At 40.8% G+C, this 122,035-nt stretch overlaps 9 protein-coding genes across 19 annotated transcripts; 6 read left to right on the top strand and 3 right to left on the bottom strand.

Annotated features, from left to right (window-relative positions):
* Nucleotides 1–13,708: 13,708 nt before the first annotated feature.
* Nucleotides 13,709–16,128, bottom strand: LOC139212341 (SERTA domain-containing protein 2). Of its 2 annotated transcripts, none has more exons than XM_070842873.1 (3): nucleotides 16,011–16,128; nucleotides 13,883–14,699; nucleotides 13,709–13,852 (listed from the first exon to the last, which is right to left on the bottom strand). In XM_070842873.1, the coding sequence occupies exons 1-2, from the start codon at nucleotides 16,028–16,030 to the stop codon at nucleotides 13,922–13,924; spliced, it is 798 nt and encodes a 265-aa protein (XP_070698974.1). In that variant the 5' UTR covers nucleotides 16,031–16,128; the 3' UTR covers nucleotides 13,709–13,852; nucleotides 13,883–13,921. The 2 variants fall into 2 exon arrangements, with proteins under 2 accessions (XP_070698974.1, XP_070698975.1); XM_070842874.1 differs by having other exon boundaries at nucleotides 16,006–16,099.
* Nucleotides 16,129–21,026: 4,898 nt separating this feature from the next.
* cdca4 (cell division cycle associated 4) lies at nucleotides 21,027–27,566 on the bottom strand. 2 transcript variants are annotated; one of them, XM_070842573.1, is made up of 2 exons: nucleotides 27,428–27,566; nucleotides 21,027–23,692 (listed from the first exon to the last, which is right to left on the bottom strand). In XM_070842573.1, exon 2 carries the CDS (start codon nucleotides 23,681–23,683, stop codon nucleotides 22,763–22,765), a length of 921 nt encoding a protein of 306 aa, XP_070698674.1. In that variant the 5' UTR covers nucleotides 23,684–23,692; nucleotides 27,428–27,566; the 3' UTR covers nucleotides 21,027–22,762. The 2 variants fall into 2 exon arrangements, with proteins under 2 accessions (XP_070698674.1, XP_070698675.1); XM_070842574.1 differs by lacking the exon at nucleotides 27,428–27,566 and adding an exon at nucleotides 24,037–25,483.
* Nucleotides 27,567–32,573: 5,007 nt separating this feature from the next.
* On the top strand, nucleotides 32,574–38,496 carry ahsa1b (AHA1, activator of heat shock protein ATPase homolog 1b). Its single transcript, XM_070842095.1, has 9 exons — nucleotides 32,574–32,774; nucleotides 33,852–34,042; nucleotides 34,291–34,373; nucleotides 34,467–34,584; nucleotides 35,304–35,395; nucleotides 35,544–35,672; nucleotides 35,793–35,894; nucleotides 36,052–36,103; nucleotides 37,531–38,496. The coding sequence occupies exons 1-9, from the start codon at nucleotides 32,695–32,697 to the stop codon at nucleotides 37,701–37,703; spliced, it is 1,020 nt and encodes a 339-aa protein (XP_070698196.1). The 5' UTR covers nucleotides 32,574–32,694; the 3' UTR covers nucleotides 37,704–38,496.
* A 456-nt stretch (nucleotides 38,497–38,952) lies between these two features.
* On the bottom strand, nucleotides 38,953–41,818 carry LOC139212441 (dr1-associated corepressor). The gene is made up of 6 exons (XM_070842983.1): nucleotides 41,669–41,818; nucleotides 41,042–41,114; nucleotides 40,326–40,419; nucleotides 40,111–40,227; nucleotides 39,619–39,718; nucleotides 38,953–39,216 (listed from the first exon to the last, which is right to left on the bottom strand). The coding sequence occupies exons 1-6, from the start codon at nucleotides 41,708–41,710 to the stop codon at nucleotides 39,190–39,192; spliced, it is 453 nt and encodes a 150-aa protein (XP_070699084.1). The 5' UTR covers nucleotides 41,711–41,818; the 3' UTR covers nucleotides 38,953–39,189.
* A 1,231-nt stretch (nucleotides 41,819–43,049) lies between these two features.
* On the top strand, nucleotides 43,050–51,403 carry LOC139212018 (phospholipase B1, membrane-associated). Its single transcript, XM_070842458.1, has 16 exons — nucleotides 43,050–43,107; nucleotides 43,264–43,301; nucleotides 44,318–44,408; nucleotides 45,393–45,451; nucleotides 45,908–45,975; nucleotides 46,167–46,210; nucleotides 46,466–46,586; nucleotides 46,812–46,863; nucleotides 46,950–47,030; nucleotides 47,424–47,489; nucleotides 48,992–49,083; nucleotides 49,639–49,720; nucleotides 50,631–50,732; nucleotides 50,819–50,914; nucleotides 51,130–51,201; nucleotides 51,293–51,403. The coding sequence occupies exons 1-16, from the start codon at nucleotides 43,050–43,052 to the stop codon at nucleotides 51,401–51,403; spliced, it is 1,233 nt and encodes a 410-aa protein (XP_070698559.1).
* Nucleotides 51,404–54,020: 2,617 nt separating this feature from the next.
* Nucleotides 54,021–85,507, top strand: larp1b (La ribonucleoprotein 1B). Of its 8 annotated transcripts, none has more exons than XM_070841830.1 (20): nucleotides 54,021–54,795; nucleotides 57,684–57,745; nucleotides 60,935–60,991; nucleotides 61,972–62,197; nucleotides 64,092–64,265; nucleotides 65,747–65,872; nucleotides 66,071–66,239; nucleotides 68,491–68,635; nucleotides 68,859–69,036; nucleotides 69,772–69,953; nucleotides 70,164–70,238; nucleotides 71,074–71,436; nucleotides 75,782–75,896; nucleotides 76,553–76,722; nucleotides 77,479–77,585; nucleotides 78,413–78,573; nucleotides 78,685–78,829; nucleotides 80,610–80,719; nucleotides 82,618–82,745; nucleotides 83,991–85,507. In XM_070841830.1, exons 1-20 carry the CDS (start codon nucleotides 54,423–54,425, stop codon nucleotides 84,264–84,266), a joined length of 3,342 nt encoding a protein of 1,113 aa, XP_070697931.1. In that variant the 5' UTR covers nucleotides 54,021–54,422; the 3' UTR covers nucleotides 84,267–85,507. The 8 variants fall into 8 exon arrangements, with proteins under 8 accessions (XP_070697931.1, XP_070697930.1, XP_070697929.1 ...); XM_070841829.1 differs by having other exon boundaries at nucleotides 61,972–62,203; nucleotides 75,785–75,896; XM_070841828.1 differs by having other exon boundaries at nucleotides 61,972–62,203.
* A 1,722-nt stretch (nucleotides 85,508–87,229) lies between these two features.
* On the top strand, nucleotides 87,230–94,302 carry pgrmc2 (progesterone receptor membrane component 2). The gene is made up of 3 exons (XM_070842942.1): nucleotides 87,230–87,608; nucleotides 90,519–90,674; nucleotides 92,521–94,302. The coding sequence occupies exons 1-3, from the start codon at nucleotides 87,266–87,268 to the stop codon at nucleotides 92,616–92,618; spliced, it is 597 nt and encodes a 198-aa protein (XP_070699043.1). The 5' UTR covers nucleotides 87,230–87,265; the 3' UTR covers nucleotides 92,619–94,302.
* Nucleotides 94,303–96,477: 2,175 nt separating this feature from the next.
* On the top strand, nucleotides 96,478–100,746 carry asmt2 (acetylserotonin O-methyltransferase 2). Its single transcript, XM_070842759.1, has 8 exons — nucleotides 96,478–96,572; nucleotides 97,267–97,441; nucleotides 97,779–97,908; nucleotides 98,609–98,677; nucleotides 98,985–99,103; nucleotides 99,226–99,363; nucleotides 99,510–99,632; nucleotides 100,487–100,746. The coding sequence occupies exons 1-8, from the start codon at nucleotides 96,492–96,494 to the stop codon at nucleotides 100,696–100,698; spliced, it is 1,047 nt and encodes a 348-aa protein (XP_070698860.1). The 5' UTR covers nucleotides 96,478–96,491; the 3' UTR covers nucleotides 100,699–100,746.
* A 4,080-nt stretch (nucleotides 100,747–104,826) lies between these two features.
* Nucleotides 104,827–119,413, top strand: jade1 (jade family PHD finger 1). 2 transcript variants are annotated; one of them, XM_070842249.1, is made up of 11 exons: nucleotides 104,827–104,912; nucleotides 106,599–106,684; nucleotides 107,752–107,819; nucleotides 108,720–108,877; nucleotides 109,541–109,725; nucleotides 110,774–110,985; nucleotides 112,387–112,554; nucleotides 113,153–113,269; nucleotides 114,722–115,324; nucleotides 116,621–116,738; nucleotides 117,512–119,413. In XM_070842249.1, the coding sequence occupies exons 2-11, from the start codon at nucleotides 106,606–106,608 to the stop codon at nucleotides 118,582–118,584; spliced, it is 2,781 nt and encodes a 926-aa protein (XP_070698350.1). In that variant the 5' UTR covers nucleotides 104,827–104,912; nucleotides 106,599–106,605; the 3' UTR covers nucleotides 118,585–119,413. The 2 variants fall into 2 exon arrangements, with proteins under 2 accessions (XP_070698350.1, XP_070698351.1); XM_070842250.1 differs by lacking the exon at nucleotides 104,827–104,912 and adding an exon at nucleotides 105,845–106,359.
* Nucleotides 119,414–122,035: the final 2,622 nt, after the last annotated feature.

Here is a 122,035-nt window from a genome sequence, read left to right as displayed (position 1 = left end):
TTAAAGACAAATATATTTGAATAAGAGTAAAACCTGGCATGTAAAATAAGTCCCACGAGGTCACACTGTGTCCTTTCGACATCGTCCGGGAATGTTTTTTTTAAACGCCTGATGTTATCTGCATCCTCAAACATGAAACCGTCTCAGCAGCTGGTAAAGTCAGAGCTATTGATGACTGAACTGATTATGTAGGAACGTGTATGGATCACATACTTTAAAATAACTGTATGTAACTATATGTATATAATGCCAGGGAACACCAGGAATACACCGTATAAAACTTAACAGGTACCCAGTAGCCTATTTCTTTGTTCTTTTATTATTTCTCGTCTGACACTGGGAGCGGCTTCTCTGTGCTGTGCTGGTTTGCTCAGTAATATTTGTGCGACGTTCAATTTCATGTTCATCAGCTGCATCCTCTTTACATTACACATAACTTTAGTCAGCGAGGGTGTTAATATCCACATTTGATGAACCATAAAGAGTTTGTATTTCTGAGAATACACACCACCAGAGGGTAAAAACACTATGGATGTGAACACCGTCACTCACACTGAAAGCTGAAGGTCAGCACTTTAACCGCATTTGAAATCCATTGTTGCTGTAATACAGAAATGAGCAATTAAAAAAACAGAGGATTCAGTTATATGAACACACAGCTTACTGTTTCTGATTCACCAGAATTTATTATCCATTATTACCAACAGAGGCCTGCATCCTGTGAGCCCAGTCTTCGTTTTAAGATTCAAAGGAAGTCTGGAAAGCATCTTATTAAGTATTCATTCATGACCAGTAAGAAACATTTTGGCACAGTAATTCAGCTGCTTTCTTCTGCCTCTGCAAAACTCCCAAACCCCATTCACGAATATCAAAATGAGACGTTGCAGATATAAAATGAAGCACGATTCTTCAACTTACAAAGATCCTTTTTAAAACCCACTTACAATCAGTTATGAGCTTAAGTGTGACTTGTGCAGAAAACCATGTTGAAGTAGCTGTTTATAAAAGCTTACTTTGATGTGGAAATGATTTTAACTCTAAGTAAAGTCTGGACTGACTTGGTTATGGGGGGGTATCCTGTTTCAGTTTGGGACACACATGCGCCCGAGTCTGTGGTGGACTTTATATTATGAACAAATGTGGTAGGAATTATCATTTAAAGGTGTGAGGGATTAAAAACTGGAAGCACATAGAAAAACCAGGCTTTTAGAAGGAAAATTACAAGGAAGGTGCCGTTAATTTTAAGGTAAAATGAGATTTATAGATCACAGGAGCGTAAATTATATATGAGCTTCTCAGAACCTGCATAAGCAAGAGTTTTTGTGCTCAAAATCTTTTTATTAATCTACCGTAAGCACAATGTTGGAAATAATGTAAATTAAAATGTTTTTGTAAATGAGGCCCCTGGATGGACTGTTTTTGAAAAACATTACATTACATCCACACTATCTAATTCACTTGATATGCATGACAAAAAAGAAACGCACAAATCACTGAGCTCAGCAGCTTCTTAAAGGCTGCATTCATTGATCTTGGCCACTTTGGTCCAACGCAGTGAGCTGTAAACACAACTTGACATATGACCGAATGGCCAACGTGTTAGCAACTAGTTCCTAAAAGGGGCTGACAGATGGAGACTCCTTTATCATAACAGTCATTTGTTTTTACAAAGAAAAATATTGATCACAGCTATTTCTCATAGAATTCAGTAGAGGCTTTTGCATATTTGGTTGTAGCAGTTCAAAAGGGGGTTCTTTGCTTGTTCCGAAGCAGCACTGATGGATTTGTTGCAGTTAACCTGCTGTGAAAATGTCAGGACAGGTGTGCAACCTTGTGAGAAGCCTGAGTGCTCTTCATTTCCCAGAGAAATGCAGCCTGATGAGCGCTCGGTTCCACACAACACGCTGTGAAAAGCAAACTTGACGGTTCCAGAGACGAGCCAGCGTCACATGGCAATGAAGCTTTAAAGGACACATCCACACACACACACACACACACACACACACACACACAAACATACGTAGCACAGACTTCATACTGTTCTGCTGGAATGTGCACGGATGAGACTGTGAGTGATCCATATGCTCTGCTGGAGTCACGCAGATTTGAATCCAGACTCTGGGACATTCAAGCTCTCGGACATTCATGTTCATTAGCAGAGGGCACACAGATACACAGGTTCACTGTGGTTGACTTCAGCATGTTTGTGCTGCTCAACTATTCAACTCAACATACAAAAGCAGCTTAACATCTGGACACCACATGATACTGTTCACTTTAAGTGTTACCGCTGTCTGCAGAAAGGCTGCATGTAGCGAATATTGTTGTTAGCAATTAATTTGGTCTTTCAAAATAGTGAAATCTGTCAATCACAGTATAAGATAAGATGAGATAACTTATTCCTTTATTAGTCCCACGACGGGGAAATATACAAGAGCCCAAGGTGATCATCAAATGTCTCGGTTTGTATGAAAGTAGTACCCAAAACCCCAAAACATTCAATTTATTATTGTAAAAATTATATCAAATTTGGGGAATTTTTGCTTGAAAAAAACTACTTGCTGATTAGTTTTCTGTTGCTCAACCAATTGATTAATTGAATGATCATTAGCTCTGTTATGCAGTGTTTTCAGCTAGCTAATCCAATCCATACCACAGTCAAAAACAAGACAAGAATACTTTTCATTGTAAGCACATCAGAAATTAGAGTCAGAAAGGCTTTATTGATTCGGTCACATTACAGTTGCTTCCACTGGAAAACAGAAATATAAATAAGCAGAAAGAAAGAAGAAGAAATAGAAAATTAAAGATAATAGGTATGTAGATATGTGCATTATCCTACAATATAGAGCAAAATAATAGTATAACAATAGCGATGTGACAAAAACATAATATAACAGTAAGAAGTATCTATATGTGCTTTATATTACAATATATAAAGCAGAAAAATACAGGTAAGATGTAAAGTATTGCAAGTCATAACAAAGTATGAGGTTAAATATTTTCTTTTTGCAACTGGGTTTATGGAAAACATGTTCAACACGTACCAACAGTTCCAGCAGTGTGAAGTGCTCTCATTTGTTTATGGTAATTATACGATGTGTTGATGTTGGTCGTGCCGAAATTCCTGTCAGCTCTGTTGAAATGGCTTTAGCAGTCAGTTGTGTTTACAGAGGTTTACAGAAGTACAGTAAATGTTTCAGCTGCTTATTTTGATCAAAATCATGTTTTCCACTCAGCAGTGTTGGAAATTAATTATTTCGTCATGATGATTTCATTCTTCACGGACATGGAAATTTGCCTTACATCATTAGAAATCCATTTATTTATGGGTTGATTGTGTTTGTCAGTTTGTCATGTGGCTTCTTCACACTGTTGCATCAGAAAAACTAAAGTAGTTTTATTTGATTTATTGTAGAAATATCATCATAATGTGGACAAATAATTATTCCTAAATCTCTAGTTTATTTCTGTGTTTGTGGTCACATTAAAGTACACAAATCTGTGTACGGACGGGTAAATAAAAAATAATCCAGACCGTTTCTAGGCTTGTTCAGCAGACTGTGTTTCAGTGATGTTGAGCAAAGCAGCATGGGCAGGTGTGATGGTGAAACAGGGCGTTTCTGGACAAAACAAAAACACCTCAAAGGGTTTCCCCCGGATGAACAGAATACCAGACATGTTTTCATAGTTGAGGTTCGTGCACCACCTTAATTTTTGTAGTCATTATGTAGATTAGGTCAATCTATTTGGCATTTAGAGGATAAGAGTTGATGCTTGTGTTGCATCAGACTTTTTCGTGTAGAGACACACAGACTTCATCTGTTCCCAAACCAGAGTTGGAGTATTGAACTAAACACAGACAGAATTCCTGAACTTCCGCTGACCATGAGTTGCCATTTTTATCTCTGAGCGATACAAGCGGTCCAGAAGTGTTTGAATTTTGGCAGCATGCGTCATCTGGATTGGAAAAAAAACTGCAAAACTGAGCCGCCCTGACAGTCACAGAGAGCTTTTGTTCTGAGGCAAATCAAGGCAAGAGAAGTTTATTTATACAGCACATTTCAACATCAACGCGATTAAACATAAAACATTGTGACAAAGTGTAGAAGAAAGGACATTCAGATGCTGTAAAGAGCAGAGACAATAGCAAATAAAATCAAGCTATAGTAGAACAAGACAGGTATAAAACTACAAGAATAAAAGACAATGGATTGCAAGAAATGAATGAATAATTTGGCGACGTTTTAAGCCTCAATTTAAAGGAGTGTTGCAGCAGACCTGCTGTTTTCTGGGACATAAAAGCTGCATCTCTATGTTTTGCACTTCCTAATTATGTGCACAACTGACTTGAGAGGATTAGACTTTCAGTAGTAATAGTTTGTTTGCATTCAGTTGTGAGTGAAATATATATTTCTTTCTGCCTCCAAGAAAATCTGGAGACAAAACGTGAAACTTAAGGCGGGATGGATTTATCCACTTTTTGTTTCTAATTCTTCTATAGAGGGGCTCACTTTTAATATATTTATTTATCATTATTATTATTATTATTATTAGATGACTGCATGTTTAAATTAAGTGTGAAGTTTTGACAGATGTCAGTAATTTTATTTTTTTATTTTCTTATTATTTTTGATTATTTGTTGTATTTATTTCTATTAATTTATTTTTATTTTATAATTTTATTAGTATTTATTTTATTTATTATCTTTTTATTTTATTATTTATTTATTTAGTTTAAAATTCTATTGTATATTTTTTACATAAAAAACAAACTAAAACAGCAAAAAAGGTGCTCAAAGACAGAAACATCCATGATTACATACATTAGCTGGTATCTAAGGCCTATTTGTGCTGATTGATGATAATTATTGAAATGCTAGCATACAGCTAAACATTAGCATGTTAGCATTGTCGTTGTGAGGTTGTTAGCATGCTGATGTTAGCATTTAGCTCAAAATGCTGCTAGCATGGCTGTAAACTCTGCAGCTGTATGAAAATAAACCTCTAGTTTACTGTGTATAGCCAACACTGATTCTAATGACAAGTACTGCATCATGTTTTTGGCATTTGCTTTGTTTGATTAGAACATTTTTAAAGATACGACTACATTTTATCCAATTCAAAAGATTATAGATTGCTCCTGACGTTGTCCTTGATCACCATCTCCTCAGTTTGACCACCGCCTACACTGAGATGTTTTTCACACAATCAAAATGGTCAAATGACACAGATCAATAAAACATTAGTCTGTGCAGAATCATATTACATTACAGGGACAAAACTAGTGATTAAAAACAGGTGAAATAGCATTAATTTACTCAAAATATCACATAAAGATCTTTGAGGTGTTATTATTATAATACAGTCCCTCTATGCGTGACAAAAAAGGCCCAACTAATATCTGTAATCAATGTAATTACAGCATAAACCCAAAAGCCTGCCCCTCTCTCATGTGATTACCACATGATGGCACATCTGCCACATGCGTGTCTCATCTACATGTGATCAGTGACGGCTTGTGCTCCTCAGCGATATGCGTGGGGGCCCAGCGACTAATATCTTCTACTCTGACTTTAATTACCCACATTCATAATTAATTAGGAGAAAATTAGATTGAACAGCGCAAACAGCGTAGCCGTGAGGCACAGTGCCACTCTTGTTCGGGGACTTTAGTTGGTATCATCGCCATCATCATTATTTTTATGATCATCAGCGATGCCATCATGTGAAAACTGTACAACTCAATGTCTCTTCTCTGGTTCCAGCCTCCCAAATCTGAGTATTTACTTCTTTCCTCTGGGTTATATCATTATAAACGGAATGTTTTCAGGTTTTGCACTCTTGGTCAGACAAGAAACAAGCAACTTGAAGACGTCATCTAGTTTAATGGATTCACCAATAATGAAAGTGATCATTAGTTGCAGCCAAAAAAACTGTTTAGAAATGTAGAAATGTAGAGGAAACAAGTTTGAGACCTAATTCACAAATGTTAATCAGGGTTTGTGGTCGTTTATAGTTTATACTCACATATTCTTAATATCAGTATCTACTAATTATTGTATGAAAAAGTATTCAGTAGTTTTACTTTAGTAAAATTAAAAAGTAAAGCTGAAAAAAACTTGAAGTATCAAAAGAGTTTAACTGTAAGTCCAATAAAAAAAAATAAAATAAAGCAAATCTTTAGCGAGTCTATATACTTTATATAATATATATACCAAGCATCTTAGTTTAAAGACTCATTATTTAGTGTATTTGTCCAATTTTAATCTGTAATGTAACCAATCAATATACAGCAGCTATCAAATATATCTAGTGGAAAGTAGAATAGAATAGAAAAACATGGCTCCAAATTACTTGGTAAAGTATTTGGGTAAATGTACTTTACACCACTGGTGCAAATGAAGCAGTGAAAAGCTAAACTTCAGGGACTTTGGGGGGAATTTTGATAATTAAATTACCATCCCGTACTTTTCACGTCACCAAAATAGTAATTTTTAAATCTTGTTCTCCAAAATGTGATTACTCCCACTGTAAGATTTTAAAAAATGCAGCAAGAAGTTTGGAAGTGACCTGGCCGCTAACTTCCCCTTATTTCTCCTTTTTAATTGCCGAGTCCACGTGGTCGGGGGTCACAGCCTCTCCAAGAACGCCTCGCTACAGACCGCCACAGCCCGTTCTCTGTCTCTGCGCTACAGTCAGTCAGTGGGGCCGCACAGGAAAAACAACATACCAGCAGCTAATTGGTTTCCCAGTGAAAAATGAATGGGAGCCTATTTGTTGAAAGATGCGAGTTTAAATCCATTTCTACGTGAACGCGGGCGCTCAGGTCACGTCTCGGACCTGCACTCGGATCTCCACGGTGTCTGGAGGAGCTGGTAAATCACTTAAAGATAATCTGACATAAAGGAATTTGTCCCTCGGGGTCATGTTGTTTGTCAGACACATTCCCACATCTTCATCGTCTTCATCAGGACAGAAGTTGAGACATTGCTCAGAGAGTCACAAGACATTTTTATTTCCCTTTCACACACGCACAGCCTACATGCTGTTTTATTTCCAGACTGATTTCCTGATTAAATTTCATGTCTTCCTTGCTTTTTGAGATTTTTTTCTGTATGGACTTAATCATTCATGTTTAAATACATAAGCAAAGTTTATTTATTTATTTATTTAGTTTTCCTTTTGCACCTTTAAAGTTTCAAGGTACGTCACAAAAACACAATACAGTGAAATACACTACTCACTAAAAGTTAGGGATATTCGACTTTCAGGTGAAATTTATGGAAAATGTAAAAAGTTAATGCTACAGTGATATTATATCATGAAAGTAGGACATTTAAGTAGAAGCATGCAATGGTGATTTTATTCATCTTAAACAATTTATTGAAAGAAAATCTACCAACAGTGGTGGGTATACCACAACAAAAACTTTTCAGTGTCTCAATAAATTGGGACGTGGCCAAAGGACGTCCACTCCTCTCCTTTCTGTGACTCTTCCAGTCTCTGTATCACTGTTCCAACCTCCTGATGACACTCTGTGACCCTCTAAGCTCAGTGAACACCTCCGTCTGAGGACTTCCTGTTTGAAGCCTCCAGTGTTGAGGTGCTGCTGATCAACTGTTAGGTGTCGTCTTGGTCTCATGATGTCAGAATGTGAACAGCAGGATGAGGAGGACTGTTTAAATACCAATTCTAACTGAAGCAGGAAATGTATTGGTGGATTCATGGATCAAACCTGTTGTGAATGTTGCTGTGAAGCTTCACTGAACAGTTGGACATGTGCATTCAAAGGTTTAGAGAAGGTCACATTAAGTTCACCTGGAAAGGTTAGAATGCATTTTAGGTTCATCCTGAAATTTCACCTGAAAGCAGAATATCCCTAACTTTTTGTAAGTAGTGTATATCAAAATTTTCTGTCATGGAGAAATGCAACAAAATAAAATACAACTGAAATGATAGTTGATCAACAATCATTTAATAATAATTTGGGTTTTTCTCAGTTAATGTTACAAAACCAGATATTTGGAGACATCAGCTCTGACTTCTAGTGGGTATTCACTCATTTCTGACATTCTATTGACCAAAAAATTATTTCACTGATCAGGAAATTGATCGTTCGTTGCAGCCAGAACATGAAATCATGAGTCTAATACTAATACTGTTATATAAACATGCCCGTCTATGCTGCTGGGTTTCATTAACAGCCTGCACAAAGAAAGATATTGTGTGCTTGAGTTTTTAAGGTCACTTAATGTAATTTTCATGTTTATAAATCTTTTCCTAACCAGTGTTAAAGCCAGGAGAAAAGATTGAAGTAGCACTTTTGGACCAGCGTGGGGCGCTAAAACTCTTCACTTAAACTAAACCAATGAACTACTTCTAGTTAGCAGCTCTTTAAGGCACCACATCATCTAAAAGGGAAATGTCATTTAATTTAAATAACTGGAAAAACACACTTAATTCTAAGCATTAATACTAAATGCAATGACATAGATGTACAAACCTAGAAGCAGGTCTGGCTAAAATACCACAAAAACTACCTCAAGATACTTTGCAGCCCCAGATGGCAGTGGTGAGTATTGTAACTGTGGAATTAGTATTATTAAACTCATCTTCACCAACTTAACTAGAGCATAACATTAGTTATGCAGACATATAGAATGAGAGAGAGCAAAACTGATGTAGTAAGGTGCCCACATAAACACTGAAACGGGTTTTGCTTGTTCGGACCCTCTGAAGTTAATGTAAAGTTGCTCTCAGCACAGAAACACAGAGAAACACTTGATTTGACCAAACCAAAAATAAGCCAAAACCTTTTTGTTTGTTTATTTGATAAGAACAAAGCACGTCGATGAACATCAGTATAGAAATACAAGATGTACATGCTGGAGTTAGCAAGAACAGAGACATTACAAGTGACAATATTTGAATACAAAGGAGTAAAATGCATGGACGCCTCTAACTCAGAATCCTGTAGGTTACTTTTCTGACACCTCCTGCTCAAAACCCCAAGAATCAGAAGGATGTTGAGGCCCTGCTTTCACTGCCTGCATTCATACTGAAAATCAAGATCAAGCGAGCTTCTGCAAAATACAAAAACGTCACAATGCACCGTACAACATGTCAACATGGTTCAGAGTGATGGCAGGAAGCATGTTAGAGCGGCTCTCTTATACCATACGGTCACCTGACTATTGTTTTAAGGCAGACTGTAGCTATCCTTTAAGTCTTGAGTCTTCCTCTGAGCAGAGCAGTCACCATAATCTCAGATGCAGCCCCCTCTTTTTGGTTACTCTTTTTTTTTTTTTACATTAATAACATGTTTGTTTTACGTTAACGTCTCCGCTGGCTCTCATCTCTCCGTCAGGGTCCGTCCCTTTGTTTTGCAGCAGCAGAGGTTGTTTGTTCTGTGAGTGTGTGCTGAGTCAGCCTGGTAGACGGAGCCAAAGCCTGGCTCTGCTCCGCCGCAGCAGACTAATGTCTGCCTGCAGAGAAACATTAAACCCAGACGGACACACCGCGGCACTCTGGCTGGGCTGCAGCGCACATTTAGACATTTACACCACACCTTCAGTTGCACTGCGACTAATGCACCATCATAGATAGATAGATAGATAGATAGATAGATAGATAGATATGGGTGTGGCTTCTCGTTCTCTCCTCGTGTGTTTCATGGTTGTCTTAGTAGCAGCTGTGTGCAGAAGTGTTACTCGTGTTACTCCTCCTCATGAGTGACCACTCCCTGGATTCCAGCACCAGGAGTCGTCTCGCCAACAGCACTGACTGTAACTCTACTTCTGCCTTATTCTCCAGAGAGAAATCCTACTTATAGTGATGCACTAAACATCGGATGAAGGGCAGTAAAGAAATGACACAAACAAATAAATAAAACAAAACTATTATGCAGCACAAGAATAACAAAACAAATGTAATGTCGCATTCATGTCATGTGTGCAGGGGTGTTTTATTTCTTCTCCTCTGCAGCAATGTGTATTTGTATAGTAAATAAACAGTTAGATAAAAAAATAAGACCAGAGGAAAGGATTTTTGCTCCCAGACACTCACATAGGAAGCCTTTTGTTGTTATTACATTAGAATTGATGGAGGCAGGACATACCCAAGGACACTGAGAGCAGTCGTGTACTCAAGTCCGAGTTTCAGGAAATGGAATTTTATTTGATTGTTCCCGTTTTGTGAGACTTTTTCTGCTTTTACTGCATTGATTTTATCTGGCAGCGCAAGCAACTGCTCACTCTCAAGATTAAGATGTTTAAACTACCAAACAGTACAGAAAGTGCCATCTAAACAGTGGTAGCATGTTCACACATCAATAAACTTATTTAAATTGATATTATTGATTGATATTATTAACTTTTTTCCATTGTGGTGTTGCTACGTCTCGTGTTAAGTTCAGGATTTGGATATAAATATTTACCTGTAGTGAGGTGAGGGTGAAACATGAGATCAGGCTTCTCACTCAATACTTTCCATGACTGGAATAGTTTCCAATGAACCAAGGTGCATTCCCGTAGGAACGACGGGTGCTTATTTTACCAGAGAGCACAGAATCTGGATTTGTTCGAGGATCGGGTTCAAGACGAGGCTGCAGAAAACACCAGGAGCAAGACGGCATCAACATGCTTTTTGAATTTGTCTACGCTTTCACCAGCAGGACACGTCTGTTCAGTCAAACGCCACCAGAGGGGAGTCTTTGCTTCCATTTCACTCTTCAGCCATGTGTGGAAAACACATACGTGGGAGATCTTTGCCCTGAGCTCAAACTCCCAGGCTGAGATGTGCCTGCAAGAAGCTCAGTGGTTTAAATGCTTGTTGTTGTTGTTATGTTAGAGATGTTTATTTAATCAGGTTGAACAGGCACAGCCAAGAAAGCAGGATTTCGGTGAATTCTGAGAGAAATGTTTCCCTGTGAGGCTGAAATCAGGGCGGAAAACATCCACTACATGCAAAAAAACAGGTCCAGTCCATTTATCCACATGTAGTCAGTCACATAATGACTAATACCTCGATGTGTATGTAGGGTTGGTTTGCAGTAATGCAGGTTTTTTTTCGAGCGGCTGGCAGAAATGACGATTCCTTGTGTCTTTGACCCAAAAAACAACAAAACACACACACACGCACACATATAAACAAACCTGTGTGGTGTTGCACAATGAGATCTGCTTTAAAGCTTGTGAAAGAAATAAAGACCCACACAAGGCAGTTAGGATATTTCAACTGTATTATTGAATAAAATCTATAAAATATTCCACAAAAAATACAATACATTATTAATTATCATCTTATTATCTAGCAAACGCATCCTTCAGTTACATTTACGTCATAATCAGCATCAACAACATACAGCTTGTGCTTTACAGACCATACTGACACTTTCATACAATTATAAATAACACTGCAGTGCTCTGCCTTCTGTATTTAGTCCAGTCAGATTATGTAAATATATATAAAAAAAAAGAACAGAAATGTGGATTTGTTTCACAGGCTGAGATCTAACCGATTCACGCTGTATTTCTGTGCAGAGCCATTAGGAGCAAAAACAAGTTGTTGTTGGAGCAGCAGTGTGCTCCTCGTACATCAATCTTGCCCCTCGTACATCTCATGTGATTGGTCGGTGGTCTGAGTCTGGGCAAAACAAGCTCTAAACTCCTCCCACTGAGCAAGTGACGCAAGCTGCTTCCTCCCACCCCTCCTCCTCCCCCTCCTCCTCCTCCTCCTCCTCCTCCACCTCCTCTCATTTTTCCCTCCTGGCCCTCGCTGCCACCTCCTCCCTCAGCTAGTTCACTGTCAGCCTGTCAGGATACATTAAGCTAACATGTTCACTAGTGTTCACTGAGCACAGAAAAAGGCCAAGAAGAAGGAAGAAGCGATGGCGGCTCTGGCTCTGAGAGCTTTACACAACACCACAGCCACAGTTCTCATTAGGTTGTTTTTTTTTTTTTATCAATGAAGCTCGAGCTCAGACAACCACAAAAACCTCAACGCAAAAAATTTAAATTAGGTTCAGTAGTAAGGCACGTTGTCGACATGAGACGAGAGGCGGCGATGAGGACGGACTGCTTTGGTCTGACAGGAAAGCACTGGACTAATAACGATCCACTGGATTGGATTATCGGCCGAGGTTAAAACGATGAAATGAGCAACACTAAAATGATTTCTATCGGTGACAGATGGCTCGCGGTGTAAAACAGGAGTGTCTAGGTAAACCAACGACAGACAGACAGACAGACAGACAGACAGACATCAGGAGGTAGAACGGGAGTAAACCACAGATAGTGAAGGCCGAGCATCTGCTTCACTGCAGCCCTTCACTCGCTGTATCTCTTCTACTGGACAGGAGATTGGAGTTTCAGGTAGAAACACATATAAAACTGCTTTAAAAGACTCCCAACACTACAGTAAAAACCCATACCATCATGGCCATAAAAATACATAGGCTTCTGTTGTCCATTTACAATTCTCAGACATGGCAAAGTTGTCCTGATTGCTGACTTGAGGCGATCAGCTCCTCAGTCAGAACCAGACTGGGATTACATTACAATTTAAAATACATGTTCTACGCTGCGATCATGACATGTTGCATTTACCGTAAAATACAAGCTGCCGAGAAGGATGGAGCTGTTCACATCGACCTCATGGTAAAAAGAAGAGTGTATATCCTGTGGAGGCTCTGATAGTTTGTCACAAATGGTGCAAGAGTGTCAGCGAAAGCAGTACACATGGCAGCCAAAAACACTGACAGTCTGAGATCACGCTCACTGCATACAAAGAACAAATAGTATCTGCTGCAGTTTGATTTTTCATTCATAAATAAGAATAATATAAGATAAAGGCGTTCCAACACGTTAAACATTTTACCCTTTCTCTATTCTTCTTGTGACGTGAACGTGGTTTTCATCAAATCGGAAGCTTACGTCTTTGGCTGGTAAAATCCCCAAATTCAGTGGCCACGTTCTCCTTTTCACAAGCCAAATAAATACAAAGCCCATCCAACCGCACAGCCGCAGCCGCTGGTGCCGGTTTCTAACTTAAACATCCAACGTGGGGCGATTAAAAAAAAAAAAACCATCCAGTCCCAATACTGAAAGGAAACCCCGGCCTTTGCCCTCCTGGCCGGCTGGAGCGCCGCTCTCTTGAGTAATTGAAGGGGTTTCAATTAATAATCAACCCAGGCTCCGATCTCGCAGCACGAGTGACGCACAAACCGTGGCAGTTCAGGTTGCTTCTTCCTGAGGAGTGGATTCACTCAGAGAGGTGCTGCTTATTTTTATCAAAACTTTTTTTTTTTCTTTTTTTAAAAACAGGAGAGAAAAGTGGCATAAACACAGTGAGACTGGAAATTTAAGACTCCATCTGCATTTGCAGCTTTAAGAAATTGAGAAAGATCCACTGTAGACACTTTTAAACTGTTACATGGCGCCAAAGACTGTCTGTTACAACACTTTTAGTGTACTGACGTCATCTAGACACGCCTCATCTACATTTACTACAGATTATTCACCTATTACTCACAAAACTGTCCTCAGACTGCAGAGCGATCTGATCACTTTCCTGCTATTGTGGGAGCAGAAATGATTTTTTCCTGTCTGTACATGAATGCATGTCTCCTTGGTGAACGTCACCCAGCTGCACTTTTCTACCATTTCATTCCAATAAGAGTTCTAACAACCAAAAACAGTATAAAAGTGTTTAAGAGTGGATGTTTCCTTTATGTTTCCTAATCTCACGAGACATTTTAAGTTGGATTCACATTCACAAAACGCATTTTCAAGCAAAATACCAGATGGAGACTTAAAATTCCAGGCGTCACGTCACAGTCCCAGTTCCCCGTCTCCGCTGTCCTCAGCAGAGCCGCCGAGACTCGACTCCAGATCAGTAAATGTTCAGGAGTTTGTCTTAATCAGGACTTTACCAGAATCTCCATGATGTGGTCCAGCTCGTTCAGGTCCATCAGACACGACTGGAGACTCCCAGCTGAGGCGTGGCTGGACGAACGCATTTTCACGTCCTCGTCGGCCCAAAGCGACACGCTGACGGGCCACAGGGAGCCCGCCGCCCAGGCAGAAGGCAGATCTGAAGTCTCGTACATCGATGTGTCAATGTCCTCAAAGATATCGTCCAGAGCGAGGTCGCTGAGGTAGCCCATGGCGTTTACTGCATCACTAAAAGCACTGATCGTCGCAGCGGGCAGTGATTTCTGCAGGTCGGGGGAGCTGCTCGCCTCCTGAGAGGGGAATTCTGGGGACAGTGGCGGAGATAGGTTGTCCCCATCATCTTCTGCACAGCCGGGGCACGTAACCGACATGTCCTCCCTGACGTCCTCCCTGAAGTCGTCCCTGAGAAGGCAGGAGTCAGGGTGGAGCCCCTCCGTCGTGCAGGCTCCCACCCCGTCGCTCTGCATGTCCTCCTGGATCTGCCTGAGCGTGTTGATGAGCAGCACGGAGCGACGCAAGCTGAGCTCCATCCCGGCCTGGAGCTTCTCCAAACAGAGGCCGAGCACCAGCTGACGCTGCTGCAGGTGGCTCATGTCCGATTTGGACGGTCCCACGGAGAACCCGCCCTCATCGTCCCCATCTTCCTCCCCATCCTTCTCCTTCTCTGCGGCAGCAGGGAGGCTCTCGGCCTGCAGCTCCTCCAAGCAGCTCCACTTCCGCTTCACACCGCGACCCAACATCGACCTAGATTACCAGATTACCAGTTAGACTTGCCGTTCAATGCTTTTTCACCAAGATGCATTTTAAAGACGGACATATTAATGTTTCTGTGCGCTAATAATAATATCTTCACATTTTTACACAGATATTCAGCAGTTTTCAGATGTGCTAATGGCGTCATTGGCTCTTAAAAAGACTGACCCACTTCAACTTAAAGAGCAGGAGATATTTTACTGCCTTTAGTCAAAAGATACAATCACAGTAAACAAAAAAGACAGAGACACCAACTATTAATTCATCTAAGGAGCCTTTTTTTCAGTAAATCCTATTTATTTGTTGTGTGTGTGTGTGTGTGTGAAGGGTATATGTTCATATACAGTTTATATAACTATCTATGATTACGTTTTAACTGACGTGTGCAGGTATTTTAAAAAAAGGTGTATTAGTATCTATGATAATGTGCATGCGTGCTACATAACAGACTAAGAAAACCAAACAATTTCACCATTTGTGCATTAAAATAAATGATCATGATTCATTGAAATCCAAATTTGTGGCCAGCCCATCTTCTGCAGATCGATAAATTGATTACTTGACCGACAGCAGCACCTGTGATGTGTGCAGGTAACTTTGAGAACAGTTATTAGCTGAGTCCAGGTGATTATTTTTACGGAGGGGGGGGGGCATGTTCAGGATCTGATCAGGCCGAGCTGCCATGTAATAAACCTTGCATCCAGTTTATATAACAGCACCAGCCTAGCAAACATGGCTAGTTTCCAATTCACTTTCGATTGATCAGCTCCTGCATGGATTTCTCTATCAGAATCAGACCTGCTGCTCAAAGTGTGTAAGTTTAAAGGGCGAACATTTGGCAGGTTTTTTTCTTTCCTCCATGTTAGACATTTGAAAAGTGGACACTAGTGAACTGTGAACTGCTATGACTCACTGTTAGACTCCCCTGCAGGCTGAGAGACTTTACTCATCCATACAGACGTGGATTAGTTAGCTGTTCATCTCAAATGTTCCTCCAAATGACAAACATGAAGCCCCATTTGATGAGAGTTTGACCCCCCATAGGAAGAAATCAAAAGCTGCTCGGTCTCATGTAATCCAGAGATGGTAAAGTAATATAATAAAACTACTTATTCCCACACTTTTGTCTCTTTATAGCTTTAAATCAAGAGAATAATTCCAACTCTATCCTACTTCATTAGAAAAAAACACCCCTGACCCCTTCATGGACTTCAGTGAGGAAACACTACAAATTAAAAGACGAAACTCAGGTAGGGGGGGGATTTATGTCATATAAGAAAAGAGGTTAAAATACAACCTTACGTGGTCTTTGAAAGTGTCATGAGGCGTTTGAATCCGTCTTATTCTTCGGCTCCGCTTCGTTTCGTCGCCGCGTTCCTCCGCTGTCGAGCCCCGGGAGCAGGAGGAATGTGCAGCCCGACCACGGCAGCAGGGGGGAGGGAGAGAGCCGAGAGGCGGCGGCGGCGGTGGTGGTGGAAGGTGGGGGGAGCTCCGGAGCTCACGGCCGCGGCTGATTGGTCCGTTCCCCCGCTGATCAGGCCTCCCCCTCCGCCACTCACGGGGCAGCGAGTGTGCGGCCGACTGGAGCTGCCGCCGCGTTCAGGGACGGCTCGTACAAATCAGAAACTACATCCGGCCACACGTGATCACGGCTGTTACACATTGTGCTGTTTTTCCAAAGTCAAATTCAAGCACTTTTCAGGCATTTACAGGATGCACATTCAAGGTTCTCCAGCACCTCATGGCTGTGGTGAATGGAATATTATCAAATCAATTAAGCTCTCATTGATTTGTTTTATTTCTTTATCAGAAAAGCAAAATATTCAGTCAAGGAACGGTTTGTTATATTAATGGAATAAGAAGCAGTTTCTAGCAATTTATTCTAAATTCAGACAAAACGTCACATTTAAGAGTTGTCAAGGATTTCCAGCAGCCGTACTAACCCTCTATTTGTTGTCTTTGTTGGGACAGCTGTGGCTCGCAGGTAGAGGTAGAGCAGGACGTCCACCTATCGGAAGCTAGGTGGTTCAATTCATGTGAATGATTAGTTTCCTCTTGATGGCAGGGTTGGTGTGAAAAGGTGAAAGGGTGAATGTGAATGTCTTGTAGACACTAAAAGACTAGAGAGTCCATTTACCATTTAATCTCATTTTACACTATTACAAAACACAAGCAGCTAAACACTGTAAGAATTAAATGTAATGCATGAACCAGCTAAAAGAAGCCTTTAAATCACCAAGGGGAATTTATGAGTCTAGTTTGAGGCCAGATTGCAGTTTATTCCATGTAAAAGGTGTCGAGTAGGGTATCAGGAGTTGCTGGATTGTGTGCTGCAGTTATAAAGACGTCCGTCCAACCTTCTGCTACAGACAACAAAGCAAAAGTTGACATGAGTGATAAGACGTAAAGCACCGCGGTTTAAGGGCAGCATGACAATACGGGATATCTCCAGAGCCGAGGTCAGACATGAAGGCCGACTGTGCAGTAGTTTAAGACAGAAGACAGACACCATTCAGTCTGAAATGACAGCCAGTTAGTTCAGTTAGTTTCCACAGTGGTTTTGTTTTTTAAAAAGTGTTCAGTTTCGGTTCAGTTTTTATAGTTTCAGTATTAGTTTTTGGCTTTAGTTTAAACTTAATGTGGGTGGTATTTTGTCAGGGGAAGGTTTAAGATGCTCACACTTCACCTACACATGATCCACAGGATTTTTTTTGTTTTTGTTTTATTCATACTTTTATATATTTATATTTTACTTTGTGTTTGAAGTGTATTCTTATTCTTATTCTTTTGGAGCTGTGTGTAACAAAAAGCAATTTCCCCCTGGGGATTATTAAAGTAATTCTGATTCTGATTCTGATTCTGATTCTGATTCTGATCCCAGTCTCAAATTCAACCTGGCTGGTAAAAGACCAAAACCAAAGACACTTCCTGTATATATTTTTTTAGTTTGTTTCAGTTTTGGTTTCATACATTCTTCAGTTTTTTCTAGTTTTAGTTTAGTGTTTTTATCTATAATATCCGTGACATGAGCACCGCGACAGTGGTCAATATAAATGCTTGAAATTCAGATTAGTTTTGATTTTGATAAGTGATAAAGTGATTAATAACACCGCTGACAGCCTCATTCATAGATGTAGCCAGCGTCACTATAAGAACTACTATAGATGCCGGTGGTTGAGGAAGCATTCAGATCCTTTACTTTAGTAAAAACAATAACACCACAATGCAAAAATAGTATTTACTGACATAAAAGTTCAGAATTATCAGCAAAATGTACTTGAGATCACTGAAAGAATCACTGAAGAACAGTAAAATGCCCCTTTATACTAATGCACTAAGATGTAAGAAGAATTTAAATATCATAGCTGGTCAAGGTGGAGCTCAGTTTAACTGGTCACTTTAATTTATGACAGACCGTCCTGTTTCACTAACTGATGTGTTTATTATGTAATGTCTGAATCTCTAAGTCAACAGCACCTAAAGCTGACATATAAATGTTTATTTATTTGCCTTTTCAGAAAAAAATCCTAATGACAATAAACCAAGAGCATCATTCATGCTGCTATTAGCAGTTTATGGACTAGTGATGTTTATTATATCCAAAGATAGTAATAGATGTAATATTATGAAGGGCAGAGCGTGATCATGATGTATTTTGCTATAAAATGTTGTTATTACTAACTCTGAGCTATTAATTTAGGTCACATGTTCCTCCTTTCCGCATTTTTCTGGTTTATAAAACTGTTTTTATGACAAAAATCTCATGACATGGTGATTAAACACTTGTCATGTGAGTTGTAATTTGAGATATTGGCCCAAATGTAAGATATGTAGATAAATAACAATACACAAAAGCACTCACACACTGAAATACTATGTACCAGTGTTGGACATATCCAGAGGAGGTAGAGGAGTTGCGGTGAGAACCTGAACGCAGCATTTTAAAGGGACAGATGAGTCAGACGGGAAGAGGGAGAACGTGACCGGAAAGACGGGGAAGGCAAACGCCAAATAAGGAAACTCTTCATTCACGTTTTTCAGCCTCTTCCTCCTGAAGCCGTCACAGCTACACTCCTACTTCTTCTTTCTGCTTCCTCTTCTTCTCCTCCTGAACACAGAGTCAATATTCGGCGCCACAAAATGAATGATGTTGCTTTTGTGACAACCACATGTGCAGTAAAATCCACCTTCAAACCCAAAAATGCTGATGTGCTTGTGAGCTCATGTGTCCAAAGATCCAAAATACAGTAAAGGTACAAGATCTAGTAAGTAGATTATGGTGGTTTGTTGTAAAATAATAAAAAAGAAATGTTATGGTTGTTTAGTTAAAGTAGAAAATCTCACAAAAATGTATTTAGCTACGGGATCCATTTTCTTAATATACTGCCAAAATGTTTTACTTGAATTTGTGTGAAACGGTTGTTTTAACCTCAGATCAGACATTTATGAGAAGCACCCGAAGGCAGCATGAGACCTGTGGCCTGTTGGCGCTTATTAACCCGTGACCCACTCACGTTTTTTTTTAAAGGAGCACAGTCCTCTGACAGCAGACGCAGCACACGTGTTACGAATTCAGTGTGTTATACGTGATATTGGAGGTCAGATTAATCATTTCCAGGCGCGCTGGAGGAGGAGAAAGACGCCGTCTCAACATCATATGGTGTAAACTTTAGGTTTCTAGTGCATCTCTGAAACACTGCGTGCATTATCTGCAGCACACCCGCTGTTTTTTACTGCTCCTCCGTTGCTACTTTTTAAGACACAATAGTCTCTTTCTCTGATGACTCCTTTTTTCCTCTGGCTGCCTTTTTGCTGAGTCACCGAGAGGTCATTAATCTTTAACTATAGGCAAACCAAGACTAGGCAGCAGGCCAACACGCAGAATACGCCACAATTTTTCCGAACAAATTACCTTTTTGACAGTTTCAGACAAGCTGCTGTATGTTTAAGAATCTAAAAAGTCACATTCATTATTAAAAGGAAATCCCTAATTCCTCTATGAGCTGCAAACAGACAATAGTCCTGCTCTGTTGGATCTGTTCTCGCTCACCCTGCATATCTAAAGCAGAATCTCACGGCCCGGCATCATCATGTGAGAGCACGTGAGAACAAAGGTCCCTCTGCAGCTGAGTCACGTCTAATTAACTTTCAGCAGTTTTATGTTATTGCAAAGGACACAACACTCACAGAATAAATACAAATACACTCAGCAGTCACTGCAGCAGTGCCACTGAGCAAACACACTCTCAGGATTTATCTGGCAGCTCCCCAAGTAGAAATGGGGATGATATTCTGCAAGATTTGGGCTGAGTTGCAGAATTGAACGCTGTGTCTCATTACTGATTATGTGATGAGATGCTTTCTGATTTAAATAATATACTGACACAGGTATGTTTTGAGTCAAATGTGAAATTGCCCGACTTTTACGTGGCGTTTCATGACCTATAAATGTAACATGCCGTGAGAAAGAAATCCTTTTAAACAGGCTTTAGAAGAGGGATCTCAGACTCTTTAACATCTCTGATGATTTCCTCAGTTCTTCATCGATGCGACAGCCAGAGGATAGTTGAAACCAGAGCAGGAGCTGAGGAGGAGAAATGGGCGCTTAACTTACATGTGATCAATCAGACCTGGAAACAACCAGAAGAAGAAAATTACTCACATCACCAAAATTATTTGGTAAATAGTCTGGAATAGACTTTTCTTAATTCTTTGGTACGAACACACCACAATACAACTGCCTTTCAGTCTAAATCAGTTCTAAACAGTTGCCTCAGTCAGTGATCAGTTGCTCTGAATGAGAAGTAAACAATCATGTGAGCATTTCAACAGAAACTAGAACTGTTAACACATTAAAGTCTGATGATATTCGACAATGATTCTTCGTGTCAACAAACCGATGAACACACTGAACCCAACACTTGCTTGATCCTGTAAAAAAAACAAGTATTGTGTCCAAAGCCATCGAGCCCCATTGTTGTCCAAAGACTATTAAAAACACATCAGTGAGCCACACGTGGCTGAAAATAACCCCCAACATTTGCGTAGCCTTTGCTAAAAACTAAAACACTACAATACGCAGCTGTATCAGCATATTAAAGAGAAAAGTACGTATTTGTGCCGGACTTGTTTTCAGTAGAGATGAATGGGCTCGGGGCCGAGTGCCACACATGGAGATGTCCCAAGGCGTTAGGTTGGTTGTGCTCTTTTCATGGTTCTTGTTGACAAAAAGAAATATATCCTTTATATTACCAGGTAGAAGCAGTAAAAACAATAAGCCGCTAACAAAACAAGTGATCAAACTCACACAACACCATCAATAGTTGCACCTTTTATTATAAAAAATATTTACAAAGATGCTACAATGTTTTTTTCCTTAATATAAAAAAATGCATACATTTTACAACGGTAATTAGTCTTTGAAGTTCTAGCTCCCATTCAGACCAGAGTGACATCCTTCAGGAGTGTTGTGGTAAGGTATTAATCGTGTCGTAATACTGTATTTTTGTCAATACATTTTGTTTGCCTGAGTTAATCTCTTCATCGTGATGATAAGGAACAATTTTGAAAAATGCATTTGATTTTCCACATCTTTAGGAGAAAGGCAACTGTTTGCATAAAGGAATTAAAGGACATTTAAGTCGTATACAATCATTTTGAAACACGTATGACAGAGCTGCATAGTGAATTGAATAGTAACCCGGTTATTATTATTACTACTACTACTACTAACAATAATAATAATAATAATAATAATAAAAAATGTGAGGAATAAATAGGTACTGCATTCAAAATTTGGATAAATATAATTTCAGTGGGCCGTGTGGTTGATCTGATACATCAAAATGTCATGTCTGTACCTAGATATAATAAATACAATAAATAAAAACAATAAATTAGATTGGGTTAACAAACAGAATTCTTCATTTGTAGTGCTAACAAATGAAAGAAAGAAATATGGCTTCTTGATGCAGTTATCACCCCGTGGTTTCTCCAAATGCTTTAAGACAAGCAATTATTATTATTGTTATTAGATCTGTACGTGAAGCAGGGCAGGAAACTTACTGTAACGTGTCCACCAGACACCGCAGACTCACCAGAAACAGTCAAATCTTAACCAGCATTTTGTTTGTGGTTGGCAGTAATTTCCCTGCCCTGCATAAAGCTTTGAAAAAATGAAAGAACAGCGCCTATAAAGTGTGACGATGCCAGTCCTGACACCTGTTACAGTCGACTTGTTATACCAAACCGTGGGAAGACACTGTCTCGAGTCTGGCTACATTAAAATCTTAAAAACCGCTTAGGAGGGAAAAATAATAATAATTATAATAATAATATCAAATGATACTTGCAAAATCCCCCAGCTGTATAATGCAAAAAATATATTTCTATATACACATACGTACATATACATATATTCCATTCATAATTGCTCAAATCTTTAGGAAAATATGCATTGATTCATAGATTTGGATTTACAATTTGTTCTGGTGTCTGATGCATGTAGTGTGATGAATTGTTCCTCAATCCATGTAACAATAAATAGAGATGGACAAAATGGCAGAGAATACGACCAGGAGGAGCTAGTATGACAGAATGTATGACAGACGTAAACATGGAAAGTACGTAAATAAGAATGCATCATGGTATAGGTAATTATCTTTGCCCTCTCACAGATATTGTTGCGTTTTGGATTTCATCAGCAAAGTAGGAAAGTAACTGCGTCGCCCACAGGCCGTGATGGCTTGTGAATCCCAAAATTGATAAAATTTCACCCTCGCTACTTTAACGGCCAATTACGTTTTGTTGAATAAAAGATGAAGGTCCCAACAGCAGCTGCCGACTTGCCTAAAGGGCCGTTAGGGCAGGCTAACTACACCTATAACAGCCGATCCCAAAATCTACTTGGCTTGCTGTTAATTTCCCACCTTGTCCCAAAACCTCCAACAATCTCCATGTGTAACAATACCACATACAGAACATGCACGTGTGTACTGTGCATAGTCTGGAAAGAGTCTGAGGGATCAGCACAGGCCAGAGGAATGTTCTGGGTTTCAGGATCCCACTATGATCTCCATGATGTGGTCCAGTTCGTTCAGGTCTGACCTGCAGCTCGCGCTGGAGCTCAGGGCCGTGGGCCCGTGAGAGGAAAGGCTCTCCAGCAGATCGTAAGGCCCCATCTTTGGGGCGCTCTGCATGCCTGTCAGCACCGTATCGAGGTCATAGTAGGACGGGTCCACGTCTGAAAACAGTTCCTCGAGCGCAGGGTCAGGGGGCGGCGCTGGGTGTTTGATCTCAAAAGTCCCAAAAACCTGCTCCCCTGTCCTGGAGTCTGCGCTCAGGTGGTCCCGGTCTGCCTCCTCTCCCTCCGACACACACTCCTCGCTGTCCTCCTCCTCATCCTCCTCGCACTCACCGTCTTCTTCTTCCTCCTCCCAGCAGGGTCCCATACCGAAGGGACCTGCCAGGTAAGAAGCGGAGGACAGCTGGGGGGAGACGGGCGACAAAGTGGACATGGTGACCTCTGTCTCCACGTCTCCTTCCATCACCACCTCTTCAGAGTGGTAGCCGTCCTCCAGGCCGACCACGGAGAAGGGCTTCGGGCTCTGCCCGGCCTGAGCTGCCGCGTCCGTCTGCCGGCACAGCACCTCGGTGGCCACCAGGCGGTCAGCGGGACACTGGGCGGCTGCCAGGGCCTGGGTCATTATCTGCCAGGTGCCGTCCTGGGTCATCTCCTCCTGGATCTGCCGCACCGTGTTAGCGATGAGCACCGAGCGGCACAGGTTCGGCTCCACCAGCATGTGGCAGAGCTGCAGCTTGATCAGCGACATGTCAAGCAGCGACTGCCGCTGCAGGCTGTAAGAGGACGTCATCGTCCGAGCCGTCGCAGCTGAAGCTGCCGGGGCCTGGTCACCACTGGAGACCGGCTCCTCCCCGGAGTCTGAGAACTTGCGCTTGGTGCCCTTCGGGAACATGTTGTTTGTCTGTGGTGATGGCGAGGAGACAGAAACACAGTCAGACATCTCACAGCCACACTTAACTGAACTAATTTATCACACTGAGAAACACACAAAATGCCTACATTTCAGAATTTCACTATAGCTACGATCATAGTAAAAAAGAATAAGTGCCATGTAATTAATTCTGTAAATGTGTGGTGTAGTGAGGCTATGTGTGGTATCTGTGTGTGAAAATGAGGGAGCTAGGACTACAAACTGCTCAACAGCAGCTGTGACTTTATAAATAAACTCTACAGGTTTAAACTCTGCATGAACTACAGTAAACAGTGAATTGTTTGTTGTAGTTTTTTTCTTAAAGTTTGCTATACCTTTCCTGTTGAGAGGCACAGGCAATAGCAATGCAGCTTGGTCCCGGCTGCAACGCTTCAAGTACTTTTGTACGAGCGACAAGCAGCTTTTGTTCAGCACCATTTCTGCCCATTTTAGGCCAGTCTGAGGCAAGACTCCTGCTGGGCGGAACAACCACACTTTTAACAGACCACTGAGCCACCGAAAATAGCATGGTTACCAACTAAATGCCGACGCTGCATCAAAGTAAGCACAGACTAGAGAGACCTTTGTCAGAAAACAGAAACAGCACTCAAGTTACATGATCAGTGCACTTTAATTCTTTCCCACTGCCACCTGTGATCAAGAAAATATCCTAATCAATAAGGTGCTTTTAGGGGGTAAAAGTGAGAAGAATGTGGAAAATAATAGCATTTACAATATTCACAATACAATATTACCACCATGAACCTCTAATATTTACAAAGGATTTCAGGTTTCCAGGTCTACACACACACGACACGCTTCAGAAACTAGTAGAACAAGATTTTCACTTTATCTTCACTGAGGGAGGGGAAGAAAAGTAGAGTCAACTTCCTTATTACACACCGTTTGGAGCACACAGATGTCTTACAGGAACAAAACAACGCTCCTGCCAACATTAAAGGCCCTCCGACTCCCCCAAAATAAACGGGAAGCAAGTAAATAGGAGTCGAAGCTCTGAACTGCAGTCTGTGGCATTTAATTTTCCATCAGACATAAAAATAGCGTGCAGTGTCCGGCTGTGTCTCCTCTGTGTAAAAACCTGTTGGCAGGGCATTTGAGTCAATGATTCCACTTGCTTCAAATTTCTATTTGCGATACATTTTTGTTTGGTTTTTTTTGTAAACAAAATAATCACAAAAAGTAAAACCAGTGGTACAAAAATATAGTGTTTATACATGTTGGGCTGTAAAAGCATGGCGTTAGGGTTTACAGAATAGAAAGCAAACAGCAAAAAAGTTGTTAACAATTTGACAAAAAAAAAAAAACTGGCCACTTTTCTGTGGAAACCAAGATGAACCCAAATGCACCAGACACTGCTGTTATTGTCACAGTTCATCTCCACACCAACAAAGCAGAATTTGTTGTTTTTTTTTTTTTTCTTTAAAAAGTTCATGTTAGGATGCCAGACAAAACTAAGGCCCTATAATCTGTGCAAATTACATACCATCTTACAATTAACACATTGTAGCACTCAGAAGATTTAACAGCCAAAAAAAAGGGGGGGCTGACAAAAACACCACATGGTTTTAACATTTTACATTTAATCAACATATAAGTGGGCACGTAATCAATCAGAAATTGATTGGAAACCCTCCTTTTACTGCACCCATCAATAGAGGGAGGTACTGTGCTTCTTCACACATTAAAATCTGACATAAAATGAGAAAAAAGGGATTAAATGACAGCCTCTGTCTTCACTCGATTAATCAGATGAATTATCTGGAATCAGCACCGTATTTTTAAAAAGTTATAATCCATACCAAAAAAAGGAGTCGATCTAATGTACAATGATTGGCTTGGGAGTCCTCGCTTGCATATAACATTTCCTGACAGTGGACAGAATAGGAAAAAAGTCATTTATGAAGGTACCTGGAGATCTAAAATACAAAAGGGTGAGAAAACAATTATGGACGTGTGCTGTCTTCTTGTGTGGTGCATTTGTGCTGGTCCCTGTTAAACAAGAGACACTAGAGAGCACTATCTCCCTAAAGGAAAAACAACAACAGTGTGTAAAAAAAAAACGTAAAGTAGAAAATGAAATACAACCAGACGACCTACAAGCTGAGAGAAAGCACACTGCACAGAGAATTAAAAAACAGTTGTGGACATGACAATTTGTTTTGTACAGGTATATTAATAAGTCTGGTTTTTTTGAACACCCTAGAGTTCAGCATTTTGGGGTTAAAGCTCAAGGATTCTACTTGGAAATCAATTTTAATTGTAAAACCCATAAAACTACAGAATAGTTTCACATTTTTTAATTTATTGTAGAGAAAAAAAAACTCAGATCGGGCTGAGAATCAGTTAGAAATGGATGTTTCTGATCTTGCACCTGGAGCAGACAAACATACATCTTACAGCTGACGCAAAAACCCATAAAATCAGACCTAAAGACGGTGAAAGGATAGATTGATTACCTAAATCTCACATGTTATCCTACTATTGTTCCCTTAATCAATTAGGCAAATTACAGTTTCAATAAATTCAAAGAAACTCCCTGCAGGGAAACACTTTGATGCATAAAAAATAAATGCATTTACACAAAATCCTTTTATAAACATTATAAAAGTCCTTGTGCATTGTTATTCTATGCAGCCGTCGTTGACGGTGCTGCCTGCAGCAGTAATTTATACTGAATCTAAGACATATTTTGTCTGCTTTGGATGCTTAATGGATAATTCTCATTACTATTCCTTTCATTTACACCTACACAGTCCTGTTGCATTATTTAATCAAGCCGTTTTAACAAGATTTAACCAGAAAATGCTGACATACATGATGTTCAAAAACTTCCAAAAAAAATAAAAATAAAAAACACCTCACTCAACTTACTATGCAAACAATGTTAGTATGTTTTATGCACTTGCACTAAACATGTTGTTAGGGGGGACCATTAGCCTGCTGCTAAGCTGGGCTCCTGTCTGGTGTATTATGCTAGGAGCCAGAAGCCAAACAAAATGCAGCCTCGCTTTACGTCAATGGCTCCTAGCATGGCCCATCCCCCACTGCACACTGGAGCTGCACTTCCACAGCACGCCGCGCTAAATTCATATAAATAAACTCACAACAACACGGATGCTTTAGTTTCCCCACACACACACACACAATCACACACCACCAAGCTTCACCCCCCGGTTTAAAAACAAGCTGTGGCCGCCTTGTTTAGAGCCGTGAGCCCCGCTGGAGGGAGCGGGTCCGGGCTGCTGGCCGTGACTGCCGCATGCTTTGTCTTTTCAGCATCAGAGCCACCGAGCGACAATGAGGCCATTTTGCGCTAGTAGCTAACAGCTAGCCGGCTAGCTATGCTAACAGTCTGGGGTTGTGCTTACGAGCTCGCCGCTAGCTAACATGGGCTAACATGTTCAGTGAAACGGATTATTTAACAAAAAAAAGATGTCTAAATCGGGGGTGTAAAACATTTGGCTTTTTTTGTGTCTAATTCTAGCTATTTCCTCTTTTAAAGAGAAAAGAGTGGATGCTAGCGAGCTGAAGCTAATTAGCCAAAAGCGCCCACCCACACATCCTCCGCGGTGCTTCCTCCTTTCTGGCCCAAAAAAACAAGAGTTTTCGCCGCTGCTCGGGCCGTTTAAGTTCCTAAAATAAACACAACACACGGTCACCCGGTTAAAACGACCACCGCCGGCCGGCTCGCTCCGCCGCACTCACCTCGCGTTTGTGTTATTTTATTCCCGTCTGGGTCATAGGATCGACGGCAGGGAAAGCGGAGATCAGGTTCAGATGAGATCATTCATGCCACGGCTTCAAAAACTGAAGTACCTCTGTCCTCCTGCTGCTGCTGCTGCTGCTGCTGTTGCTGCTGCTGCTGCTGCGGAGCGGACGGCAGGAGGGGAGGGAGGGAGGGAGGGAGGCAGGCAGGGAGAGGGAGGGGGAGGGGAGCCGACAAAAGCCTGCCATATGCCTGGGATTCCTCCCTAATGATTCCTCCCTGCTTCTCTCCCCCACTGATGCTTTAATTTGACAAACTAGTGAAAGCCTCTGTTTGGCATCCAGAGCAGGAAATAAAAAGTTACTTTAGTGTTTTTCTGCTTCTGCATTTGCAGAAAAAAAACAATAAAAAGCCCATGTGCACTAAAATATATTGTTTTTTAAGACTGCTGTGATTGTAGTGACTGAACTTTGTATAATTCTCCATTAATATTCCTGTTACGTCTTCATTTTTCATCTGTTTTTACAAGATTTGACAAGAAAATGCCAACTTTAATGATCAGATGTTAGTTTTGTGCCATTATGTGCATGTAAGACAGCTCAACTAATTCCTTTTTAATGATACCTCCCTGTTTCTCTCTCCTACTGATGCTTTAATTTGGCATCCAGAGCAAGAAATAAAAAGTTGCTTTAGTTATTCTGCTTCTGCATTTACAGAAAAACACCTCTGTTTTGTAAGCATTATAAAAGCCCATGTGCATGGTTATTCTGCTCTTCTGTGCAGCCAAAATATATTGATTTCAAGACATATTTTATCTAATTGTAGTGACTGAACTCATTTCATTTGAAGCTGCACATTCCTGTTATGTCCTTTGACAAGAAAACTTTCACGATGTTCTCACACTTATCAGGAACACCTGACTGAAATTATCATGCAAATAACGTGTTATTTGTTAGTTTTGTGACATTATGTGTTTGTAAGACAGCTTAACTAATTCCTTTTTAATGCTTTCTCCCTGTTTCTCTCTGCTACTGATGCTTTAATTCGACAAACTAGTTAAAGCCTCTTCTGCATTTACACATAAAAACATTTGACAGTTTTGTAAACATTATAAAAGCTCACGTGCACTAAAATATATGGATCTTAAGACATTCTGTCTGCTATGGATGCTGAACTGTCTTCATGTAATCAGAATCAGAATTACTTTAATAATCCCCAGGGGGAAATTGCTTTTTGTTACACACAGCTCCAAAAGAATAAGAATAAGAATAAAGTAATGATACAAATAATATCACTACTACTACTAATAATATATAACAACATGTACATTCAGAGTGAGGCGCTGTACTATATAATACTAATAATACTACTACCACTACTACTACTAATAATAATAATATATAACAACATGTACACTCAGAGTGAGGAGCTGTACTATATTATAATAATAATAATAATAATAATAATAATAATAATAATAATAATAATAGTAATAATAATAATAATATACAACAACATGTACACTTCGAGTGAGGAGCTGTATTATATAATAAATAATAATAATAATAATAATAATATATATAAAAATAAAATAATAATAATAAAGTAAAAAACGACCCTTACTGTAAATTTTGTCACTCTGTTTTTACAAGATTTGACTTTGTCTCAGTCAGATGTTACTTTTGTGACACAAAGCAATTTCCTGTGAAGGATTGATAAAGGAACTATTATGTGCATGTAAAACAGCTCAACTAATTCCTTTTGAATGCTTTCTCCCTGTTTATCTCTCATACTGATGCTTTAACATAACTTAGTTGCCTTTACTTTGGTGCTTTAATACACTGATTCAGATCCAAACTAAGTAACCAAAGTCACACAATAACACAAACTCTCAGATCGAGGCAGCGACAGATTGTTTTTGTCAACAGAGTCTGGTGGTTTTGAACTTAACATGAACAACAACTTAAGCATAATCATTTGTACAATGTACTCTTTTCATTACTTTCTACATTATAGTGATACTGAAGACATCAAAACCACAAAGGAACACATGGAATTATGTAGTAAACAAAAAACCGGAATATGTTTTATATTTTAGATTCTTTAAAGCAGTCACATTTCGCTCTGATGACAGCTTTGCACTCTCAGTCAGCTTCAAATGGTTTTCAGTCAACACGAGCGCCTCGCCAAGAGTTAATTTGTCGAATTTCTTGCCTTCTTAATGAGTTTGAGACCATCAGTTGTGTCGTGCAGACGTAGGGTTGATACGCAGATCTACACAGTGAATTTGCTCTATTCAACCACTGTTTTAATCCATATGTATTATAATTGTATAGAAGCAGAGAGCAAAGATGCTGAAATAAATGTGGGATGCTCATGTACAGGTTCCCTTATATACATGAGGTGGATGGATGTGACAGGATGTGGATCCAAACAGAATAAACTGTTTATAACCTGCAGAAATGTAGGTTTCTCCATTTATGTAGTAAATAATCAGCAGATGAATCCATAATGAAAATAATCCGTAGCTGCAGTCACGTCCAACAGCAATATTCTGCTTTTATATGAATGCTTGAGGATTATAATCTAATGAAATATAATCGTTTAACAGTCACACGAGACATTTTGAGTATTTAAACAGAGTATTATTCATACTTTTACTGAAGTAAAGGATCTGAGTACTTCCTCCACTAGTTTTCTCCTCCTCTCTGCAGTCATCCAGTCTGTTCTCTGTACATCCGTCACAGTCTGGTTTGATTCTCCTTGTATCAGTTTGGCTGCAGAGAAAATCATCGGTTCTTCATCCAGGACTTATACACATCCAGAGTCAGGAAACGGGGAGCAAACATCACTTCAGACCCAAAACACCCTGGACACAACCTCTTCCAGCCCCCTCCGGCTACAGATCACTGTACGCCAAAACAACCAGACACAAAAACAGCTTCTACCCACAGACCATCGCTCTAATGAACACTTAAATCTGTCATGGAGTCAGAGAAAATCCCTGTGCAATAATTCTGGTACTTATTCTAAAATATATTCTGTATGCAGTCTAGAAAACAGCTTTTGTTGGCAAGCACAAATCTAAACACGCTGTATATAGTTAATGTACATCCATCCATCCATCCTGACACTGAGCGACACATAGAGACAGACAACCACTCACACCTACAATGTCTTTGGGCCGTTGGAGGAAGCTGGAGTATCCAGAGAAAACCCACGCGGGCACAGGAGGAACATGCAAACTCCACGCAGACAAACCGCAAAGCTGCCGACCAGCAGATTAAACAAAAAATGATAAGTTTTCATGTTTTTATTGAACACAACATGTAAACATTCACAGTCCAGGGTGGAAAAAGTATGTGAACCCCTAGGCTTATGATTTCTCCAAGAGCTAATTGGAGCCAGGAGTCAGCCAACCTGGAGTCCAATCAATGTGATGAGATTGGATGTGTTGGTTAAAGCTGCCCTGCCCTATAAAAAACACACACCAGTTTTGAGTTTGCTGTTCTCAAGAGGCATTACCTGATGTGAACCGTGCCTCGCACAAAACAGCTCTCAGAAGATCTACGATCAAGAATTGTTGACTTGCATGAAGCTGGAAAGGGTTACAAAAGTATCTCTAAAAGCCTTGATGTCCACGTGTCCACGGTAAAACAGACTGTCTACAAATGGAGAAAGTTCAGCACTGTTGCTACTCTCCCTAGGTGTGGTTGTCCTGTAAAGATGACTGTGAGAGCACAGCGCAGAATGCTCAATGAGGTGAAGAAGAATCCTAGAGTGTCAGCTAAAGACTTACAGAAACCTGTTGACAAATCTACAATAAGTAAAACATTAAACAAGAATGGAGTTCATGGGAGGACACCACGGAGGAAAACATTGCTGTCCAAAAAAAAACATTGCTGCACGTTTGAAGTTTGCAAAAGAGCACCTGGATGTTCCACAGCACTACTGGCAAAATATTCTGTGCACAGATGAAACCAAAATTGAGTTGTTTGGAAGGAACACACAACTATATGTGTGGAGGAAAAAATGCACAGCACACCAACATCAAAACCTCATCCCAACTGTGAAATATGGTGGAGGGGGCATCATGGTTTGGGGCTGCTTTGCTGCCTCAGGGCCTGGACGGATAGCTGTCATCGAGGGAAAAATGAATTCCCAAGTTTATCAAGACATTTTGCAGGAAAACTTAAGACCATCTGTCCGCCAACTGAAGCTCAACAGAGGATGGGTGATGCAACAGGACAACGACCTAAAGCATAGAAGTAAATCAACAACAGAATGGCTTCAACAGAAGAAAATACGCCTTCTGGAGTGGCCCAGTCAGAGTCCTGACCTCAACCCGATTGAGATACTGTGGAATGACCTCAAGAGACCGATTCACATCAGACATCCCAAGAATATTGCTGAACTGAAACAGTTTTGTACAGAGGAATGGTCCAAAATTCCTCCTGACCGTTGTGCAGGTCTAATCTGCAACTACAGGAAACGTTTGGTTGAGGTTATTGCTGCCAAAGGAGGGTCAACCAGTTATTAAATCCAAAGGTTCACATACTTTTTCCACCCTGTACTGTGAATGTTTACATGTTGTGTTCAATAAAAACATGAAAACTTATAATTTTTTGTGCAGTATTAGTTTAAGCAGACTGTGTTTGTCTAGTGATGTGACTTAGATGAAGATCAGAACATATTTTATGAAGAATTTATGCAGAAATCCAAGTAATCCCAAAGGGTTCACATACTTTTTCTTGCTACTGTATGTATATTTAAATATATAATACATGGAGGTTACATGTTTATGCATAAATTAGATATTTGTTTACATCTTATTGTTTCCCTGATTGTTTATTTATGTGTAAGTACACAAGAGCAGCTGATTCTGCTCCTGTGAGACATTAGCCTCATTAGAATAACCTGCATTAAATGCAAAATACGCACTGTCCTCAAACGCATCTTTTGGAGAATAAAACAGGACATTTTAATAAAATACAGCCGTTTCTCACACTTTATCCAGAGGTAGGAACTGTTCTTCTGGGGTTTTTGTTTTTTTTCTAGTTCGCTCTAAGGTTCCGCTTCTAGTTGTTTCCAGCCAGTGTGCGCAGTCGGAAGATAAAGGCTGCAGCACCGCTCAGAAGGAGCCAGCAGCAGCAGCTAGAGGCTTCTAGAAACAACGTGCACCGGGACAGTCGCCGGCAAACGGTCTCCGCTCTCCGCCCCGCAGCCTCGCACATTCACGCTCTGTTACCACCATCCAGCCCGGACGATGGCCAAGTGGGGAGAAGGGGACCCTCGTTGGATCGTGGAGGAGAGAGCCGACGCGACTAATGTCAACAACTGGCACTGGTGAGATGCCATGAAAGGACACTGGCTGCTAAGCTAGCAAGCTAATGCTAACACCACACACTCAGCTAGCATTTGGAGGTGGAGGAGGGGGGGGCGGGGGAATGGGGGCATTTAGGAGGGGTTAGGTCCTCTGTTAGGACCAGTTAAAGCCAGGGGTATTTCCATAGACAGCTCTGAGTATAAACTGTAGGGTATTATTAACGTAAAGGGTGATTTCTGAGGGAGCTAACCTGCTCGTTTGCATGTTAGCTTCGCCTGTAGCTAGCTAGCATTGAGGTGATTAGCCGTGTGTGGTTATCACCACTATTAGTGTTACAACACACGTGTTTCTGTGTAATAACACCCTGTGTAGTGTAATCATGTGTTTAGAAAGCCTCCAGGTGATTTTAATCTGAAACTCGTTTAAAAATCTCTGCAACAGATCGAGGTTTTGTTGTCCTTGCAGCTGTTTCTGTCTAGTTAGATATAAGTGGCAGTAAGTGTTGCAGCACACATCACATATACTGAGTTTCTACACTTAGTTGCCAGTTTATTAGGTACACCGAGCTAAAGCTAATGCAGTTTAACACAATTGCTCTGCAACAAACTCCCTTCATGAAGGTTTTGGTTGAAAGTGGTGCAGAGAGGTGTTGCCTTATTGGAATTAATTGTTTCTATCACATAGACTCTAAAATGGCTCTTAGATAACCCAATCTTTGGGCCATATTAGTGTTTTAAGCTCTTTTATTTGATTTCCTGTGTGCATATTACTTCAGGTCAATGTGGTATAACATGCAGCATTTGTTTGTGGTGTTCTCGGCTTCCAGGCAGCTGATAGTTCAGGTTTTTATCAGCTCAGTGTTAAAATTAACATAAAACTTGTATGACAAAAGGTTTTTTGTCAATGACAGTGTTGGTTTTCTTTTAGAGGAAAATATCTGACTGGTAAGAGGATGAATCCAGCCAGAATATGCATACTGTGAATCCTTAAAGTCTGACTTGGTGTCTGGTTTTCTGATGTATGTTTGGATGGTTGTAAATGAAAGAACAGTTTTGGATGTGCTCTCTCATCGCTGCGTTCTCTGCTGGACTTCTCAGGACTGAACGAGATGCAACAAACTGGTCGTCGGACAAGTTAAAAGCCCTGCTGCTCGGCGTGAGCGTGGAGAACGACGATGGACTGTGCGAGGTGACAGATGTCGGCAAGGTGGAAGGAGAGGCCTCGATTAACAACCGCAAAGGGAAACTTATTTTCTTCTATGAATGGAACCTGAAAGCTACTTGGACTGGTGAGTAGAAAACCTTAGTAGAAATGCTTTTAGCTTTTGCTGTGGGGCCAAATTTGGTTTAATATCTGTGTGTAAAATTGGTTTACGTCTGCTAACAGTGGTGGTGACTGAGTGAATACAGAGGAAACAGGAAACGTCATCACCTGTGTACTGCAGTGCTCATTTCCTGGAAAGACACGTCAAATTCTGCATCATAGAAAAGAGGCTTTGAATCTCTGCTTACTTTTGTATTTTCTTTATTTTATCAGGAAAGTCGAAAGCAGGAATCAAATATACAGGAACAATTGAAGTTCCAAACCTTTCTGACGAGAACGACATGGAGGATCTTGACGTAAGTTTCCCCAAAGAACCGATGTTTAATAATCCAAAGTGACCTGAACGGTAGCGACAGCGCGTTGACACTCGACCTGTGATCTCTGCCCAGATTTCTGTATCGTTGAATAAAGATGAACCGAGCACGCCGCTGACCAACCTGATGAAGACAAAAGGAGCGGAGAAAATCCGTGAAGCCCTGGGAAGCTACGTTGGGTTCTTAAAATCAGGTGCGTGAAAACAGTCTCATTTTTTAAAGGAGCAGTCGGTGATCGGTGAACACCAGATCAGTTCTCAGCCTCAAATTGATCGTCAAGTCCGTACTGAGTGTAACTGTAATTTAAATGGTCAGAGAAATTGATTTGGTTTTAAAGGATAACTTCTAGATTTTTAAACCTGGGCTCCATTTTTACATGTTTTGGGTTCAAAATGGCCTGTAGGTACGTAAAGGATTGGTCCAGTAGACCAGCAGCTGCCAGACAGGCAGAGTAGGTCCTATAAAAGAGCTTGTTTTAGCCACTGACAGGCTCAGAGTATTATTCTAAGTGTGCGACAGCATTATGGAAAGGATCCCTACAGAGAGAGACCTGGAAGATCCTTTTGGTTCAACCACAAACAGCTGTTATATCGTTCTCTGCACACACACCAGACTACATTCACTAAAACAGAAATTCTACCCTGCAGAACAAATTACAAAACATTGTTGAACCAAAACTGTTAAAAAAAGATTTACAAATACCAAAGTCGTCCTTTAATTAAAAGTAAGAGGCTGTAAGAGAGGCCATGAAATAAACATTTGTTAGATATGAAAACAGAAATGTTATTTTCTCAACAGTGTCGTCTCTTTTCTAATTTTATAGTTAAACTCTTTGCTCATATAAAGTGGATTATTCTGTGTCTGGCTGTTATTACAGTATCGATGAGAGAATTATTTCTTTTCTTATTGCAGAGTTCACACAGGGGATGATCCTGCCTACAGCCAACGGTGTGGCCAAGCTTGACTCCACATCACAGTCCAAAGCCAAGCTGGATAAAACTCGGGTTCGTGTTCAGTCAGATACATTTCAGTTTCAGTCAAAGCTCTCGTCCTTAAATTATTTACTGTAACAGAATAATCAGTTATGAGGCAGCAGTGTTTCCCTGTTTTTGTCCTCCCTCATTAGACGTTTGTTCCTTTTGTGTGAAACAGATTTCGTCCTCCAGCAGCACAGCTGCTCCCGTCAACTCCGGCGTCAAGATCCCCACCTGTAAATTCAGCATGAGGGAAACGTTCCTCACGTCTCCGGCTGATCTCTTCAGGGTCTTCCTCAACCAGGAGGTGAGACTCCCCTGGGTGCTCTGGTTCTTCTCCACAGAAGAGACGGCTGACGAACATGATTTTAAAAAGCTTAATTTTAGCTGTTTGTCTGAAGCGTTTGTCTCTCTGGTGGATCTGCAGATGGTGCAGGCGTTCACACACGCTCCGGCCTCAGTAGACGGAGAGAGGGGCGGAAAGTTTCGTCTGCTGGAGGGAAACGTTTTCGGTGAATTCACAGAGCTGGTGAGACTTCAGCTTTCTTTTAAACCGTTTAAAAGTAACATGGAATATATTCACCTTTTCATATCAGTGATCCAGAGCTGGACTTGTTTTTGTTCTGTATTCTGTTGTGCTCTTTATTACCGTCACATGAACTCAACACTGATTCTGTCTCCTCCAGATACCTGATGAGAAAATAGTTATGAAGTGGAGGTATAACAACTGGCCCTGCGGTACGTTGATTTATTTATATTTTATATCTTTATAAGTGTAACTCCTCTCACCGGATCAATCCAGGCTGTTTGCTCCAATCCTCAGAGTTTTCTGCTCTCTCTCTCCCCCCTCTATCTCCCCCCTCTCTCTCTCTCTCTCTCTCTCTCTCTCAGGAGCTCTTTGTCTCTATTGTGTAAACTACTGTGAATAATGAGTCTCTAGAGTTTTAACGTAATTAATTAACGTTATTTAGAAGACAATTGTTAGTGAATGTTCAACCTCGTAACTCTTAAACAACATAATCTCCAGTGAACGATGAGTCTCCATCAGGGAATGTCTGAAAATGAGCGATTTCATGGTCGGTTCTATCTCAGCGTTGGCCTCGTGAGGGTCCAGCTGATTTAAACCAGTAGTATGAGCCATTTTCAACCCATGAAGTTCAGATTTTTATACATTTAGTAAGAAACGTCAATATTAACATCAGCATTGACGCGTTTCCTTTCAGTATCACTTAGCGTACGGCTCAATAAACAGGGTTTAGTGTGCAGTGGCTCCATTTTCACAACGTGTGTGTGTGTGTGTGTGTGTGTGTGTGGCTTGCTGCCTTGCAAACTACATCTGCTGAAACACTTTTAGTAAAAATGGCTGGTTTGCCTGTTTTTCCTGCTCTCCCTCGTTCCATCTTTTGTGATTTGATAAAACCAGTTGTCCAATTTAAAGACGTTTTTATGTTCAGGTCATTTTAAATGTAATTTTATGGTATTTTGACATTTCATAAACAAATATATGATTAATCAATAAGTAGACTAATCAACAGTAGAACATGTTCTAACTGCAGATTACTGAGAAACAATAAACTAAATGTCTTTGACTGTCACATCAATTATTGGTCCGTTAGTCAGAAATAACAAAACGTAGAATTGTTTCACTTCTGGAAAAGTCATGTTTCTTTTTTATTCTCTCTCATAAAAAAAAAAAAAAAACCTGGAAAGATGAGACACAGTTCTTAATGCTGGATTTGAGTGTTTTCCTCTTTTCATATATATTTCTTATGATTCTCTTTCTTTAATTCCCGTAGCTTCCATGTAATATCACACAGACTAAATCAATAAAAAAATAAATAAATCACTATGTGCATTCGCCACATAGGACACACGTCTTTGTATTGGATTTTAGTGCTTCTAGTATTTTATAGAAAAGGAAAAGTCGTGATTTATTTCACTAGCTGGTGTGTAATGTGACTCTGAAGCACTAAAATCCATTGTTCTCCAAAGGTGTGTCTCCTGTTTGTACAGTGTGGTGATAGTTCCACAGGACTGACTCGGAGTGAAATGTCGTTCTGGGTCCTTGAAGAGTTGAAACGGGCTGACGTCTCTCCCGTTGTTTTACCCTCTCGGACCGTCTTTACTAACTAAAACTAACGTGTGGTCGTGTTTCTGCTCCTCAGAGCATTACGCAACAATCTCGCTGACCTTCTTGGACCGGAGCAGCGAGACGGAGCTGAAGGTGGAGTGCCGAGGCGTCCCGGACGACGAGGAGGAGCGGACGAAAGAGGGCTGGAAGAGATACTACTTTGAAGCTATAAAACAGACATTTGGCTACGGAGCGCGGCTCTTCTGAACACGGCCTGCTGTAGCGCTGCTTTCGTTTCCGTTCTCAATTTTTAAACTTCTTGTCCTTCGATCTCTCTCTGGCACAAGACGTCCCGTTGTAAACTCATAGCACGAGTTAAGGAAAGAGATGAAGTAGGTGAGGCCGACCTGTCACCTGTCTGTGTGCGTGCGTGTGTGTGTCTGTGTGCGTGAGAGTGTAAATGTTTTAATTTTGGAACATATTTAAATCTAGATTCCCCCTTCGTCAGTATTTGGTTGAGTCTTTCAAAGGAGCGTAAATGGACTGTGCCTTTGGATGGAAAACGGATTAAATAAAGCAAAGAAGAATCTATTCAACCACTAATGCAAATTGGCCTCCACTTCTATAAATATGTAATTAATGCAAGAGATGAAATAAATGTTGGTTTTCTTTTATTTGAAAAAAAAAACATTTCGCTTTAAAAACGATTTTTTAATTTTATTTTACTCTTTAGTCAAGTGTAACTGTAGTGAAGATGCTTTCAGCCGAGATGCATGTTTCGTTTCAAGCTGCCAGACGGAGGAATGACGACTGGATCTGAACTTTACTCGTGAAGTTTGCCACCTGTAGCCAAGCAGCACTGTACTCAGTTGTTTCGTCCAGGTCTGATTTCATGCACGTTACGAGCTCGGACCTTCAGCGGGAGCGTCGGCGCCGATGTTCGTCAGTGATGGAACGTGACAACGGTTCGTGCAGTTGGCTAGCAGAGCGACGTTCACAGGCATTTTGCTGTATTTGGCTTCAAAATGTACATTTCCAGTAAAACATTTTCAGAACAAAAGTGCATCTATTTATTCATCATTTCATTCACGATGTAAAAAAAGATTAGTTGGTTGGAATAAACCACTCCCTGTATGCTCCTCATTTGTTTTTATTTATGTGAGCACGTCCTTTTTAACTTCTTCACATTAAATTTGTCACCACAGGAGTCGAGATGAACTTATTTATTTACAGTTTGATTACAGTTCACATGCAAAGGTTCACCGTCTTTAAAACGTTAAGTTACAAGTGCTTTAAAAACAGAAACCGCATTAACAAGCACTTCTTCTGGTTTTAATCACCTAAAATGGTGTCAAACATTCGGATGCAGAGGTTTTACCATTTCAACTGTAATGTCATTTAACCAGAGCATAATTTATATTTATTTTCAGATTGCAAAACAAAAGGTGAAGCAAAATATTTTAGAATCTAAAAGTATGGAGCAAATTATTTTGCACCATTTCAGTGTTTTCTTCGGCGTAAACTGAGAACGAGTTCTCTGATTACCTGCTACAAACAAAAAGGGAAAGAGCTTCACCACAAATTATAAATCAGCAGGCAAATGTCTAAAATATTACATAACTTAAATCTTTGCTTCACTAAACATCCCCACTAAAATGGGGCGCAGTGAAGACGAACTCGTAAACAGCAGTGACGTGATGAAATGCTGAGTCTCTCTACGTCCGCGGCTCGTTCCCTCCGCTCGGACGCTCCGTCAGAAGCAGATGTAGAGCTCCGACTCCTGGAGGACACAGACAGCGAGTCACTTTAAACCTGTGAGCTTCAGAAACTACTAAAAAGGTTTTGCACTCTGGGATCTTTTCTAACAGCTGCTTGTGGTCAACTGAACTAAACGGATAAATAGTTTAAATTCACATGAGGGTGAACGAGAGGAGAAAAACTAGAAAAACTGTTTCTAGTTTTAGTTTCTAGAATCTGTGAACAGTCGAGCTGCTGTGTAACGAACATTACGGCCTAACGAGGTCGCTGTTGTAACTTAAACTCTTTCACTCTTCTCATCCGAGAGTTCAGTCACCACCACAAACAGCACCGAGCGAGAGAATCCGACCTTTTCTGCACTTTTCTGAGGAAGAAGATGAAACATGTGGAACCTTCAGGTTGTTTTCAGCGGTTGAATACGTACGCTGGAGCTGGACTCGTTGTCCAGTGAGTCGAGGCTCGACCGCGGTGCCCTTTCTACCACTTCAGCCGGTTTCTTAACAGACATCTCGTGCCGTCTGGTCCTGGAAAGATCAACAAGTGAAATCTAGATTAGAGCTCGAGGGAATTATCCAGATAATCAACAGAAAAACAAATGTTGTGGTTAAAGGTTAAAGTTATTTTAGCAGAGAAATCCAGTGTTTATTTGTCATATTTGAGAGTTACTTGATACATATTCTTTTTAATCTTGGACTGTTGGTCGAACAAAACAATCTCTGGATTAAGTGATTGAGAAACTTAACCTCATAGTTCTAACATGAGTCTCAGTTTTAAATGAAGTTGTGTAATTTAGAGCAAGTTGCAAATACCGTTCACCTCACATGTACAGTGTTTTGTTGTAACTTCACTTTCCTGTAAAGCTTCTGAAAGTGCTGACTTTTCACAGCCTCTTCAAAGCGGTGTTTTCAGTCTCTACCTGTACAACGGCCACATACTGATGCCCCTGCTGTCCTTCTGGCCTGCCGTAGTCGTCGCTCGCTCCGCCAGGTCTTTGAGGAAGTCGAACAGCTTCTCTGACTCGATGCACTGCTTCCTATGGAGCAACATGAGAAATGAAGCGCACACAAACATCAGACAGAGAACATACAGCGCAGATGAAGTCGATGAAGGTTCGCCTACAGGTTTACTTACATGTGAGCCACAGATACGACGGTGCTGAGCTTCGACTGAGTTATCAGACAGGTTTTGGTCAGCAGACACTTGAGGAACATTTCCAGCGCCCGAGCTGATCGCAGCAGCTCAGGACTTTACGGCGAGTCAGAACCGTCTTCATAGCCAAATACACATACAAGGAATCTGTCTCTGGGATACCAGTGCATGATAATAATGATGACCACAGAAACTTAGATATAAAATAGAAGCATTTAGAATAAGAAAGAATATGTCTGTTTTTAAACGGTGCAGCTGGTGCAGGAATATTCACAGTCTGAGGAATATCTGCACAGACGATGTTTTATGGTGTATTATGTTATATTATAAGCCTCAGAGAGCTGCACAATCTGGAATTAATCTATCCGTGCAGGTTTCACTGCAGCCTCAAAGGCTTTCCCACCTTGATTAACGACATAAAGTATCTGTGAGGAAGAGTAACGCCTGCTTTGAGGTTTTGGAAAGAATAAAAGTGCTTAAATGTAACACGTTAACATAAAACATCCTCACGTTGGCATGTGCACCTGGGTTAGAATTTAATGAAGGCCATACTGGAGAGACTACAGCTCCCAGCATGCTTAAGAGCCCTTGAAGAGGAGCTGTAGGAAACCAGATGGAGGGAAGCTGAATTAAAAGCAGCCAGTGAACTGATTCAGACACACAGCAAATCCTGCAAGTGTGCAGGTTTAAAAGGATACAGATGATCACAGGAACCGCCATCGCAATCCTCCCCACCTCTGCGTCCTTCTGCATGATCTTCTTGATGCGACTCTGCCAGCAGAAACAAACATTTCAACATTTTCAGAGAAACTACAGAGAAATGTGAGCTGCTGCATTCAGGCACTCCTTGTAAACCTGTGTTTTCTGGCTCTGAGGCCGTGAAAGCAACACGTAAAACACCCAGAGCTCAAACTTCTACATGGAAACAAACCAGCCTAGACAGAAGTTTAACATTTCATGGCTGCACACATAACACACAGCATAACATACAATCTATGTCAAATAAGACATAAAATAGAAAGCACCGGGTATACCTCATCTGTCAAGTACTTTATCACCTATTATCAGCGGCATTTTGACCACAAATTGCTAACTCGGCTTCTGCACTGTAAATATCCCGGGTTTAACCCGGGTTATCAGAGGAAATTACAGCTGACAGTCGAGGCGTTGACCATTTTATCAGTGAAGCTTTAGATTTCCCACAGCCCCTGAAAGCAACGGGTGCTAATAGCGCTACATGCTAGCAGCTAGCTGTAAGCATGTGTTTATCCTTAAAACTTCACCTTTAAACGGCATCAAATCACCGGAAAAACGTTTGTACTCACGGGAGGGAACCGTACATTATATCTTCTCTTCTGTCCGGGCATTTTCCTCTCTTTAAACCGCGCGGTTCGGTCACATTTTTCATGTTTTTAGCGCAAAACGCCGCTGAGTCCATTTGTTTACCTTCAGCAGGAGCGACCCTGAAAAACTCACTAACACACACACACACACACACACACACACACACACACACACACACACACACACACACACACACACACACACACACACACACACACACACACACACACACACACACACACACACACACACACACACCTGAGGTCAAACCCCGTGACCCCATTAATGACGTCATGACGCCCTTTGAATTTAGTGAAAATAATTCTAATAATGATTTAAACTTAAAGGATTAAAAAGTTCAGGTACATCAGAATAATAAAATAAAATAGATTCTTATGATGTAACTAAAGTCTGAAGAGCTAAAACTAATGTGTAAATAAAGAATATACAGTTGAAATATTAAGCCAAAACTAATGCTAAAGGTAGAAATGAATTGATAAATGTCTGGCTGCTATCAATACAAATACAAACAATATTTTTTTATCCTTTTGCTTTCATTGGACAGTTGACAGGACGTCCACCAAAGGTCAGCGGCTGCACCATAACTGCTCGTGAGCACATTGGTGGTGTGGATGGAGATGGATCATCTCACAGAACCAGTTAGGGACCAGTCAGAGTTTGATTATTGACCTCAAATGGGTCATAAAACGAGAGGTGATGGTGGCTCCGACACTGTGGAGCAGCCTTCCTTCAGACATTTATTCTTTATTATTTAATGTATCTTGCTCATATGTATAATTCTACATATTTGATGTAAAATATTGCTCACATTGACTCCACATGATGTAAAATGTGCTGGATTTTTACCAAAAAAGCTAATTTCTACATACATTTCTACATATTTTGATGTTAAGAATTAAAGGAAACCAGAAAATACACAAACACAAGCTGTAATTTCAAACTTTAGTGTCTTGTGGGATTTCAAATCAAAACCTACAAACTGATTATGTTAATTATATTAGAGTAAAAGTACAGAGACAGTAATGTGCATGGTGGCACAGTCATGTAGAAATAAACAGTAATAAATAAACATGTGCCGCATGCAGAGATCATTTAAATTAAGTCGTGAACATAATTCATATAAAACTTTTTATTTACTGAGATTTCAGCAGAGCTCATTTGGTCACACGTCTGTTTCTTACTGTGGGAATAAATCAAATTATGGAGTCGATTACCTGCCGCCTGCACTAATGACTACAAAGGTCAAAGATAAGACTTTATACTACTAATAAAGCTCCGAAGCAGCAGAGCAACTCTTTAAGTTTGACTCTTTATTTGCTTTCTTGGAAGAAAGGCGACAGCATGTTGCCGTGTGTGCTGTTTGCGGCCTGTGTTGTCGCCACATGTCGCCGTGTAGATGGTGAGTGTTCAAATATCTGTGAGTGTGGACGCATGTGTGGAGCTTCTGTGTGAATTCACTGTAAGAGAAAACACAGTCCAGCCTACAGGATGTGGAACAGACTTCATTATCCATGTAATTTATGTTTTTTTAAATGTTTTTTCTTCTCTCTTGCAGGCGTCACATTAAGAGAAGAAGAAGAACAGTTCAACCAGGTATCGTCTCCATCTAAACCAACTGTTTCATTTTAATTCTTTAATTCTGCTTTTAATGATAACTAATGTTAACTCTTCTATGTTTTAACCCTTTCATGCATGAATTATGATCCTTATTCCATGTCTTTATTCATCTTTAGGCATGAAAAACAAGATTTGAAACCCAAATTTTACAAAGATATATTTACATGTCCAGTAGTTGAAATATAGCCAGTGATGCATGATGTACACTTCAGTGGACATGTGATTAATCATAATTTCCTCCCAATATAAAATCAATACTTGGAAAATTTAGCAATTGCATGACTCCTTAGATGTTACTTGATGTCTCCACATTTTTCTTACTTGCAAGAGTCTCGTTTTCTAGAAGGTTTGACCAGAAAGAAATGAGCACCTTGGTGTTTCTGGCTGTCTGTCGGCCATCTTGGCTTCACTCTGAGTGGATGAGATGATGCAGTAGCTTCGCTGTAGTCGCTGATGTGCAGCTACGCCATCAAAACTCATGCATATACAAGAAAACAGCTTTTGAATAGCTGCACACTGCAGTGACCTCTGTACATGAAAGGGTTAATGAGTGTTTTCAACCTTTTGTAAATTGTCTCTGACTTTCAAGAGAGGCGCTCTATGAATAAAATGTATTTTTATTATAATAATAAATGTATTTTTCAAACAAGATGAGTAGCAATAAGAACGATAATCCAGAATTACAAAGAAAGAGCATTCCTATATGATAACGTCTAAAGATTTAATCTGAAAAACAACCTAATTAGTGCCGTAAAAGCATAATTAGACCAATCCAGAGCAATAAGTCAGGAGACCAACACATCAAGAGGAGAGAGCGGCTGACTGGGGTTCTTCTGAGGGTTCAGGGGTTCAGTGGTGCTGCTGTATAAACTGCACACAATTAAAATACTCGCAAAGAAGTTGTTGAGCAACGTTTACACACGAGTCCCACCTCAGCACACACGATCACTAACAGCCTCCAGCCTGAATGTGTCCGTGTGGTGTTTCTGCAGGATGCTTCGGGAGCAGATGTCCTCCAGCGGCGACTACACCCCCCCTTCACCTGCCCTGACATGAGTCCGTCCCCCACCGTCCCCACTTCAGGTGACTCAGCCAGCATCCAGTGGAGGAAAGTACATTTACTCAAGTAATGTAACTAAAAGTACAACTTGCAGTTTAGTATTTCCATTTACACTCCACTGCAGTTCAGCTGCAAGTATAGAAAATGTTTATTGTGCATAAGAAATTAATCTAAATGTCTGTAGAGGAGCTAAGTGTCCTCACCTTGCTCATCATGCACGTTCAGGCCTTTTGAGTTAAGCTGTGAAATGATGACAGAGATGTTTTTCCTGCAGAGAGCATAGAAATATGTTGTCATGAGCCAACACAGTGACCCAATGACCCATATGTAACAATAATACAGTCAAACAGTTCAATAATCTAATAAATTAGACAAACAGAATCACAGAAAATTAATCAACAATTCAATATTCCTGTTTCTCTTCTGCAGGCAGCTGTGTGTAAATTATCCAGAAGCCCATTTTTATGTAACTTTCAAGTTCAGCTGTTTTAAACCAGCGCATCAGAACCGTCTTCTACATTTATTTGATATTAAAAATACAAAATATAGTCAACAGCTAATAAATTGTCCAGAGTTATTACAAGTGAAAACAAAACATTAAATCTAAATCATAATACAATAATATAATATACATAGGCCGGCTGCATAGTGACTGCTTTTACTTTTTTGGTGCTTTAAGTATATTTTGAGGCTGATGCTATCATTTTAAATGCAACAGTATTTCTACACTGTGATCGAGGATGTTTGTGCTTCGATCTCTGAATATTTGGAGAGTTTTGGTCCTAAACTCCCTTTAATGTGAGAGTTTTACTCCTCAGAGAGTTTAATGCCTGAATCACATGTTTGGCTGGTGAAGGCATCTGTATGTACAGTGTATTAGCCCTTAAAGGGATATTCCGCATTAATAACTAATTGTGATTGCGCTCATAAAACTGGACAAGAAAAAGGACATCAAATTAAAAGCTGTTTATTTGTCTTTAACTCTGTGTGTTTGTCCTCTGTTCTAGTTGAATTTGTTAAAGCTGCAGACGTCAAAGTCATCGCCGCTCTGGGAGACTCTTTAACTGTGAGTGAACTGACGAGAAATCTATTAATCTTTGATAATCTGAGTGGGAACTCTACAGATTCTTATTGGAAATGGATGGACATCATGACAGGATGACATGTCCCATTAGAAACCAATAATAACCCAATAAAGATTTTTTATTAGTGGTAGTAGAAGCAGCAGTAGTACAGTAGCGGTTATAATAAAACACATACTAATAATAACTTTATTTAGACTTTTTAGACCACAAACAAGGACAAAAACAGACAAGAGAGCAATTAAACATCACATAAAACACAGTCAGCACAAAGCAATAACTAATAAACAGTGAAATGTGAAGGTAAAAGTAAATAAAACACAGAAAAAGACAAGTAGCAGGTAAATAACTAAGACAAAAGTAAGTTTTAAGAGACCAGTTCTTATTTCTGTAATATCTTTGTTCCCCCCAGTAACAGTGGACGTATGTTCTCATTGCAGACAGCTATTGGAGCCAACGGTTCTACCATTTTATCGATTCCCTTTGAGTTTCGGCATGTTTCCTGGAGGTAAATCAGTCCGACAGCACGAGATGATTTCCCCCAATCTGTGACCAAAAGCTGCTGATTGTTTTGCTGCGTGTACCTGAGGTCAAAGGTCAACTCCATCTTATCTGGGCACTGTCCTTATAAATGTTATAAATGTTATTGTTGGCGCTGCTCTGCTCAGTAATAACCTGCTCCCTTTTTTCTGCGTGCAGCATCGGAGGATATGGGACTTATCAGGATGTCATAACTCTGGCAAGTGAGTTAGTTAGAAGACAAACAGAAATAATCTCCTCTCAGTTTGTAGCCGAGTCAGGAGGTTAGATCAGCTCACCTGAGCTGGTGAGATAATGAGCGAACGAGTGAATGAATGAAAAAACAAGTGTGTTTCTTCTTCTCCAGATTATTTTCTTAAAAATGAACCAGGATGATTTGGCTTGTTTGCACCATAACAGGATCTGTTCTACTCTATGACGTCGTTTTTAGTTCATTTCAAATGTCTGATTGTCTCCAGATATCTTTAAACTCTTCAGTCCCAAGCTGCTGGGCCCGTCGCCCGTCATGACGCTGCACGGCCACCCAATCACCGTCAACGAGACCGGCTTCAACTTCGCCGTCACGGGCCACAACACGCTGTAAGGCTCCACCTTCGTCTCCTCTTCCTTCCCCTGGAGCTTTAATGTGAGCTGTGTGTTTCCACCCCACGGGGGAACGTTTGCAGGAGGCCGCAGCCTCGAGCGAGCGTCTCCACGGCGTTTTCAAGTTCAAAGCTCAAAATAATTACAGCTGCAAACGACTTGATAATGATGTGATAGTGTTTTATTGGTGCTGATGTGAGTGGTGCCTGTGCTCCTCTGCAGAAATGTGTCAGACCAGATAAGACACATGATAGACACGTTCAAGTCTTATCCGGTGAGTCCCAGGGTTCATCACTTCGATCATTAGGTGGTAAATCTTCTTAATTTCACCACCAAACTGAGCCGGAGCTTCTTTTTTAGGGTCTGAACTTCCGAGAGGACTGGAAGGTGGTGACGATGCTGATCGGCATGAACGACATCTGTGATTACTGCAAAGACAAAGTGAGACGGCCGACGTGTGTGTGAACGTTTGTCAGCAAGTACCTTTACCTTTAAGTACTGCACTTAAAGTACTGCAAACATTTAAGGTACTTCACTTGAGTATTTTCCTCTTCAGGGGAAGTATTGTGCTTTTAGATGTTTTCATGCATTTCTTCATCATTTTTCATGTAAAAACATTTTGCAAATGTGACAATTTGCTGCTTTTCCCTTGAATTACTTTAATAATTTTAACTAATCTTATTGCTATTTTGAGTTTTTGATATATATTTCTATATATAGATAAAGATATGTAAAGCTCTTTATAGAGAGAATTAGTTTAAAAAGGTTTAAACACTAGATTATGTGGCTGCTGACTATTGAAATGATCCAAACTCGTACTCTGACTCTCCACAGACTCTGTTCTCCCCCGACAACTTCATTCACTACATGACAGAAGCTCTGGACATGATGATGAACGAGGTAAGATGTCAAAACTCAAAACCAGTCCAGCGTTTAGTGGAGGTCGTCGGGCAGCAGCATTAACAGCGATTAACTGTTTCATGGTGCGGCTTCAAATCTAAAGATTTAAACTATCAACTGATTTTCTAGCAGGAAGCTGGTTTGAAGGCTACACGTTACTTCCCACTAAATCCTGTTGTGTCAGCTAAAGCTACGTAGAAAAAAGTATATCAAACTACTTTGTAAAAGAGTGATCAAATCAACAACGTGCATCTGATATGAAACTATTATAAGATGCACAAAAAATAGTCACAGGGCAGCAAAAAACACCGAACTTACTGCAAAAAGTGTCTTTGCAGAAACCCAAACTTGGGACTGATTGACACCTGATATATTTAAGTTACAAATTCAGATTCAAAACATTATAGTCAAATATTTTGCGTCAATAATAAAAGTATTAAGATTAATTTGTATAGCACTTTTCTTAATAATGTTACAAAACAAAATAAAACCAAAAAAGACGGTTAAAATGAGAATAAAACCAAAGGAGTCACTTTGGGCTCTGGGTCATTTATGACAGCATTTCTCACTATTTCCACCATTTTTACAATCCAAAAATCAGTAAACTGATCCATACACTGTGGTCCAGCATACAGGGCGGCTTATATAATAACAATAATAATGTTATTAACCTTCATTTGTATAGCACTTTTCTTAAAAACATTCCAAAGTGCTTTATAAAATAAAATAAAACCAGACAAGGTGGTTAAAACGAGAATAAAACCAAAGGATTTAATTTAATGATATGACACTTTGTTATGTTTTAGTGATGATACTTTTGCTACATTTTTAATTTAATTTCTTTTTCATTTTCGAACACGGAGGCCTGAAGTGACAAGTGAAGATATTCCAGTCTGGACCAGCAGGCCGTCCCACATCACCCACATCAGGCCTGAAGCTAACGCTGATTAAAATAAAACTGAGAAACTATTCATTCAGTCCGTTTCAGCGATAATAACACACACATAAGGTTCTCTGGAAGAATCCAGACTGCCTGTGACCTGTGCAGCCCAAACTGTGAATGCCTTGTCCCTTTTATTTATCGTGCCTTTGCATGCATTTATATCTGACGAAGAGTTTCTTCATGCTGCCCTCCCCCTTCTTTGCTTTCTCAGAAACAGTTTGGTTCCTCCTTCGCTATCAAACTGAAAGTCTGAGCTCCACTCCTCAGACTTCAGTCGACAAATTAATGCGTTTGCATGCAGAAAATATTCCAGTTTTTACCCTTATTCCAAAAAAACCACAAAGCCCTTTACATGGCTGATGAAAACTAATATTCCACTGATATTCCCGCCGACATGCAGCCGTGCTTGTTGTGGCTCCCACCTGTATTTTACAGAGGTCGATGTCCTGACATGTCATTTGTGAAATATGAGAAAGTGGAAGTGATGGAGCAGCTCGTTCGCTTCTTTTTTGTGTTATGAATTCACATAAATGTCGTCATTATTCTCGTCTGGTTTCAGATCCCCAGGACCATCGTGAACGTGGTGCAGATTCTTTCCATGAAGCCTCTCAGAGACGTTCAGAAGCCGACTCTGGGCTGCCAGCTCCAAAAGTGACCCTCTTGTGTTTTCACACGTCGAACTGCAGGATCCAACCACCTGATTATAATCTAAGAGATATCATGGCAGTGTTTTTAGATGACTCACTCACACAGTCACAGTTTACTGGCAGAATAGGCTTCATATTTCCACCAATCTCAGATTAAAAGGGCTGGACAAAGATCAGTATGCTGCTAAAATAGATTTCCACTTCCAGGAGGTCAATACACTTTATTAATATGTTTAACACAGAACTTTAGCTGTTAAATCAGGTGACAAACTGAGTTATACACACATTTATTCACTTTGGAGATCATGTAATCTCGTTTTCTAAAATCCCCAAACCTCAGAGCTAATGTGTTGGATTATTTATTAATTGTTTCATTAATAAACTGTGTTATAACTAATATAATATCCTAGTAAACTGTAGTACTTGATATAAAGGGAGCTTCATTTTCCATCTCCTTTGTATCAGCATCCAAATCCACAAAGATTACAAGTCATAATTGATCTCATAATCTGTTAATGTGCCAACGTGATGATCCGATAATCTGACAATCTGCTCACAGGAGTTTCTGCTCGTGTCTCATCCTGCCTGAAGAAAACTCCACTGAGCTGAAGGAGCTGGTCGAGATTAACTATGAGTTTCAGGTGTGTTTGTGTGAGAGTATAATTTATAATAAGTCTGTCTGATTATGAAAACACCATATATGGATTTAAAGTAATCCACACTAGCGTTTTTGGGCTGTAGTGTCTCCTAAACAACTAGAAAACAGCTAAATCTGTTATTTCTTGTCCTGTTTTGGTCGGCAAACCTCTGTGAGAGATCATTCAGTCCAATTTCGGATGAAAAAAAAACAATTTTCTAAATTTAGCCGACTTCTCTCGGTCAACTAAAGAGGAAACACGTCATCAGACTCAATACTGAACAAGTAATTGTGTGTTTTCATAGTTAATAATAGTAGTTTAATAATAATAATAATAGTTTAATAGTGTAAATATACATGTCCAGGGCGGCGACTAACCTATAACTATAACTACAGCTTCAATATTTTTTCTTGTCAATTAGTTGTTTGGTCCATAAAACGTCAGTGTCTCCTGATGACCTCCTCAAATATTTAGTTTTATTAACAAACAAAACATATTCAGTTTAAAACCAGAAAATTACCAATTCACTGGTTATCAGAATAGTTAATTTAACTAATCGATTAATCAGTTAATCATTGAATTGTTGCTCTCGATGGGTCGCTACTGGGTTGTTGTCAGTAGCTGAAGTGGCTTCTGTTGACGGAACAGTTAAAACCTGTGACGGTCTATAAGATCTTACAAGGGCTGTCAATAATTTATCAAATAAAATCGATCAATCAAGAGCAGATGTTTTGACACGTGCAGGTGTTACTGACAACATCTAAAATGGCTCCTGAGCTAATTCAAGGCTCCCAGGAAGCCTGAAACTGGAGCAGCTAAATGGAATGCAGCCGTTTCATGCTGAGCTGTCTGGTGGTAAAAAGTTTTGCCGTGTCGCCCTTTTAACTGTGATTTTAACTTCTCCTGTTTGCAGAGAAGGTTAGAGGAGCTTCTGCACGGCGACCGGTTCTTCAAACAGGACTTCGCTGTGGTTCTGCAGCCTTATTTAGAGGACGCCGAACTACCCACACTTCCTGTAAGCCTCCCACGGACGCACGCTTTGTCACACAAATATGTCCAGAATTAATCTTTAGATGTTTTCTGTCTTTGCTGCCACTTCAGGACGGGACGGTTGACTCCAGCTTCTTCACTGCTGATTGTTTCCACTTCACTGTTAAGGGACACGAGGAGCTGGCGAAGGGCCTGTGGAACAACATGGTGGAGATTTTAAGTTATAATGATGATATCTGTTAAAGGTGTTAGTCAGCTAAACGTTTAGATGAGGTAAAGGCCTCTGTCTGAAACTAACATGTTCATATTTGCATGAATAGTTTTGATAAAAAGTGACTTCTTTAGGTTTAGAATTGACCAAATATTCAGTGTGATGCATTTAGAGCTGCTTGGGAGCTCAACATTAAACCTTTGTCCCTCAGTTCCAGCCTGAAGGAGCCAAAGAGACGATAAAGACCTTCTTAGAGCCAATAAAACTCATCTGCCCACCAAAGGTACAACATGGCCGCCACGCTGAAGCTTCTCGTGTCTGCGTAAGGAGATTATAAAGTTCCTGTAAACACATTTTGTGTGACGTTTATCCAGGAGCATCCGTACATCTACACCAGACCTGCACTTCCATCGTCCGCACCGGCACTGAGGTGTTTCTCCCTGCTGACGCTGGTGTCTCTGCTTCCTGTCTTTAACCGTCTGTAGGAGGGAGCCCAAAGACATAAACACTCGGGGAAGTCTAACTGACCGATATACTATGTTTTGTACATTATTGACGTCTCTTCTTTTTTGTGATTGGAAACAAAAGTCTGAGGCCACGCTGGAAATCTCTTTTTCCCTTAAACCTGGAAATAATCAGAAAGTTTGAGGGTTCATAAACATTTAAAATCAAACAAGATATATTTAAGGTTGTTCACAATTTCTAGCAATCAAATTTAAGAAAGTTTGTGGCATCGACCGACTTTACTTTGTACAAAAGATCCGTTTTTTCTCTTCCACTGAAGATGATTTTACCTTCTTCCTCTTTTGTACAAAAGGTCAGTGCCACAAATTTACATCGTTCATTTACGTCATTATTACATCTTGTGTTTCTAAAAGTGTTTCTAAAACTTTCTGATTATTTCCAGGTTTATGTGAGAACATCAGAGGTTTTTTAGTCGTGGTCTCAGACTTTTGAATCACTGTTTATTAGCAATGTTTCTGACATTTGCTGTAAATCTCTAAAATAAATGTTATATTTGAGCTAAATGTGTCAACAGGACAAAATAAAACCATGTTTCTTGGTGCCAAAGTAAAAACTTGAATTAAAATTGTTGTTTAAAGACTTTAAAGTGTTTCCAGAACGACCTGCAGTTTGTTGACGGAGCCTGAAAGTGCTCTCGGACATCATTTTGTCAAAAAGACAAACATGAAGTTCTGACTTTGTCACATCACTGTGGATCTGTGTATCTGTGTATCTGTGTATCTGTGGTGGGAGATAACGGCGCTGATTTGAATATTCTGTGGTCTGAAATTATTTCTTTATACTGAATAACAGTGGCTTTTAACTATGTCTTACTTTTGGTAAATAAAAGATTCCTTTTTTGTCTTGTTACAGAATTAAAATAAATCCCTCCTTTAAGCCAAATTTAAGTTTTCAAAACATGATAGAAATAGAAGTAAATCTCCACAGTTTATCTATTTATATTTCTGTCAGAAACAATAATCTTAGTAGTCCATTAAACTGAATTAAATATATATATGTGATAGAAATTATGTTTTTTTTTGTTCCACCAACAGGACAAATTCTGCGGTGGGAAATAACTATAATGTAACTATGTACATTTACTCAACGGCTGTATGACGCGTGTCACTGATCATAATGAAGTGATGTTAGAAACATTATTCTGAGGTGAGACACTCGACATTAAGGGAACTTTTAGTATTTTGATGCTTATAATTCTGTACTTTCACTGACTCTGAACGCAGTATTTTTACTTACATAAGTGTATTTTTACACTGTAGTGGCCTACTGCTATTTTTACTGAAGTGAAAAATAAGCGTACTTGTTCCACCACTACTACCACACTATGAGTATTTTTACTTTTGATACATGTTGATGCAAATACTTCTGTACTTTTACTGACTTTGAATGCAGTATTTTTACTTACATAAGTGTATTTGTAGCCTACTGCTACTTTTACTGAAGTAAAACATCTGCATACTTCTTCTGACACTCCTTACAGTAGCCACTTTGCACTCTGAGTACTTTTACTTTTGATACGTTGTTATAAATACTTCTGCACTTTTACTGACTTTGAACGCAGTATTTTTACTTACATAAGTGTATTTTTACACTGTAGCGGCCTACTGCTATTTTTACTGAAGTAAAAAAACCTGCATACTTCTTCTGACACTCCTTACAGTAGCCACTTTGCACTCTGAGTACTTTTACTTTTGATACATGTTTTTGCAAATACTTTTACTTAAGTGAGATCTTGAATGCAGTATTTTTTACTTACATAAGTGTATTTTTACACTGTAGTGGCCTACTGCTACTTTTACTGAAGTGAAAAATAAGCATACTTGTTCCACCACTACTACCACACTATGAGTACTTTTACTTTTGATACATGTTCATGCAAATATTTCTGTACTTTTACTGACTTTGAATGCAGTATTTTTACTTACATAAGTGTATTTGTAGCCTACTGCTACTTTTACTGAAGTGAAAAATAAGTGTACTTGCTCCACCACTACTACCACACTATGAGTACTTTTACTTTTGATACATGTTCATGCAAATACTTTTACTTAAGTGAGATCTTGAATGCAGTATTTTTTACTTACATAAGTGTATTTTTACACTGTAGTGGCCTATTGCTACTTTTACTGAAGTGAAAAATAAGCGTACTTGCTCCACCACTACTACCACACTATGAGTACTTTTACTTTTGATACATGTTCATGCAAATACTTTTACTTAAGTGAGTCTAAAAGCCACTTTGCACTCTGAATACTTGTACTTTTGGTACGTGCTAATACTTCTGTACTTTTACTTAAGTGAGATCTTGAATGCAGGACTTTTACTCGTAATGGAGTATTTGTATACAGTGGTACTGCTCCCTCCAGAGCTGTACAAATATATTTACTACTACTACACACACACTGCAGTGTTTATGCAGATAGGTTGTGTAAAAGTGTGTGTGTGTGTGTGTGTAAAAGTGTGTGTGTGTGTGTGTGCTGCAGTGCCGCCTCGTGGCCGCTGGGGGCAGCAGCGTCACTGTTTACAGGCTCAGAGCAGCTGGCTGCACGAGCTCCTAGCTGGTAGCGTGGAGTGGAGAGCAGCCGCACTGAGGGGAGGTCGCTGTAGTGGATCTCCAAAAGAAAATAAAAGTTACAGAAACTCGCCGGAGAACCGATTCAACGCGTGTCGTCTACATGGTGGCTGACCACAGACCCTGAGGTAACTTCTTGTCGGTGTGAATCGGTCGATCGAGGCGGAAAACGGCGACATTTAGCTCGGACTCGCGGACCTCTGCATGGTCGCTAGCTAGCTAACTGTTAGCTTCGGGAGCTACTTGGCTAGCTGGCTAGCGAGGTCCAGCCCAAAAGTTGTTTACCTCAAGTTGTGGCTGTGGTCTCCCCCCTCTTGAGCTTTTCACGACTTTTCTCCGGGATAAGAGAGCCAGGACCAAATATTCACACTGGATTTAACACTGCGCGCTGTTAGGAAACTAGCAGGATGTCCACAGAGGTTGAGTGCAGTCGGGTTGAGTCCGGTTTGACAGCGGCCAGCTCCGGCGGAGGAGCGGAGGAGAAGAGGAGCCAGAGCAAGTCCGAGGGGGCTCACCTGCAGGAAGAGCCGGGGCAGAGGGGCTCGGAGAAGCCGCTGGGAGACGTCCAGGCCACCGAGGCGGCCAGGAGCCCGTCGGACTCGCACAAGCAATGCAACGAAAACGATAAAGAAAACGACCAAAGCAGCAACGCTGACTCGGCTGTCGAGGCGGTGAAGAGGAAAGTTGTTGAAGCTCCCCCGCCGAAAGTCAACCCGTGGACTAAGAGGACCACTGGCAGGGTGCCCATCAGCAACATCACCTCCAGCTCGCAGGAGAAAGGTGAGATGGGTTAAAAATGTCTTTTCGTGAACGCAGTTCTGTGCAGTGGAGTCGCGAGAGGGGGGAGAGAGAGAGAGAGAGAGAGAGAGAGCACGTTGTGTCTGCAGCAGTTTGACAGCTTCACTGCAGGGAAATTCACTTTAATCTCCCCTGCACGGGTCTGTCATACCCCACTGGGGCTATTTAAGTGTTGAATGAAGTGCATACACTTGAATGTCAGCTAAGTCATGAGGTGTTGATGGTGGCATATTTGCCCCATCCCCCCCTTCTCCTCCTCCTCTCCTCTTGCTCGGATTGCCCCGTACTGAGCACCACGTGTTGATTGCTGACAACTGCTACTTCTTTTGCCTCAAACTCGGCTTTCCCCCCGTTTTTACCTTCTTCCCCCTCACTGACAGAACACCAGGGCAAGTGTGGGTGAAATGCAGCACACCTGGGGGGCACAATATGGGGTAAAATCAGTGGATTGGTGCTGTCTCGGGGTTAAAAAGCTAAGACAGCCAGGCTAGCTGCTGTAAAGACACGTTTTGCATGTCCAATGGCCTGGCTGCCTGCAGGTCCTCCCACCAGCCTGCTCTCCACTGTCACTAGTGAAAGCACAAGTATGTGAACTAGCTGGCTGCACAGGTGGGAAAGAGAGTAATTATAGTCATCGTATTTGCTTAGTTTTAACAATTTACTATAATTTTTTTTGGAGAAAAATGCTCTCCAGAAGTGCGCAGAGCCCAAACTGCTCTGACACATATTGTAAAAGTTCAAAATGACAAACAGGAAGCAAGTCGGGTGGCAAGTCGACTGTTTTTACCAGCAATTAATAATAATACATTTGATTTATGTAGCTCCTTTGAGCGTGAAAGTCAGCGTATTGCTTTATTCTCAAGTAGGTTTTCACAAACAAGGAGTTTTAATAAACATGTGAGAATACAAGTACTGCAGTAGTCAAGATTAAAGCTGCAACGATTAGTCGATTAATCGATTGGTTGCCAATTATTAACTTAATTGGCAGCAATTTTGCCAATCGATTCATTGTTTAGTGTCTGTTTTTTTTTAAAAGAAGAAAATGTTCACGTTCACTTTTTCCAGCTTCTTAAATGTGATTTTTGTTGTTTCTGGTTTCTTCAGCCCTCCATGACACTAAACAAAGACATTTGTCAGCCAGGACTTCAGGAAACATTGATCGACAGGTTTTTATCATTTTCTAGACCAAACAACGAATTGATTAATTGTGAAAATAATTGATAATGAACGTAAGCGCTTGTTGCTGCCGTAGTCAAGAACCTCAAATATAAAAAAACACAAATGTACAATGAAAAATATGAATCGTATCTATGAAATATGTCTGTTTTTAGAAATGTACAGTGTTTGAAATGAAGAGAAGCTCACAAAACACTACAAGTAATTTAAATTAATAATAAGATATCAATTATTTTTCTTGAGAATTTATTGTTTTTAAAAATTTGTAAAATGACAGAAAACCCTTGGCAAGTCTTCATAACCAGTTCTTAGAGCCCAAGGTGGCGTCTTCAAATGTCTTGTGTCTTGCTGTTTTTGCTTGATAAATGACTCCAGCAAGTAATTGATTATAGCAGTCATTGATTAGGGCGACAACTATCTATTATTTATTTTGTAGTAGCAGTTTTCTAGATATAAATATCATGAAATAGTTTCCCCCCCAACAGTTCAAAACCATAATGTATTCAGTTTATGATCACACTGAAGACAGTGAGTGTTTTTAGAGATTAAAAAATCTAATAGATTATCAAAATTATTGTGAATAAATCTTCATTAGATCCACTATTCACTTTTTTCTAATTTAAATGTAATTTCATTAATTAATTCATTCATTAATTTAATTTCACTTGATCAATAACAGACAGATTTTACATGTGAACTTGTTCAACTTCAGACGTTTAATTTACGACAAAAGCCGGCGTTACCAGCTCGGGTGTGGAGTTTGAAAGATGTGCATGGTTATCAGGCCGGGCTGGGTCTAATGGAAGGCACTGATGCATTATGGGAAATGTAGGATTTATTTATTTTTTCCCCCCTCAGGACTAAAAGTCAGGAAATCTCTGCCTCTTCTGCTCCAATTTTAACCATTCTTTCTGCAACTTTCATAGTAGTTTAATACTAAATTGGTGGCATACTCCTTTAATAATCAGATATCAGAATTGTATTGAATAACTTAATGTCTAATCAGCCAATCATTTCAGTGCCAGCTTGACAAGACTGCTCCCTTCACACCTAAGTGTCGCATTAATTCGTTAATACATGCGGCAGTAAAATTAAACCGCAGCTTCGTCAAGTTCAGACGGTCAACCGAGTTTGAGTTGTGAATGTGTGTCAGACCACAGGGCGACCAGGGGGAGCTATATTTGAAGCTTTCAACTCTGGCGAGAGCACAGGCATCATTTTACAGCGTTACTGTACAACCAGCTCAGCGGGGTGGACGTCTGCAGGCTCAGGCAGGCATACACCCATTCATGTGTAAGCCTCGGCCCTGCGCCTCTTATCAATCCGACCATCCTCTGCCGAGCGATAGGGACTGTCAGGCTGCAGCGGGCCACTCCCAGCCTGCAGCTGCCTGCAGAGACACAGCCGCATGCTGCCGCTGGCTTTACACAAAACACCCTCAACTAGTTCAGTGGCTCAGTCCCCGGGGGTGGAGGATATTTATTCATTCTGAGCTGACAGAAGTTCCCAAAGAACAGAGCATGCAAGAGCCGGTGACTTCTTAACTCCAGTGTTGAGCAACCTCACTGGCCGCCAACCTGCTCGCAGGCGTTGCTGAATTCTGGCTGTTAAGAAGGATAAAAGCCCTCTGGATTTAGTGCCTGTCGTGTCAAATGTTATGATGTCAGTCTCACTTATTGATTCTCTGTCTGCAGATCAACAAAACACCCTGAAAGTCGTCCGTGCCAGCAAGCCCAGACCGAGAAAAACCAGCAAGGTAATCGTCTTTTTTTACTTTAGTTTTAGGCCTTAAAAACATCACAAACATGAGGCGTTCAAATACCGTAGACGACACGTTTCGCATCATTAATATCTTGATAATTGATCCTAAAGCATCACTCTTTTGCTTTTTAATGTCTCAGCTGATTGTATAATATAATATAATATAATATAATTATGTGTTTTTATCAAAACTAATTAGAAGGCATAAGTGGTGTTTGCCTGCGAGCTTTGCCAACTTCTCACCTGCAAATAAACCTACATGTTTGGTTGTGTGAAGCCAGGTCACGTGTTCATATTTCTCCGCCGTAGCCCCCCCGTCAGCTTCTGACATACAAGGTGGGAAATTAACATCTGCCAGAAGCCAAACGCTAGCTGGTTTAAGCCGCTGTGTGGATGTTTTGTTTGCCTTTCCAACCAGTTTTTCCACTGCAGTTGTTTAAAATGAATGTGAATGTGAATGTGTTGGAGAGGGAACAACAGAGTGAAAAAGAAATAAAAGTAAAAAGGATTTGAATGAACGCAGATAGGTAACGATGGTTTGGGAATGAGGGTGCGTTGTAATTAAGAAAAGGTCGATATCAGGTACAGTTTATGAAGAACGCAACCTTTTGACATTTTAATGGCCAAAGTCAGAGGAGACCATAACACTGAAGCTGCACTGATGTGTTTATAATCATTATCACAATATTAACATGGATATTTTTTCATATAGCCTAATGTTCCAACTAGTGAACTGTGTCCCATTTTAATGCTTTAAATGCAACTAGATTCTTCATACATGTACTAAAACTTTGATAACCAGTTTGTTTTGTTTTTGTCATTAATTTGGGTGAAAGTAATGTTTATATATCGACACAATATGATTTTGTTGAAACTACAACACATGATTTACACAAAGTTTGGAAAATGTTTTCACGGTTAAGAATATGCGTGAATTTGAAATTTCTCCATTTGAACATGATCTGGTTTTTAATATCAGAAATGAAACGATCCCATCGTCATATTTGTTTGTCTCACACCAGGTAATTATCCTGATCGAGACATTTTAGCTGATGAAATAGACAAAATGACAATATACATTGATTCCTGTGGGTATAAAATATATTTTTTCAGTTGCATTTACAGTAACAGTTCAGATGTGATGATAAAGGCTTTAAGAGTCTTGAAGGGGCTTAAATTTTACTCTAGAATAGCTGTTACATTATCACTATCACTATATTTACTTTGTTCAACCATCTTATGAAATATTTTCTCTAAACTGTGACATATTGGAGACTATTTTTACCACCAGCTACAACCAGGAAGCCTGATGAGTTAAACATTTTCCAAATTATGTCAAAGCCACTCTGTGGTGTTTTTGACCCCCTGTAGGTCTATGGAGCGGTTTCTTTTTGTTTGTCTCGAGGATTCCAATACCAGCGGTTTCCCGTTGTTCCACTGGTCTGTGGAAGAGCAAGACTGCAAGCTAGTAAACATGGATGTAAACAAATGCCGGATTTAAACTGCATTGCACGTTTTATGAGGAGGGAAATGCATCTGACACGTTTGTTAGAGCTCAGGTAGAGCAGCGCAGGAACAAGAAAACTTATCAGGGCACCTTTTTAAAGGATAAAACCCTCCGGGGGCGTCTGCGTTGCGTTCAGGCGGCCACGTGGCTGCCGGAGCTGATCGCAACCACTCCAGTCGACGCTTTAAAACCCACCTGAAGCGCCGTGGAGCATATCACGTCAAGCAGCACAGAGCAGACGAGGCGGGCAGGAGGTCAGACAAACGTCAAAGAGAATCCAGCCAGTTTTCAAAATAAAAGCCCTTCAAGTGTATATTCCACTACCACATGAATATCATTTTATAACCAGTGGCTCTTGGCCAGATGGTCAGAGGGTTTCGTCTTGGATGTGGAAAAATACACTTAAACCCTCTGCCTGTAGGCTGCAGCACAGCCAAGTTGTAAATACGTCCAAGAAACACATTTAAACCACACAAAAAAAAAAGAAATGTAGCCCGTTTGTTGGTGTTAGAAGCAGAGAAACCACGGGACAAAGATCAGATAATCAAAATCTGAGTAAGTCGATTAATCAGCCAGGCAAGGGAAGGGCCAGGGCTTTCAAGTCACACCGAGGACGGAGCAGAACTGGACCGCAGTGTCGAAGCCTCGAGTTTGGCTTTACGGCTGTTACCATCTCGTTTTTTTTTTGGAGAAAGAAGACGGAGACGTTTGTTCCACAAAGGCTGCCTCTGATTGATTTAGTCACAGCATCGTCTCACCCTGAAGCATACACCCTGCTTTACCGTGTGCTTTCCCCTAAATGGGACCATAATTCAATAAGTCCACATCATGCTGTGTTGACGACACTAGTGACTGAGGCAACAAATCAAGTGAGAAGTCGGCTGTTTTTCGCATAGTCTTCCATTCTTTCTGACTTCGAGTCGCCCCCTGCTGGCCACCAGAAATAAAACAGGTTTACGACACTTTTCCGTTGTCTTCATACAGTTAATGTGCAGCAGTGAATCAGGTCTAAATTTACAGTGAGGGCGGCCAGAAAATGTAGATTTTTAAAATCAAACAGGAGCTCTGGAGTAATGGATGTGGATTTAGCTCAAATATATACGGACACTAACTAAAGATTAGACTTTTATTTGCTGTTATTTTACTTTTTGTGGTGATTTGAAGTTGTCACAAATATTTCCTTGTGCCCTCTATCGCTGTTTGGGCGAGCCGACCCTTTTAAGCACATGTCCCAAAGGGAAAACACATTTCGGTCAGTAGACACGCATCAGTTGATGAGAGTTGTTTAAAAGCCAGAACACCCTAAAGGATGAATTTCGGTTTGTTTCCTCACTCTTGTATCTAAAACTGCAGTAATACACCTGTAGTAGAAACACCACTGCGGTTCTTGCAGAGTGTAACTGTAACACTCGTCTGTCTAACCTTGATCTCATATCAGGCTATCCAAATTTACAACATACACGGTGGTGGAAAGTGACTCGGCCTGTTTATCGTCATTGTTTGCAGTTTCCCCACAGACGGAGCACTGACCTCCTTTTCCTCCCCTCATCGGTTTCTGACAGAAAGACGCTCGGACGCTCTACCTGAACCCAAACTGAACGTTAAAATGTTAAGATAATCAAAGTGAGTGCTGTTACAGGACTTAACTTCTGTCTTTTTTCCCCCTCAATTTCACAGTCAAGTGACTTCAGCGATATCACAAACTGGCCCACGCCTGGTGAACTGGCCAAAGAGGTACGACAAGTGTGTGTGACATGTTAAATAAACATATTAACAGTGGTGAGGGAAGTATTCAGATTGTTTACTTATGTAAAAGCACTAATGCCACATAGTCTGTTACAAGTGAAAGTCCTGCATTGAAAATCTTCAGAGAACGAGTGTGAGTATAATCAGGGAAATGAACTTAAAGTATTAAAAGTGCTCAAAATGTTTTTACAATTATATATTTCTCGATAATTATTATTATTATTATTCCTCATGTGTTCATTTAAAAGCAGGATTTTACTGTTGTAGTTGGTTCAAGTCATTTAGCTCATTTTGAACTACTATATTTTATATATATATTTATATTATTTTCATTAGTGCTGCTGCTTATTTTCTCAATTAATCTCAAATTTTTGGTTTGTAAATTAAATGCTGTCAGAATAATCCAAAATTGACGCCTTGGATTCATTCAGCAGTCTGAAAATCTGAGTAAAATAAAATTTAAAAAAAAGCTTAAAATTGTTGAAATAATTAGAAATTCTGGAAAAAGTAAACGCTCCACTAAATAATTTTTAAGACAACAATTTGTGCTGCTTTTACTGAACAGTCTGACTACAGAAGAGCTTTTCTGACTTCTGCTCACTAGATGGAGCACTAAAAACATCAAATAAGAGAAATATTTAGGATTCAACTCTGCTGTTTGGTACAAGATGTCTCAAAGTTTCTGGCTGCTTTGTCAAAACCGTTTGAGTCCAGAATTTCTCTAAAATAGAAAAACAGCAGAGGCTCAATGTCCAGTCGGTTACACATGCAGTAAATCCAGGGAACCTTGAGGTGCTCTTAGGTGAGGTTGGGTAAACTTATATTCTTGAATATGTAAAATGTTCTTCAAGCAAACCAAGAGGAAAAGTTCTATTAAAATCTTCTTTAGTCGGCTTTAATTGTTTAAAATGCCGTCTGCTGTCTAAGTTGAGTGTTCAAACAGAGAAATGTGTCTTTACGTTTTCCAGCAGCAGCAAAATGTCCTCAACAACAACGGAAAGAAGCCTCCCTCCCAGCGCAGAGAGAAGGAGAAGAGGAGGGAGCGGACCGAGAGAAAATCGGAGAGCAGCCACGACGGCGGCGAGAGCAAAGAGAACCAGGAGGCTCAGCCCGACCCGCTGGGAGAGCTGCCCAAAGACGGAGAGTCCAAGGCGGCACAGGACGCCAAGAGCGCCGCCCTGAAGAAGAGAGGAGGTGAGGGTGAGGCGTCCTCCTCCCTCGGTGAAGCATGTTACTCAGCATCCTTTGATAATTAGTCCGAAAGAGGCTCATTGTAGTGGCTGCAGATCAGACTTTGATCATTTCCTCTCTGGCCTGTGAAACGATTCATCTCCAGAATGTCAACTTTTATTCAAATAAGAGGGTGAAAAAGTCAAATCATGTAAAGTTTTGACATTTTTCACACAATCTACTGATTTCATGAGCCACTTAAACCAGATTTGGAGATAAACGTTTTCACTGGACAGCGACGGTTTGTTTCCTTGATTGCTGTGTAGAGGGAGCATGTCAATAACCGTCCTGATCACGATTGGTGGTTTCTGATTGGCACAGACTGATGCATGTCCTTTCTCTGATAATCAATCATGTGTTGCACTTCCCCTGATTCCCTCCCATCTCGTAGACATTTAAATAAGAAATAACAGCCAGTAAAACCTCTGTGGAGGCTAATCACAAGAGACGCACCACTTCATCTGCTCCCGAGTGTCTAAACCAGAGATGGAGAGTTTTGTTCCACATGTGATGATCCTCTTTAGGCTTTTTGAAAACCCTTTTTAAAGTTTATCGGTGTGAATACAGAAAAATGAACCTCTAAATGTGTATTTAAACTTGTTGTTTTGATAAGAGAGAGTGTGAATCTGCATCTGGATGTGATCTCAGTAGCATATTCAAGTACTTTAGTGAAGAATAGTAGTACTAGTAAAAACAGAATAATGGGTCAAGCTTTAGAGGAGCTGTCAGGTGGATTCTGTTACCTTTAAATAGTCTTGTTTCCTCCTTTATGTAGTCTTTATGCTAAGCTAAGCTAAGCTAACGGTCCCCTGGTTTTAGCTTCATATTCAACAGATTCTCATTTAACTCACCGCAAGAAAGGGAACAAGCGTATTTCCTAAAATGTCAAACTATTGCTTTAACAATGTTTAATTTATTGTGCTTAAAAAAACCAGACAAACTGGATAAAAAAAAACCCAAAACAAGATTGATTTACCACTAATTAGTCGAAACAGGGTGAAAAAGCAACTAATCATCATGAAATATAGTTATTTTTTTTGCAATATGTTAAATTAAACATTATCTAATTAAATAAATTCCCCAATTTTCATACATTTCCACAGCAGAAGTCTGAACACTGGATTAAACCAGGGTCAAAATTCTATTTTTATTTTGTTGACATATTAGAGCCAAAGGTTTTTTGACAGGGGACATTTTTTCCTTTATCGCTACATAAATCAGAAAATACTTTCAGCAGCCCTTGTAAAAACTGTTTTTGACCTGTTTTTAGGGACAAAATGTTCTATAAGTGAGGCTCCGAATGATATATGAACAAACGCCTCAGTAAAAACCTTCAGATTATCGAGAGGATGAAACTGGGAAGTTAAAAGTATGTAAGTCCGATTGAAGAGCAGATTTCTGCCTCAGTGTGAGTGTGAGAGGGGGAAAAAACACATTCATGAGTTTACGAGAAATCAGCAGATGCCAAATAGACACCGTATACTTTTTCTTTCTACTTGTCTGCAAGAAGGCATATTAGGAAAGCAAAAATAGTCCAAAGCCTCTAATGAAATGAGAAGAATATGTATATTTTCCTGTTGTGTCAGGTTGGAGGCCGAATGTTTAAATGATATATTTGTTATCATTTGACGAGCGATTGCATTACAGCTCTTTATTTTCTTTATTTGACTAAGAAATGAGCTAGTTTGAATCATATTTAGCCAAAAAAGAAAGTGTTATTGAGCAGCCACAGGGAAAGGATGGCACTCGATCTGTATTTTAAGACGCTGGTTGATGATTTAATTTGTTCCACACTGGATTTCCATCGTATTGGAACAAAACTCTTCAGGCTCTGTTTTCGGTGTGCAATCATCGCTAGGTAACAAACGTAAGTGGGTTTCTCTGCCGCTGGAGGAAGCGTCCCGGGACGATGGCGACAAGACGTCCGGCGGGGGCCCGGCACGCTCGGACGCAGACCCCGCCAGCGACTCACCCGACCCCACGTCGCCCAATCACACACTCCATAATAACAGGGCGTTTGATAGCAGCAGGAGTAAGTGGCCAGCAGCTCACTGTTTTCTCTTCACTTCATTCTCCGCATCCCGTGTCTGTGTTATTCCTTCGCTCGCTGGTTTGGCTTCACTGTTTGCTCTTCACTTTTCCTCGCTACCATCTGTCTTCCCACAGCCTGAAAGCTTTTCTTTCATACTAATAACTAGCAGAATGAAAGCATGCGTTCACATTCACTGATAAGCTTTACTATGTCCTTTCAACCAAACTCAAATCTGTAGTGATTCATTTGATTTTTCACGTCATTCAAAGCCTGTTTGAGCTCTCAGCCTTGCATTACTCATGATAGTCTCTATTATTGTTCAAGCAAATGAGAATCTAAACAATTTGAGAACAATTTTGGTTGTAATTATGTAGTTTTGGCAACTTTTTCTGTCGGTTCTGATAATTATTTGACGCACTAGCTTCTAAGATCTGGGATCATCGAGTTTAGTGAGAGGAGGGAAGGAAGATGAGTGGTCAGATGGTCAGTGTGATGGTTACCGCACCTGTTTAGGAGAAAAAAACTAAATTAAGATGATAATTAATGGGACGCTCCTGCGGATCAGGGATTAAGATGCCGACCAGCATCCCCAGCTAGTTTGATTAAGGGGATTTTTGTTGCAGGTCATTCCCCATCTCTTCCTTCATTCATTTCTCTACCATCATCTCAAATACCCCAAATATATATATTAAAAACAGTAATAATAATATTATATTATAATATTCTGTGGAAAAAACCTCACTCTTGGTTCATATTTTCATCCACAGTAGTTTCAGGTCACATTTCAGGTGCGTTAACTTCTGATTCGAGCCGACACAGAGAGTCAGAACAGTCCGCAACTATTTTGACAAACAACCAAACATTTAAGTCATTTTTAAAGTAGAAATGTTGATGATTTAGTGGTTCCAGCTTCCCCTAAGTGAGAATAAGCTGCTTTCATTTGAATTAAATTATATTACATTTAATATTTTCCTTTTGGTTTCCAAAACGAGGTGTAGAACAAATTATGATGGACATTTTCCTCTATTTTCAGACCCATTATAGACCAAACAATTAATTAAATTGTAGTAAAAATAAATAGATAAATACAGATCAATTGATGCTGCAGATAACTGTGTGCTGCAGCTCTGTCTGATCATCTGGCAGCTCATGCTTCCTGCCCTCTACAAGTGGTTTTAGTGATGTTGCTGCATCTCCGCTGAAGATTAAAATGTTATAACCAAAAGAAATGATTGACAAAACTATAAAAATAACATCTTCCCGGCATTAATTTACTAGGCTTAACTTCTAAAAGTAGTTTGCTTGTAAGCCCCTCATTTATCCCAGGTTCTTAGTAGTTCTTAATGTAATTCCTCTTCAGAATCTGTCTGGTTTTATCGGCCCCACAGAAACATTTGGGGCTCTCTAGGTCGGGGAAAAACCACCACATGAAGTATCGGTAGCATCGGAAACTAAAGCTTTCATGTTGTCCTCATTCACAGGTTGGAGAAGTCAGCAGCGGGACTTCGGGGACGATACCGCCAGCGTCCGGAGTGACAGCGGGAGCATTCGTGGAGGAATACGAGGCCGAGGGAAAGGTCGTGGGCGCGGGAGAGGTCGTGGGCGAGGTACGTTTTCTTTTTTCTTTTTTAGTTTTGTCAACTTTTCCCTCAATTACTATCAATAACTTCCAGTCATATTGTCAGTGTTACTCTCTTTTTGTACTCAAATCATCTTGTTCGAACTGTTCTGAAAAGCTGGGGTGCAAAGTTCAGCCGTTCACTGCTTATCCTTTATTCAGTAAGTGTTACTCATATTTCTCTCAGGCCGCTATGAATACTCTCAGAGCTTCCGCGACTCTCAGTCGTCCGACGGCTCTGTTCAGGTGCCCTCAGAGTTTGGCACCAACATGGTTTACTACTACGATGACGGCAGCAAGGTCCAGATGTACACAGTGGATGAAAAGCTTCTTAAAGAATACATCAAACGCCAAATGTGAGTATTTGAAAGCTGCTTAAAAAAGATATGGATCCAGGAAGCTGTGGTGCCCTGAGTGCCTTAGTATTCCTTTATTAGTTTCCTCAGCACCACCTCACCAAATGTCCACAGCTTAAAGAAGACCCATAAACCCTTTTACAGGTGCATCTGCAGGTGAAGAATCAGTAATACACAACTTCAGTTAATTATGATTTCCATCATTTAAGCCCTCAGTGTTCTGGGGAGGAAAAAAACACCTTTTAAGTGCTTTTAAATGGTCAAATCTTATTTATTTCAGTCTCAGGATCTTATATGAAGAATGCAGCCTTCATATGAGTGATTTATTCAATTATAAATACATATACTATTGAAGGAGACAAGGGGCATTAAGTGATATAGATAATTAAAAAAAAGAAGAAACTATAACAACCAGCTTTTGTTCTGCATGTGTTAGTGGATAAATGAACATCATTGCATTAAAAGGACCATCACCGGACTTCCACCTTCAATTAGCTAATAATATATTGTAATATATTTAATTTTTAATGGCTACCACTAGTAGAATTGGTCTGGTGTTACTCCTGGAGGAAGTTTCTTTTAGAATAACTGCATGAAACACACATTTCCAATAGCGCTATCCATTTTAATTTGTTCTGGTCTGGAAATCCAGACAATCTAGTCTTAATTAGCTCTTAAGTAAAACAGATAGTGACACTTTGAGCCCAATTATTCATCAGGGTATAGAAATGGTTTTGAAATTATGTTTTAGATTAGACTGTGTGTGTACAGAGCAGATCTCAGGTGTGAGGGTTTGTGACCGAGGGGGCTGATGAGCAGGTGTAGTCAGTGAAGCTCCTCTGGGACCGGTGCGTCCTGCAGGGGGCAGCGTTCACTCTGTCTCTGACTGACAGCTTTGGCCTCATTGCTGCAGCAGAGTCAGAATAGTGGAGGGTGAGGTGGACTCCTAAATATAGTCTGAGTGCCTCGGAGGGGACAGGGGATGAATTATACGCAGGCCTGAGCAAGGAAATGTGACAAAAAAAACAGGGGGAAAAAAGAGGAGTTTAGGGGGGGAGAGAGAGTGGTGATGGGTGAGAGAGGGAGACAGGAGGGGGAGGCAGAAGGGACATTCTTGTCTTCTCCTCTCTCGTCTCCCTCAGCGTTATTCAGGCTGCTCATTCAGCCGACGTTACTGCACATGAAAGGACTACCCACTGCCTGCAGGCTGAACTCGACGCACAGTGTGTGTGTGTGTGTGTGTGTGTGTGTGTGTGTGAAGTAATAGACGGAGAGCTTTTCCAACTACAGATTTGGTATTTGGTGCTCCAGTCAGAACATTTGACATTTATTGTGGCTTACAAAAGCATGATTAATAGGTTTCTCCTCTACTTAGAGCTTGTTACTGAACCTCGGTAGCAAAATGTGTCGACAATTTCCCACCATGAACTTCTGCCTCGGCTGCTTGTGTTTAACTTAAGATTTTATTCACATGAAAAATGGTTTTGGTTTATATTTTTCAAAGTAAATTACTAAACTCCCATTTTAGTATTGGATGTGATCTGCACTAAAAGTATTTTAATGATATCCTGGTATGTTGCTAACTGCTACAACTGTAGGTTATGTCATTAAACCTCTATTACTGGTTGTAGGTCTTTATTTTTATTATATTATCACAGATTAACCTTTTTTTTTTATTACGTGGTTTTCAAAATATCAGAAAATTAGATGCACACGACAGTTTCCCACAGCTGAGGGTGACGTTCATATGAGCAAGCATCTAAAATTAAAGGTATTAATTAAACATTTAATGGAAAAACAATAAAAAAGAAAGAAAAGGAGAGTGGTTATAAGTTCAATGATCCAGTATAGATTCTAAATGAAGACGTTGTTCTAATTCTCAGGTAGTTTCTCATAATGATAATAATAATAATAATAATAAATGTTATTTGTTTGACATCTTTCATACAAGAAATGCAGCTCCAAGCTCTTTACAACAAAGGAATTACATGCAAATTATGAAACATGAAATAAGCATTTAACAATAAGCATTTTACATATGATGGGAAATAAAACCAAATAATAAAATTAAATATAAAATTTAAAAAAAGTAAAAAAATCAGTATATAAAATGTATAAAATCAAACAAAATATAAAATTTTAAAAGAAGGGCAGTAGTGTGAAGCAGAGTGTCCCTGACTTTCTTTCAGCTGTTGTAATAACATTAAAAGATTTTGATGATCACTAAATGCATCGTGATGTCCTCCTCCAGCGAGTACTACTTCAGCCTCCACAACCTGGAGCGAGACTTCTTCCTGAGGAGAAAGATGGACGCGCAAGGCTTCCTCCCCATCTCCCTCATCGCCAGCTTCCACAGGGTGCAGGCTCTCACCATGGACATCAGCCTCATCATGGAGGTAACGTCTCACAATATAAACAATAATAATAATAATAATAATAGAGGAGTCAAGAATAATAAAGATGCTTCTTTGACAATTGGAATAATTTAAAATAAAAGATCAGGAACACAAACTTGTTAGGTTTTGACATCTATAGCATAGTTCAGACTGCTGGTCACACTCTAGGCTTCAGAATTAGGTTAATGCATCCGTCCTTGTTTTATTAAATCCTCCTCTCCAGGCTCTGAAGAGCAGCAAAGAGGTGGAGCTGGTGGACAACAAGGTTCGCTGTAAAGCCGACCCGGAGCGCTGGCCCATCCCCACCCCCACCATCGTGGGCTCCCCTCGGACCGACTTCTCCCAGCTCATCAACTGTCCTGAGTTCGTTCCCCGACAGACCTTCAGCGCCACAAACTCCGGTCAGTGTTCAACTCCGCTTCTCCTTTAGGACACCAAAGTGAGGGTTGAGTGAGAAACTCATTGCTGTATTTCATCTTTTCATGGGTGTTTTTGACGACAAGAACGGTATTGACTCTATTGTTAGCCTTATCCTGTAAGTAATAATTCATATGTGCTGGTTATACTTATTACTTTTCAACTCACACAAGTTAATAATTATCATGAATTAGTGCTGAAAGGTTTTGTTTATTAATCAAGGAGTTGAATGAAAGGTTTAAAAAATACCTACGTTTTCTAGATTTCCCAAGTTTTCTAGATATTTGGCGTTGAAATGAAATTGATCCAATAGATCACCTCAGCTGGCTGCCGACAAAAAGCCACACAAAGACAAAGGTGGAACCAGTGATTTAGTCAATTTAGCAAATATAAATGACCTCAGTTACCTTAATTGATTATCAAAATTGTCTACAGTGAATATAAGTTTAGCTGTAGGGTCTCCTTATGCCAAAGATGTGATCTCTGTCAGCCACTGGGCTTTATAGAAATATCTATTTGAATATATACAGTACATACAGACTCTCCATCTCTCTCCAGTAACATTTATTGTTGAGTCAGTTTGAAGAAACTGAATCTGAGATATCTGTCTTTAGCACCTCGGTGGCTAAATGCGAGCTGACGGTGTGACGCATGATGATGATGAGGTTGTCTTGATGATGATGATGATGATGATGATGATGATGTGTCGGGCCTTTCAGCTTCATCGCCTGTGAAGACGACTCCTCCCGAGTCCGCCGAGCCTCAGGACTCGGCCGAGCCCAGCTCCTCCAGCCAGGAGTCGCTCCCTGACTCCTCCAAAGACGCCCCCGCCCCGAAGCCCGACCCCGAAGCCTGGATCCAGGTGGAGAAACGCCACCGACAGCCCTCTGGAAAGGCGAAGGTATAAACAAACACGGGGGAAAAGAATCTCCTTGGAGTCTTCATCTGTGTCTCTCAAACATCACATTTTCATTTTTCATCCCATCCCATCATCCTCTTATTTCCTGTTTCTCACCTTATTTAACCTTTTCCACGCCCTCCATCCTCTGTCCTCACCTGTCCTTTCCTCCTCTTCCTCCATGTTTGTGTCCTCCACCTTTTCGGCCGGCAGCATGTCAATGATGATGTGTCTGTTTTCGGCTCTTCTCCTCCCTCAGCGCTCCAGTTCGACCGCCTCCCCTCTGCAGTTGAGTACTTCCTGCTCTCACTTTCCTCCGGCCCGTTCTTCTCTGTGCTGTTCAGTCATTTCACGTCTCATATTTACTGTCGCACCCCAAACTTTTCTAATGCTAATTTATATTTGCTTAACCTCATTTTCATATTTATTTTCCTCCCTTTATCTTATCTCACCTAACGTCCACGACCATAAATTTTGGAAAAGTCCTGTTTATTTTGTGTTATGTACACAGTTTGAGTCACATTAAAGGAGTAGCACACTCTATTAGAGTATAATGATGAATCTGTTTGTTGTGGTAGAAAATTAACCATTATTAGCTCAGATCAACTGATGAACCTCCATGAGATTTAGGAATGCAGCGATACCACTTTACCTGGGTACTTGCTGATACTTCGTACTAATTCTAAATAATTTTTAGCTTATTAGACAATTTCATTTAAAAGAAACCACAATTTTTTTTGCTTTGACAGTTTTTAACCTGCCTGCCTGGTCTGATGTCACACAGCCAACATAGACACTGATGTGAAATTAATTTTGTTATTGATATAAGCATTTAAAGCAGTTGTAAAAAGGAAAATTATAAGTAAAGATAATGTTTTATACATGACAACAACAGAGAAAGCAACACATCAGAAAAGAAAACACCAGCGAAGGAGCTCAGATTATTTTTAAATTAAACAGTGTGACTTATTTTTAGTCTTAAAAGTTAAAAGAGATAAAACACTAGCTGCCACCTGTCATGTTGGATAGGTTGGTTATAATGTCCAAGCGTTCGGACAGATATCAGAGTGGTATCAATGTTATTACCCTTCGTTAATTGCTGTGCCTTCGTTGTGTCGTCCAGGAGCGCAGCGAGGCGTCTCCACACAGCCAGCAGCCTCCTCCGCAGGCCGAGCCCTACCAAGAAGAGTTGGACTTCATGTTTGACGAAGAAATGGAGCAGATGGCGCCCAGGAAGAACAAGTTCACCGACTGGTCAGACGAGGACGACTCAGACTACGAGCTGGACGACCAAGACGTCAACAAGATCCTCATCGTCACCCAGACCCCCCCCTACATCCGTAAGCACCCCGGTGGCGACCGGACGGGCAACCACGAGTCCCGAGCGAAGATCACCACCGACCTAGCCAAAGCCATCAACGACGGGCTGTTCTACTACGAGCAGGACCTGTGGAAGGGGGGGCCTGAACAGAACGAGTGCAGCAAGGTAAGAAAAACACGGAGAATTGGCTTTAAAGGGGGGAAATTGAAAAAAGAAAACTTGCAGTGATAAAGAAAGAGTAAAACAGTTTGGTTCCACAATAGAGAACTAATCTAAACACCAATGGCATATATTTTATAGCTATTACACTATAAAACAACAGCTTATCTAAAGGACTTGACCCCAGTGTTGTCAGTATTATTATCCTTTTTACTGGCTGAATGATCCACATGAAGTGAGAATATGTACACAACTAAATCCAAATGTTTATCTGCCATTCAGTACCTACCTACTTTATCCCTGTCTGGTTTTGACAGTTAATATATAAAAGAAATATATGTTGGGATTTAACAAGTGGTAAGTTCAATTTGGCTATCAGAAATAATTAATATCAAAGATAATTAATATTTATCAAAGTTAATGGAACTTTGAATAAAGTCCACCTCAGTTGGGGCACCACCTCGGAAAACGAGGAAAAGATAGCAGTTTTAGTCTCATAAAAATACTAAACTATCAATTTGGAATTATGTTTTATAATTAATTTAATTATTACTACCAAAATTACCACATTGATAGCTAGCTGAAGGATTTTAGAGTTCTTGACAGTGTAGAGGTTGGCAGGTATTAAAACATTTATTAAAACAGAACAAAATCAATCAAACAATGTCAGTGTCTATGACTAACTAACAAACAATAGTGTGGGTGTGTGTGTGAGTGTGTGAGTGATTGATTGATTGATTGATTAGGCTGAGGAATGTGAGATAGGACCACAAAGGTGGGGGAGAGCCCCAATGGTGATGGCCAGACCCCCTGGGGTGTGGGGCAGGCTCCTGGCTAGTTAGCAGCTTGATGCTAACTTGCTGGCAGACTCTGGGTCGTACCTGCTGGCGCTGATCTGCTTAGTTCAGGCAGGACTTTGTGTCGCTACCATGAAAGAGGTGGCTGCTCTTGTACAGGCCACACTGAGGCAGAGAACACTGAGCTTAGCTCAGTTGACCCTCAGGGGTCCAGGGCTGGAAGAGAGAGGAGATCAGGAGAGAGCTCGCCTGTCCTCCCCAGGGCAGACATCGGAAAAGAGAAAGTTCAGTGGGGATGACTTGGTTTTGTTGGCCTGAGGTCGTCCCACTCTGGCCAATGGTGGCTGTGGAGCTGTGTCCAGGGGTGATTTGGGGAACGGAGTCCAATAGTTCCACAGACAAAGAAACATGTGGTCTTCACCGTGTGGTGAGGCCCAACATACATTAAAGAACATGTTTGAGCAAGTCTGTCATTGAGAAATGAAGAAAAGAGCTGACAGGAGTAAACCAGTGCTGAAATCATGCCTGAACAAGCAGGTATTTACACTATTGCACCATTCACAGAAAAACTACAACAGTTTTTCAATTTGAAGCCACTGAAGTTAACTCAAACTTTGCTGTACCAGAAGCGGATATTCATCCAGGAGAAACAGATTGGACCAAAACACAATGAATTATGTGAAACATACAATAGAAATATATAAAAAGTGCTAAAAATACAAATGACACATAACAGTAATTAATCCAGCCCAACCATCAGTGACCGAGGTGTTTTCACCATCACTACCCTGTGATCAATAAGAAACTATCAATAGTTTTTGTTCCAAATGCTTTCGTCAGACACCAATGTTAGCCGTTAAGCATTCATTTTTAAAAGTTATGTAATTATTACCATATTGTATCACTTGTTATTTATATTTAATTAATACTAAAAGGATAGAATGGATAAAATGTCAGTTTAAGTATATTTCTCTTTCTTCAAAACCACCAGACTCCATTGACAAAAACAGTAATTTTACCTCTCAGAACACAGCAGTTGTTAGTTTACCAATGCCTCTATCAGTTAGTTTGTTTCTGTTATTGTGTCACTTTGGTGTTTTAATTTGTTATTTTGGGATTCAAACTAATTTGTTTGTTGATTTATTGAAGCAGCTGTAGCTCAGCCAACTCTTATGTTTGATGAGGTAAAATTACTGTTTTTGTCAATGGAGTCTGGAAGCTTTGAAGGAGGCAAAGACAGAGAGAGAGAGATGGCTTCAGTTCTTTAGTTGGGCCTTTTTTTAGGTGGCTGAAATAGTTTCTGTTGCCTTACTGTCTGCTCTTCCAAACTGCAGTCTACTGTAGTTAAAACATTGAATATGTATTAACTGTATAAGTAAAATAAAAGCTATCCCTTTTTAAGTGAACTATAAATGTGTCAGGAGGGAGAAGGAGGGAGACTAAGGAGTGCCTGAGAGAAAATGGAGGAAAGGCCAAACCTCAGATGTGATGTTGGCATCCAGCTGCCAGTAAACCAGATTGTTCTGGTTTTTTCGACCATATCGAAAAACATGATTCACTTCCTGTCATTGAATCCGCTGCCCTTGGCTTCATCCACCCACAGTCACTGTGCCACTGGGTCAACATGGTCTCTGTGTCCACAGTTACAGGCCGAAACACTGTCGTGGACATTCGTGCTTAGACTGCGCTAGTCGGGAACCTGATATTTGATCTTATGGCTCAAAAATAGGTCAGACAGTGTCATCACTGTTGATCTCAAGCGCTGAGAGTTTGCATCATGTCCTTTTGAGACACTGAACAAAAACAGTAAAATCATTTTATAATGAAGACGCACAAAAATAGTTGCAGCCTTGTGGTGTCCTCCGGTTTTGGGTTTCAGACGCTTCCCTCCAGCGCAGCACTCCTGGCGCTCTGAGCTCTTTGACATAAAGATTTTGTGACAGAGCTGTTAAATCTTGCACTGTAGAGGGGGACAGAAATAAACTACTATTCATCGCCTACTGTAAGAGCCTCCAGATTACATGTGTGTCATGCAGCTGCTGCCAGAGCTGAGTGACCTGCTTTTAGGAAAAGCTGTCTCGTCTGCGGAAACGCTGTGTGTAGAAACACCCTCTGTAGCTTAGACAGCATTGTGTAATCTTCTTTTATTGCAGAATTTATCATTTATAGTCATTCTTAATGATCCAGTTACAGTGATAGACACTTTTTTAGACACAGTTCAGTTAAATCAGCAGGTTGATGCACAAAAACTGGAGCTGAACTCTTCTTTGTTGCTTCTTAGAGCTGAAAATGGAACAAAACTTGATTTTTCTTTTTCCCTCTTAAAGTTGCTTTTAGTCGAGTGAAAATGCAGCATTACTTCAGTGAACGTTGAAAAGAGGAACTGTACAAAAAAAAAAAAAAAGAATCCTGTTGACTTCAGTGACTCAAGAGGTTTTAGTTTCGAGATTAAGATTCTTTTTGGGGCACAAATTCACCTTCAGCCTTGTCTCCTGAAATACAAATTAATTTTTCTATGTTATCATGTAACCATGAGTCAGCCTGTATCGAGCTGATGAAACATAAAAACTATTATTTAATGTGAGTAAACTTTTTTTTACAATGGCAGAATAATCCAAAAAATAGCATTTATCTTGCAGTAAAGCTAAAAAATTATTTCTTAAAGTCCCGAATGTACAAACGATTTTTAATCTGTTAATCTGCAAATAGTATTTGAATTTATATATTGCATAATTTGATTATTCCCATAATATACATAATAACTACATGTTTTAACAGCGTATTATAAGTTCTCCATGCAGTATCTCTATAAATAACTAGAGGAGTTTTTAAAAACTTGATTGTAAAAGTATAAAAGTTACCAAATGTCCCTCTCAAATGAGGCAGGACGTGAGTAAATACCAGTCGTACTAATAACATGAAGTGTTCAGTCAAACAGTTTGAAGGCTTCAGCGTCGTCAGCTCATTTTCAGTTCAAAGGTTGTCAGTAGCGTGTCCACATGTGGGAAATGTCACGCCTGAACACACATGTACCAAGGTCACCGTGATGGCTTTTTTTTTTACTCTGTGCTTACGTGTAAAGTTCATAGTACGCTGCACATCTGCTGTGTGTCACACGAGCTGCCGTGGCTGCAGCCCGCCGGCACATCTAGTATTTTTACCCCCATGTCACAGTGTTATCAGTTTAAACAACCTGAGAGCTTCCAGAGTAATGCACCATCATATCTGCAGGAATACTGTGATCAAATGTTAATCACATTGTCCTGCAAAGCTGAGATCGTGCAAAAAACCATAAACTAAACTTTTCCTCTCCAACATAAACTAGTATTATTGTTTTAAAGTGCTTTTACAGAGAGGTTTATTGGTTTAATTGACTAAACTCAGCAATTTAAACTGAACTCTAACTGTTAAGTAAACAAATATGATAGAAAATAATCTACAGTTCATATTTTAAATATTTTTTAATATTTATCTTTTGATGATGTTGATTCATGTCTTTTAGTGTTTCGTTATTGGTGTTTTTACCTTTGTCTAACTGTTCCTGTGTTCCTCAGCAGGAGGTGGAGAACTTCAAGAAGCTGAACTTCATCAGTAAAGATGAGTTTGACACTCTCACCCCCAAAGTGCCCGTTGATCCGAACCAGGAAGTCCCGCCTCCTCCGATGCCAGGTGGGTTTGTGGAGAGACGCGAGCTGAGCTTCCTGTCTGTCCGCCGCTTTCTGCACTTCAAACACACCTTTCTCTTATTTCTCAAACATCTGGTTGTTAGTTCAGTTTCTACACTCTTCTTTTGTTGGTTTGTGTGACTTTAACTATATTCAAACCGCTTTCATGAACAAAATCAGCATAATATTGATCTTTAATTTACTTTAACTCACCAGGATGATAATCAAAAGCTTTCCAGAGAGTCATTAAGAAAACATCGTCAGACCTGAAACAATTAGTTGATTAATTAATTAGTTAATTGACAGAATATTAGTTGGCAACTATTTTGAAAATAGAACAATAATTAGATTTTCTTTTCAAGCAGAAATGCCAAACTTTTCTGTTTCCAGCTCCTTAAATGTGAGAATTTGCTGCTTTACTGTTTCCTGTCATTATGAATTGAACATCATCAGGTTTCTGACTGTTGATCGAACAACAGAGAAACGTTTTTATAGACCTGATGAATAATCAATTAATCAAGAAAATAACCGACAGATTAATCGCAGCCCCACTTTCAGCAGACCTCAGTTACACGTGCCTGTTGTGCTGTCAGAAACGGTTAAAAAGAGTCTCGTGGTATTTAAATCATCTGTTTTTGTTTAAACGTCTTGTGCTCTCAGTGGACAGCGGAGCAGAATTGGCTCGCTCTCTGCCGACAACGGTCCCAGATTCGCCCAGCGCTCACCAACCTCGAACCCCCAGAACGCCTCGCACACCCGGACGCCAGGATCCCAACAAGACGCCTCGTTTCTACCCCGTCATGAAGGAGAGCGGCACCATCGATGGACAGGTGAGCTATAACAGAGATAATCATCCCAGTTGGTCCCCATGAGGGTGCTGAAGATAAATCTGAGGGGATCTAAGATGTTGAACAGGATCAGAACATATCACTGATGTCAGACTGTCCACTAAGTTTAAGTAGTGATTTACTGCCTGTCTATTTAAAAATGTACTTTTTAAAGACGTGCCGATCTAGAAAACAACCCTTGTGACTTTATCACAGTGAAACTTCCCCTTTCACTTTCTCCCTCCTTTTGGTGGCTTCTGAGCCCATTGTTGAGACTATAGTTGATCCATTCCTGTGGAATCAGACACAATAGATGTACAGTGATTCCCAGTTTACAGACTGGAGACGACACAAGTCTCAATGGTTTTGTTTGTGCAGTTGCTGATGCTGGAAACACTCTTTTGTTAATACAGCCTGATATTTTGTCCCTTGTTGTTGCGCCGTACTGAGAGCTGTTGTGTGTAAACTGTACATGTTTCAGCCTGAACTGTTGCCTGGTTTGCATGTTTTGTTTACATGGTTATGTTGTCACAAGAGGATCAGACATTATTTGCAAATACGTCTCCGTTTTCACCTTCTCTGCGTATCAAATGACCGTTTTAGATATCAACACTGAGGAGTCATTTTACAACATTACTTTTAAAATATATTGTTTTGAGCTTGGAAAACTGCCCTGCCACTTTCTGAAGCCCGTCATGTAAACAGCCGTTTGTAAAACATGAATAACAATTAATCTGTTGTCGTGACTTCCTGCTGCAGACGCCGAGGAAGAAGAAAACCAGCCACAGTTCGAACCCTCCTCAGGAAGCCCACATCGGCTGGGTGATGGACTCCCGCGAACACCGGCCGCGCTCTGCATCCATCAGGTCCGACTGCTCGTTTTACGTAAAGCTTTCAGTCTTTCGTGACTGTAAAGATGCTGTAAATGTAAATGAAGAAGAAGAAGTTTTGGTTGTTCTGCTTGACTGTACTCGGTGTCAGTAATCCACTAAAACAAGATGCTGAAGTGCTTTGTGTACCCACACATGGTGTTAATTACAGATCTCCTGATCAGGTTGTTTTCACCCTGAGAAATGTAATATTTAGTTCTGCAAGAACAGACAATCTGATCTATTTCCTACATAACTCACATGCACAGTCTGGTTTTGACCAGACAAATGGATAGCTTTCACTGTAGTACAATAGCAAGTCTATTTTCTTTTGACAAACTAACCAATATTAACTGTAAATCCATGTAGGCGATTTATATCAGAAATATAAAAACATTGACCAAATGTTTGAGCAACATCTAAACACATTTTTAAATTGGTTTCTTACCGTAGTTTCTCGTTGAGAGTAGCATTTGTATTTACATTTATTGTTTTTCTGATTAATCCATCAATAAATCTACAAATAACGGTGGACATCTTTGAAAAGATGGTCCAAAACCTCCAAAATATTCCATTTGCAATGATATAAAAGGCAGAATCCTCATGTTTTAGAGGCTTTGGCGAGTAAATATTTTGACTTAATAGCCAACATAAACGATAATTTGATTATGAAATTAATTCGATCAGGTTTACAGGATGCAACAAATAAAACTACGCACAGAAGAGATATCTTTTATCTTTAGTTATCAAGACACTGGATGAATAACATCAAGTTTCTAGTCTTGCCACTCAAACTTCTTCTCCCCTCCTCGGTCCTCCTACAGTAGCTCCAACGCCTCTCCGTCAGAAGGAGCCCCGCTGTCGGGGAGCTATGGCTGCACCCCCCAGTCTCTGCCTAAATTCTGGCATCCATCCCACGAGCTGCTGAGGGACAACGGCTTCACGCAGCAGGGATACCACAAGTACCGCAGACGGTGCCTTAACGGTACGGAGACAACAAAAAAAACCCTGACCAAAGATTCAGTGACGAGTGCAGGAGTTCATAATCTTCTGTGTGTGAGTAATTTTCTCTGGTGACTGAATGGATGTTTTTCAGAGAGGAAACGGTTGGGGATCGGCCAGTCCCAGGAGATGAACACTCTGTTCAGGTTCTGGTCCTTCTTCCTGAGGGACAACTTCAACAGGAAGATGTACGAGGAGTTCAAACAGTGTGCGGTGGAAGATGCCAAAGAAAACAACAGGTGAGGAGGATGTTACGCGATGCTTAAAGCTCTGTGCGAACTTATATCTATGCTGAGGGCGGAAAATGCAAAATATTCAGAAAGTAAATAACCAACTTGTGGTGGAAATGAGCCCTAGAGACAGACAAACGGCAAATATGGATTGCTTCAGTTGTGTGACTTTATCTGCAAAAGCCACACCTTTAAAGCCCTAAAGCTCCTTTTTGGGTGGAGCCCCGTCAGCCCTGTAGTTTTACCCTCTCTGCATCACTTACTGCTGACAATAACTCTGTCTTAATAATGCTGTGTGTCGGATAGTATTTTTGCTTTAAAAGCCACATCCCTGCTTAATACAGCTCCAACTTGTGGCGAAGGAAACACTAGCATGGCGCTGGGACGACGGGTTCTTTGACCTCTCACCTCAAGATCGCCTACTTAGTGTTTAGTGTAAAAAAAAAAAAAAGTGTGCATATGAAGGTTAATTTGTTGATTAATGTGTCAAGCAAAAATACCAATGTAGGTACTATATTTCTTGAAAATCAGGTCAGAAGTTTTTCAGTAATCCTTCTGAAAAACAGACAAACAAGCAGATCTGAAAACATAATCTCCTCAGTGGAGGTAATGCATAAACTATAAATACTGCAATGACTTCAGGAATATCACCAAAAACATGTAAAATAAGCAGCGTGAAGGAGACGGATAGACTTTCCTTTGCAAACGATCACACGCTGGGTATTAAAGAGTTCATATGGAGGCTGGAAATCCTTGAAAATGCTTGAATGTTTTAAAAAAACTGCTTGAAATCATAAGTAAGATGACGCCACACTGGGTGTAAATACCTTGTTATAAATACCTTGTTAATATCTTAAGTACTCAAGTATTTTTTGATTAGTTTAGGTTAGAGGTGCTTTAGCTACGTCAGCAGTTAAGTCGTTTAAGTAGTTTTGTATAACAAAGGACTGCAGGAGCAACAATATGTTTTTATATTTATATTTACAGCCATAACATACATTTATATCACATTTATACCTTTCACTGCTGTTATATCTTATTGTCTTATACTCTGTTTTTCTATTTATTTGCCCTTTACATGCATCTTTGAGTAGCTTTTATTTTATTTGTATATTTTTCTTTATCTTATATATATATCTGTCTCCCTACCAAAGTGAGTATTTGAACATTATATCTCAGTGAACAGTTTACTTTTCAGATAAAGAGACAGAGCCTAATTAGTACATTAGTATATTTATATTTATAAAAGCTTAGAAATGTTTGACGTGCTTGACTTTAAAAGGTGCAGGAACCCTGTCTTTCTGACAGCAGAGGGTTAACGGAGGAGGCCGCCTCGCTCTTACATTGTTGTGTGTCTGCCAGAAGCGCCTCCACACACCTGCCAAACCCACATTCTTGTCTAAATAAGTAGGCGGCTCAGCCGTTGCACATTAAAGTGAATGTAGGTTCAGGGTGTATTGGCAGACAATGCTACAACCCCATCAGCTGTTAATGCAGCAGCCGGCATCGACTTAGTCTGACTGAAAACTGGTCGACTGGTCCGTCTGGTTCCCCTTTCAGCTACATTAAAGACATTAATCGTATGAGAGACTGTTTTTTTTTTGTGAATTGTTGGCGGCTCGTGTGGGAAAATGGCTGACGATCAGCTCATAGTGCAGTAATACGTCACATCAGATCCTGTCCATGTAAACACACTTGTGACCAGAAGCCAGATTTGAAGCAGGGTGTCATTTGTTGACTCATATCTGAGGTCAGAGAGCAGGTAAATATTAGTTTTTTTCCCCTGCAGGTACGGACTGGAGTGTCTCTTCAGATACTACAGCTACGGTTTGGAGAAGAGATTCAGGTTAGATCTGTTCAAGGACTTCCAAGAGGAGACTCTCAAGGACTTTGAGAAAGGTAATAAACACCAAGGAAGCAGCTCCAAACGTCACCTGCCAGAATAAAATCACATTTTTTCCACCGGTCAAATAAACACGTTAATGGTGCGAAGCCACAAAGCTGAATCATCAAATTAAGGAATAAAAACTGAGAACGTTCATATTGTTGCAGGTTTACAGGTGCAGACACTTTTATATAAGATAAGGTGTTGGAAATCAAATGAAGTGAAAACGTCACAGGATAAATGGCTAAATTTTAACAGGCATTTCATCCTGTGACAGTTTAAAAAAGCACAAATAAAGATTTAGATAATGATAAAGTGATAATAAGGGCATTAATAACATTTAGTGTAAAGCTTGAGAGCAGTAAGGTTTGAATTTAATAACTGTAATGTTTGTATTTCTGAGCCGTTTAAAACATCAGTGAAGTCCCATTTTCCAAACTACCTCTGCAGCTTCACATTAAATCTCCACAGCTGCAAAATCTTTCAAATGTGGAACTCAAATTAACTGTGGAGGCAAATAATCCCCGTTTTGCTTGTCTGTAACCTCAGTCGACCTTTGTGTTACATCATTTATTTATTTATTCATTAATCTCAATAATAATAACAATAATAAACATTTATTACCTCATCTGTTCTCAGCTGCTTATGGTGTCATAAACTAGTTAGTATCTGTTTTAAGCCATTTATCAGTATTAATAAATAAATCTGCTCCATTATCAGTAGTTTTAAATACATTTATGACCTAATACACTTGTACACACAGTTAATAAATCCTTTTATAACAAACTGTAAAACTGGTATCAGCCAATATATAGATTCTTTTTTAAAATTGTGATTTATAAACGATTTCAAACCCTAAATATAAAGAATTAATTACTTTTAAACACAAGTTTTTCTGTCCAGTTAAAGGGATAATGCATGTCTTTATATACATTATTACAAACGTACTAATTGTTAAAAGCTAAATATTAAGAATTACCCGTATTTGTCCTGTAAACCTGCTTGACCTGATTTAAAGGTCCACTCTGCAGCGCGTGTGTGTGTGTGTGTGTGTGTGTGTGAAAAGAGGGAGAAAATAACGGATTAAAGTCGATTTCTCAACCTATTTCAATTGTGACTGGGTGAAGCAGAGCGGAGGATTGCCAGTGAAGGCTGCAGCCACTTATTTCCAGCCGAGTTATTTTGGTGCTCAGTTAAACGGTTCCCATTCACCTCCCAATCCCCCCTCCCTCCCCCCCGTCCTCCCCCGTCCGCGGTCAGACTGGAGGCTGATCTGCCAGAGAGATGTGACGCTGAAGTTATCTGAAGACTAAACGACGTCTGTCACCAACAAATCCTGCCCTCATTAGTCTGTAACAGCTGCGATAATCAATGTAGTGATGGTTGGAGGACCAAAGCGACCTCATGTGACCATAACTCTGTCTGGGAGCCATTAAGTGTCAAGAAAATAGTTTTCATTGGCTAAACAAGAAGCTACTTATTCATCAAACTTAACTGTTAACAGTCCAATATGGATGTAAAGGTCTGAAAATGTTTATTTACTGCTTATTATAGAGTAAACTACAGAGTATATAGAGTATTCAAGGAGTTATTCTGGACCCGGCTTATGTTTGTGCTGCTCTAAAACTCATTGTTTTCAATTAATTTTCAAATTCTCACCCAAAAAGTGTGTTTTTTCTAAATAGCAGATCGTATTACCCCCACTCACACAAAAGTTGCTGCATTTCTACTGAAAAGAATGTTTATATCTGGAGTTTATAGTAAACATGCTCAGAAAATCTTCTTGTTGCACGAAGTGAAGAGAAAAATAACACCAATGAGCTGCTGAATATGTACCTGAGTTCCCCCGTGGCCTTGAAGAATTGGTTTTTACCTGAGAGTTTCTTACCAAACCGGTTTCCCTGTCCTCCAGGTCAGCTGTATGGACTGGAGAAGTTCTGGGCCTTCTTGAAATACTCTAAAATGAAGAACCAGCCCATCGACCCGAAGCTGCAGGAACACCTCTCCCAGTTCAAGAACCTGGAGGACTTCAGGGTGGTGGTGAGTGATATCACAAAGATCTCAGTGAATGAAGTTTTTTCCTCTTGTTTGTCCTCTTTTTCAGAGAAAACATGAAAAATCACCATCATTTAACACATTTTACTGCTTTTACTTCAACTAAAGTCAAGATTAAAACAATAAAACTCTACTTTTACATCTTAAACACCATCTTTTAACAACATGTTTGTAATCAGGAGCAGCTGCAAGAGAATAAAATCAATTCTGCAGCTCTGATTATTTCTATTACTGACCGATTAGGGATTTGTACACAACGAGTATTTTGTAGAAGACATTAATTAATTGTATTAACTGTATATTTGAACATTATAACTAAACTTTAATTGTTGCTAAAATAATCAATCAACATCTTTAGTTGTCGTTACATTAAAAGCATTTAGTGCGTCATGTGTAAAGTACATTCAGTGCAATGGTAGAATAAATAAGAATAAAGTCTTAATCTTTATAATTCCTTTGTTTATTACATTTTTTATTATCAGTAGATTGATGGAAAACTAATCGGATGCAAGTTTCATAACCGATTAATCGTTTAAATCCATTTTTCAAGAACTAATTCCAAAAATCTGATTGTGATTATTCCAGATTCAAATGTGACAATCTGCTGCTTTTCTTGGATTTGCATTTTAATAGATTTAATATTTTAGTTTTTTCTAAGTAAATCGATCATTACTTTATTTAAAGAAATTGATTGATGGATTTAAAAATGATGTTATTGCTGCGTCCATGGAAATAACAGACTGTAGAATGTTGTAATTGATCAATCAGAGTCAAGTATTCAACAAAACTGTGTAATAATGTTTTATAGACCAACCAATTTATTGATTAAGTGAAAAAAAAACAGTAATCTGATTAGTTGGTAGTAAAATAATGGTTAAACAGCCTCCACCAGGCGTCTAGAAGCAACGCAGAGATTTTTAGTTTTGCTTATTTGCTTACAGCACCGAGTTAATTTTCATTTATCAGAGCCCACGTTCATCACATAGTTCAACACGGAGCACGTTATCAATAACGTCAGACGCTACACTTGTAAAGTGAAAGTGTCGCACAGCAGCACAAAGGAGCAGCAGTCACATGATCAGTGAGATCAAGATTTCAGATTTAAGGGGACGATCTAACGTTATTGATCAAAGATGAGATGCTTTTATTGTGAAAAATCTGGTGTGAGCGTCTCCTCCCCGTTTTTTGGCGTGTGTTCATGTAACGGCCTCTGACCTCTTGTGTCCGCAGCCCCCGATGGGAGAGGAGGGAGGCAGGAGGAGACGTCACTCATCCTCGGCCGGGGATGAAGGGAGGCGTCGGCGACATCCTTCCAACACTACCTCAAAGCCTGCGCAGGCCTCCAAATCCTCTAACGCCGCCGCTGCTGCCGCCGCTCAACCTGCCGCTGCCGCCACCGCCGCACAGAACACACCCAAAGACAACGCCCAGAAAAAAACAGCAGCAGCGGGGAAGAAGGCCGAGCCCGGAGCCGGGAAGAAGGAAAGTGTTGCCTCGACTAAATGAAGCTCCCTCCTGCAGGCGAGGGCTTTGGATAGAAGTGATGTAGAGCGCGGCGGCGGCGGCGGCTCTGAGCTCAGCGTTCGCTCTTTTCAGCGGCAAACAGTTTGGTTATGAAGAGAGACTGAGCGTGGTTGACTTAATTTGATTGTTTTTATCAGTGCATTACATTTTAAAGCAAGCAAGCGTAGGCAGTGAGCTTGAATCTGTGCGCCTGACAGCTCGTAACGTTTACAAAAACAACAACAACAAAAAAAATGCATTCCCTGCATTTTGCCTTTTTACTTCTCTCAGATGCCAAACTTCTTCTCCTCAGTCTGTAAACAGCTCTGGTCTGTAAAACAAAAACAAAAAAAAGCTCTCAGCCGGTTGAACTGTGATTCTAGTTTGCCAAGATAAGAGATCCCCGCAGATCGTCTGATCGTGTGCCTTAATCTGATCCACCAGGAAGACGAGAATAGTCCAAATAGTTCCTTCTGAAGTCTTCCTAATTGATTATTCGGGGGGTTGAACGCGTTTAAAACTGACACCACTCGCAGTTTTTCTTCCGTTTCTCTCTTTTTTTTTTTTATCATCCATGACAATCATTGCTGCAGTTATTAATTAGCGAAGGACTGACCCCCCCGAGGCTGCGGCGCCTTAACAGATGTGCCCTGATGTTTTTAAAGTCTGACTGACAGGCGACACACCCAAACGATCGCGCCGGTTTTTAATTAAAACCTGCAGAAAATTTACGACAAATTTACCTGGGAAGCTTTAAGCCCAGTTTTACACCCAGAGGTAGTATAATTTATTGTTTTATTTTTGTTTTTATTTTTCCATTTACTTGATTTGATGGAATAGTCTTAGGTAATCATTGCAGTTTTTAATGGCTTTTGCTATTGAATATGATAAAAATGAAATGTCTCTGCTGGAATTATGGGTGTGAGCTAGCAACATAAACTACAGTATAACTTTAGCTTGAAGTTTATTTCACATTATGTTTGAGGCTTGGTGCTCTAGAGCACTTAAATTGTTAACTTTACTTTATCAGTGGACTTAAAAGAGGTTTTAGAGTTGAATTTAAAGAAAAAAAATGTAAATACTATAAAAAATCATTTGCTATTCAATAATTCTTTTGATTTTAAGAAGTGATTTGTTTTATCGGTAGTGTGGTTTTGAGTGTGTTTTAGGATAAAGCAATGCATGTTAATGCCAGAGTCTTGAATTGTAAAATGCAAAAAAATATAAAATAACCGTTGATTGTATGAGCTCGTGTTTGTGTGATCTGTCTGACTGTCTCACTCGGCACATTTCTCTCCCTCGTCTACCTTTTCATGTGGCGTGGTGTTGCTGAGGGCGAGTCTTCGAGCCTGATCAGCAGGTTTTTGTTCCCAACAACTCAAATAAGAAACCGTCTCATGATCTCGGTCGACTGTAAATCTACAGTCCCACCAAGTGCAATTCACCAGTTATCATCTCTGGCAGAGTAAACAAGCACTTAGGAGGAAAAAGTGTTTACACAACGTGTGCAATTTCAGATAACTGCTGAATAAGAGCGGCAACACCGGGGAAACGGGGGAAGGTTTGAGCCTAGAAACACAACCAATGATGCAACATAAAATAAAACCTTTGAGATCGTAACAAGGCCCGACGGTGTCAAATGAGGAAGGAAATAGCATTTTAATGTGTTAAAAATGCACATTTTGGCCTGAAAATATGTTAATAATATCACACTATTAAGAAATATAACACCAACAGACAAATACTTAATTAAATCTATGAAGAAGAAATACTAAAACTACGTTATTTTATTTTTAATTATAAATTAGTGACTGTTTGTTTCACTACGGGTCCGTTGGAGGGACAAAAATCACCTAAAATCTCGATTTAATACAAACTGTCAACTTCTACAGAGGTGGGCGGGTGTCTTGTTGCCTTCAAAGCCCCTCGTAAATCTTAGTTTTGAATGACGAGAGGATCTTAGTGGGATCATCGAGTGCATCTGTACAATTACAGTAATTCTTCTGTTTAATAGGCATCTGCTGTGTTTTTATTTAAAATCCTAGTGAAGCCGAACCTTAAATGTTAAATTTGTATATTTCTGTATGTGCCTGTGTTGTTTATTGTCACGTCTGTCCAGTTTCCCTCTTTGTCTCTAATTTAAACTCCTCTATTAATGAAGTTTGCTGACATTTATTCTACAAAGCCTTTATTTTTCTTTTCTCACAGCAGCAGCAGGATAACATTTATCAGTGGCTTTAGTAGTTTATGCATTAAAAATGGTAAACAATGAGATACCAGATGATGCAACAAACTAATTAGGCTGTTATTTATTAATCAGATAAACCTATCTGATGTAAAGTGAAAGGAAATATAAAATTACACTCCTGGACTACCTACACAGAGGATTAAAATCAAATTAATGGACATTTTACAGCAAAAAATAAGCCTCTAATCCTATTTATAGCAGTAAATGTCATTAGCATTGGTGCTAAACCTGTCACCTGGTTATAAGTTATCACATTTGTGAATTTAACAGTAAAATAAGAGAAATAGAGCAGTTTTAATCTTAAAATATGTTTCAAATGTAGGTTTATTTGGCTTCTGGTGAAAGGATTAGCCAATTAGTCAATTAATAAATCAACAAAAAGTTCATCAGCAGCTATTTTGATTATAAATGAATGTAAATAAATCAATTTAATTGATTCTCAAATGTGAATATTATTTTTCTGAGACCTCCATGTCAGTAAATAGTTAATGAATAATAATGAATCTCTAGATTTTGGGTTGGTATTTTCTGCTGTTTGATGACAAAATGATTATTTGGTTTAAAAACAAAAAAAAATCAATCAGTTGAGCAATCGATAACGGCAGTGATCCTTAGATGACCCGTGAAGCGGTGGGTTTGACACGGCAGCACCGGACACCATGTTTAACACCGCGCTCAACTGGTGGTTTCTTGGTTCCCGGCGGTCCGTGAACGCAGCACCTGGCCAGGGGCGGGTAGGCGCTAACCGAGCAGTATGGCGGACGATGGAGACAGTTCGAGCGGACCAGTTGACACAAGCGGCGGGCAGGGGGCAGCGGAAGAGTCGGACGGGCTCGGCCTCGGCGGGATGTTGCTGAATATCAGTATTTTGGCGGTGGTGGTGGCGGTGTGTCTGGCGGTGTACCGGCGGTGGGGCAGGCGGCTGGTCGCCGACGCGGCCCAGGGTGACGAGGCCGCGGCGCTTCCCAAGATGAGGAGACGGGACTTCACTGTGGAGCAGCTGCGGGAGTACGACGGACTCCAGAACCCCCGCATCCTGATGGCTGTCAACATGAAAGTTTTCGACGTGACCAGCGGCAAAAAGTTTTACGGGAAAGGTGAGCGGGCAGTGGGTAGACCCAGAGCTGACAGCCGGGGTGAGTTAGCTGACACGTCCCCGCTTGTGGTGAGTTGTCCTGGACAGAAATTTGGGCGCAAACCGTTGTAGTTAGCTTAGCTTTGGCTTTGTGTTTTTGAATGGGATGCTAGCTGTTAGCTAACTAGCACGGCTTGTTTTGAGGGGTGGGGGGGAGCCTGCTGTTGTGATGATGTTTGGAGGCCTCTAAACTTTATATTCACGCAAACTAAACATGTCGGGCTGTTCTGCTTTTTCACTTAAGAGCCCAGTTGGAGCTTCTTTTTAAAGAAGCTAGCCTGCTAACGTTAGCCTGCTAGCTTGTTGATGTGCACACAGACACATTGCACTGTCTGGCTGTCTGGTCTGCAGCTGCGGCTTGTTTACAGTGACAAAACTCACCTTGCATGAATATTAAGAAGCTTTGCACCAATATTGTGGCATATTTGCACATTTAGAGCACACGTTCATGTAGAAAAGCACCTTTTAGCAAAGTTAAACAGCTACTTGTAGCCCAGGGAGGAGAATAACACTTGTAAACAAATATGAGGAGCAAACACACTTATTGACTTTCTCAAAACATGTTCCAGTCCCCACAAGTCTTTGCATGTGTTTCTGCACAGCAATGCTGGCCTGCTACCCCACATTTTCTCTGACAGAGCAGGCTCACCCATCAACTCTGCAATAAACTATAATTATTCAGACACATTCCCAGCAGTCTCACATGTCACAGCTGCTATTCCACACCGGCAGGGCCCGAGCCAAGGTGCTGAGTCTATCCAGCCAGCCACATTATGACACACAGGTTTAGGTTTAGAGCCACGCTGGTGCTGGCAGGACCAGATCTGAGCTGTCTGCTGGGTGTTCATCATAGTGGACTTTGTGCTGGGACAGCTGGCTGATCAATCCATACCACAGCTGACAGAAAAGCAATTTATGACTTGATTAGAAGCCGATTAAAGTCAGTTTTGCACAAAATCGCATAAAAAAAAATCACATATTTTGCCCGATTCAGCTTCTGGAAAGAGAATCTGCTGCTTTTTTTTCTGTTTCATGCACTCATAAATTGAATATTTGGGGTTTTTTTCCACTGTTTTATAGAAACAAACATTTCCCAAACATGAAAATAATAGTTGCAGCCCTTTGCTGCTGATCAGAAGTGGGTGTAGCTGGTTTTGGTGTTTTCTGACATTATTCAGGCACAAATGTGGCTGTAATTTCTTCTTTTGTTATGACGTGGTATTAAAAACACTCACATGAGGGCCTGCAGAGTCTTCACATGCCGGTCAGATGATGAGCTTCTGGACGATGACGAAGGGTTTAAAACACAGAGGGAACTTCAGGGGAGTCCCGGGGGCCGTTGTTTGGGAGATTTATGACAGAGATGGGGTATTAAATGAGCATAACACACATAATATTAACCTTTTGTGCCCTCTTTAATATCCTTTACTAATACCACACTGAAACTGTAAAATCATGAAGACATTTAACTCAAATTTTGATTGTTGGTATTAGTTACACGACAGGACAGCAACAAGAGCTGGGCAGTAATAGACAGAAACAAATACAGCTGCTGATGCTTCAACTCAGGGTAGTAAGTTGTTGTGGCGCTTAAAAGTGTCTCAGCTGTGTGAAATGAGGGGAACTAAAAGCAGGAACTCTGTATTTTATTATGATATCGATGTAAAAGCTGTGTGTAATCTGGTTTATCAGCCTCACTGATACTGTGATGATATTTTAGCTCAAGCAGAGTTCCTTCAGAAGCCATTTTGTCCATAAAAACTATTAAAAACACATGTTGATATGTCGGTCGATAAGAGGCCGTGATGAGACAGTGCAGCACTTGAATCAGTCAGAGATTTGTTTGAGGTTAATGTTAAAAAGCTCTACATATGTTGGCCGATATATTGTTCTGAAATGTCTTTATCTGTGTCTCAATGTGTTTTTATTAAACTAGCAGTAATGTGGATTTCATTCATAGCAGGTAGAAGCTAGTTTAAGTTCAGAAACCACAGCTTTCCCATAATTGTGCTGCTAATTGTCAGGAAATAGTGAAGGAGGCTCATTATTATGTCCTGCTGCCTGAAGTGATGTATTAAAATAGCTTATTATATTTGTCCAAAACTCCCAAAATATTCAGTTTACTTGTATTTACGACACAGAAAAGCATCAAGGAATATAGTAGCTGTGTCTGCATGCTGGATTATAGCTGTAAATAACAAGTTTTGGTTCATAAGAAGCAACAAATCATCACATCCGAGCAGCTGGAATGTTTGAAATGATTAATCACTTATCAAAGTAGTTGATAGTCGGTTTAATTTTATGTCGATTTACTGGATTAATGGTTTTGGCTGCAGCTCTAATTGAACTCTTGCGATGACCAGAATCCCAGACAGCTTCACACTTTACATCACAATAACACTTGTGTATTAATGCATCTTCCAGCTCTAATAACGGCTCCACAATGAAACAGAAATCCTGCTTATTCGCCCTCAGTGTTTTCTCAGAAAAAGAAAAGCACGTCTGATGTCTCTTCCTCTGAGAACTCGCCGTATCTTCGCTGCATTCAAGTGCTCTACTTATTGGCAGCCCTGAAAGGCTTTTAATGTGAAGCAGCCGCAGTCACATGACAAACGTTAATTGCTAAGGGCTAACTTGTTGCTCCAGTGGAGCTGTTTGTGCAGTTCTTACCACATTTTTTCGTCTCTGTAAATCAGTTTGAAACCTTTAAAACGACAGTGTGACACCACACCAGGCAGGAAACTGACTTGTGTGTCCTTCAGCTCAAGAAAAAATCCCAGTAAAGTCAGAGTGATTGTTAACCAGAGGGAGTGGAGAATGAAGTCAGAAACATTTCTGCTCTAACTCTCACCCGTCCTGACTTCTCCTTCAGATGGTCCTTACGGCATTTTCGCGGGTCGGGATGCTTCGAGAGGCCTGGCCACCTTCTGCCTGGAGAAAGACGCCCTGAGGGACGAGTACGACGACTTGTCAGACCTCAGCGCCGTACAGATGGAGAGCGTGGGGGAGTGGGAGATGCAGTTCCAGGGTAGGCTTGTTTCCACCACAGAAAACGCTCCTCAGACATCGATTTGTCTCAGATTTCACAGATCTCTCCACCGTGTTTTATCGCCTGTTCCCACGGGGCCTCTGCACATTCAGCCAGGCCAAACTGTGGATCCAAAACACAAACACAAGACGCCAAACAAGGTTTTCTTTTGGGGTTTTTTGTGCTTGTAAACTTCTACGAGAGCATCTGGTGCTTCTGTATGTCGTTATTGAATGAAGGGGATTTCTGTGCTTCAGTTTTTTGTTGCATTCAAATACAGTTTTTGTTTCACTTTAAAAAACATTAGAGGACTGCAAACTCACTGTGTCCAGCAAAGAGAACAACTATGAAACGGTTCAGAGCTCAGAAGTTATATGATTTATGTTATAAGTGTTTGTTTATGTGGACAAGATTAACATGCTGCAGTACAAGGAGAGATGAGCTGAGCTTTTATTTATCCTCAGAGGGGAAACACAGGCGTCGCTGCAGCTCAAGGACAGAAATAAGTACCGATGAATAAAGCACATGTACTAAAAAGTAGACAATAGAATCTAAACACAAGCAAGAATCTGAACAACAGCAACAGATGTGCAGGTAGAGCCACAGTGCCAAGAAAACATCACATTTGATGAGCAAAATAACAATCAGGTTATCATCTGTGTCGACCCAATGCTGTTGCACATTTAAATTTAAAAAATAAACATGGGAACTGGTGCAGTAAGTAAAAAAAAAAAACTTGGATTGGATCCAGATTATGTAAAAACCTGGTGATGCAGGCCGGAGCTGAAACGATTAATCGATTAGAGGATGGACAGGACATTAATCTGCAACTATTTTGAACATCAGTTAATCATTTAAGTGATTTCAGTGAGTAAAAATGCAGATTGGTTCACCAGAGAAGACGGTTTCTATCGCTGTTGACAGTTGTGGTCAGACGAAATAGTTTTGACTTTCAAATATAAGGAAGAAAATATCCTGTCACCACATCTGCAGAACCACAGTTAAGACAGGAAACCCTGAAACGGAAAGGAAACTGATGCCATCTCCTTAAATAGTTTAGTGTGTCAAACTATTCTGTACTCAACAGTTTTAGATCATATTCTTTATACACCTTAGATAGTGTGTGTGTGTGTGTTTTATTTCAAAGTCACGTGTCCTTTTTGATTCCTGGGTGTCTAATTCTGGACTGATGCCTCTCTTGGTAACGTCAGGCCTCTGCTGACTTAAATAACAAGTCAGGAGACTCGCAGCGCGTCTGCCTGATGCAAGTAACAGATTTCAAGCTGAAGCGGGCAGCTTTGGAAGCTGGCGGCCCCAAATGGTGACCGAATAAAACTCTAAAAGTTCTTCAGGGCAAACTCGCTTTCAGTTTCAGCCAGCGAGGAAGTGATGTAGAGCTGCAATAAGCAGTCAGTTAATAGATTAGTAAAGTAATTGGCAACTATTTTGGTGGTGGATTAATGGGTTCAGTTAGTTTAGAAGCAAAAATACCCAAAAAATTCAATGCAACTAACAAATAAATTTAGGAATAAACGAGAAAAGATTAGCAAGATTAGCCTTGCAGAGCTGATATCTGATCTAATGTTTGCTTTTTGTTTTAAATAAACTTTTCACCCTCATCTTCTTACCTTTTTTACCTAACGTGTCGTCCAGCAAAGTATAATTATAATATTTATTTTATAATAATATTGCTGACTTCAGACTGAAACTACTACTTACTGAAAGTCATGTTTTTGTTATATCTACTTATATCTGGATGTAAGTGAACATAAGTGAGGCTGTGGCCCTTGAGACGTGTGTTGCTGTTACTGAAGCGGTCGCCACCTTCTTTGTTGATGTCTTCCAGAAAAATACGATTACGTCGGGAGGTTGCTGAAGCCTGGAGACGAGCCGTCGGAGTACACGGACGAGGAGGACATCAAAGACCACCTGAAACACGACTGAGCGGTTCCATCACACCGACCAAAGCTAGGAGCCCCAAGCAGCTGCGACAGACCGCCCCCCAGCCCCCCAGACCTCCTCCTCCTCCTCCTCCTCCTCTTCCTCCTGCCCCTTCGATCTACCTGCCACTCCTTCCTCCCGCCCCGCTCCCTAAACTCCTCACCTCCTGAATCTGTCCGGTACCGTGGCCGTTCTGGAAGGGCAGGACTCAAGTCTCGACGCCCAGACCTCCCTCCCTCTTCACCAAGATGACCACCAAACGGAGAACGATCGGAAAAAAAACCCTCAACGAGGGCTTTTTTTTTTTAACGACAGCAAACACGCCTGGGGGTGGGGAGGGGACGCAGGGTTGTGCCATTAGGTGTATTTGAAACATAACCACAAAATACCGTAGTCATTTCTCCACGGGGAGGGTGGGGAGGAGGGTGGGGGAGCGTGGTCATCGTGGTCGCCGCTGAGCGCTGGGTGGAGGTTGTTCAGAGAAACACGCCGGTCAAAGCTGATCGGCGGATCGGGACGGGGAAACTGATTTGTCTCTCTTTTTATCTTTTGGTTTAGTCACATCGCAACTGAGACCGCTTCAGCTTTCGGACAGCTCATCAATCAGTCGTTTCTGTTCTTTTGTTCGGATCATTTCCCCCCTTGTTGGAGGGCAGCGCTGCGGCCCAACCAGCGCGGTGGAAATTGGCTGGGGCGTTGCATTTTCCTGTTGTGTTTGTAGTGTATGCACTACTAGTTTTCTTCGTTTGTCACCATGTGATTGTATTTGTTGAGTAGCATAGCGGGAGGGAGGACGGGAGGGAAGGCTTCTGTTTTTTGTTTTTTTTCTTCTTTTTTTTGTTTAAGTTCGGATGGTATCGGGGGGGTTTAAGGTCCTTGCCATATGAATCCTGTTTTGAATCACATCAACTGGACTGAATCACTGATCGGGAATACAAAGGGAAGGTGATAAGGCAGTCCTAATCAATCGACTCAATTGTTTACATGCCTCACAAGCCAGCTGCAAGTCTGTAGATTCCCCTGAAAATGGTCCAAGTATTAATTGTGCCTTATTTTGTTCGTTGTGTCAGTCCTGACCGTTCTAACAGAGGAGGCGAGTGGAGGGATGGAGGTGTCGGCTTTTCCTAGACTCGGTCCCCCAGACTTTAAAGAAGGCATACGTTCTGTCAGTCGTCCACGCAGACTGTAATATCTCCCCACTTCACAAACTTTGTAAATAGACCGTATGAATTACTCAGTGTTACTGCCATATTTATGTAGTTGATGAACTCCATATATGTATAATGCTTTGTCGTATCGGCCAAAACCCCCATGGTTCGTTTTCTTGTTTTTTTTGTTCTTTTTGTTTTTTTTTCTTTCCGTTCTGAACTTCTTTTTAAACGTGGGTGAATTTCCAAAAACAAAAAACAAACAAACAAACAAACAAACAAAAAAAAGAAGCGTTGCAAAGTGCTGCAGGGTGGGACCGGGAGCTGTTCTTGCGAATATTTTTTTTTCGGAGACGTTGCTTATCCTGTAAATATATCTATCATTTTATTAAAGCATGTGCAACAACAAAGTGAGCTATGCCGAATTCCCACCACGTCATGTATTTAAATGTTGGGTGTGTGTGCGTGTGCGTGTCTGCGTGACAGAGGCAGGAAGGGATTTGTTCATGCATAATAAATCGATTTGGTTAATAATTGAAGATGTCTGGAATTTATTTGCTTTTTATGGGCTGCGCGGTCGGATCACCACCAGGAAAATGTTTTTATAGTTCATTAAAGTGTTTAACAGTGAGCGCCTGTGCTTCAGGACTGTTTACCTGCAGGGAAAAACACGTGTGCAGACAGTAAAGTAGCGGGAGTTTGATATGTGAGGAGATACGAATGCATTAAACTTATAATAATAATACTAATAATCATCATAATGAATTAATTTTCTGTTGGGTGCAGCACTTCTTGGTGTGTTTACAGGTAGAAAAGAAACTCTCACTTTAAAAATCTGGATCAAGTTTTAGCTAAACCCCCCAAAAAAAGTTTGTTTGAGTTACAGTGACTTAATGTTGGTGTTAAATTAAACAGTGAAAACCAGGAACAAAATGTACAATAATGTGAACAACTTAATGCAAAACCTCTGGATGAACAATTATGAACACCAGATGTTGAGAAGCCTAAAAGAAAACAGGAACGATTCTAATTTTAATGGACTTTTCCTGCCTGGAGTGAATTTAAACTACTTCATGTGCTGCCAGGTCGATTAATACATAACAATATGTATTGATATAATATTAATAATACAGATGTATCTGATGTTGAATATCTGATATATTTTGTTTATCTATCAAAGGTATCAAAGGTAACCAGTAACTACAAATCACAAAATGTAGTGCAATAAAAAGTACAATAGTATTAGTAATAGTATTAGAGTAAAAGTACATAAACTCAAGTAAATGTACTCAATAATATAAGAACACAGATTTTATTTGTTGATTATGTTTCCAATAAGTACAGTACTTTAGTAAATGTACTTATTTGTATCCCACCGTTGAGTAAAAGTATAAAGAAAAGTAAAAAATACCTCAGATTTGTACTCAAGTACGATACTTTCATTAATGTAGGATATTTAATTCCACCATTGATCTTTTATTTGCTGATTAGATTTTGTATTAATCTGAATCTGCAAAGTAATGTAAGTTACTAGATGAATGCAGCGCAGTAGAAGTACAAGTACCCTGTAGTACTGAGTAGTACTCAGTACTGCAGGGTACTTGTACTACAGTACTGAGTACTACAGAGTACTGCTGAGTACTACACTGAGTACTATAGAGTACTACACTGAGTACTACAGAGTATCGCTGAGTACTATACTGAGTACTTCACTGAGTACTACAGAGTACTGCTGAGTACTACTGAGTACTGCTGAGTACTGCTGAGTACTATTGAGTACTGCAGAGTACTGCAGAGTACTATTGAGTACTGCAGAGTACTACTGAGTACTACTGAGTACCGCTGAGTACTACTGAGTACTACACGGAGTACTGCTGAGTACTACAGAGTACCGGTGAGTACTACAGAGTACAGCTGAATACTACTGAGTACTATAGAGTAATACAGAGTACTGCTGAGTATTACAGAGTACCGCTGAGTACTACTGAGTACTACACGGAGTACTGCTGAGTACTACAGAGTACCGGTGAGTACTACAGAGTACTGCTGAGTACTACAGAGTACCGATGAGTACTACAGAGTACAGCTGAGTACTACTGAGTACTATAGAGTAATACAGAGTACTGCTGAGTACTACAGAGTACCGCTGAGTACTACTGAGTACTACACTGAGTACTACAGAGTACTACAGTACTGCAGTAGAAGTACATGACCCTGTTATGAAGAGCAGCTCAACAGCGCCCCCGCTGCCGCTGCGGATGATCCCGGAAGTGCACCGTGAGGTGGAGGAGCTGCGTGTCTCCGTGTGTTCACTCTCCGGTTCTCCGCTCTTCTTCCTCCCGGAGAGACGCCGCTGCTGCCCGCTGATCACCGTGAGACCTGCGCGAGGAGTCTGGTTCTCCCGCTGATGATCCTCCGACCTTTGCTCTCCGAGTTCATCCCTGCAGCAGCTCCTCAGCACAACACCGACATCTTGGTTGTTTTGGCTTGAAAACTCCCGAATAAACCCCCCCCCCTCCTCCTCCTCCTCCCCCTAAAAAAACCAAAAAACCCAGCCGTGTTTTCCTCCGTTATCCGGATCATCTGGCGGCTCTCCGGGCAGCAGCTGTGGGTGAGTGGTGCAGGAGGGACCGAGGCTTCGTCCGCATGTGCAACCGGCGGTAAAGGTGCAGTGAAGGTGCGTGAATCCCCGCAGTTGTCTCTGATTGTCCATCAGCAGGGCGGAATAATGGCAGAGCATCTGTCCCAGAGTGAGCTGGACTACCCCTTCAAACTTCTGGAGTATTTCAACGGCTTCAGGGTGTCAAAGGTAACACCCCAGGGTGACACATCCACACCTCGATTAATCAGCTTCATTTAATCTGCAGGTTAGAATCACGTGGGTGCACGTGTGGCTTTTTATTACTGATGTGCATCAACTGTAGGGCTGCAACAGATGATTATTTCTATGTATTTGTATTTCTTTTTAATAATGTATTCATTGTTTCAGTGCTCTCCTCTGTAGAGTAAAGGTAATGCTTTGTTTTATTGGTTTTATATGTTTAACCATCTGTTGTTGTCGTGTGTAGTTGATGGTAAAATAAAACTGTTTTGATTTTATGGTCTAGAAAATGTTCCCAAAACCCAATTTTTACATTTTCATGTTGCTTTTTTCATCCAAAACCTAATGATATTTAGTCCAGTGTGATTTAACTTGTAGTATTTTGGTATTTTGCGATGAAAAAAGTAACTTTCATGAATAAACATAAATTAAAAAAGGCTGATTTTCATGTTGTTTCAGCACAAACACAGTGATTATTCAGCTGATTGTCTGATTAATTGCTTGTTTTGTCTGATTGTGTAAAAGATAATTCAGCTTGTCTTTTAACCAGTTATCAAAAATGAAGTTAATCTCACAGTAAGGCCCATTTAGTAGTGTCACACCAATCCGTCCTGTAGTTGTTGAGATATTTCAAGAGGTGGACAGACAAGCCGACAGAGTCTGAAAGTCTTCGTCCCTCCAGGTGATATTTTCCGCCTGTGAGCTGGGAGTGTTTGACCTCCTGCTGAAGTCCCAGGAGCCCCTGAGCGCCCGGCACGTGGCCCGGGAGCTGAGCACCAGCGTGGACGGCATGCAGAGGCTGCTGGACGCCCTGGTGGGCATCGAGATCCTGGAGGTGGAGACCGCAGACGGGACAGGTGAGCGCGTCTGAGCTCCAGGTAACGATTGTGTCTGGGGGATGCTGTCAACAGGGACAAAGTCAACGACTGAGGTTGACTTTAAAGAATCAATCCACTAAAATCCCCCAGAAAACAAAAACTATCTGTACAGTGGAACAAGTTTTGCTCATCAAAACAACAAAAACAACCTCATAAAAGAGATTTTTTAGGTCCAAAATCTAAAGATATTTATTTAACTATCATAAAAGGCAAAGAACTGCAGATTTTTCATTCCTCTTCCAGTGAACTGACCCTAAAACGCTGCTGTGAGCATCCGTAACGTCTAAAGTGTGAATGTGAATCCTTTGTTAAGCAGCCTTGTACAGCAGCACCGACGTGGCGAACCTCTACCTGGCCAAAGGCAGCGGCAAGTCTCTTCACGACATGATCATCTACCAGTCGCAGACCATCTACCCGCTGTGGAACAACATGGTGGACGCTGTCAGGTTAGTGACTGGGAGACGTCACACGACACGACACGACGCTCCAAACCGCGGAAATGTTTTTATTACTGGCAACGTTTGGATCCTACTTGAACGTGCTTTTTGTTTGTCTAACACAAACACAAATGTTCTCATTTTTCCTCATTATTTGATAAAAAACCCTCTTTCTGTGACAGTAGGATGTCCAGATACAACCCCACGTACATTTTTATACCTACATACCTATAAATATATAACTTTGTACTGTTTCCTCTGAACGAAGGTAGTGTGTGTTTTGATATATGGGATGATGCATGTACCTGATGTTGTGCCTGTTGTTGATAGAGTTCAGGACAGTTAAGCGACCTGCCGTCATAGAGCCCGTTGGTGTGCACGATGTACGAATGGTAGATGGATGGTGTTCTCATTTTTTCATGCACGTCGACCAGATGAAGATCCAACCAGTTTTGTTTGGCTCAGATGATGGAGCTATGCTGAGAGCAGACTCTTGGCTTTGTTAAACCTCAGCAGCAGCAGCAGGAGCACAGTTTTCTTTTGACTGGAGCAGTGAGAGGTAGAAAATCCAGTCCAAACATACAAAGGTCTGTTTATAGCCTCCAGAGCTGCGACGCCGCTGAGAAATGTTTGCAGAAGTAAAACAAACTGCATGTCGACGATCATAATTTACAGTTCAAACGGGAGCTGCTTGTTTTCCACCTCGCAGGGAGGGCAAGAATCAGAATGAAAAGACCTTCGGCCTTCCTCCAGATGATATCTTCCAAGCTATTTACAGGTTGGTGTTAATTTAGGTGTCTCAGATCTTTAATCATATCACCACTGACATCATTTATCATCCAGCATGTGTCAGTCTGGAGGAAGAAAAGTGGATTTGTGCAGCCTGAATGAGAAACAAATTGTTTTTTACCCTCCTTTTTAGTGGGAAATGCGCAATATTTTGTTAAATTAAATTAAAAACATACACTGAATTTGTAAATATGGTTGATGCAAATAGATTAAGCTGGTTGTTCACATGTTAAACATTTAGATTAGCCAGTTACTGGATGTCAAATGAAAACCTTTCCTCCTCTGATGCCCCTCAGATCAGAGGAGGAGATGCTGAAGTTCATGGGTCTGATGAACTCCACGTGGGTCCTCGACGGACACGACATTGTGACAGCGCTCAACCTCTCCTGCTTTCAGAACATAGTCGATCTCGGAGGTGAGACTGTAAATGTAAAATGTTTCTCCAGTTATTTGTGGATAAACCTTTTTGTTTTACGTTCACACTGAATCCCTGTTGTTGTTCGCTTACTGGCATGATTCTGTGTGAACGTCTCCCAGGATGCACCGGTGCTCTGGCCCGTGAGATGGCGAAAGCGTACCCGTCCTCCACCGTCACAGTGTTCGACCTCCCGCAGGTCGTCGAGACGGCTCAGAAACATTTCTCTCAGGAGAACGACGCCGTCGTGTTTCAAGCTGGTGAGTCATATTTTTATAGGAGATGAATCGGCTGGACTGAACATCACATCGTTCACGAAGGTTGGATTCGTCGACCTAATAAAATAATAATTGAGCGTATATTTAAAAGCCCTCCCTGCGGTGGTCACATGCTTTCTGTCATGCAGGAGACTTCTTCAGCGGTGAAGTCCCTCCTGCTGACCTGTACGTTCTGGCCAGGATCATTCACGACTGGCCTGAAGAGAAGTGCCTGACGCTGCTGAAGAGGATCTACGACACCTGCAAACCAGGTGAGTGTTACACTCCGTCATCCGGTGCATGTGGTTAGTGGGACTCATCAGTTTCATGCATATAAAATGCAAATCCAGCACTGGACAGACCGTTTACAGTGTTTAGTGTTTATATGTATGGAAGTACGGCCACTAAAGTTTTATAAGCTGTATTTTGTTTTAATGAACTCAGCGGACGTTGCTGCTGTAAATTCTGTATTTTATTTCAATTTTTTTTTTATTTCTTTAGTACCAAGCTGTGCAATAAGCAGGATAATGTACAGAAAGTGGTAAAATGTTAATGGCTGCTTCATGTCAGCGTCCTGCATCACCCTGTCGGGGCTCACTGTTCATTATCCCTCATTTAATGTGCATTTAAAGACAAAGTTCTTGACCCTCACAGACTGTTCTACCCTCTGGAGTACATACGGTAGCTGTGTCCTCGACCCAGACCAAGGCTGTGAAGTCCTCTTTGTAGTAAAGATGGAAAAATATAACATAGTTTATCTGCTAGACAGAAATACATGAAGAAAAAAAAGCTTCTTTTGAAGGTTTTAATGGTTGAAGAACATCTGATTTCATTATTCCAAACCAAACCGAGGCTTTTGACTCAATCAGAGAAGTCAGCTCGTCTAAAAAGAATGAGGATGCAGTTAAAATGTGAGTCTCTGTGCACTGGAGAGAGCACGTCATCTACCTGCAGGATGGAGGATTATAGTCTGTCCAACTCTATTTTTCACATATTTACTGGAATAAATATATTTTTTTATGCAGCAAAACGGTTCCATGGCAACGTAATAGATGCAAATTCAGTGTTTTCTGAGTGATTCACACTTTTTGTCGCTAAACCTCATTTGTTTCTACTCACTCATCAGGCGGCGGCGTCCTGCTGGTGGAGGCCATGCTGTTCGAGAACAGACGAGGGCCCGTCATGGCTCAGATCTTCTCCCTCAACATGCTGGTGCAGGCGGAGGGCCGAGAGCGCCCGCCGTCCGAGTACACACACCTCCTCGACAAGACCGGCTTCCGCAACGTTCAGGTGTGCCGGACCGGCAAGACTTACGACGCCATCCTGGCCATCAGATGAGCTCGGACGGTGGAGGGGGATTCTGGGGTTAAGAGGTGGACATAAACATAAAAGCCCTGATAAAACTTCTCAGTACGCTTTGAGCTCCAGTTTATGTTGTGGTCAACCCCAGTGGTAGTTTCAGATTTTGTCAATCAGTTAATCAATCTTTATTGATATAGCACCAATTCATAATAAGTGTTATCTCCAGACGCTTTCCATAAAGAGCAAGTGAAGACCAAACTCTTTAATTAAGAGAGAGACCCAACAATTCAAGATTCATGTTGTGTTTTTGTGTGTTTTTGAAGGATCGCACTAATACACACACTCTCTGTGTTGAGGCTGCTGCTACATAATATTTGTGATCAATACTTGCCTCTACAGGTAATAATGGGAACACATTTCTGCATCTTTGTAAGGAATCAGATCAAACTATTACTGTTAGACTCAGAAAGAATCGATTCAGGTTAAAGGAGTAGTTTGACATTTTTGGAAATACGCTTATTGGCTTTTCTTGCAGAAAGTTATGTGTGTGTGCTCCATATGAATCTACAGCCAGTTAGCTTATCTTAGGTTAGCATAAAGACTGGGAACAGGGGGAGGCTCTTCCAAAGATGAACTAAATCAGCCTACCAGCACATGCAAACCTCACTAATTAGCTTCTTATATCAGGTTTGTTTTAATGCACACAAAAGCCAAAGCATAAGAGATCCCCATTTCCAAGCGATGTCCCAAAATGTGGAGCTATTCCTTTAAGGGTTTCCCATAAAGGGCCAGTTTGTAAATGCTCTGACGCTGATGTTTTTCTTAAGGATGCTGGTACGTAAGCAGGCCGTGCTTTTCAGTCAGGCCTAATTTTAACAGTATTTTCAGGCTGTTTTACTTCATTGCTTGTTTGACAGATTTTTAAATTGACCAAATCTGCTCAGTATTTGCAGTCATTAGTTTTTAATATCATCCTGTCACATATACCAGAATCAAACACCAAATAAAGCTGAATATAATATCAGGCCAAAAAGTCTAAACCAGTTATTGATAGATTTGGAATATTTTTTTTCTGAATATTCAGCCAAAGTATTGGACCAACATCAAATAAAGTTAATCTGTAAATAATCTGCAAAACTATTTTCTCAAAAAATGTTTAATACTCAAAATACCAGAATTCCTATATATATATATATATATATATTTAAGATAACATAAGATATTCCTTTATTATTCCCACGGTGGGGAAAAAACAAGACAAACAAAAGTACTGCAGCTTTTCCACCTCATCCATAACGACGATATACAACAACAATAACATTTACAGGGGGAAGCGGTGGGAGAGGCATGATGATTATTCCAAAGAATATATTATCCATTTCATCTCGCAAAGCATTAATCTTACTACTTCGTTTGAAGTCACGAACCTGCTGTAGGTTGGTATTAATGGTTTTTGTTGATCTGTTTTTGAGGATTTATCATCCAGAGAAGGATGTTTAATTTGAGCGTGTTGATTTTATACCGAAACCTTAAAGTGCGGCAAAAAAGTCACGTTTTAGAAAACACAGATTTTGTTTTTCTGAGCTGGAGAAAAACTGGCTGTGATGTTGTGACGCTGTGTTAAGGTGTGGCTGATGTTGTGACGCTGTGTTAAGGTGTGGCTGATGTTGTGACGCTGTGTTAAGGTGCGGCTGATGTTGTGACGTCGTGTTAAGGTGCGGCTGATGTTGTGACGCTGTGTTAAGGTGCGGCTGATGTTGTGATGCTGTGTTAAGGTGCGGCTGATGTTGTGACGCTGTGTTAAGGTGTGACTGATGTTGTGACGCTGTGTTAAGGTGTGGCTGATGTTGTGACGTCGTGTTAAGGTGCGGCTGATGTTGTGACGCTGTGTTAAGGTGTGACTGTGTGTTCCCGGCTCTCCTTTTCACTGTGGTGAGTTCAGGGTCCCTCTCAGACGGCATGCAGATCAGACAGCCCTTTATAACAAACCTTTACCTCCTTCATTCCTCATATAGCATTAAAGAAAAGTTTCCTATTTTTGGTCCTGTTAGCTGCGTGAACTTCTAGTTGAAAGAAAAATCACTGTAGGACTGCTCTTATTGATGTTTATTTGTGTATTGCATTTCCAGAACATCACATGTTTACAACAGTACATCATTTCCATAATCTGAGCTCTAAATAAGTGCTGAAAGTGTCACATTACTGAATCCATGTTTGATAACAGTGTAAGCGAACAATTTTCTTTTTAAGTGGAGGAGTATGTTATTTTTTGTAATTTACATGTGTGAAATAAATAAACTGTGAATGCAAAATCCCAAGATGTTTGATAGAAACGTATAAAAACGATCCTCTCTGAATCAGCACTGGTTTTCTGTCGTCTGATCACCTCACATGTTGGCAGCGTGCACCCTTCAGATTAAATCAAAAACATACATCTTCGTCAGTTTTGTTCTTATTTCAAACTGTTCAGTCAGTGAGCATGAAAGACGTTTCTGCATGAAAGACGTCAGGAAGTCAGGCGATGTAGTTTAAAGGCCGACAAAGTCTTCAAATAAGGTGTGTTCACGGGTCAAAAATAGTTTTTTTTATCTGGGAGACTGGGGTTCGAGTTCCACGCTGATAGAAAGAGACAATGTTTATAGTTATATACACACAAACACAATCTTATTCTTTAGGGTTTACTTTTTTAGGGGTTTAGAGTTGCTTTTTTTATGGTTACTTTCCAGATTCATTGCTGATTAGAAACTGAAACGCACATGAAGATGCATCGAGTCACAAACACAACAAAAGCTTGGTTTTGAGAGGAAAAATGTACAGATGAGTTAAGCAGCTTTGCAATTTGTCTCGGCAAACTATGAGATATCTGCATTATGTCACTCTGAGACGACATTTAATCGGTTGCTGAACAGAACACAGGATTATTGAAGGCTCTCTGTTGTAGAAAATGGTATTTTCAGGTGTTAATTAAATGAAAATTTTCCTGCCAAACCTCCCCTTGCCTGTCACTAATCATGCACATCCACTTTTAACTATAACTAGAATCTAATGTGCAGCACCCCCTTAATATTGCAGTTTTCCACTGGTATTCAGATCCTTTATTGAAGTAAAAGTAATAAAAGTTAAACCATAAATACCGTACTGTAAAAATGGTCTGCACTTTCTAGTCTTTTCGACCATTCAAAGGGCTTTTACACTACAGTCACATAATTATGATCAAAAACAGAAACTATCTTGAAACAAAATCAAGTGTTTTGGATGTAGGAAACTTTTAATAGAGGAAAATTAATCTTCTATATCTTGTATAATTTCCTAACTAAATTGTAAACAAGCGTTATTGGTTTGTCTCTTTAATAGATAAAACTATTATGCACATTTAGGAAAAACAATTATGTTCAAATGATGTTTGTTGACGCTTAAACTGGCAGCCAAGCAACGTGTGTTTTGTATTATTTACACCGGAAACATATTGATGAATCACTTCCCCCTGGATTAACTAATCAATGAATCCATTGACAGTTGCAGCTCTAATGAAATAATCTTTGTACAGGTAGATGTTTGGAATATGTTTACATCAAAAATAGAGTTGAGTTTCTTGAAATGAAATAGATTTCAGTGGGTTGTAAAAGTGTTTTGGATGTAGGGAACTTTTATTAGAGGAAAATTAACCTTAATTTCCTAACTAAATTGTTGAGAAGTGTTATTGGTGGTTTGTCCCTTTTATAAATAAAACTAGATTTTAGTGGGCTGCAATAATAACAAGGTTTTTTTTTCATGGTAGGGAACTTTTATTAGAGGAAAATTAACCTCCTATATTTTGTATAATTTCCTAACTAAATTGTTGAGAAGTGTTATTGGTGGTTTGTCCCTTTAATAAATAAAACTAGATTTCAAAGTATTTTTTCATTATAGGAAAATAATTTTGTTCATTATGATGTTTGTTGTCTCTTAAACTGGGAGCCAAGCAGCGTGTGTTTTGTATTATTTACACTGGAAACATATTGATGAATCACCACCACCATCATCTGCAGCGGTCCTGGGGGTCCGCTGGATTAGCTGCACCGGGGCTGCCCTCCAGCGGCCGTCGGGCGGAGCTACAGCCCGGGCTGGGTAACCTCCTCCCCGGCCACCGCCGCGCTGTGCGCCGCTCCGTGTTTGTGTGTATGTGGAATGCGGGTCAAGCGGAACTCACGGCCAAAAACTGCGCTTCGCATCAAACTCAAACACCGGCTCGCATCGGCCTGACGTGCTCTGTATGTACCGTCCAGTTTATTCTCAGCTCTACACGGGTTTAATTCATGCACATGCGTGGCAGAGAGCCTCTAACGGGCCATTTGGAGGACTTTATTTCTGTAGTGTGGTCCGCTAGGAAGACGCGACATCGTCATTTAAAATGGCGCCAAAGATTAACCTCAGCCAGTGGATCGCTGGTAAATTTACCACACTGTTACCCCGCCGGCTAGCCGCACAGATAGCACACCTGCACTCGTGTTAAATAGCAGTTTTGGTGTCAGGTGGTTTGTTTTGATCAATTATTAACCCCTACCGTTTGACAGATAACCAGAGCAGGCTGTGGGGGTGTATTATGGGGGGGCACCGTCGGAGCCGACGTTACGTTAGCAGCGTTGGCTAATGCTAACTGCCAACTATGGTTATGTAGCCTCCAGCTAGCGAGCTAATGTTGCTAACCACAACGTCAGCTAACGTTACTACGGCAGGCTGACGTTACTACGCCTGTTGAAAAAAAAAAAAAAAAAACATGCTAATGTAGCGTTAACCCTCCAGAAATCACCCGGTTTCTGTTTAGCCACTTTTGCGGGATGTTTTTTTTATTTTAAGCCAGCGGACTGCTTTGAAAAAAAATATTCTTATAAACAACATTTCCAGTTCAGGCGCCGGGTGTGGGTGGGCGGGTTTGGGTGGGCCCGCATGTTGCATAACGGTTGTGGGGAGATTAGCTATCTGGCTAACGTTAGCCAGCTAAAGTGTGCAGCCAGACTTTTAAAAATGCAGCGCTACGTGGTCTGATTCAACAGAAACAGCGACCACATCTTAAAGCACAATATTGCCTCGCCGTGTTGCCAGGGGTTACACTAAATATGAGCTGTTAGCTAAAGTTAGCCGCTAGCTAGCTAGCCGATACTTTCTGCTGGAAGAAGGGGCGTTACTGAAACAGTGGCTAGCCTGCTGCTAGCATAGCCAGCTAAATTGGGGTTAGCACCTTTCCCCTTGTGCACGCTGGCAGCAGACCCTGAGATATTTCCACCTGTCGGGGGGTTTAGGGTTCTTGTTGGATGCTTTTGCACGCCACTGACTGAAGTCGCAGCCCTGCAGGGCGTTGCTTCCTGTCAATGTTGCATGTTGTTTACTTCTTGTATTCGTCGCTGAACGGTGGACTGAGGAGTGCGTAAACATCCCTGCAGGGCTGGTGTGCTGTCAGACCAGGAAGCAAACCGGTGGAATTTTACACTACTGTTTTGGTGTGATATTTCTGCCTGTTTTCAGGGATATTTTAGCAGAGTATAAGTATTATTAGCATCGATATTATCCATTCTTTAGCTTCATGGTTGAATTTAAAACCACCTTCAGATGTTGGGCAAGGGGCTGCATGGATAGTGTCCTGCTTGTTTGGCTGGAAGAGAAGCAAACATTTTCAGCCCTGGATCTTAAATCGGCATATTGAGTGTTTTCAGCAGCAGTGTGAGTGCATTATTTAATGAACTTCACCATGTAAAATGCTTTTATTTACAGTGGAAGCAGAGAAGTTGTGTCTGTGTTAATGTCGCTCTTAAAGTATGACAGGAATTCATTACAGTCAAATTCTAGCAGTGCGTCGTCCATTTTTGAATCAGACCTCTTATCTTGTTTTCGTGGTCACAGCTGTATGTTTTGTCATTAATCCCTTCTCTAACTTAACCCCCCCTGTCTGGTTTGTGAAGTGTCCTCATGCCGGAGCTCCGCGGGCAGACGACGACGATGAAGAGGAGCAGGCACCCCAGCAGCAGTGATGACTCCGACAATGGAAGTAAGCAAACTATTGTCTCTGCTGACTCATTCATACCAAGTCCAAATATAGACCTGAATGAGGTCAGTCCAACGCTGCCACCTTCCTCAGTTTTACAAGTAAAAGTGTAAAGCAGCAGTAGAAGGTCAGCAGACCAGAGGGAATGCAAACTTTTGTCCTTAAATACCACACAAACTAAAAAGAACATTTTAGGGGTTTACATCTATGAAAGTCACATTTCTTTGCCAAAACATTTTGGCTTTGCAGTTTCTTTGTCTTTGTCGTTGTCTTTTTCCTGAAAGCGTATCCTCCATTTTGTTGTTTATCAGTTCATCAAATGTAAACTTCATGTTCAGGAAGGAAACCAAGAGAAAGAAAGAGAAAGACGAGCAGCAGATGGACAAAGACTAAGGAAAAGAAAGCGAAGGCCTACAGTCTGAGAAACAGGAGACAGAGTAGGGACAGGAGGTGCATTTGGACGTTTAGAGACACCCTGGCAGGTCAGGCGAGCAGGAGAGGCTAAAATCTGACTTCAGCGAACAGTTTCAGAAACACATAGTAGTGTTTGTTTCATCCTCCGCACAAACTCAGATGGCTGGTGTTTAACCGTCATCTTCAACCCTCAAACGTACAGATGCTTCCCTGTGATTGTTTGGATTTGCTCGTCATCCAGTTTATCTGATGTGCTATCTGTGCAATCTGGTATGAAAACAAACCCAAGCTCTTACTGGAAATTGCTTTTCGCCAAGTTCTGATTCAGGGTTTTGTTAGGTAGACAGTTGAAGGCATTAACGTAATAATCCGTCAGGCTCTGTGCTCATACAGGTGATTTTTAACGCCAAACGACTGCGGCTGCTAACGTCAGTAATTTTATGATTTGCTCAAAGTGAAATTGGAAGCAGAAACTGCAAGTTGCACCATTTTGACTATTCAAATCAGCCACACATGTATTTCTTGAATTTTCCCCTGTGGGGGAAATCCGTTCATTTTTGGCGACGTTAGGTTGTTCACAAGAGCAGCAGCAGCAGCAGAAACAGACAAAGAAGAAATGCAGAGACGTTTAACGCCCTGTGGTGTTTCTCCTCCAGGTAATTCTACCTGCTGGTCCCAACATTCATCGCAGCACAGAAGGGGGACCGGGCAGAAACCATCCGAGGTACGTCCGTCTGAACTCCTGGTGATACTGGTGGTGGTCATGAACTACGCTTTGCTGTCATTCTTGGACTCTGCGGTCATGTTTTTGTTCATTGTCTTACTTATGTTTGGGATATTTAAAAAGAACAAACATGAATAACGCAAATACTTAAATATTTAAAAGTCAAATTTAATTTAAAAAAAGACAAATCTTAACCATTTAAGCAACAAAAAACCTGAATTTAAAAATGCTTGTAAAATGAGTTTATTTGTTAGATTAATTTGTGTAATCTTCCACATTGTCCACTGGGCCTTTTCTGCTGTTATCTACTGTAGCGTCTGTGGACTTGGTGCCTGCAGGCCACTGTACACTCCCTCTGACCAAGAGCCAATCAAATCAAAGCAAAACAGTGACTCTGGCCTCAGCAGGATCCTGATTGGCTGGTTCCCGTTTGTCCGTCTGCTCACAGCGTGGTGGTTTTTAACCGGTGCAAACGCTGATATGCTTTATCTATGGAAGAAAAAGTGGTATTATCATTTGGGATGTAAATATGGTTGTTTTATCTATAAAATATGTAAAATTCTTGCATTCTAAGTCTGCATTTAGCATTTTTTATGCCCATATAAGCTTTAGGATAATACTCCACTAGTATTTTGGAGGCCAAAATGTGATAAAATAATCCCTGAAGAGAATTTGATGGTCTCACTTAATTTATAGTGTTTCTCATTGTGGTGTTTTCCAAGGCTTCATGTTCCACTAATGCATATTTACACTGAAGATTAATTTCTCAGTCGCTCTGACAGCTGCAAACTGTGTCACAACAAAAACAAACATTTTTCTAGAGAGTTCCCGTCAACAGGCAAAGTGAGATTGCCGTAATAATTCACCAATCAATAAACACGTGCTGATTTTCGTTTTCAGGTTTTCAGGACGGACCTGATCACCGCCATGAAGGTGCATGACTCGTACCAGCTGAACCCTGAGGACTACTACGTCCTCGCCGACCCGTGGAGGCAGGAGTGGGAGAAGGGCGTCCAGGTCCCCGTCAGCCCTCAGTCCATCCCACAGCCGGTCGCCAGGTAGGACAACAGAGAGGCCGCTTTGAGACCAAGAAAGCCACATGTTCGATCCTGTTTTGTCGTTGTGTGGGGACTCATACAGGTCCGCTGCTTTGTCTAGAGCTTAATAAGATGTCAGTTTAAAACCCTGTTTCTAACATAGTATTCGTTTTGTTTCTATTTAATTTTAGGGGCTCACAGTCCGATAGTTTATCAGCCATGGCAGAGATTGACAAACAAAACATGTCTGTAAATGAATCATTTGAAAACATAGATGTGTCTGCCAGTATTGCCACCGGCTTTCGTTGTTTTATCCATCAAAGGAACAAAATTACATGTCATTTTGACCTTTTTCGGGGATATTTTAGCATTTTTGTTCATGACAAAAGTGTCAGTGTCTTCAAATCAATATTATAAATATTAGGCCTTTAGATTATCATAAATTCTAATTTATGTAATCTTAATTGTTACAAACATTTGATCTACTTTAATTTATCCATCTTTTATTTTCTATTTGTCAAAGATGTCAAGATCTTCTGCATGAATGTCCACATTTCTTATGTTAAGAAGTCTCTAAAGCTACAACTTAACCTAATATTGTCATACTTCATACTTGCATGTACCTAATTAGATGAACCTAACTCAGGACAGTAACCTGAAATGTCTCCTGACGGTGCTGTGCAGGGTGTTGGCAGACAAAGGGAAGGAGGTCATGTTCGTCAGGCCAAAGAAGTTGATCCGGACGTCGGGCACAGAGGCGCTGGGCTACGTGGACATCCAGACGCTGGCGGAGGGGATGTGCCGCTACGACCTGAACGAAGAAGACGTGGCGTGGCTGCAGATCGCCAACGAGGAGTTTGCAGAGATGGGTGAGTGAAACGGAACACGTTTGGACTGAGGTTGATGATTCGGCAAAGGCAGGCTAACAGCCGAGAGATTGGATTCTATTTTTATCTGATGTTATAATTTAATTTAATTTATCTTCGTCTTAAAATCTATTTTCGAGAGGTCAGAGGTGAGCTGCAGGCAAGGAAGGGGATTAAAAAGGATGCTGGGTCATTAAAGAACAGTGAGGCTGTACTCAAAGCCAGACAGCTCAATTTCCACAGCGGTGAATCTCTAAATTAATTGCAGTTGAAGGCAATCGATTGCAAGTGTGTCTTTTAAAATCTGAATTGTGCTGTTATTTTTAGTGCTAATTACATCCCAACACATTTGAAGACGCTTTAGTTGAACGTTCTACTGAAGCTAATTGGTGTTATTATGGTCTGATTCTATATAACTGAAGCTTCATGCACCTCTGTGGGAAAACAAATCAGGGAATTTAGCCTTTTTCTCTACACAAAATGAAAGCTAAAGTATCAGATTTGCTTTCATTATCATGCCTGGTGGTAAAAACAAAACTATGCTGCATGTTTACAGCCAGAAAGAGTCTCTTCTGCTGAGGAGCCAACACAATAATTGTTTATCCAGTTAATCGTTCCTGTTATTGACACCCTCTCACCTCCACTCCATCTCCTCAAGTTCGATGTCAGATTTCAGGTTAACAAAGTTTTCATCTCGAGTAGACACGATTGTTTTTTCGCCTGGTTGATTTTCGGCTGCTTGTGTTGCTTCGACCACATCTTTTTAGATGCACATTGTTAACCACAGTGGAGCTCTTTCTGTGTTGGATGACTCACAGAGTAAACTACACGGTCAGACCTGTAATTAAGTAAATCATCACTGTTGGATAAAGCAGAGTTTTCTCCAAGATGGCAGCTGTGTACGCAGAGAGAAGACACATTTTAAAAGCTCCCATGGCTGTTTAATTTTCTGAAGTCACGGAGTAGAGTTTAATAGTCAAGGTTGACATGTGGATGTGGATTTCCCGATGATGTTTACTCAACTTTGCGACAAACTTTTTTTTTTCTCCAGCCATGCCGCCGCTGGACGAGATCACCATGGAGCGGGTGATGGAGGAGTTTGAGCGCTGCTGCCACGAAAACATGACGCACGCCATGGAGACGGAGGAGGGGCTGGGCATCGAATACGATGAGGACGTGGTGTGCGACGTCTGCCAGTCGCCGGACGGGGAGGACAACAACGAGATGGTGTTCTGCGACAAGTGCAACATCTGCGTTCACCAGGTCAGAGGCCAACACACAGGCTCACTGGGCACGAGAGAAAGGAGTAATGATGGAGAACAGTTCTTAGATTTAAATCCTTGAATACAGAAACTAAAGATATCCTCCATTACGCTTCTGTTCTGGTTTGGGTGACGTCTGTTTGGTAGTTTTTGTTCCATTTCTAGTGTTATATCTATAATCCTAATTACTTTATATAAGAGTACCAGCTGAATGTCTTCATTGTAAATCAAATGATTGGACCAAAATAGAAATGTCAGTCTCCTGAAATGCAGCCTGACGCACAAACAAGAATACTGACTTCAAATGAATTTTAGCAGCTCTATGCGTTTACCCGTCCAGTAAATTTATGATTTATGACAAATTATGGTGATGAATATGCTGCACGTTGAGTGTTTTACTTTACTTGTGCAGTGTAACGCCAACTTCTGGTGGGAATTGATTTCCCCAGAAATCTTTTGCATCCCCTTGCGGTACATTTTGCCCTCTGACTCATAGAGAACGGCGGAGCTGCACTATGATGTAGTTTTCTGTTTATTTTTTGCACCATTGCAGCTGGTTGGCCTCGCTGTCTCACCAGCTGCTGCTGAGGCAGACTGGAGATGTGATTATGTCTGTAGCTGTGGCCGTCGCTGCTTCTGTGACCCTATCTGTGCTTCAGTTGTTACAGTTATGGCTGTGACACATTAATTTCTGATGGGTGTAACACTAATTACATGCAGGAGTTATGTGTGTAATGAATTGTCGTGGCTGTGCTGGCTGAGCGCTGCGTCTATATGTAGATGTAGTAAGTCTATATGTTCAGATTTGATGTTGTTGTAAAATTTTCCTTAAATGTAATCAAATAGTGGTATTAAAAAGTCTTAAATTTAACTTGCTGATATATGTAGACACCCTTTGTGCTTATGGATCAGGGGGAATTGCAAAAAATGTGGCGAGGGGATGCAGAACTTAATAAGAGGTAGCATAAACTTTATTGGGATGGAAAGTAATGACTCCATAACAAGGTTATAATAGTTATTAAAACTAACAATAGGTGTGAAAAACATTTAAGTCAACTGAAATCAAAATAAAAACTAGACGTTAGAAAAAAGGACAAGTAACTCAAACGATGTTGTGTACTTCTAAAACTAAAGTAAAAATATATAAAGTCTTGAACTGTTTTATCAGTTTGGACTCAGGCGCCTTCACAAAGCATATTATAATAAAAAGAATGTCTAAAACTATTATTGAAACTAATAAAAATGAAACTAAAACTAAACATTTTTAAATAAAAGCTTAACCTCTGTGGTTTTATCCGACTCTTTCCCTCTTTCTCTCTCTGTGTCTTCATGTGTTGCTGCTGTATTGATTTCCGCTGGCTGTCTGGAAGCTGAGCCGCCCTCTGTTTACATTTCTCACCAGGCGTGTTACGGCATCCAGAAAGTCCCAAAGGGCAGCTGGCTGTGCCGGATCTGCGCCCTCGGCATCCTGCCAAAGTGCCAGTTGTGCCCCAAGAAGGGCGGAGCCATGAAGCCGACCCGGAGTGGAACCAAGTGGGTCCACGTCAGCTGTGCCTTGTGGATTCCAGAGGTGACGATAAAATCTACAGTCTCTGTTACTTAAATGTGTCTTTTAGGTCTCTGAAAAGTTCGAGCTGCCACTTTATATCAGTAAACAACTCAGATCGCAGTTAGAAAAGGTGATCTGTCGCTGTGAATGAGAAAAAAGTACACATTTTAACCAGCGGCTGTGTCTCCTGTTATGTAATAATAATAATAATAAGGCTTTTCCACCTGCCAAAGTCTGTAAAAGAAACTGAAATTAAAGGTAGATTTTACCTGATTGTAGCCTTAAATGGCGGCTTTCTAAGGGATTCATACAGCGTTGTTTTAGAATATTTACTGTCAAGCATTACGCTGCATATGACATAATGAATCCAAACACACTGGAATTGATTAGCGTTTCATGTTTCTGTTATTTATTGGACCAAACACTGAAACGCTGCTTGTGCAGAGAACTGAGTGAGAACAAGGCAGCACCGACACTAACCGGAGCTGAACTTCTCTGCACACGTGGCGGTGATTTCACTCGCCATGTGTTGATGATGTATTTCTAAACGAGTCAACACCACCTGCGCAGACATGTGCACAACACATGGCCCATGTTACATGTTAAATCTGCCGTGCAGGTGAGCATCGGGAATCCAGAGAAGATGGAGCCTATCACCAACGTGTCGCAAATTCCCAGCAACAGATGGGCTCTGATCTGCTGCCTGTGCAAAGAGAAGACTGGAGCTTGTATACAGGTAGAGCCGCCTCCTCACATTTCACTCCCACAGTGTAGAAACGCAGAGACATCTAATGAGGCGTGAAAAACAAAGCGTGACCCGGCGTGTTAGAGTGCTGAAGGCACTGCGGAGCGGTTCCTCTGCTTTCCACAGCCAAACAAATGCGGTAAATGAAATCGTAATGATTTCACGGCTCAGCGTCCCTCAGGAATGAGGAGGCAGCTTATCAGTGAGCACAAAGCCTGAAGTGTTTGTCTATAGGCTCGCTTGCTTATGGCGTCATGTCACTGCGTTGCTGTGGTGACCAGGTGGAGGGCGAGAAGTTATTTTCCACAGTGGAGCGCCGTCACAAAATGCCTTTTGCTTTGTGTCGTTTAACGGCGGCTCAACAAGGAGCTTTTACCAAACGTTGTTCTTCCTAAAGGGGGAAAACACAAACAGCTGACTAATAAACTCCAGCTAAAACGGAGCAGAGTCGGATAAAACTCAGGCGTGCTGCTGCTTCAGACTGTTGTGATCTTCTATTTATGCTTTTCCCTCATGTTATCATCTGAACTTGCACAGCGCAGGCTTTCCTCCGTCTCGTCCACTCTGTCATCAGAGTCACGTGACCGCAACCATCATTTTTGAACTTTGCATCAAACATTATATTTTCATAATCCTTAAAACTGGCAGTAACCACTTAAGAGCAAAGCCAACAGGGTCTTATCAGGTAGTTCTACTGTGTAATCAGATATATGCATGTATAAGAACAATATTATTGGATCAAATGACAGTAAAGGTTTATTAGCAGCACGTCTACATGTGGTTGTATAACAAGACTCCTCATTGAGCTGCTGCTGCGTTCACCAGCTGGAGCAGCTTGAGCAAACATCCTCTGTTAATCATTTGTCTGTGGAAGTTGAGGACTGAGCGAGTTTGTAAACAGAAGCTGGAAGAAACACGGCTTAACGGCAAAACTCCATCAGGACTTTTCATTTTATGAACGTTAACACTTCAGTCCAGTTAAACATATTAAGTGAAAGTTGTCTTAACAGAAGCAGCTGTACAATTATTTTAGTTTTTTTTAAAAAGATCAGTTTATATCTTGTAAGCGTCTAAACGATGAAACCGTAAACACGACTTTGAAACTGATGCGAGCGTCCAGCGTCTTTCGTTTCATAGCGTTACAGTGTTCGTATGGGAGCTGGAAATCCTTGGAAATGCCTGAATTTTAATTTGAGGTTTTCAAGGTTTGGATAGTGGTTGAAATTCTAATTGCATTAATATAATAAATCACTATCTGACTGACTAGATTTCTTTATAAAGACATGAAGAAGTTTATTTATGTTTTCTTTGCAGTTCCTGGAGTGATTTATTAAATACAACGAGGTTATTGGACACAGCCATAGACTTCAGACACACATAGGACCAGTTTACTTTGTGTTTATAGGGTTTAAAGGTCTAACAATATCATGTTTGCTGCCACAGTGCTCAGCGAAAAACTGCCGGACTGCCTTCCACGTGACGTGCGGCCTCCACGCCAGCCTTGAAATGAACACAATCCTCACAGAGGACGACGAGGTCAAGTTCAAGTCCTACTGCCCCAAACACTCCGGGCTGGAGGGTGCCGAGTCCAGGGACCGAGACTCGGGAGGCGAAGAGGAGAAGGAGAGCGCCAGAGACAAGAAGGGCAAGAGGAGAGGCAGGGTGAGAGGGGAGGAAGACACCGCCTCCTCCTCTCTGTCCTCCTACGTGGCTCCTCAGCTCATCAACGGAGCGCCCGGCGATCTGGAGGGGCTCAGCAGCCGCCAGCAGGAGAAGAGGGTCAACCTCCGCAAGCTGAAGCTGCAGGCGATGGAGGAAGACTTCTACCAGTTTGTGGAGGTGGAGGAGGTGGCGGGTCACCTGAAGCTGCCGCCGGAGGTGGTGGACTTCGTCTACCAGTACTGGAAGCTGAAACGCAAAGCCAACTTCAACCAGCCGCTCCTCACGCCCAAGAAGGACGAGGAGGAGAGCCTGGCACGCCGCGAGCAGGAGGTGCTGCTGCGGCGCCTGCAGCTCTTCACGCACCTCCGACAGGACCTGGAGAGGGTAGGTCTCTACTTCAGCTGCAGCAAGGTTCACAGGAGCACAGGGAGCAGCAGAGGCAGGAAGGACACAAGCTGCAAGCGGAGGGAGTGACTGATGGCAGGAGAAGCAGTTTAAATAAAGCTCCATACATTCAGAGTGCAGTGCAGTTGGCTTGTTTGTAGATGAGATTTAATAACTTATTTAAATAATAAAAGAAGAGGTTCATGTCACACAGGATTTTAAATAACATACAGAAAACTGTAGTTAAATGTAAAAGCTTTGTGGTTACAACAGGAGAGCAGCAGCTTTCTCCTGCAGATCAGACAGGAAGCATTAACTGTCCACCAACTGGAAACCATTTGTGGTTCAGGTCAAGAGCATCAGGGAGCCTCCAACGTTTCTTTTAGGATCACAGTTTGTGCTGTGCTTAATGAGTGTTGACACCCAAGTTGACTAATTGTGCAGCTAAATGTCAACAGTCCTTTTTAAAAAGTCCAAAATAAAAGAAAAAACATCTAAATTTTAGGCCCTAAAATGTCTTAAATAAGAGTTTGACAGGTCTTAAAAACTTAAATTGGATTATCGAGTTCATGTTTATATAGTTGCATTAACTTCAGTCTCTCCTTCAAATGTTTATTGATCTGTAACAAAACTACAGAAAACCCCCAAAAGGAACCATTAATAATAACCACTGATGCAAACTGTGCAGCCACGTCACGAGTGTCCTCTAGAAGGAAGTTATGATTCTCTTAACGTTACTTTCATCTGATACACATCAGTGCAAGTTCAACAAGATGTGGCGTGAGAACAGCGCTTCTAGTGCCTGTTGGGAATTTGAAGCCGATGCACCTTGTGCAAGAAAACGCTCGAATTAGGAACTCTGGGACTCTTTGTAGGTTTATTTTTTCCCAGTATGGACGTGAAATAGGTCTTAAATCGCAGTTATGATGCTCTTAAAAAGTGTTAGATTTAACTTGTAGAAACCTGCAGCTGTGGTAGAAATTAAAATAACTATTAATTAAAGATGATTAAAGATTGTGGGCCAGATTTGATCAGTTCTGAACATGACAGGCTTTAGACCACCTGTGTGAAATTGTTCAAATGTAATTAGTCCAGTGGTGAAGAGTGAAGCAGCTGTAGTGTTTGTACATACAGTAAGTAATAGATGTTAGGATAAAAGAAAAGTAACATGCACACACAATATTTTACACAATATTATGAAGCAGGATGCATTAAAAGCTGAACTGTGTGTAAACCAGCGCTCCAGTGGTTCAGGATGCTGATCTGAGTTGTTGACCTGCTGTGTAACCGTCTCAGGTGCGTAACCTGACCTACATGGTGACTCGGAGGGAGAAGATGAAGCGCTCGCTGTGGAGAGTCCAGGAGCAGATCTTCCAGCACCAAGTCCGGCTGCTCGACCACGAGCTGCTCACAGGTGAGACGAGGGAGACGCCCAGTAACCACTTCACTGTCATGATGTACGTGATTGATGCTGTTCTTGAAGGTGTGTTTCCACCAAACGTGAAGCCAATCTCAGAGCTGGCAGGCTGTAAACTAGACACACTACAGACAGCCTGGCACCTCTGAGCTTCCCCCCCGAGGATACGCTCACTGAAGCGTCTCTCATGCCAATATTCAACCAGAGTGAAGAATTTGCCAAAGCAGTAGCCCCGACTCTCTCTTCATTGTGTTTACTTGCACATGTAACGCAAATAAACGTAAGTGAAGTCGAATGATAAAACTCGAGGTGAATATTCGCTTTGTGTCTGGTGGAAACGCAGAGGAATCATGTCTGCAGTCACTGTCAAAAATCTAATGACGTCCACAAAGAAGCTGGCAAGCGAACTTGGTTTAGTTTTATTCCAAAACACAACAACAAAAAGGCAGCAAAAACAATATTTTACATTCTGATTAAAATATTTCTCGTGCTACAAATTCAGCTTTAAAACACTGTCATTATGTCGTCTGGTCAGCTGTTCCTAACCCCCCCCCCCCCCACACACACACACATTAAAAAGTTCTGCTTTTAGATTGTGGTCTGATCAAATACTTTTGAATAGGGTTGAAATCATCATAACGATCTTAACACAGCTGACAGAAATCTGTCTAAAAAAAGAAAAACATTCATCAAGAATCGTTATTTCAGGCAGCAGGTGTTAGTGAACGATAACAGACTGATGTGTCTGTATCCATACTTGTGTGTTGCAGGCGATCCATCAGCGAAGGACCTGGAGAAGCTCTTCTCTCTGGGCTGGTTATCCTCTCAGGGCTCCCAGTCTCACTCGGGCCTGAAAACCAAACGAGGCTCTTTAAAGCAGGAGAAAAGGAGGAGCAGCGACAGAAGAGGCCTCTCTGACTCCCCGCACGCTCACAGGAAGGACAATCTGAGCAAACCACCGGAGACGAAGGAGGGTAAAGGCCCCCGGGTGAAAGAGTCCGAGCCCGCTGAGGCCGCAGGCGACGCCACAACCCACGACTGTGAGCCGGATCCGGAGGTCCAGTTCACCAAGCTTCAGCGGCCAGACGTCGCTCAGGAAACGCTCACCGTCAAGCTGCACAAACCCGAGAGCAGGAAAGGGCCCAGGAGGGAGGCCCCGGGGCCCGAACACGAGGCGCTGGCCAGGCGGAGACGGGACAGCGACCACGAACAGGAGGAGAGGAGGAGGAAGAGGAAGAGCGAGGGGACGGAGAGCTTCCCCAGCCAGGCGAAGAACAGGTTCGGACCCAAACATCTGGAGAAAACCGTGTCCATCAGGCTGGTCGACATCAGGAACTCTGACACCGACGACTACTTCACGGACGAAGGGATGGCCAAGAGAAGCCCTGTCGCCCTGGATACCACCGCCAACACTAAACTCAACAGAGCCGGCGTGGTCTCGGACGCCGCCGCCGCCAAAGCCAACGGCTGGCTGAGGAGAACCCACGCCAACGGCTCCCACACGGCCAGCAGACCCGTGAGCGGACACCTGAAGGGCTGGGGGAAGTTCAGGATCCCCAAGAGGAGCGAGAGGCCTCTGACGGCGACGGCGAGGGAGCAGGAGGAAGCGGAGCACCACAAGCCGCTCCTGAGGCCGCTGACCAACACGCCGGAGCCGTCGTACCCCAGGACGAGACTCCGCACGGGGACGGAGAACGACGGCTACGCCTCCGACCCCAAACCGGGCGACGGCGAGATGGAGCCCTGCCTGAAGCGATGCCACTCCCACCAGCTGAGGGGCGACCCGTCTCTCAGCCGCCGCTACGGCTCCGACATCATCCGGCGGGGCGTGCTGGCGTCCTGATGGCGGAGCCACACTTGGAAAATAAGCTGCACTGTGTTAGTGGGAAAAGAACGCCAGTCGCTCTTTGTACCTTTATTTTTCTGGATGAAAGGTAAAAAGCCTAGATTAAAAACAGAGCTGGTATTTATTTTTTATTTGTAACATATGTAAATCTGGGAAATATTTTACTTTTTACTTTATTTTGAGCTAGTTTTTGTTTTTCTTCGGAAGTAGAAAGATGTCAGGTGCCACTTAAACGCTCGCTCAGATATTTACAAGCAAAAGCATCAACTAGGGAGAAGTTGTGATCGTTGCTTGGGACCATAAGCTTATAACGTAACTTGTTTTTGACATAGTATTAAACTCAGTTGCACTTAGTGGAAAAATCTTCATCCTGTCGGCGAAACAGGACTCAGTAGGTGTTGTTTTATTTTATTCTTTTTAAAAATCGAGCTTTATCCGAAGTTAACAGCTGCAAAGCGGAAGTCAAACTGGCCCTTTGAGCGCTGTTCAAACCCCGGCTGTCATCACTTCTTCAGTCTGAACGCCAAGCTCGCCAGACTGCGATTGTCGAACGTCACAAGCACTTAAGTGTAACCGAACTGCGATCGTATCGTATCCATCATGTGCCTAACTTTTATTTGAAGCGTTTGCACTACGAGAGGACGGCACAGGTGTGAGGTATGAGTAGAGTTATTTTTACACTGAAAAATCAAAAACACGTTTTGTACCCTCGGCCGCTGCTGTACTACTGTTATGCAAAATGAATCTTGTTTCGTCTTTTTTGTCTCAAAGGGGAATAAAAACTCTGGAGGACTGAAGTCTGACTTCCATGTGTTTACCTTTGCAAGCCTGAGCATTTTTTATTTTACTTTCATAAACTGCACCACATCTCAGAGGCAGATGTTGTTTTCATCTCCTTCCTACTCAGTGAAAAACGTGTATTTCTAAATTTGAATGTGAAATTTACTGATAAACTGGATTACATATTCCTCCTTTTTAAAAAAAATAGAATAGAAGAGGCACAAAAACCTAGAATGAAGTGTTGTGGTATTTTATAGTATTTGTTTGGAGTGACTGGTTAAAGTTCATGGAAGCTATTGCTTAAAATATTTATAAAAATATAGAAGAATCACTAAAATTCAAGATAAAGAGGTTTGTCCAGTTCAGTGACACATTTTGGCTTCAATTCAGAGTCTAAAAGGGGAAAAAAAACTTTTTCCATGAAATAATTATCAGAAAAAACTACTAGAAGCACTAAAGTGTGACCTTAATCATTAATCATTATTCCTAAAATAAAGAGTTAAAATAAGTTACTACACGGCTTTGAATATTTAACTCTGTTTAATTAAAGCGATCTGTTATTTCTCTATTGTTGCCATGAATGTAGTTATGAAAGCAAAAGCAATTAAATTATTTTTAAATCAATATTTTATGTCAGATTACAGATTTTCTTTAGTATGAAGCTTTGTAATAAACAGGGTAATATGAAGCTTTTTGCAATAACGACTGACTCGCTGCACGTTTTCCCTGATAGAAGCTACATGAAGTCAGTTTGATATCGTTTTTTAATGATTTTCACTAATATACAGGCATGAAGGTATCAATTTAAATCAGACAAACTTTTTAATTTGTGTTTACAGGATCAGTTTCAGGCAAATCACAAAAATAAATCTCAAAACGATCAAAAAACGATTGAGATCTGTGCCCCCTCTGCAGCACCATGGAGGTAAATGGATTCAAAACGTTGAAAACTATAAATTAAATTCCATTCATCTCCACTTTATTGTGGTGAGAACACAGATCTTAGCTTTGTGCACGTTTAGACACTACTAGATGTGATTATTTAGTGGAACTGACCCTTTAATTTTAAAGCCATTAAAATGCAAATTAACAGGCCGCAGCTGATGATTATTGTCATTATAAATTTACTTGATTGTTTGGTCCATATCATTTTAGGAAATATTAGAATAAAAAAAACACACATCCATCACTGTGCCCCAAAGTTAAATATTGAAATATTAATATTAAAAAATTTACTCCTGATAATCGATTAATTTCTGTCGATTATTTGGGTTAAACAGTAAAATGTTACCAGAAAGAAAATTCAAGTTTTAGTCCAAGTAATTAGTAATAAGTAATTAACTAGTTCTTAAAGGATTTAACATCATATTAAAGGGATAGTTCAGATTATTACTTACAGTAGACTGATGCTTTGGAGAAGCAGACAGGAGCAGGAAAACTGATGTTAGCCTCCCAAACAGGCCCACCTAGAAATAACCAAACAAATCCATCAGTTTAAGTGGAGGCTTCATTTAGAATATGTTCACCATCTTACATTGCTGTCAGACAGCCATGAGCCACTGAAGCGTCTCTCTCTCAAAAGCCACCAAACCCCATTGACAAAAACAGTAATTTTAGCCCACAGAACACAAGAGTTCGCTGTGCTGCCTCTGCCTCAGTTAATGATGTAAACATGTTAGTTCAGGTCTGATCTAACCATTAAAACCACCAGAATAACACAACAGAGGAGAAACTAACCGAATGAGACAGCACTACACCTGCAACTCTCGTGTTCTGCAAGGAAAGAAAATCACTGTTTTTGTCAATGGAGTCTGGTGGCTTTTAAGAGAGAGTGAACGGAAAGAGAGCTGCTTCAGTTTCCTAACCCCGTCCACACTGTGGATAAGGACGCCGTTACAAGAGATACATGTACATTAAAAAAAAAGCCAGCGTGCAGACAGGAGGTGCAAGTTCGGTCACTTTTTATTGCACGATTCAACACGAGTGAGATCCTGCACAAAAGTGTTTCAGCACTGCATCAAGAAAAAAAAAAAAAAAAAAAGAAAAAAAAAAAGAAACATACAATATCAGAGAAATTGTATGATATTTACAATAAATGCATCACTATTACCACTTATACATTATGTACATATTAGTCTCTGGTTTACTATGACAGTAGTTACAGAATGAAACCCCTACGCACACATTACACTTCAGCTCTACAGGGAATTACAGTGCTTACAAAAATAACTGGCTGGACTACATTCACTCAACACAAGTCAAGGTTAGGATACATACAAAGTCGAAAATACTCGTACGAGACTTGCTGCACCTCTGGACATGTCCCATATGAAAACACTTAAAAAGAAAAGAAAGGTGCAGTTATAAAAGTTGCCTCCTATTGCGTGGATTCATCTCAGATCTGTGTTTTTGGAGACGTGTGAGATCCCAGAGGAAGACAGACAGAGAACATCGACAGTGGCTTTCAGATAAAAAAATAAAAATAATAAAAGAATGGCCGAAACAAGCTGCCTGGTTGGAGAGATTTAGATTCTAAGATGAAACTACTTTTTTTTTTTTGTATGAATGCCACGTGTGAAATTTAAAAAGAAAAAACAGGCACAAGAAGTGTCACCTGGGAAAAAAAAAAAAAAAAAAACCTCATTACTGACCCAAAAGAAAAACTGAT

The sequence above is a fragment of the Pempheris klunzingeri genome, chromosome 13 (genome assembly GCF_042242105.1).
Source record: "Pempheris klunzingeri isolate RE-2024b chromosome 13, fPemKlu1.hap1, whole genome shotgun sequence".
Taxonomy (NCBI): Eukaryota; Metazoa; Chordata; class Actinopteri; order Acropomatiformes; family Pempheridae; genus Pempheris; species Pempheris klunzingeri.
The sequence above is the reverse complement of the archived record's forward strand: the minus strand, read 5'-3'. Positions and strand labels throughout refer to the sequence as shown.

Coding starts and splice junctions, on each gene's coding strand:
- LOC139212341 (XM_070842873.1), bottom strand. CDS start 16,030: ATGACACTTTCAAAGACCAC. Junction 14,700..16,010: donor ATGACACTTTCAAAGACCAC/GTAAGGTTGTAT, acceptor CTGGTAATCTAG/GTCGATGTTGGGTCGCGGTG.
- cdca4 (XM_070842573.1), bottom strand. CDS start 23,683: ATGTTCCCGAAGGGCACCAAGCGCAAGTTCTCAGACTCCGGGGAGGAG.
- ahsa1b (XM_070842095.1), top strand. CDS start 32,695: ATGGCCAAGTGGGGAGAAGGGGACCCTCGTTGGATCGTGGAGGAGAGA. Junction 34,043..34,290: donor CCTGAAAGCTACTTGGACTG/GTGAGTAGAAAA, acceptor TTATTTTATCAG/GAAAGTCGAAAGCAGGAATC. Junction 36,104..37,530: donor GTATAACAACTGGCCCTGCG/GTACGTTGATTT, acceptor TCTGCTCCTCAG/AGCATTACGCAACAATCTCG.
- LOC139212441 (XM_070842983.1), bottom strand. CDS start 41,710: ATGCCCGGACAGAAGAGAAGATATAATGTACGGTTCCCTCCC. Junction 39,719..40,110: donor AGTATGTGGCCGTTGTACAG/GTAGAGACTGAA, acceptor TGATCTTTCCAG/GACCAGACGGCACGAGATGT. Junction 39,217..39,618: donor ACAACGAGTCCAGCTCCAGC/GTACGTATTCAA, acceptor TGTGTCCTCCAG/GAGTCGGAGCTCTACATCTG.
- LOC139212018 (XM_070842458.1), top strand. CDS start 43,050: ATGTTGCCGTGTGTGCTGTTTGCGGCCTGTGTTGTCGCCACATGTCGC. Junction 45,976..46,166: donor TTTCGGCATGTTTCCTGGAG/GTAAATCAGTCC, acceptor TTCTGCGTGCAG/CATCGGAGGATATGGGACTT. Junction 46,864..46,949: donor ACACGTTCAAGTCTTATCCG/GTGAGTCCCAGG, acceptor CTTCTTTTTTAG/GGTCTGAACTTCCGAGAGGA.
- larp1b (XM_070841828.1), top strand. CDS start 54,423: ATGTCCACAGAGGTTGAGTGCAGTCGGGTTGAGTCCGGTTTGACAGCG. Junction 76,723..77,478: donor GCGGCACCATCGATGGACAG/GTGAGCTATAAC, acceptor TTCCTGCTGCAG/ACGCCGAGGAAGAAGAAAAC. Junction 77,586..78,412: donor CCGCGCTCTGCATCCATCAG/GTCCGACTGCTC, acceptor GTCCTCCTACAG/TAGCTCCAACGCCTCTCCGT.
- pgrmc2 (XM_070842942.1), top strand. CDS start 87,266: ATGGCGGACGATGGAGACAGTTCGAGCGGACCAGTTGACACAAGCGGC. Junction 87,609..90,518: donor CAAAAAGTTTTACGGGAAAG/GTGAGCGGGCAG, acceptor CTTCTCCTTCAG/ATGGTCCTTACGGCATTTTC. Junction 90,675..92,520: donor GTGGGAGATGCAGTTCCAGG/GTAGGCTTGTTT, acceptor GATGTCTTCCAG/AAAAATACGATTACGTCGGG.
- asmt2 (XM_070842759.1), top strand. CDS start 96,492: ATGGCAGAGCATCTGTCCCAGAGTGAGCTGGACTACCCCTTCAAACTT. Junction 96,573..97,266: donor ACGGCTTCAGGGTGTCAAAG/GTAACACCCCAG, acceptor TCGTCCCTCCAG/GTGATATTTTCCGCCTGTGA. Junction 98,678..98,984: donor ATCTTCCAAGCTATTTACAG/GTTGGTGTTAAT, acceptor GATGCCCCTCAG/ATCAGAGGAGGAGATGCTGA.
- jade1 (XM_070842249.1), top strand. CDS start 106,606: ATGCCGGAGCTCCGCGGGCAGACGACGACGATGAAGAGGAGCAGGCAC. Junction 112,555..113,152: donor GTGCCTTGTGGATTCCAGAG/GTGACGATAAAA, acceptor TCTGCCGTGCAG/GTGAGCATCGGGAATCCAGA. Junction 115,325..116,620: donor TCCGACAGGACCTGGAGAGG/GTAGGTCTCTAC, acceptor TAACCGTCTCAG/GTGCGTAACCTGACCTACAT.